This window comes from Leptopilina heterotoma, unplaced genomic scaffold, assembly GCF_015476425.1.
Source record: "Leptopilina heterotoma isolate Lh14 unplaced genomic scaffold, ASM1547642v1 Lhet_114, whole genome shotgun sequence".
In the NCBI taxonomy this organism is placed as follows: domain Eukaryota; kingdom Metazoa; phylum Arthropoda; class Insecta; order Hymenoptera; family Figitidae; genus Leptopilina; species Leptopilina heterotoma.
Genome location: NW_025110833.1, coordinates 160,463 through 284,226, shown reverse-complemented (window position 1 = coordinate 284,226; position 123,764 = coordinate 160,463). Strand labels below are relative to the sequence as shown.

The 123,764-nt window shown below is 23.2% G+C and overlaps 6 protein-coding genes across 17 annotated transcripts; 5 read left to right on the top strand and 1 right to left on the bottom strand.

Annotated features, from left to right (window-relative positions):
* Nucleotides 1-2,314: 2,314 nt before the first annotated feature.
* On the top strand, nucleotides 2,315-28,171 carry LOC122508485 (mitogen-activated protein kinase kinase kinase 13). Of its 2 annotated transcripts, XM_043621874.1 has the most exons (7): nucleotides 2,315-2,453; nucleotides 11,134-11,301; nucleotides 18,818-19,089; nucleotides 19,369-19,555; nucleotides 21,745-23,289; nucleotides 26,216-26,434; nucleotides 26,592-28,171. In XM_043621874.1, exons 2-7 carry the CDS (start codon nucleotides 11,162-11,164, stop codon nucleotides 26,902-26,904), a joined length of 2,676 nt encoding a protein of 891 aa, XP_043477809.1. In that variant the 5' UTR covers nucleotides 2,315-2,453; nucleotides 11,134-11,161; the 3' UTR covers nucleotides 26,905-28,171. The 2 variants fall into 2 exon arrangements, with proteins under 2 accessions (XP_043477809.1, XP_043477819.1); XM_043621884.1 differs by lacking the exons at nucleotides 2,315-2,453; nucleotides 11,134-11,301 and adding an exon at nucleotides 14,955-15,260.
* Nucleotides 28,172-30,181: 2,010 nt separating this feature from the next.
* LOC122508478 lies at nucleotides 30,182-35,151 on the top strand. Its single transcript, XM_043621860.1, has 9 exons — nucleotides 30,182-30,369; nucleotides 30,746-30,997; nucleotides 31,390-31,547; nucleotides 31,639-31,786; nucleotides 31,911-32,337; nucleotides 33,525-33,679; nucleotides 33,811-34,050; nucleotides 34,438-34,670; nucleotides 34,907-35,151. The coding sequence occupies exons 1-9, from the start codon at nucleotides 30,321-30,323 to the stop codon at nucleotides 35,078-35,080; spliced, it is 1,836 nt and encodes a 611-aa protein (XP_043477795.1). The 5' UTR covers nucleotides 30,182-30,320; the 3' UTR covers nucleotides 35,081-35,151.
* Nucleotides 35,152-37,676: 2,525 nt separating this feature from the next.
* LOC122508473 (armadillo repeat-containing protein 1-like) lies at nucleotides 37,677-40,459 on the bottom strand. Its single transcript, XM_043621847.1, has 4 exons — nucleotides 40,263-40,459; nucleotides 39,824-40,159; nucleotides 38,346-38,555; nucleotides 37,677-38,278 (listed from the first exon to the last, which is right to left on the bottom strand). The coding sequence occupies exons 1-4, from the start codon at nucleotides 40,362-40,364 to the stop codon at nucleotides 38,102-38,104; spliced, it is 825 nt and encodes a 274-aa protein (XP_043477782.1). The 5' UTR covers nucleotides 40,365-40,459; the 3' UTR covers nucleotides 37,677-38,101.
* Nucleotides 40,460-40,780: 321 nt separating this feature from the next.
* LOC122508464 (ubiquitin carboxyl-terminal hydrolase 31-like) lies at nucleotides 40,781-79,311 on the top strand. Its single transcript, XM_043621835.1, has 4 exons — nucleotides 40,781-41,873; nucleotides 70,293-70,666; nucleotides 73,084-74,518; nucleotides 77,511-79,311. The coding sequence occupies exons 1-4, from the start codon at nucleotides 41,016-41,018 to the stop codon at nucleotides 77,631-77,633; spliced, it is 2,790 nt and encodes a 929-aa protein (XP_043477770.1). The 5' UTR covers nucleotides 40,781-41,015; the 3' UTR covers nucleotides 77,634-79,311.
* Nucleotides 79,312-80,465: 1,154 nt separating this feature from the next.
* Nucleotides 80,466-121,837, top strand: LOC122507076 (protein tweety). 11 transcript variants are annotated; one of them, XM_043619596.1, is made up of 13 exons: nucleotides 80,477-80,572; nucleotides 84,768-85,032; nucleotides 90,088-90,405; nucleotides 91,506-91,781; nucleotides 99,916-100,133; nucleotides 104,121-104,327; nucleotides 108,674-108,946; nucleotides 113,885-114,219; nucleotides 114,606-115,043; nucleotides 115,273-115,374; nucleotides 117,609-117,848; nucleotides 119,699-119,880; nucleotides 121,700-121,837. In XM_043619596.1, exons 6-12 carry the CDS (start codon nucleotides 104,193-104,195, stop codon nucleotides 119,856-119,858), a joined length of 1,683 nt encoding a protein of 560 aa, XP_043475531.1. In that variant the 5' UTR covers nucleotides 80,477-80,572; nucleotides 84,768-85,032; nucleotides 90,088-90,405; nucleotides 91,506-91,781; nucleotides 99,916-100,133; nucleotides 104,121-104,192; the 3' UTR covers nucleotides 119,859-119,880; nucleotides 121,700-121,837. The 11 variants fall into 11 exon arrangements, with proteins under 11 accessions (XP_043475539.1, XP_043475610.1, XP_043475599.1 ...); XM_043619675.1 differs by lacking the exon at nucleotides 84,768-85,032 and having other exon boundaries at nucleotides 80,471-80,572; nucleotides 117,612-117,701; XM_043619664.1 differs by lacking the exon at nucleotides 84,768-85,032 and having other exon boundaries at nucleotides 80,471-80,572; nucleotides 117,609-117,701.
* A 91-nt stretch (nucleotides 121,838-121,928) lies between these two features.
* LOC122507125 lies at nucleotides 121,929-122,966 on the top strand. Its single transcript, XM_043619686.1, has 2 exons — nucleotides 121,929-122,151; nucleotides 122,243-122,966. Exons 1-2 carry the CDS (start codon nucleotides 121,939-121,941, stop codon nucleotides 122,285-122,287), a joined length of 258 nt encoding a protein of 85 aa, XP_043475621.1. The 5' UTR covers nucleotides 121,929-121,938; the 3' UTR covers nucleotides 122,288-122,966.
* Nucleotides 122,967-123,764: the final 798 nt, after the last annotated feature.

The window sequence follows — 123,764 nt, the reverse complement described above, 5'->3', positions numbered from 1 at the left end:
CTGAACTTAATTGAATTGTTTCAAAGCATCTCATTCAAATTTTAAAAAATAGTTAAATTCTTTTAAGAAATTTGTTTAATACTATATTGAAAATAATTTAATTTTTTCCAGAAGTTTTATTAAAGTTCTATTGGAAAATAATTAAATTCCATCGAAGGACTTTATTATTTATGAACATAATAAAATAAAAAGTATTAAAATTATTTGTAAAAATACAAATTCAATTGTTTCGAAGAAAACTTAAATTCTTTCAAGAAAATTCAATTAAAATTGTACAGAAAATAATTTTAAATCTTCTAAACAGTTTTATCAAAATTTTTGAAAATAATTGAATTTTTTCCAGTAATTTTATTTAAATTCTTAAAAATAATTGAATTCTATCAGGAAATTTTACTGAAATTGTATTGAAAATAATTGGATTTCTCCAAAAAATTTTATTATTCATGGAAAATAATTGAATTCTTTCTAGGAATTTTATTCAATTGTTTAAAAATAATTGAATTCCGTCAAAAAAATTTTTTGAAATTGTATTGAAAATAATTAAATTTCTCGAAAGAATTTTATTACTTATGGAAAATAATTGAATTTTTGACAAGAATTTTATCAAAATTTTTGAAAATAGTTGAATTCTTTCCAGGATTTTATTCAAACTCTTAAAAATAATTGAAGTCCATCAATAAATTTTACTGAAATTGAACTGAAAATAAATTTAAATCTTGTAAAGAATTTATTTTATCAATAGTTTTGAAAATAATTGAATTCTTTCAAGAAATTTTATTTAAGTTCTCAAAAATAATTGAATTATTTCTAGGATTTTATTCAAATTCTTAAAAATATATTGAATTTAATCAAGACATTTTATTGAAATTGTATTGGAAATAATTTAATTTCTCGAAAGAATTTTATTATTTATGGAAAATAATTGAATTCTTTCTAGGAATTTTCTTCAAATTCTTAAAAATAATTGAATTCCATTAAGAACTTTTACTCAAATTGTATCGATGAAAAAAATTGAATTTTTCGAAAGAATTTTATTATTAATCGGAAAAAAATTGAATTCTTGACAAGAATTTTATTATTTATAAAAATAATTGAATTCTGTAAAGAAATTTTATTAAAATTTAATTGGATTCTTGCAAAGAATTTTATTCAAATTTTTTTTGTTAAAATTTTTTAAAATATGTAATTTAATTCTTTCCAGCAATTTTATTATTTTTGAAAATAATTGAATTCTTTCCAACAATATTTTATTATTTATGAAAATAATTGAATTCTTGCAAAGAATTTTATTAAAAATTTTGAAAATCATAAACAATAATAATATTAATTAGTTAATAAATGAATTTTTTCAATTTTGATTCTGAAATTATTCATAAATTGAAATTAATATTTGAAAATAAAAAAAATTTTGAGCTTGCAAAATAATTTTGCTAGTAATTTTCTAGTTAATTATTAAATTGAAAATAAAAGTAAATATTATTCAGCGTTAACTTATGTCAAGATATTTAAATCGTAGAATAATTTTAAAAACGTAAACATGAAAATTAGTTCCTCAAAGTCGAAGTTTTTTTTTCAAAAGCTACAAATTCCATTTGTAGAATAATGTTAATTTTGCAAATATAAAAATTAGTTCCTAAAAATCGGAGTTTCTTTAACAAAAAGAAAATACAGATTTGAAAAGTAATCAATATTTATTAATTTAAATTATACGATAAGTCGAATATTATTTTAGTATTTTAATAAAAATTTCGACGATATTTATTGATAAATTAGTAAAATAATGTATAATTAATTTTAATACATTTTTTTCAGAGAAATTTGTTTGTTTACGGAAATCAAGATTCTCTCTCACTTTTATCTGAAGAAGGATTTGAATAGGAAACGAAAAAAGAGAAAAGGGATTCAACTCTACTATATACAATATTCTGGACCTGAGAATAGCAGTGTGTATATTGACAAGAATCGAGATTATCACTGTGTAAGTGTATAAGCCCTGATGGCATAGTATACATACCCCCGCTCGCCTACGCACGCATGCACACTTTACACCAGCAGTCTTGTTCTGGCGTTTCCAGGGATTGTATACAACGACGATGGCGTGCGCCATTTTGTGGTAGTGTCCAGTGGACGCTCTCCTCACTCTCGGGGTTGTTTTTCATGGACGTTTTTCAAGTGTCAATGAACAACGAGAACCAACAACGGACAATAATTTAAACACAGTGCTCCAATTTTCTTGGAAATTGAAAAAAAATTACTTGGCATTCATTTTTTTCGTTTGTGATGATTGTGGTGCAATAACATAAAAAAAAGGAGAGGAGAGAAAGAGAGGAAAAAAAATCATTGTGCTGTGGTGGAAAATTGATAAAAGAGGATTGTACATGGTTATGGCGCTGAAAGCGGTTTCGATGGATTCGTAAAGAGTCATTGCCGTCAAACAGGAGTACGATGCACAGGTATACATTTACATTTTACATCTAGAGAGAAGGCCTTGTTTAATCGATACTTGTGATTAGAAAAAAAAACACAGACACACACATACGAGTACGAAGACGTTTTGAATTTTGTGCTCCAATATTATTTATCTTGAATATTGACCGCCGTATTTATACATATCTCCTTATCGAAAATAATTGTGCAAGGAGAACTAAAAGTGAAAGCACTTTACGGGCAAACTATAATATCTGGACTATGAATATATTTTTCCTTAGGTGTCAATTTTCTTATAGTATTTTCCAATTTTTGGTTAATTTCTTTTTGTTATTTATCGAAAGTTGTTGGGAATTTTCGATCTCTTTTTTGATAACTTGACTGAAAAAATCGATAAAATCGTATAGACAACCATGAAAGTAATACTGACTCACAGAGGTTATTTTTCTATAAAATATTCTATAAATAAACTGAATATGAATTCAGTAAAATATAAATTAAACCGAAAATTTTTAAAGTAAATATTAATGATTCACAAAATCGTACTCGTTTCGAAACAATCAGCTATTGAAATTTTTTCATTTTCGATTTTCAACTAGGTTTTGAATTTCTCTTTGTTTATAATTATTAATAACTCATAATAATTATTAATAATTAATGATAATCAATAAAATTGATAATTAATAATATTGATAGTGGTAATATTAATAATTAATAACAATATTGATAGTAATAATGATAATAATCAATAATATTAATAATAATAATAATTAGTAAAATTAGTAATAATCAATAATGTTGGTAATAATTAATAATTATCCATAATATTAATAATAATATCAGCAATAATAAACGTTGATGAAGTTCACAATCGTTTATAATAAACGATTTAGAAAAAGAATATTTTTCCTTCAAATTTTTATCTATTTATTTTACCGATGTTTCTTGATCAATAATTTAAAAAAGATAAATTTGTAAACAAATATTATTTTTTCTGGGTTAAAATATTTTTTTCTCTTTCATTTGTTGAGCATAAAGGTTCTGAACTTCGTCTGCGTTTATAATAATAGATAATTGAAGTTATTTATTATTTTAAATAGTTTGAAAGCAACAAAATGAGTGAAAATTGAGTAAAAATTGCAATTGACTGGAAATTAATTGAAATAATTAATGCTGCATACTATTTAACCAGCCATTGTTTATACATTTTCTTTAATTAGAAGTGATCAATACTTGAAATTACAGACAGCATTGTATGGGTTATTTTTAAAAATTTTCTGTCTTTAACTTTCAGGAGAATGAAAAACAGTTATTTATCAATGAAAATTATAATAAAATTTCCTGAGAATGAAATTATTTGGGATTATTTTAATTTTTAATTATTTTAATTTTATTTAATTTATTTTTATATTTAATTTTATTTATCTCATTCTGCAATTATTTATTACTTACGTGCTAGTTGAAAATTATATTTAATAAACAAAATTCAAATATAACTAAAGTTTTATGATTGTTTCAACCAAAAAGTTCAAAATTTAAGAAATATTTTTATGTTTCTTAAGTTTTTAACATTTGTTAAAGATTAAATAAATTATTATTTTTTTGTATTATTTAACACTTTTTTTCAATTTTTCAAATCGAATCTTTAGCTTTTTAATATTTATTCCTAATACTAAGTTTTGTTAAAAAAAGTTGAATAAACTAATTTGAAATTTTAACTTTTTTATATAGAAAAATTCAAATATGAAATAAAGTTAAATTATTTTTGTTTTTATTTAAAAAATCTAAAACAGTTTTGAAAATTTTCTCGTTAAAATTCAAAACAAAAACATGGAGAGTAAATCTGAAAATATTTAAATAATTGTTGTAAAACTATAGTGTCGGGAAACAATAATGGAAATAATTCAGGTTTCCTTATCGTGCTTTGTTTTATTTCTTTTTTGTTGATAAGTACTGTTTTTCTTTTGTTTTCGCTTTGCTTTTTTTGTTTTCTATTTTGATTTTCTCACTCCAATGAATTCCAAACCATTCAATTGTTAAGTTTAAGAAAAAACAAACATATTTAATAGTCAAATTAAATTGTGCACAATTTTTTAAACTGAAGTTTTTTTTATGCTAAATTCAAAAGGACAAAATTAAATTCAATTAGAAATTTAATTTTGTTTAAATAAATGTTAATATTTCTTTGAAATTGTTGAGAGACAGTTTTGTCTTGAAGCACCAAATACAATTGTTGAACGATAAAAGTCTAGATTTTAATTAACTCTTCATATTAACTACATTAAGTAAAATAAACATCTATTTAAAATTTCTAGAAGAAAAATATTATTTTTATGTTAACCCATAGAATGTTTGCTGCTTGTGGTTTCTATATATTGACCAAGGAGATTTCAATGCCAGGTTATTGTGGCAGAAAGTATGTAGCCCGCGATTAACTTCGACATATGTGTGCGTGGAAAACAGGAGAATAATTTTATTTTCAAAAGACTATAATGTGTTTAATGTGTAAATTAGAGTCACGTTGCATTGACGCGCCTTGGGATAATGATAATTAAATTGCATTTTGTCCCTTTCTTTTTATTTTTTTTTCCTCCTAACCCTCCAAACTCACACCACGAAGGTCATTTCAGTCAAACCGATAAGGGTTACACGTGAGTGGGAGATCGTTAACACGAAAAAAGAATTTATTCGAGAGAAAATAGATCGTGTAAAATATTATATTTTTTTAAAATCTACCCCTGTGAATTAGAATTTAGAAAATGTGTTCTAATCTTTTTTCTATTTTAATCTCTTTTCGTTTTTCGTGTAAATAACGATTTTCTATTATTAGTTATTTTTTTATTATTATTTTATCTATTCTTACTTATTTATTTAACTAAATATACGGGACTATTGCATTTATTTTTTTATTAATATTTATATATTTTTTATCTTTACATTTTTTAATTTTATATTTTATTATTTACTAGCGCGCGAAACATAATATTCAATTTATTATTCTTATTCAAATTACAAAATTTTTCATTTTTGAATGTGAAATTCAATTTCTGAATAATTTCAGATTCAAAATTTAAAAAAATTCACTTATTAAATACCTTATTAATTATTATTGTTTGTTGTTTTCAAAAAATTTGTTTTAAATTCTTCATAAGAATTCCATTATTTTCATAAATAATAACATTCTTCGGAAGAATTGAATTATTTTCTAAAATTTTAATAAATTCGAAACAATTCAATTTTTTTATAAATAATGACATTCTTCGGAAGAATTCAATTATTTTTATAAATAGTAAACTTTTTTTTACAAAAATTCATTTATTTTCAATGCAATTTTAATAAAATTTCACTAAAGGATTCAATAATTGTCATAAATAATAAAATTTTTACAGGAATTGAATTATTTAAAACACAATTTTTATAAAATTTTTCGAAAAAAATCAATTATTTAAAAATTTTTTTTAAAAATTCTTCACTTAAATTCAATTATTTTTAAAAAGTTTATTAAAATTCGTTGCAAGAATTCAATTATTTGTATAAATAATAAAACTCAAGACTGGAATTCAATTATTTTCATTTTTCATAATCAATTACATTTTTCACGGGAATTCAATTATTAAAAACGCAATTTTTATAAAAATTTTTTAAAAAATCAATTATTTAAAAAGATTTTTATAAAATTCTTCGCAATAATTCAATTATTTTTATAAATAATAAAATTCTTTGCAAAAATTGAATTATTTTTATAAATAATGAAATTCTTTTCAGGAATTCAACTATTTTTGAAAATTTTTTTACAAAATTCTTCTTAGAAATTGAATTATTTTCAATACATTTTTTATAAAATTGAATAATCAAATTTTTAATTATAATTATTAACAGATACAATTATTTTATAAAGTTGAAATATTTTTTGTTCAATTAAATTAAATTATTTTCAATCCAAATTATTAAAAAAACGGCATTATTTACAAAAAAGTTAAAGAAATTCTTTAAATTTGATTATTTACAAAAACTGTAATAAAATTGTTTAAAAGAATTTAATTTTCTATCAATAATTTAAATAAAACTTTATAATAAAATTATTCATTACAATTATTAACAAAATCGATTATATGGAAAAAATTAAAGAAATTTTTTGAAATAATTCAATTATTATCACAACCATAATTAATAATAATATACTTCGAAAAAATTCAATTATTTTCAATATTTTAACAAAATTCTATGAATGAATTGAATTATTTTAAAAAATTGTAATAAAATTCTGAGAAGAATTTAAAATTTAATCAAATACTTAATTTTAGTTACTTACCAATACAATTATTTTAAAAAACTTGAAAGAAATACTACATAAAATTCAATTATTTTCCAAATTTTTAAAATTATTAAAGAATCTTCGTTATTTTTAAAAAATTCTTCAAAAGAATAAATTTAATTAGAATTTTCGAAAATTTTAATAAAATTCTTTGCAAGACTTCGAATTCTTCTCATTAATAATAAAATTCTTCGAAAGACTTCAATTATTTGCAAATATTTTAATTTTTAATTTTAAATTTTAAATTTTTAATAAATTAATTAATTAATTTTAAAATTGAAAACATTTAAAGAGGAAAATTATTTTTAAAAAGTTAGGAAACAAAAGAGCAAACAACAATTCGTTTATATTTATTCATTTATTTTGCTTTATATTTTATCCGTTTGTTATATTTTTATTTATTTTTCCATTCTATACTTTATTTTATTCATTCCTTTAAATTTCCTAAGTAAACATTGTTTTTTTGTTATTATTATTATTTTGAATGTAGTTTTTGAATCAAATTTCCAATTTTCTTTTAACTGCCTTTGTTTAAAATTTTCCCTGCAATGATAAATAAAGTTTCGATTGTTAAGTGTTCCGCTTTGGATAACTCAATATAAAGAAACGTAAACTATAAAGATATTGGAGGGTTCCGAAATTTGTAGATAAATATATAACCCGGTAATTATAGTTATAGGGACCACGAGATACACATTGAGTGTACAAAACCTTCGTGATTTTGACCCTCCCTCGATTTATTGCAAATCGATAACAATCGTTGGGCGTAAGGGCTATAGTTTTTCGGGAAAATTAGGTAATTTTGCCGTTTATATCATTAAAGCACTGAATTTATTCTTTTCGCAATCGACGCAGTTTCATTAGGATATTAATTCACTATTTTATTTCTCTTTTTTCTTCTTTGTTTCAGTAATAATTATTTCTCAATTTTATCATTATTATTACAATTTTTATTTTTTTTTATTCTTTGCGAATTTATAGAATAGCGTAAAAAATATTTTATTATAATTTCTAATATTTCTATCACGATTCATTAATTGTACCTTTGTTTTTCTGTTTATTTTAGTTATTCCAGTTGTGCTTCTTTAAAAATTGAGTGTGAAAAAAAATTCGCTGTTGGAAAAAATTGTAAAATCGAAATTATATTTAAAAGAAAGAATGAGTGTTAAAAATAATCGGCGATGATAGAGGGAAGAAAATAAAATTAATTTTTAATTAAACGAAAAATTGAAATTAAAGGAATTGATTGAAGCATATTTTGGTTTGTGGGGAGAAATAATTATTGTTTATGGCGAATTAGGGCTATTTAAGAGGAGGGTTACATACTTGTGGTTTTGGATTAAGAAAACAAAAAAATGTAAGAGAACAGAAGGTGAATAACCCCTTAAAATTCGTACGTCCCTTTTCGGAGAATTTTTGCCATACTGTCCCCAAGGAATCCTGCCCTTTTGGCTTCGAACCCAAATCACCCTCAACTAGAATAGGGGTGCATAGTCGATAGGGTAGCAATATTCCTTAGAACACTTGCCATTTCCACTCGCTATAACTTGAACCCTCGAAAATTTCATCTCCCTCCGAATATATATCGACATATATGTAGACAAAGTGTTCCTAAATTTTTTTCTACTTTTCCCTCTCCGTGCTCTGCTCCTCTTCTCGACAATAATCTATTTTGAAAATATTTCCTCCCGTTTACTTTTCGTTAGAATACTTAGAATTGAAAAATTTCCTTTACTCTAATTTTTTTTTGCTCAGTAAAATACAATAGAAATAGTTTATTTGTTATTTGTTTATTTAATTTTTTATAATTGTTGCAATAATATTAGTAATTTCTTTTTCAATTTTAATTAATGGCAATTTTGAACAGAATGGTTTTTTTTTCGAGATGCTCGTTAACTTTTTCCGTTACGGTAGTTGCGGTTCTTGAGTAATAAAAAAAGGAAAAAAGTTTGCGTGATAATGACTCAGAGTCGCAGGGTTCAAACCCTTCGTGTGGTTCTGTCACCGTAAAAACGAACAGGGTAGATTTGGATTCTTGACATTAATTTGATGAGACAATGTTATCAGAATTCACTGCGGGAACTTTTGATCAGGAAGATTTATGACTCGATTTTTTTTCAAAAAAGACTTTTTGCTTTTTTTGCATTTCCTCTTTTCGACTGTGAGACATAAATCAAATTTTATCTTATATTAATAATTGATCGCATTTTCATCTTTTATTTACCAAGTATTTTTTAAACTTTAATTTATTTTTATTATTATTTTAGGTTGCTTGAATTTGGCATCGATGATTTTGGGATTTTTCAAACTTTTGGAAAAACAACTTTTCTTTGCAAAAATGGTTTTCTTTTCGTTCCGAGGAAATAAGTTTTTCGTTCGTTAGTGTCGATAACTTCAGGATTATTTTAGTATATATTATGATTCGATTTCACAATAAAGAGAAGAAAATTGAGAAGAGGAAAAATTTTTACAAAAAAAGAAAAAGGGGCAAGAATGCAGTTTATAGTCTTCTTCTATTTTTCTTTCTACAGTTATTGAATGTTAGATTTCAGATAATGAACCCGATTGGAGGGAAATTTGCGTAAAATAAAATCATTGGGACAGTTTTGGAATGTGATGGCCACATACCAAAGACATGAGTGGACCAACTTATACAACACGTGCATTCCGTTCAAAAACTCTTCTGGCTTCTTGGGCGCACTTTGTCCTCATTTCTCGCCCTTTACCTATTAGGATATTCTTTGAATATTCCCGTCTTTCTAATTTTATACATCCAGTTCTCGTTTATACCCTAAAAAACCTTGACGGATTTTTTCTTCTTCTTCTTCTAGAAAACTTTTCTATTAAAACTAAAAAGACATGTTGAATTTAAAAACAGTGCCTCGCGGCCTATTTACTTTTTTCCTACAAGAAAAGTAACTAATTTTATTTTCGTCACTTTGCTAATTTTACTAGAAAATTCCTTTTTTTCTGCAAACAAAGAAATAGTTTTCAAACAAAGTAACTTAAAATTAATTTTCTTATTTATGTTTATTTATATTTATTTAAATTCGTTTAGATATTTATAATTAAACAATTTTTAATTATGTAAAAGAAATAATTTTCAATCTCCATTTTCCAATTGTCCTGTAATCGTTTTTTTCTAATCTTTTAAATATCGAGAAAATCGTTATAATCATTTTAAACGTATTGTAAAAAAATCGTTTTTTTTGTTCTAAAGGATCTGAGGAAAAAAATTTATCTTAATTATTTTCCACTGCGGGCACTTGTGATTTGCGCAAACTTGCGACTTTCACGTGGGTCATAAAACATCCACTCGAGGCTATTTTCGACATGGAATATTGTCTGCATTGCCTTCTTTATTTTTTTCCTTTTTTTGCACAAAGAAAGAAAAGATTTTAGTAAAATTGTCAATTGTGAAAAAATTGAGGATCCTTTGATGATTTTTTTTTTTGAAATGACATTCTTGTAATTGTATATATGAAGGTCAGTGGATCGTAAAAAGACATTAGTTTTCATTTTTTTGCTGCGACACTCGAATGTCCCTAGAAATTAATAACCTTTGGGTCTCGTTGCAAAAAAGAGAGAGAGAGAGAAAAAAAACTGGGTCGCGATTTTGCACCAACTCGCGCGTTCTCATGAGATTAAACAAAGCTCGTTAAAAATGATCGTATACCCTCATTTTAATCACGATTATTAATTATTAATTTTAAATAATTTGAAATTAAAGAAAAAATCGAATTTAGGAATAAATCTCAGAAAACTATTTTATAATTGTAATTTAATTTAAATTAAAATTTAAAAAATTAGTTTTCATATTAAAAATTTACTTTAATGTTTAAAATTAATTTTTAATTTAATTTTAACTTTTGAAATTAATTTTCAATGTAACTTTAACTTTGGAAATTAATTTTCAATGTAATTTTAATATTCAAAATTAATATTGGAAATTAATTTTAATATTGCAAATTAATATTGGAAATTAATTTCAATATTGCAAATTAATATTGGAAATTAATTTCATTATTGAAAATTAATATTGGAAGTTAATTTTAATATTGCAAATTAATATTGGAAGTTAATTTCAATATTGCAAATTAATATTGGAAATTAATTTCAATATTGAAAATTAATATTGGAAATTAATTCTAATAATAATAATTAATATTGCAAATTAATTCTAATATTGAGAATTAATATTTGAAATTAATTTCAATATTGAGAATTAATATTTGAAATTAATTTCAATATTGAAAATAAATTGCACACATCGATTTTTCTCTAAATTTTGTTTTATGGATTTGCACTAAATTTCTTTTTGTTGCTTTATAATGGAAAACTATCGTTGCACGAAGGCTAATTGTTGTTTTTTTTTGTTTTCAATTGTATAGCGAATGAAGTTCTCGAAAGAATGCAAGTATGCGCACTCCTGCTGAAACGGAAATGCTCTCCCAGCCAGAGTCGTACAAGTTCGAACCTCAAGAAACCGGCACCTCGTCCGATGTCAACCAGGTGGTTTTAACAACTTCCCAGCCGGAAACACACATTTTTACGAACAGGTGAGATCACTGCATTTACCTTACACCCTATTTATTCTCTTTTTGCCATTATTTATTCTTCATTGGTTTCGCACGTTGACAACTCTCAGTATTATCAGAAATAATTCTTCGAAATTATTTAAATTTATCAAAATGAAATTTAATTCTTCATAAATATTGTAATTCTTCAATTTTCAATTTTTTGAAAATTTGTTTTATTGGAATATTCAATTTTTTTATTTCTTTGATTCTATAATTCTTTTATTAGAATTTTATAAGTTGGAATTTTTTATTGGTTCGAATTTAAATTGAAATTGAATTGATTAAAATTAATGAGATTGAATATTGGAAAATTTTATCATTTAGCGAATTTGTAATTTTGAAATCAGAGGAATTTTTATTTAAGATTTTTTTCTTCAAGAAATTTTGCAGTCTAAGGAATTTTAATTCAAGAGTATTTTTATTCAAGACTTTTAATTCAAGAGTATTTTTATTCAAGAATTTTAATTCAAGAGTATTATTTTTTATTTACAAAATTTTGTGATCAAGAGAATTGTTATTCAAGAAATTTTGTAATCGAGAGAATTTTTATTCAAGAGAATTTTGTATCCAGAACATTTTTATTCAAGATTATTTTTATTAAACAAATTTTTCAGTTAAGGGAATTTTAGTTCAAGAATATTTTTATTTAAGAAAAATTTTTAATCATGGAAACTTTTATTCAATAAATTTAAATTTAAGAGTATTTTTATTTACCTACGAAATTTTGTGATCAAAAGAATTTTTATTCCAAAAATTTTGCAATCAATAGAATCCTAATTCAATAGTATTTTTATTAAAAAAAAATTTTAAAAGAGTATTTTTATTCAAAAGAATTTTTAATTAAGATATTTTTGTTGACGATAATTTTCCTTTATCGATTTTTTATTTAAGTGAATTGAGAGTTTTAATTGTTTTCTTTATTTAGAATTTAGTAATGAAATTTTTGATTGATAGAATTTTCATTCAAACAAAATTTTCACCAAATGGAATTTTAATTTAAAAAATAAAATTATTAACTGTTATCGAATAAATTTCTTGAATAAAAATTCTCTCGATTAAAAAATGTCTTGAATGAAAATTCTCTAGATTACAAAATTTCTTGAATAAAAATTCTCTTGACTGAAAATTTTTCCGAACCAAAATACTCTTGAATACAAATTTTCATGATTAAATACTTTCTTGAATAAAAGTACTCTCAAATAAAAATACACCCAAGAATAAAAGTTCGTTTGATTAAAAATTGTCTGCGATAAAAATGTCTTTGAAAAAAAATCCCCTGGAATAAAAATTTATTTAATTGAAAGTTCTCCACAATAAAAATTTGTTGAATTAAAAATTTCTTGGACTAATACATTAAATTCGTCAAATTCCAAAAATATAGAAAAAAATTATCTTGATCAAAATTCAAATAAAAATTTAGATAAATAAAAATTTTCTACAAGAAAAAATTCTGTAAAATTAAAAAATTCACCATAATGAATTTCGAAACACTGGAAATTTAGAAAGAATCAATGGATTTTTAAGAATATTCTTCTCCAATTTGCTTCTTTTTTGTTTTTGTATATATATTTTCTGAAAATGGAAAGCAGAGCCAAATCTTTTTCGTTCATCGAAACTAACGGGAGAGACTCCTTTTGTCCTTGATCCTTTCTCTGAAAATCCAACTTTCGATCTTAAACACACCTGCGAAAAAGAAACTGACTGGAATTATATACATATAAAGAGAGAAAGAGAGATAATGAATAGTGTTTACCGACGAAAACTGTAAATTATATCGTTATCGATAGTTATCTTCCGAAACCGAAACAAATCTCCAAGAATTCTTGAATTCAATCTATACTAACGTTCCGAAGCTATTTATAATTGTAAATCATATTAATTTGCAATTGTCGCTATAATTTTATTTTTAAATTTATTCTTTCTCGATTGTTGACGATCGTCAATTTTGTTAAATTAGTAATTTCCTTTTTGTTTTTTAAATTTATTTTTTAATTGTAGGTATTTAGTTTTGTTTCTTCGTTTATTTTTTTATTTTCGTTATTTTTCTTTCTTTATTTTATTTCGTTTATTTTATTTATTTTCAGGGTGATCACATATTAGTAAAGTCAGGGAAATGTCAGGAAAACAAAATTTTTGTCAGTAAAGTCAGGGAAATGACAGGAAAAAAAATTTTTTGTCAGGGAAATTAAGAAAATTGAGACTTTTTCGATTTATTTTCAAAAATCAGGACTTTTTCGACTTTTCTTCCAAATATTGTAACAAAATACCACATTTTTCAGTATAAAATGCAACTTATTTAGATTTTTATAGTGCGAAAAATAACTATAAACAAATTTTTCGAAAATTATTTTTAAATTATTTTTCTAAATAACTTTTCGAAATATACAAATAAAAATGTTTTGAATTAATTGAAATTTTGTAAAATTTAATTGAAAATAATTAATGTTTTTCAAGTATTTTGTTACAATTTTTGAAGAATTTTAATTGCAAATTTTGGAAATAATTGTATTATCAAAAATTTTAATGAAAAATCTTTAAATGTAAATTTAAAAATGAAAATTAGCTTCTAATTTTTTTTAAATTCCATATTTTTAGTACTTTCAATTACATTTTTCTGAAAATTCAAATACATGCGCAAAAAATAATAACCTTTTAGAATTATTCTTAACATTTTGGAAAAAAAAATCATGTTCAAAATTTTTAATTAAAATTCTTCAAAAATTCGATTATTTTTATTTATAATTTTCAAACATTCAATTATTTTTCAAAGATTTTATCAAATTTCAATTGTTTGGAAATTTTTCAATTGTATAAATTAAAAACCTATAAACTTTCAAAAATTAATTTAAAATATTTTTAAAAAATGAATTGTAAGAATTTCTTGATTATAAATTTTTGAAAATATTATACCTTAATAACTTAAGCAAAAAAAAAAGATGGACAGTTATAAAAAATTGAATTTTTGTATTTAAAATTTAATAATTGAATTCTCGAAGAACTGTCGGAAGATTATTTAAAATAATTGATTTCGAGATAAAGCTTAGTTGAAAATTGTAGAAAATAATTGAATTCAGGTAGGGTTATAATTGTAATTTTTATAAATTATTAAAATTCATAAATTTTACTCATTTTCCATAAACTTTCATATTTTCCTGTAAAACGAATTATGTCAGGAAAAATAATTTTAATATCAGGGAAATTGATAGACTGAAACTTGTGACCACTCTGTTTTTTATTTTCTCGTTCAAAGCCGAAAGGCATGAACTATGTATATAGTAAATAATAATATATTTTATTTATTTTCAATTTCATTTATTGGCGGGAATAAATATTTTATTTATTTATTCCTTTGTTTTAATTTATTTACTTGACAGTATTTGTTTTTTATTCGTCTTTTATGAGAAGGGAATTCTAATTTTCCTTTTTGTTTATAGGATATGCAATCAATAGCAGCGTGAAATGTTAATTAGTTGATTAGTTGTTATAGTGGATCAGCAGTGTCGAATGATGCAAAACAGTTATTGCGTTGACAGCGCCAACACATATGTCGCCAGTTGAATACATGTTTCAATGTATTCGTTACAGGAGAGCAAGCACGAAGAGATAACCCCACGGTTTCACGTACGAAACTAGCAGTATGTGCGATCGGAGCGATCGTTCATGTCGTTATCACGTGGCACATTCGCTCATTAAAAAAAGGAAAGAAAAAAAGAAAAAAACACTTTTGTCTTCGTCAAAAAAACGTCAAGATTTATTTTTAAACAAAAGTTCGATACGCAATTAACAAGTTATAGTTAAGTTTTAATTTTTTTTTTTTTTGGTGAGAGGTCCATATGTTTATTGTGGTGTAGAAGAATGGTTCTTACTCGTTATTTTATTAAAAAAACGGAAAATCAGAATGACCAGCAAACTAATCTGCCAGGCAACGTCGCTACTAGGTGAGCTATAAACGAAGGCCGTGTTATGGAATGTGCGCCTCCTGATAACACATCGTCCGTCATTACCTAGGTCTTGCGTCTTTGTTGATTATTGAGAAAAAACAACTCTATAATATTCTCTATTCGTTAAGGACGATTTATGCTTTCTATGGGAATTTTTTTTTTATTCTTGTTTTGGAAAACTTTTTTTTTTTCTTTTTTTCCAAATGAAGTTTTTATGTTGTTTGAAGTGGGGAAATCACGACAAAACGGATATTCGCTGTGAGATGTTTTCAGATAAGATTAATTCTTTATTTTTGAGGTCTTTTTCTCTTTTTTAATGAAGAGAATTTTAATTTTCCAAAGGGTTACAATATTGCTTACATACAGAAATTAATTATGTTGTTGGAACAGGAATTTCAAAGTTTTTGTCTTCTTTGTTGAATATTATGCGAGAAAATCAAAACAGAGACTAAAAATTTTGTTTTTTTTAGTGATTTCTTTAGGGATTAATTTGTTAAAGATTAAAATTAATTATTTAATGCACTAATTATTTTTAAAGGAAAAAAGAGTTGTCAATCTTTCAATTAGTTTATTCCCACAATTTCTTTTTAAATGTTTTGAATTTACATTAATAAAATTCCAATTTATTTTCAATATTAAATAATAACAAAAAGTTAAATAAAATTAAAATTAATTAAACAAAATTGTTTTGTAACACAAATTATAATTTAATTTGTAAAATTAATTTAACATTCTAAAATATAAAAATAAATACTCATGAATTACTGTAGAAAAACTAATTTTTTAAAATGCAGAATATTGTTTTTCTACTATAAAAACTAAAATTTTGTATAACTTTTTATTGTAATTTTTATATGTTTTTTTTTGTAATTTTCGTATTTTTTTATAATTTTGATTCTTATGAATTTAATTCTTGCAAAGAATTTTATTGAAATTTTTAGAATGTATCTAATTGATTTTTTTAAGAGTTGTATGCATATTTTTAAAATATAATTTAATTTTTGCGAAGAATTTTATTTGAATTATATTTAAAATAATTTAATTTTTGTGAAGAATTTTATTAATATTATTGAAATAATTGAATTCTTGCGAAGGATTTTATTAGGATAATTTTTGATAATAATTAAATTCTTTCCAGGAATTCAATTTAAATAGTAACGAAAAGAATTGAATTCATACGAAGAATTTTGTTAAACTTTTGAAAATATGTAATTTATTGAATTTTTCAAGGAATTTTATTATTTATAAAAATAGTAGAATTTTCATAAAGAATTTTTCAAAATAATTAAATTCCTGCAAAGAATTTTATTAAAATTATTAAAAATAATTGAATCTATCCGAAGACTTTTATTTTTTATGTAAATAATTGATTGAATCTCTGCCAAGAATTTTATTAAAATTTTTAAAAATAATTGAATTTTTACGAAGAATTTTATTGCATATGAAAATAATCGAATTCGTGCAAATGATTTAATTATTATTTTTGAAAATAATATTAATTGTTTTGAAGAATTTTGTTATGTATGAAAATAATTGAATTTTTATGAAGAATTTTATTAAAATTATGTTCAAAATAATTGAATTCCTGTAAGAAATGTTATTCTTTATGTAAATAATTGAATTTTTTTGAATAATTTTTCATAGAAATTTTAAAAATGTTTAGAATCTTTGTAGGAATTTAATTACAGCAGGGTGGCCGCAAGTCAGGGAAAAACTGGAAATCAGGGAAAAGTCAGGGAAAAGTCAGGGAATTTTGATCTAAAGAAACCACAAATTAAAAAACTTTGATACTTAAATGTCAATTCAGTTTTTTATTTAGACGTTTTTGTAATATAACTCATTATAATGGTGCCGTCACATTTTTTATAAGTTTGGACCTTCTTACGGACATTTTAATGTAGAATATTAAATAATTCAAAAATTTGTTAGTCAGGGAAAATAAAAAATTAGTCAGGGAAAAATCAGGGAAAAGTCAGGGAATTTTGAAAATAAAATTTTGCGGCCACCCTGTTACAATTGTATTAAAAATAATTGTATTTTTCAAGGAATTTTATTATTTATAAAAATAGTTAAATTCTCATAAAGAATTTTTGAAAATAATTTAATTTCTGCGAAGAATTTTATTAAAATTATTAAAAATAATTGAATCCATCTGAACAATTTTACTCTTTATGTGAATAATTGAATTTCTGACAAGAATTTTATTGTAATTTTTAAAAATAATTGAATTATATTATTTATGGAAATAATCGAATTCGTGCGAAAAATTTAATTATAATTTTTGAAAATAATTATTAAATTGTTTTAAAGAATATTATTATGTACGAAAATAATTGAATTCTTGCGAAGAATTTTATTAGTTATGAAAATAATTGAATTTCTGCGAAGAATTTTATTTGAATTATATATTGAAAATAATTTAATTTAATTAATTTTATTTGAATTATATTGAAAATAATTTAATTTAATTAATTTTATTTTTTTATTTATTAGTTTAGTTTATAAGTTTTATTTATAACTTAAAGTTTTTATCTCGTAAAATAATATTAATTATTTTTCTATACTTTATTCAAGTTCTCTCTGTCTCTCTTCTTCGTTTCTCATTGAAAAAACTATTTTATATTCACATTTGTTTTTTATTGATACCCGTATAATTTTGAACTTTGAGACGTTCTGAGAAAAATATTTCCATTTCCCATGTTTTCTAATAAAGTGCACTTCTTTTCGTATTATAATTGATGTATGTTTACTTGACCAGCAGTTGGCGTCATCAAAATTTTTTTCTTTCCGACTTACTATTTGAGAGGTAGTCTTCATATGAAATTAAATAAATATGACCCGTTTTTCTTTCTATATGAGACGTGTATATAATTTGAAACTTGTTAAATACAGATGTTAGGTGTCGAAATTTCTTTTCTGCTTTGTTTTTTGTTTCATAGGATCAGGTGTAAACGGTGTGTCATTGAAATTATTCTTTAAAAATAAGAATTTAGGTGAAATTAAAGAAGAAAAAAAGAGGGACTATTATTAGTAAAAACGGCAAAAGTCTTTGGTTATTTATATTTGCTGTGTGAGAAACCTTAGTTTCTTTATAGATATAATGAAAACCCACGTGGCTTTTGGTTATGAGATTAATAGTAAGTTAAGAGAGAAAAGAATAGATTCAAGTCAACACACAGGTGTATCGGTTTACGTCATTCACTTGATTACATGACCTTCTAATTTCAAATCCAAATATGTAACAGGATGTAATTTTTATTTTAGATAAATTACCAATGCTTTTCATTTTATTGCCATATTTGTTAAAACAACTGTTTCGAATTAAACCTCTAGATTTGATCGAGAATAAATTGTTTCGAAGATTAATTACTGACATTTATTTTGAGTTAATATTTTTTTAGAGTTTAAAAATTAATTCTTTTTTATTATTTTGTATAAACAAGAAGAAAAACTAAAATTACCACTGTAATATGTTAGTGGGTAATAATTTTTTTAAAGTATATTTGTTTTGATAAAATGAATTTTAAAATATATGGTTTTTTTTTCTTTTCAAGTATGCTCTGTATTCAAGAGGAGTTGGAGCAGTTGGGGGGTATTGCAGGGGGACCGATAATCAGCGTGCCCCCTGGATCTCAACTACCTGACAATAGTCACACCCACTCGGAGAGCAATAATTCGAGTGACACTGCCACAAAATGTAATGCGGGGTCAGGGACCTTGGATGCTCAAAGTTCCAGTCTTCTCGGCAAAGTATTGGGATGTATTATGCCCGTATGGACTTCGGTGCTAGCAAAAACTGCCGGCGGTGATAAAATAAAAGGACAAAGTAGGTTTTTCAAATGTGTAATTTTTTTTACACGAAACCATTTTTCTTTTGTTTATAAGCACAAAATTTGCAGTAATGCAATTTTTTTAATTTTACTGAGATAATATTTCAGTTTTTGAAAATAAAAACAATTTTCTTTATTTTTTGGATATTTTTACATTCTCTTCATGTGAGAAGGTATCGTTTTTTATAAATTGTTCTATTTTTTTATGAATTTTCTAAGTTTTTATAATTTTTTTTGGTATTGCATTAAATTAATAAAATAATATGTAATTTCAGCTGACGATTGGGAAATCCCTTTCGAGTCAATCAGCGAACTCCAGTGGTTGGGTTCCGGAGCTCAAGGTGCCGTTTTTAGTGGAAAATTAAATAAGGAAGTCGTAGCTGTTAAGAAAGTGAGAGAGCCACGCGAGACTGATATTAAACATTTGCGGAAGCTCAATCATCCAAATGTTGTACAATTTAAGTAAGATGATTTAAATTCCAATTAATGAAATTTTAATATTCCACACATCACAGAAATATAGAAAAATATTTCAAGTGTACATATTCACGATTGCCACAAGTCAGGGAAATCAGGGAATTTTGTCAAAGGAACTGGAAAAGTAACAAACTTTAGTGTCCAACAATAATAATTGAATTTAATTTTAATTAAATAAAACTTAAAACCTTAAAAACCTTTCAAGAAAAACTTTACAGCCTTGAATTTTTCTTGAATTTTTTCGACTAGAATTCTTATTTCTAAAAATAATTAAATTCTAGGAAGCTTGATTGAATTTAATCAGTTAATTTCAATTTAATTAAATTAATTAATTAATTTAATTAATTAATTATTATTATTAATTTTAATTCAATTAGATTAATTTTAATTTAATTGAATTCAGTTCAAATCAATTGGATTAATTTAAATTTAATTGAGTTAAGTTCAAATCAATTCAATTAAAATTAAAAAAAAAACAAATATTTTAATTCTTCTATATTAAAACAATTAAAAAATTAAATTTTTGTTTTCATATAATATTTATTAATTACAGTTAACATTACAGTTGACATTTCTAAAGATACTTTAATTTTTAAAAATAATTTCATTAAAGAATTATGAAATTAATTGAAATTTTGTGAAATTGAATAGAAAATATTAAAATTTGTTAAAAACAATTAATTGAAATTGAATTTTCAAAGAATTTTAATTAAATAATTGTTTAAAAAAAATTAACTTTTCAGAGCTACAATTGAAAATTTTATTAATTTATTTACTTTAAAAATATAATTTTTTTTTTATAAGAATTGAAGATTTGAAAAATTGTATTTAAAGTTTTGAAAAATTAGTTTTTTATTAAATATTTCTGTTCTATTTTTTAAAGATAATTGAATTTGTATGAACAGGTAATTAAAAATTTTTTAAATAATTGAAATTTCCGAAAATACTATTAAAAATTGATAAATTTCAAAATATTTTTGAAAAATTATAATTGAAACTCTTAAAAATTAGGTTTTTGAAAATATCTCTATTCTATTTTGTCAAGATAATTGAATTTTTATGAACAAGTAATTGAAAATTTTTGAAATAATTGAACCTTTCTAAAATTTTAATAAAAATTGATAAATTTCTAATTTTTTTTGGAAAAATTGGATTTAAAATTCTGAAAGATTAAGCTTTTTAAAATATTTCTGTTCTATTTTTTCAAGATAATCGAATTTTTGTGAACAAGTAATTAAATTTTTTTTAAATAATTGAAATTTTCAAAAATTCTATTAAAAGTAGAAAAATTACAAAGATTTCTTAAAAAATTATATTTAAAATTCTAAAAAACCAGGTTTTCCAAATATTTCTGTTATGTTCTATTTTTTAATGATAATCGAATTTTTACAAACATGTAATTGAAACTTGTTGAAATCAGTGAAGTCTCCCTTAGATTTTATTAAAACTAATTGAATTTTATTGAATTTTCTGATTATTAAGAGAAGTTTGAACTAATTTTATTTTTAAAATAGGTAGACTATTTTACAGTTTTAAATTAATTTCTTAATTCTAAATATTATCTTTTTTTAATTAAAAATTCTCTTTAGATTTTTTTTAATAGAGGTCAGGGAAGAATGTCAAAATTCTTTCCTGGAAGTCAGGGAAAAACATATTTAAATTTTTGTGGCAACTCTGATTCTCACATTCTCAAATATTCAAAAATTTAATAGAGATTTTCGAATATTTTCCCAAAAATTAATATTTTTGATTTCTGCAGAGTGAATTTTTAATTTAGCGCACATTTTTAATTTTTAATGGATTTAATTTCTGTACAGGCGGTTAATTTCAATGTAACAAAATTTTCTCATTAAATTAGAGAAAATTTTGTTAAATTAGATATTTTGTTAAATTTAGATATTTTTGTTAAATTTTGTTAAATTTAGCGTCTGTTATTATTGTTTAATTAATTAATTTTTAAATTAATATTTATTTAATTTAAATAATAATTAAATTTGTTAAAATTGTAACTGATTACTAAAAAAGTTACAATTACAATTACAATTTAACAAGAAGTTAGAAATAAGAGAAAATTATGAAGTGTAAATTTTTCTCTAAAAAAATATGCAAAAATGATGTATTTGTTAATTACGATTTATTTTGATTATTTATTAACAAAATAATTCCTTTTTCAGAGGTGTATGCACACAAGCGCCTTGTTATTGCATAATAATGGAATTCTGCCCATACGGCCCTCTGTACGATATATTACGAGCTGGCGAACCCGTTCCACCTCCGAGATTAGTCTCATGGTCAAAGCAAATAGCGGCCGGAATGGCTTATCTTCACAATCACAAAATAATTCATCGCGATCTAAAGAGTCCTAATGTTCTAATTGGTCGCGGTGAAGTTGTAAAGATCAGCGACTTTGGCACGAGTCGTGAATGGAATGAAATCAGCACGCGAATGAGTTTCGCCGGCACTGTTGCATGGATGGCACCGGAAATCATCAGAAATGAACCGTGCTCAGAGAAAGTTGACATTTGGTCCTACGGCGTTGTCCTGTGGGAATTATTAAGCGGCGAAATCCCCTACAAAGATGTTGACTCGTCGGCAATAATTTGGGGCGTGGGAAATAATTCTCTTCATTTACCAATTCCCTCGAGTTGTCCCGAGGGCTATCGATTGCTCGTCAAGCAATGCTGGTCGGCAAAACCCCGCAATAGACCATCGTTCAAGCATATTGAGATTCATTTACAAATTGCCGCCGAGGATGTACTGTCAACTGAGCCCGAGGAATATTTTAAAACCCAACAATCGTGGAAGGAGGAAATTCGTGTTCATTTAAAGCAAATGCAAACAAACACATCGACAACGCCTCGTTTTGAAGCTGATCTCATTCGTCGACGTGAAGATGAATTGAGACACGCGCAGGACATTCGCGAGCATTACGAGCGAAAATTGGAGCGTACAAATAATCTCTATCTTGAATTAAGTGCCGTTTTATTGCAACTCGAGCAACGTGAACGCGACGTTATTAAACGAGAACAACAATCGGGACATAAATCAGGTAAAAAGCGACTAGTTCATCCACTTTTAAAGGCACAGGAGCGTTTACATCGAAGACGAAATCCATTTTTACACGTCTCCTCATCGTCGACACCAACAACACCACCGTCGCCTACCGATTCACCCCAAAGTCCCGTGAAAGCAACACTTTGTACTCAACTAAATAATTCAAATCAACCGGAAACTGTTTTGGTGCCTGGCAATAGTTTTAAGAAGAAATATCGTCATCGACGCGTTGGCTCTGGTTGTGGAATAAGTTCGAGTCCAAAATCAAGTCCCAATCGAGAGAGAAAGAGTAATGAAGTGTCATTGAGATTAGTTGATAATGAAACGCAAACTGATATTTTGGACTTGAAACCAAAGGAGGAATTTAATTTGAGTTTGGTGAATAAGAAAATTGATGCTGATAATTTGAATCGTGTTAGAGGGGAGAATTTAGAATCTCATAATGGCAATAATGTTTTAACGAATAATTATCATGTGGAATCTAGTCCATGCTCGAGTCCCGAGCCAACGAGCGAGAATCGTTTAAATGGCAATGAACAACTTCGTGAGTGCAGTGATGATGATCATCTCGAAACACTCGGCAGGAAAGTCAGCGAAATTCTAAATGCCAATCGACATGTTTCGCCTGTTGATAATGGAAATTGTAACGATATTGGCCCACACAGGTAAATTATTTTTTCTTTCATTTTCCTTTGAAATTTTAACTTTATTCATTTTAACTAAATTAATAAATTTAAATGTCTAGTCATATTATTCCCTAAAGTATTTTATTTATTTATAAAATATGACTAGAAGTTGAATTAATATGAATAGAAATTATTTAATCAAATGATAAATTTTTTATTAAATGAAAATTTTTTATTTAGGAAATTTAGAAATCTTTTTCATAAATTTTACAAATAAATTATAATTATAACAACTTTAAGAAAGTTATTCTAGAATGGAATTATTAAAAAAAACTGAATTATTTACAGAATTAAGAAAGTATCAAGTAATTATGTACTTTAAAATTCATTGTGATTCAAAAGTTTTTAGAGTGGAACAAAATTCAAGAAGAAGAATTCAAGTTTTTTGTTCTTCATAAATATTTTTGAACACCATAAACCACAATTTTTGTAGTAATTCTACAAATTTGGTATTTTTCCAACACTTTTTATAGAATTACGACAAAACTTGTGGTTTATTGTTGTCCAAAAACATCGAGTTTTTTTCAAGCTAAAAATTTTGGAATCACAATGATCAATAAATTTTAAAACAATTCTTTGATTCATTCTTATTTTGGAAAAAATAATTCAGTTTTTATTTTAAATAATTGAATTCTAGAAAAAATTTTTTAAAATTATTAAGTACAATTTATTTCTAAAGAAGACTTTAGTTCAAAACAATTGCATATTTCAGAAATAATTAAATTTCAGAAAATTTAAAAACTTTCTAAAAAATTCAATTGCTGTGAAAATATTAATAATAATTGAATATTTATTTAAAAAATTTATTTAAAATTCCTAAAAAATAGATTTTTGAAAAATTTTGATTCAATTATTTAAAAAATTTTATTAAATTAATTGAAATTTTGTCTGAGTAATTAATTAACTTTTATAATTGAACTCCCTTCAATTTTTTTGAAATTGAATCAACACTAATTAAATTTGTTAAAGAATTTCATTAGAAATTTAAAAGAAATTGAATTTTGAAAGAATTTTAATTTAATAATCTTTAAATAAATCGACTTTTCAGACTTAAAATCACAATTTTTTATTAATTTATTCATTTTAAAAAGATAAATTTCAATTTTTTTTCAAAAGTGCAAGTTTTAAAAAATTATAATTAAAATTTGGAAAAATTAGGTTTTTAAAATATTTCTATTGTATTTTTTTAAATGATTTAAATATTATGCAAACATAATTGAAATTTTTTTCAAATAATTGAGATTTCCTAAAATTGTATTAAAAATAAATAAATTTCAAACCGTTTTGGAAAAATTGGATTTCAAATTCTAAAAAACTAGATTCTTAAAATGAATCTGTTCTATTTTTTAAAGATAATTGAATTTTGTTGTAAAAATATTTGAAAATTTTTGAAATAATTTAATTTTCCTAAAATTCTATTACAAATTGATAAAATTTAAATTTTTTTTGAAAAATTATATTTAAAATTCTGAAAAATGAGTTTTTTTAAAAATATTTCTGTTCGAATTTTGAAAATAATTAAGTTTTTTATGAACAAGTAATCGAAAGTTTTTAAAATAATTGAACTTTTCTGAAATTCTTTTAAAAATAAATAAATTTCATCCATTTTTTGAAAAGTTGAAATTAAAATTCTGAAAGACTAGATTTTTAAAATGATTCTGTTCTATTTTTTAAAGATAATTGAATTTTGATGTAAAAATATTTGAAAATTTTTGAAATAATTTAATTTTCCTAAAATTCTATTACAAATTGATAAAATTTAAATTTTTTTTTAAATTGGATTTAAAATTCTGAAAAATGAGTTTTTTTTAAAAATATTTCTGTTCGAATTTTGAAAATAATTAAGTTTTTTATGAACAAGTAATCGAAAGTTTTTAAAGTAAATGAATTTTTCTGAAATTCTTTTAAAAATACATAAATTTCATCCATTTTTTGAAAAGTTGAATTTAAAATTCTGAAAGACCAGATTTTTAAAATGATTCTGTTCTATTTTTCAAAGACAATTGAAATTTGATGGAATAATAATTTAACATTTTTGAAATAATTAAATTTTCCTAAAATTCTATTACAAATTGAAAAAATTCAAAATTTTTTTAAAAAATTATAATTAAAATTCTAAAAAATAAAAGACTCTTTTAATATTTCTATTCCAACTTTGAAGATAATTAAATTTTTATGAACAAGTAATCGAAAGTTTTTGAAGGAATTGAACTTTTCTGAAATTCTTTTGAAAATAAATAAATTTCAAACTTTTTTTGAAAAATAGGATTTAAAATTCGGGAAAATTAGTTTTTAAAAATATTTCTGTTCTATTTTTAGAAGATAATTAAATTTTTAAAAACAGTTCATTCAAAAGTTTTAAAATAATTGAATTTTTCTAAAATTCTATTAAAAATAAATAAATTTCAAACATTTTTTTTAAAATTGGATTTATAATTCTGAGAAATTAGGTTTTTGTTTAATATTTCTGTTTTAGTTTTTAAAGATAATTCAATTTTGATGAACATTTAAAATTTGCTAAATAAATTGAAATTTCCTAAAATTATAAGAATTTGAATTTAAAATTAAAAGTTTTAAGAATTTTATTGAAATTTTTCCAAAAAATCGAGGGAAGTTCTCAACAGTAACTAATTTCATTTTTAAAATATATATAAAAAGAAGCTTCAAATTAATAATTATTTTGCTTCTAAAAATTATCTATTTTTAATTTTTATAATTGAAATCCTTTTGAATTTTTTTATAAGGTTCAGGGAAAACGACAAAATTCTGTCTAGAAATGAGGGAAAAGTTTTTATTGAAAACTCGAATGAAATACAATTTAAAAAAATATATTCTTGTTTATTAAAAATATAAGAAAAAATTGACAGCACTTCAAAAGTTTAATTAAATTCGATTTCATTTGCAGCAGGATAAAAGAAGAAATGTTGAGACTACCGGGACATTTTTGTGGAATTATAATAAATGGCTCGGATATGGAAAAGTCCGATAATCTACTTAAATCGAGTGCGGACAACGTTGACGCCCTTGGTAATCAAGACGGTGATTTTAGAGAAGAGGAGAGCTGGTCAGATGAAGAGGGAGAGGATCCAAGTTATACCTACAATTATTCCCTTAGAAGGAGAAGGTATTTATTACAATTAAAAAAATTTTCCAGTGCGTCAGCACTGGAGTAAATAAATTTTTAAATAATTCCTTTTTTGTTTTAAATTTCTAGTTTTAGAATTTTAGTAAATAAAATTTTCCAATAGACAAAGGAAATAATGTAAATTTATTCTTCGCAGCATCGCGAGGAGGCCAATTGGACCTGGCTGTAGATTAAGAAGATTCAAGCATTCCTCGAAAATTGTGAAAGGAGTTTTGGTGTCGGATGAAGAAAATACTTCGGAATACTCTCATCCTCCGTCCAGTCAATCTTCCACCCTCGAGAGCAATCCAGAAGTACAAAGAGCATTTCGCAATATTCATTCACACAAGAGGAAGCAAATCGACGACGCGACAGATTCATCGAGTCAATCCGAAACAGATGAAGTAAGCGAGATTACTATTGCGTCTCAAAGAGCAAACGCAAATTTAAAATTAGAAAGTAGAGTTTAATTTATTACTATTAATTATTATTATAACTATTATTATTAGTATATAGAAAATAAGAAAACTTCTCTTACGTCTCGTTTCGATTCTCCCAGTTGTAAAGACAAAGCAAATTTTCAATAAATTTTGGATCAATTTTAAAAATTTTCAACTGGAGAATTTCTTTCGGGACGTAAAGTGATAAGCTCGTATTATATAAAGATAAATGTGAGATTGTCAAGTGTTGTGAATATAGTGCAAAAAAGAATTTAATTCTAAAAATGTGCATTCAAGGCAAGCGAAATAAGTTAAAAGAAGGTCAGACAAATACTTATATATGTCGTTTAATGATTCTTTGCTCGAAAGACTTTACTTGAAATTCATACTCATTCCATAGCAATTATTTTTATCGAAATAGAAAATCATGACAAATTTAGCGATAGGAAATTTTCTCATTTCTTTATTGATATTTGCACTTGATAAAAAAAAAGAGAGAGCGCCTTGAGTTTCTTTTTTACTTAAAAATTTGTATATAATGAGATGTCTCTTTGTACAATTTTTTTTAAAAACTAGACGTAACGATATGTAAAAAAAAAGAAGGAAAAGATTTGTTATAATTTTATATAGTTATTTTAGCAAGTTCGCTAGCCAAATATTACGTTTTTTGTAGTATATTCCAGTATCCACAATGTGGATGATAAAAACGTATTAGCGTAACTTGTAATACAAATATTGGCAAGAAAAGTAATTACGAAAAAGGAGAGGGAAGAAATGAATTTTCCCTCTTTTTTTTCCACCTGGAAATTCTACCATTAAAGCCCAAAACGAGTACAAGATTTTTTTTTCAAGAAAAGAATTACGTTTTTCCGAATAAAAGAAAAAGTCAATTTAGAAAATATGTAAAATTTATAATTATTGATTAATGATTAATAATTAATAATTAATAATTAATAATTAATGACAAACGTAAAGAAGAGAAAAAAAACGATGAAAGTTAAAAAATTTTGACCACGTGGAAAAAAAGAGAAATTTATATTTTCAAAAATATATTCTAATTGTTGTTTCATAGAGTTTTTATTTCAGAGTAATTTTTCTAAAACTCGCTACCCATATAATTTTTTGGTATACGCGAGATAAAATTGACAAAAAAAAAATGAATTTTGAGGATTTCTACATAAAATTGAGATAAACAAAAATGATCTTGTTAAAGGAAAAAAAAAGTATTTATTATAGTCAAGTAGAGAAAAAAAACAGTAGCTTTGTATAGAATTTTTCAAGTATATTACACAAAGTATACAAAAATTAGATAATAATCGTATTTGTGCAATTTAATGTTTGTATTCCCAGTTAATATTGTATTGGTCCAGTACTTTACAAACAAAAAAAAAGAAGCTGATTCTATGAGTCGAAGAGAAAATACGCATTTTTTTCGAATTTTATATTGCAATGCAATTAGTGAAAAAAAATTACATTCCATAATTTTGTTTTTATATAAGGAACAGTGGAAATCGAATGGAACGCCAAATGTATTTTAATTCTATCCGATATCCGAATTTAATTTTTTACATTCTTATATCGGAATGTATTATATATTTTCTTTGGAAAATATTTTGACAATATTTTTATGAAAATTGTTTTTAAAACGAAAAATAAATGGAGAAAACTTTCCATTTACCAAATGTAGATTTTGAATTTGATAATAAATTGAATTCGAATTTCTCATAATAAATTAAAGAAATAAAAATAAAAATTCTTTAAAATTATTTATTAAATTATTTGATTTTTAATTTTTAATTATTTAATTCTAAAAATTAGAAATTAAAATTTTATCTAAAAGTCGAATAGAAAAATTATTATTGTTTTAAAGAATTGAATTCGAAAGAAATTTATGACTAATTTATTTTAATCGTCTGACTTGAGAAGAAAATATTTTTTTTAAACCACTTTTCCTTATATTTCGTTGAATTTAAATAGAATTGAATTAAATATAGCAATTTATCGTTCGTACCTGCGCTTTGTGAACTCAAATTGCCTTAAGGACAATTAACGAATATTTGTAAATATTGACAATATAAACCTCAAACTTAATAAGAATAAGCCTGAGAATCAGAGTAAAACGCATTATTCGAACACACGTGTAAGATTTATTTATAAGAATATTTAAAAAAAAAAGTGTACTTTGCAGTAATAATATTATATACATTATATATATACTGTATTCCACTATTTATTCAAGTAGTGACAAGAAAAATGTCAGCCACGTTGTAGAAGTGATCCGTCAAATTCATGTTACGTATATAAAAATAAAAATCTATAGTCATATTATAGATTCTTAAAAGATAAAACTTAATTTTTAATTAATCCTCTTTAATTTCGGATTTTTAATCCATTCTTTTTCAGATTAAAACTACGTTTTTTCTATAATTATTTTTCAGTCGTTTTTTGAAACAATTTTGTAATTTTTGAAACAATTAAAAAATTTAAGTACCTACTCCAAATAGTAGATAAATAGTATTAAAATATTAATCGCTCCGTTTGTTTCTCAAAATAAATAAAATAAATAGTAAATTTGAAAAAAATTTAAATTTTGGTAATAAGAAGCAGATAAAAGTAGAGAACAATTTGAAAAACAATTCAAAATTTTTTACTGTTAAATAAGTTGCTGAATTTAAAAAATTAGAGAACTAGGAATATTTAGTATACGATTAGGTTTCAAAAAAATAATTTGAAATTTAATATTTCGCACATATTTTAATTCTTTTAATTTATAATATTCATAATTCCGAATTTTTAGATTCGACAAAATAATTTGTGATATCTAATTTTAATTTTTTATTAATTTTGTTGCAGTTTTTATTTCTTTTTCAGTTTTCGCCATAGGGAGTCGTCATTGCGAATTTTCGGTATTAAAGTTTAAACTTTAAATTAATGAAAACATTTATTGTTTAAAGAAATGATTTTATCGATACTGTAAGTTTTTTTCTCTCCAAATATTAACAAATATTTTTATTTCTTTTTTATATTTTGTATAACATTTTATTGTCATTTATTTTTTTAGTTTCCGCCATATTGGAGTCGCCATAGTGAATTTTCAGTATATAAAAAATAGAAAAAAGAACAAAAGCAGTAAAAAAGAATATGAAAAAGATGATTTTTGAAAAAAAATGGTGAGTTTTGTTTTTAATATTCTAAAATATTTTTTCAGTATTAAAATTTTTATTTCTTATATGATTAATCACAGGAAGGCTGACAGACGTTCCCAACCCTGAGCCTCCTGACTCATGCAGGTGGATCAGCCAACAAGTTGTATGCACGTTGAATAGTAGTGTTCATTCCAATGTGCCTCCATGTGAAGGGCGTTGTCTCATAAAAATTTTTCAAAAACAAAAAAAAACAAGAAATTAGTAACAAAATTTGTATATTTACAATTTTTTTTTTGAAAAATGCTGAGCACAATTTATTTCTTCACAATAATTTTATCATTTTTTCACAGTGAGTTTTTCTATTTTATTTCTAAAAAAAATGTATGACAAAATTTTTTCGGAGCATTAAAAACAAACAATGCATCATCGTAACTTTAAAAACTAATTCAAATATTTTATTATTTTATTTTTCTATTTTCTATATACTTGTCTTTTTTAAACATATGTATATGCAATTATTTTCAATTTGATTATTTCTTCATTTGTTTATTATTTTTATTCGTATTAACAAATACGTAAATTTTAATATTTATGTCAGAAAGAATTTTTTGGAGCAATAAAAGGAATACGTTTTGAAAAAATTTCGAATGTTAAAAAATTAATAATTATTAATCTTGTATTTTTAATTAGTGATTGTGGATAATTTTGATATATTTTCTTTGCAGATTCACATTCTTTGACGCAAGAGGGTTCAGGATGTTTTATTCCGACTGTAATAAGAGGATCCTGGTTCTCTTGGGAAACTGGACAAAATACATTGACAGAAATAAATGCGGAGACAATGTCGGATCGAGGATATTGTGTTAATGTAATCGAGGAATACCACGTGAATTACACTTTTGTGTTCAAAAATAATAATTGTTACCATTGCGTTAAATTACTCGTAAGAACAGTAAATGTTCTCGAAAAACTCGAATGTACGTATCAATTAATTGGAAACATTTTATTTTTATAATTACAATAGTTAATAGAATTTCAGAAAGAGAAAATTATGATAATGTTCCTGAAGTTCTGAACGTTTAAATGAACGTGTTTTTTTAAATTTACTAATTAAAATCAAACATTTTCGTTTGGTTAATAATTATTTTTTACATTTTTTTATTTTTTCTATACAGAATAATTTTTTTAATGCAAATAAATTAAATTATATTTAATAGAAAGAAAAGAAAGAAAATTAAGAGAAGGAATAAACACCAAAGGTTCAAAACTTCAGGAATATGATAATAAAAAAAATAATTTAAATTATATTACTGTACGTATTTAAATTCTTTTTAAATTTAAAAATAATTTGGAATATTTTTTCTTTTAGTAAAATGTGTAAATATTCCACCAGGAGTTGAACCAACGGTAGAAAATGTTTGCAGAGGACTACGACCTGATCAACAATTAGTTACATTATTTTCGGAGAATTATGTACCAATTAATTGTCGATCGTCTCTTGAAGGTGTTTGGCAATTTGCCTATCAGGTAACATATTTTAGTTCAATTTAGGTATTTTATTTAAGAATTCCATTTATTTTAATTGAAAATTAAAAATGATAAAGATTTTTTTCTTTAGAATCGCTTCAGATTTACTGGTGTCTGTGATCATCCGGATGCACAAATTAAATCCTGTCAAACAGCCGGTTCGCAATTTTTGATTACCAATCAAAAATTTAATATCACTTACAAAAGATGTCCGGGAATGAAGGAAACATTCGATGGAGGTACTTGAACAGTTTATTTTAATTCAAATAAAATTTTTCTAAATCGAATTTTTTTAAATTTAAATTCATATTTTTCTGATTTAAAAAAAAAATGATAAAATAAATGAAATATTTTTATTTCCAGTCGTGGAATACAGTTGTTTGGGCCATTGGTTCGTGGGGAAAAATCATTTCTTCGCAGTGGCGAATACGAAAGAATCGCGTAAAGACGAAAAGTATAGGTGCTTCTTGAAAAATCGTGATGACGATCTTTATATTGGTGTTTCGATAACGGCCGAATGTAATACATTGAAAACTGTTGAACAAAGTCCAGAACGTTTAAGAGTTAAACCGGTGAAGGCGGAAGTTGTAGAACCCGGTTGTCGACTACCTCAGAATATGACTGGAAGATGGATTAATACAGCAAATATTGATGCGAATGTTGTTATTAATGAAACACATATTATGGAAACTTGGAATCCAGATCAAAGTCGATCGCGAGATGTTACTTACGTTTGTCAAGAGCAAAGAGGCACTAGAGTAATGATGGCAAGATTAACTGTTGATGGATGGTAAGATTATTAATTTTTTCAAATTTTTATTATTATTCTTCTGCAAATTACAAAATTTTTTATTATCAAATATCAGTCTCAATTTTTGAATAATTTCAGATTCAAAATTAGGAAAAATCATTTATCAACTAATTTTAAGTAATTAATTAATATTTATTTTAAATTAATAAACATTTTCAAAATTTTTAATAAAATTCTACGTAAAAATTGAATTATTTTCAAATACAATTTTATTTAATAATTTAAAAAATTTAATTCAATACAATTTAAATTAAGAATTCAATTATTTTCATAAATAATAAAATTCCTCGCAGAAATTCAATTATTTTCGTAAATAATAAAATATATGGTACTTCAGATGAATTTAATTATTTTGAATATAATTTTAATAAAATTAGCAGCAATTAAATTATTTTCAAAAAATCTTATACAATTCTTTAATAGAATTCAAATATTTTCAATACAATTTTAATTTAATTCCTAGATAAACTTCATAATTATTTAAAAAAATTTACATAAAATTCTTCAAAACAATTCAATTATTTACAAAAAGTTTAATAAAATTCTATGCAAGAATTAAATTATTTCGTATTCAAAATTATAAAAATTAATAAAAATTTCAAAATATATAAAAATTAGTATAAAAAGTTATTAAATATGTTCTCTTTTAAAATGGAAAAAATTCATATATTAACCAAAAATTATGGAAAATATTCATTTTTCAATTTTTTTGAAAGATTTACTCTCTAAATTTAATAAATTAGTAAAGATTTGAACTAATCATAAAAAAAGTGATATGAATTTTGTAAAAATTAATTTTTTCATTTTAAATGTAGACCAAGACATTAAAATAAATAAATTCCAGCTTTTCTTAGAAAATAAATTTTTAAAAAATCATATTTTGTATTAAAATTATTTTTTTACAATAATTTATAAGTAACTATTTTTTTATTTTAGAGTGTTAAATTAATTTTACAAATTAAATTATTATTTTTGTTACAATACAATTTTGTTTAATTAACTATTTGTTATTATTTAATCTTGAAAGCAAATTAGAATTTTTATTAATATAAATTCAAAACAATTTTTATAGTTATTTCTCATCAAATTTTGTTGAAATAATTTTCATAGTTATTTCATAAAATTATTATTAAAATAATTTTAATATCAACCTTTGTTTCATTTAGTCAAAAGGATTACGTTTGTTTCGATTTTGTACCACAACATCACAATGTGATTCGATACAGAAGAGGAGTGGCTGTGATAAAAAATGAATTCTCCACTGTTTGCTCCTGGGTGCAATTTAAAAATAAAGTTGATTGGAAATACGAATTATTCCTTGGTATGTATAGTTGAAATTTAATTAATAAAAAGAGTATTTTTTCTATTTTACTGCAAAAAATAAATTTCAATTTTTTATAAAATGGAATTTTCTCTTTTTCAATTTTCTAATAATTTATTATTTTATTTTAGCGCAAAATCCTGTGCCAGTAAGATGTCCGGTTGCTGGAAAATTTAGATTCGAACAAAAGGGTGACACTTTATTCGAGACAAGAATTCTCGGCGGTGTAACACTTTCGCCCCGTCCAAATCTTTATTGTAAACAAAATATTTCCGATTTTTCGGTTTGCGATACCGATCAAAAGGAAATTGCCATCGATGAAACATATTGTCTCACTGTCGATCACTTGGGCCGACCGGTTGATATTTACAGTAATTCAATTTTTTATTACTTTTCAAATTAGAGAAATTAATTTTAATAGTTATTTGTAGTTCTAACAATAATTAGTTGTTTTGGGTAAATAATTATTTATTAGTTTTGATATTTAATTAGTAGTTTTAATAAGAAATAATTAGTTCTTGCTTATTAAATAATTAGTAGTTTTGAAGATATTTAATTAGTTGTTTTAAAGACATCTAATTAGTAGTTTTAACAAGAATTAATTAGCAGTTTCAAAGATATTTAATTAGTAGTTTCAAAGACATTTAATTAGTAGTTATAATAAAAATTAATTGGTACTAAATAATAATGTTATTAATATTTCTTTTTTTTAAATAAGCTTTGCTAGAAAATTAATGCTTGACTCTGTAAATTTTCAGGTGAACCTGATTATAAAATGAAGTGCATCGGCTATTGGAAGGAGAATTTAAAATCATATTTGATTACTTACGACGATTTGGATCCTCACAGTAAATACCGTTGTTGGGTTTATCAGAGAGCGGATTTAAATCGAGTCCTCATGTCTCAAGCTATTGGCGCTTTTTGCGGACTCAATCAAGACGTTACAAGCTATAATTACACTGAAGGCGCCGCAGTCGCCATACAAATGGAGGTAAGCTATTTTATTAATTTCAAAGAAAAATTTTATAGTTAGAATTACGAATAGAAAAAAATAAAAATTTTATAATTATGTAAAAAATAATATTTCGAGAATTATTTATTTACTACTAACGGGCTTATAAATAAAAATACTAGAATAATAATAATAATAATAAAAGCTATTATTATAAATAATAAAATAAATAATAATAATAAATTTTTCTGACGAATTTTAATTTTTTCTTCAAGGAATATGAACGAGAAAGAGATCAGTGTCCAATGCATTTTGACGACGGTAGCAATCCATGGTTGAAGACTGAAAACTACATAAATGTTTTCCATTTTGGTGCTGCTGGTACAGCCACTTTATCGCCTTTAATATTTCCGGTAATTTTTATCACTTTCTTACAATATTTCGTATGAGAGATTGAAAAAAAAGAAATTCATATATATTTTTGTTTCTATATACGTATGAAATTTTATAAATCCTATCGGATTTGGAAAAAAATTCCGTCCAATTTTCAATAACAAAGAAACGATACTCTTACAAAATTATAATTTTGTATAAAATTTCAAGCACATGAGAATCTCAAATTTAATTTTCATCTTGTGATAGTAATTTTTTGATACTATTTTTTATTTACTAAATTTGTTAATTTATAGTTAAGCAGTATTTTTAAATTAAAAATATGACAAGTTTTTTTAATTTTAATTCTTTCGAGATTTTTAAATTTGTTTTTTAAATATTAAATAATAATTTTTAGATCTGATTTTTTATAATTGCTTTTACAAATTACATTTTCAATTTAAAATTAAAATTAAAAATTTATAATTTACAATTTAAAATTTAAAATTTACAATTTAAAATTGAAAATTTACAATTTAAAATTAAAAATTAAAAATTAAAAATTTTAAATTTACAGTTCAAAATTAAAAATTTGCAATTTAAGATTAAAAATTTACAATTTAAAGTTAAAAACGTACAAATTACGATTACAATACAATTGTAAAGTAAAATCATTTTTGTTCAATATTCCGTCCAGTGTACATTGTATACAATCACGAAACGTACAAAATTGTGAGATCAATTAGATTTATAGTAATAATAGTAATAAAAAGAGAATAGTTTTTAAGCAAGTCTTTAATGTTAAAAAAACAGACAAAGTTAATGCTAAATGAATTTTACAGAAATTGTTAGTTTTTTTTTTAGAGAGAATTATTACGAGAGTATATAAATCATCTTTAACGGTTAAAATAAAATTCTTTTTGTTTTACCTAAAGAGACTCATATTAAACTAAATAAATTTTGAAACAAGTTCTCACTTAATAGAATCAAAAGTAATTTCTATTTTTAATCAATTTTTGTTCCTTTTTCGGAAAAAACTATCGTCGAATTTTTTATTGTTATACAATTGCCATAAGTTTGTCCCACTCTTTACATATCGAAAAAAATTTCACAGAAAATGTACAGAACGAGAGAATTTTATAACAATAGAATAAAAAAAAATTTATGGAAATAAAATTATTTATATAAATAAATAATGAGAAAAATATAGTTTTTTCCAAAAAGGATATAAATGTGCCTTTAAAAGAGAAAGAGTTTTAAATATTCTAGTTTAACTGTATAGCATAATAGTTTGTATTTTTATTTTTATATTATAATAATTTAGTTAATTATCTTAAATGCAATCATAAAAACTATAATGCTATGTATTAGAAAAGCACTTATGCTTAAACCAAAGTCAATTTCCATCTAGGTTTATATGTATAATTTTAAGACTGTTGATTGGATATTGTCTTTACAAAAAGAAATTAAATAGCAAACAAATTCACACTACGATACTTGAAAAATATGCAAAATTTGCATTTTCTAAAAATAACACCATTTAATGTTTAATAATTCAATATAAATTTTAATATTTTACATTTTTACTATTTTCAATCATTACGCTACAAACTTTTTTATATAAATAAAAATTTAACTTGTCACTTGATCAAATTTATAACTTCGTTGAAATTTATACAAACAAAAAAATTAATTTTTTATGAACAAAATTTACAAATTACATAAAAATTTTACAATTTAATATAAAAATATTACAAATTTATAAATTACGCAAAAAGTTTACAATTTAAATTCTATTATAAAAAGAAAGTTATATATGTAAAAATAGAGAAAAGAATAAAAAAATCGATTTATAATTAAGAAGACATTTTTAATTCAGCCATATAGGTATTTATTGAAACACATTAAATCGAAAATTAACAGTAATGAATTTGGTATTTAAATTTTTAACAAAAAAAGCAAACGCAGCTCTAACATTATTTTCAGTTGATTGTAAATAACCTTGCAAGGAACATAACATTTTTAAGCAATTAACATTTACAATATTTATACATTTCTAGGTACATTTTATTTGTTTTTTTTTTTTTGGTAGTCTAATTAACTTAATACAAAAGAAAATAAAGAAGAACGTAACATTATGTGTAGAAAACATTTGATTTACACAGCCTTGCGATTGATGAGTATGAGTTTTTAAATATAATGCTGCTCGAGTTGAAAATGCTGTTAAAGTGCTTCGTCGACATTTAACTTTTAAATAAATCTATAATTGATAATTTACACGCAGAATACGAAGTTGGTATTTCTGTTTCTTAAAATTGTTCCATAAACCTTCGATAATCTTTTTTCCTATACACACAAATTTTTTTTTCTACTCAAAACAAAAAGAAAAATGCCTAAAATATTTCTAACTACTGAATAACGAATTTTTTTTTCACAAAAATATAAAGATGAAAACGTTTAATTGTCGATTATTATTATATATGTATAGAAATAGGCAGGGAATATAAATTTTTTTTTGCCTTGCATTTAAGATATACTTTGAGACACGAATTAATCTCAATAAATTATTTACAATAATTCTTTTTTTTCTGTAAACATTTATTTTTAAATTCTATTTTTCATTTTAATTTTTCTAATGAAGGAAGATGTTTACGTTTAAAAATTCCAGAAAATTTAATTAGAAGCAGATGCAAGTTTATATATATACAATTTCTAAATTTGATTTTAACAAGTTCTGCAGATCAAAGTTTTCAATTTAGATCTGAACTAGTTATTATATTTTCTAAAATAGTTTAGAAGTTTCTTTGAGAAAATTTGGCAAGAACACTGAGTTCAAAGTCTTTGAAATATAATTAATTAAAAAAAAAAAAAAAAGAATGGGGAATTATTTTCGGTGATTGTCAAAAATAATTAAAATCTTGAAAGAGGAATAACAATCCAAATGGATCATTAATTTCTTACCTTTTAAGGTTCTTTTTTTTCTCTATACCATTTGCGGTAAATTCCTACGGGTCAATGCACACGAACAGAAACTCATTGCGTCTTACTTTGATGCACGTAGAAAATAAATAAAATACTAAATAAAAAGAATTCACGATTCACCAATAAAAGGAATTATGAAGAAATTCAGCTGTCGATTTGTAAAGGGAAGACGCACTTTGTCTTAAACCGGTAAAAATGGAAATTACGCCCTCCTTTTCCTCCTCTTCCTCTTGTTCTTCTTCCTCTGGTAAATATTCTGGTAATTCATCGCAATCCCCAGCGTCTGTACTTATCTATAAATTAAATTAAATTAAAACAATAATATTTGTTGTAGTTTTCAGTAAATTTCAATTTACATACCAATTTAACTAAAAATTCTTGATTATATTTGTTTCTAGTTACTAATCTAGCCTCCATATTTGAGTTATTTGTTTGAATAGCTTCAGCAATTTGTTTTGATGTGACATTAATTAAAGTCCTCATGGTAACTCGTTGATGCTCCACGTCAACGACGAGTGAAATTAAACCTTCAATTCTTATTAAAGTTGACTCTAGATCCGCTCGTGTCTCCTGTTTTTAAAGAAAACATGAGATATTCAATTTATTATTATTATGCAAATTACAAAACTTTTTATTTTCAAAGATCAATTTTTGAATAATTTCAATCTCAACCTTTAAAAAAATTCAATTATTAACGAATTTACTAATTAATTATTCTTGTTTATTAATTTCAAAAATTTTAATAAAATTCTTCTCAAGAATTCAATTATTTACATAAATAATAATATTCTTCTTAAGAATTCAATTATTTTTATAAATAAGTAGTAAAATTATTTGCAAAAATTCAATTATTTTCAATCAAAATTTTAATGACAAAATTATTTTTTTAAATAGTAAAAATCTTTGGAAAAATTCAATTATTTTCAAAAAAGTTTCACTAATGAATTCAGTTTTTTCTTAATTCGATATAAAACCTTTGCAAATATTCAATTATTTTCAAAACATTTCAGGAAAGAATTCAATTTTTTTCTTTCTATTCGGTATCAAATATTTGAAAAGAATTTAATTATTTTCTAAAATTTTAATAAATCCTTTGAAACAATTCAATTATTTTTTTAAATAGTAAAAATCTTTGGAAAAATTCAATTATTTTTAAAAAATTTCATTAATGAATTCAGTTTTTTCTTTATTCGATATAAAATCTTTGCAAATATTCAATTATTTTCAAAAAAATTTCACGAAAGAATTCAATTTTTTTCTTTATTCGAAAGAATTTTCAAAAATTTTAATAAAATTCAATAATTATACGTTTAATTTCAATTAATAACAAACAAGATTATTTTAAAAACTTGAAAGAAATTGTTCATAAAATTCAATTATTTTTAAGGTTTTTAATTAAAATATTTAAAGAAACTCCATTATTTAAAAAAAGTCCAAAGAAATTCGTCTAAAAAGAGTTTAATTAGAATTATCAAAATTTTTTTTGCATATTTCTTCTCGAGAATTCAATTATTTTCACAAATAATAAAATTCTTCGAAGGAATTCTATTATTATCGAATCTTTTGATAAAATTTTTTGCAACAATTCGATGATTTTCAATAAATTAATTTTATGAATGAAAATTATTTAAAAAAAGGTAGGAAACAAAGAAGCAAACAACAACTAACTTCAAACTGCGAACAGATTACCGGAATACAAGGATATTTAATATATAGATAATTTAATTCTCGTGAAAATTTTAGTCGATAAAATAAGTTTTTATCATTAAAAGAAAATCTCTTTTTAAATGTTAAAGAGAAATTCCGTAAATGGAAAGAGAAAAATAAAAATAACTTACAGGAAGAAGGCCATGAACATGTAAGACAATAACGTGTGTTCTTAGTTTTTTTGGTTCAATAACACGTCTACATCGACTACGTAAATTATAAATCGGTGGTTTCATTCTTTCTATACTATCTTTAATATGTTGAGCGTGTTTAGCAATTTTTGGCTCGTCTAAACTATATTTGTCAATTATTGAATCGAGTGCTTCACGAACTCCAAATGTTGAGGTTATATGTGAATAATTCTCTAAATTTCTCACAAAAATTTCAAGGACATCCAATGCCAATTCCACTACTTCTACATCAGGATTTTCCATTATAAATGCAATATACGAGAGCACTGTCTTATCCTGTTAATAATTAACATAAAAATTATTCAAAAAAAAAAAATTCTATATATATGCATATTGATTTACACGATCAAAATAAACATAAACAAAATGAGAAAATTACCTTTAAAATTGTATCATGATTTGAAAAATCTTCGGCCAACTTTTTGTATGTTGCAATAGTTGCTTTTAATTCTTGTGGATCGGGTGAATCTTCTGTTTCCATTGTTTAAACTTTATAAAATGTTGACATTTAACAAAAAATTTTCACCTAAAGTAGGAAGTAGCACAAACATTAAGTTTGAAGTGAGCAGGAAAATAGATATTCAATAGATATTCTTATTGCAGTGGTGCCAACATCGCAATTGACATTCCCCAATTTAAATTTAAAAATTATTATCTATTATTGTTATTAACTAATAATAATAAATCGTTGAAAATCTTTTCTATTTATCAAAAGGATTATAAAAATCTCATTTTTTAAATATTTTAACAAGAACATTTAAAATTTCTCGTGTTTGATGTATTAAGGTAGGTTCACAGTCACAAGGAGAAGTAGCTACCGCACCCTGCTTGTGTAGCGTAGAGCCAACTTCACACCGCTTGGAAGTTTACAAGGAAGACGCCTCTCTATTCACAATCGAAGCGTCGATTTGTGCGTGGAAGGTTGTTTTAAAAAAAAAGGCAAATGGCCGCCGTGGCGCGACAGTGTATTCGTGTTGTCTCTTTCCTCTTAATCCGCAAGCAAGTATTGCGGCATGTAAAAGCTTTGTGAAATTCGTTACAACCATGTGCATAGAAATGTGAGTTTTAATGAAAATATAATTTTCTTTTTTGTTGTCCGGCGATTGGTATCGTCGTTAATAACGTTACGGTGATGAAATCAGTGTCCGAAGGCAAGCTGGGCGTGGAAGAGGTTAAATTTGGTTCTGATTTGAAAACCCGGGATGTAACATCACGTTTTAAACGAACATTTACCCTGCCAGGAAATATTATCCAAAGAATGTCAAAAAGACGACAAAAACCAGTTCGTGATTTAAAGGAAAACAATTTTAATTACAAGGAAAATTGTAGGAACAATATGCAAGAGGAACAGCGAACACAAAATCTCCAGCAGCAGCAACAGCAGCAGGTTCATGGTGTTCCAAGGTCACATACAAATTATAATAATCCAGAGAGAAATGGTCCAAAGAAACCATTTCGTAGGCGTTCTATAAAGAAAATATTTTGTAAATTGTACGTTAATTTTGTGAACAAAGAACATAAATCTTTATATAGAAATGAACTTAGCTCAAGTGCAAGTGATCTTAGGGTGCCACCGCCGAGACTTCCTCAAATACCATCTGATCGTGTTCCTGGTGTAACTGGTCTTAGAAATCATGGTAACACGTGTTTTATGAATGCTGTACTTCAATGTCTATCACATACGGATATTCTTGCGGAATATTTTGTATTGGATCGTTATAAGGATGATCTTTCAAAAAAGACGAAAAATTCAAAAAAATATGGTACCAAGGGTGAAATAACGGAACAATTGGCATTATTATTGAAAGCAATATGGACCTGTCAATATGATCCCGAAATGAGTACTGCATTCAAGAGTGTCGTCGATAAATACGGAAGTCAATATAGAGGAAATTTACAGCACGATGCCCAGGAATTTTTACTTTGGTTACTGGATAAAGTTCACGAGGATCTTAATACTGGTAGCACGAACAAGTACAAAATCATGAAGGTAATTAAATATTTTCTAATTATTTGAAATATTTCCAAATTTACAATTTTCGTAATTTTTCTTTTCGAGTACGAAAATTTTAATCGGTTTTTATTAAAGTTTACAATTTACTGGGAAAAAAAATTGAGAATATATATAGAGGTGCTTTTTTTATCTGTACGTAAAAAAAACAGACTATAAAATTCAAGATTCTGGTTTGAAACTTGTAGAGCCAGTGAGCTCGGTGAGCATCTTTACAAGTCAATGAGCTCGTTCGATGAAAATACGAATAGCCTCGAGACGGGAGTAACATTTTAAACTAGGAATGACATATTTTGAGTCGGCAAATAATTTTATTCCTAACTTGATTATGCAACTTTGCCGAAAGGACTTCCCTTCCGAAAAGAAGACTATTCTCTCCCCTTCTTACTTTTTTATATCTTAATTTCGTTTCCTCTTCCTTTCTTTCAACTTTCTTAATGATATTTAACAGCCTTGGGCTCTTTTGTGCCTCCTCTTTTTTTTATAGTTTTCTTTTTATTCTTGAGAACTTGAAAAGGATCCATAGCGGTCGTTAGATCCCGTCGAGGCCTTAACCCAAATTTTTGTATTTTACGTTCGAAAAAAAATTGAGAACAAGTATCTCGAATAATATTGTTGAGACCGACTAAATTCCATTGATGTATTATTGCAAATTTAATTATATTTTTTATTTGGAATCTTACAATAATTATATTAGAGTTGTCACAGGTCAGGGAAATTAGGGAAAAGTCAGGGATTATTATTAAAATAACTGGAAAAATGTTCCTAAAGTTTTGAACGTTCAAATGAACGAAATTTATCTATTTTACAAAATCAAATTTTATTCTAATAATATCGAATCACGTATTAAAAATTAATTTATAAAGTTTCAAATCTATAAAATTTCAAATTTTAATTAATTTAATATTAGATATTTTGAAGAATTTAGATTTTTGAAAAATTTGAATAATTCAAATTCTTAGGAAAGTAGTTAAATTTATTAATATATATATATATATATTCAATTAATTATTAAAAATAATTGATTCATAGAAGAATTTTAGTTGAAAATACAAAAAAAATTCTTTCTTCGCAAAAATTCAATTATGTTCTAAAATTTTTTTTTGATTTCGTCAAAATGTAAATTATCTTTATAAATAATAAAATTCCCAGAAATTCAATTATATTCGCAAATTTTAATAAAATTCTTGTCAAAATTACATTATTTTTTTAAATAATAAAATCTTTCTCCGAAATTAAATTATTTTCAAAACTTTTAATGAAATTCTTGTCAAAATTTCAATTATTTTCAAAAAATAATCAAATTCTCACCAAAATTTAATTATTTTCAAAAATTATTTATATAAAGTTCTTAGTAAAATTTCAATTATTTTCAAAAACAAATAAAATTTTTTGCAGAAATTCAATTATGTTCAAAAGTTTTTAAAAAATTCTTGTCAAAATTTACATTATTTTTATAAATAATTAAATTCTTCTCCGAAATTCTATTTTAAAAAATTTTAACAATGTTCAAAAATTGAAATAAAATTCTTGTCAAAATTTCAATTATTTTTATAAATAATAAAATTCTTCTCAAAAATTCAATTATTTTCAAAAATTTTAATAAAATTTTCAAAAATTTAATTATTTTCAAAAATTTTAATAAAATTCTTTGCTAAATTTAAATTATTTTCATAAATAATAAAATTCTTTACAGAAATTCAATTACGTTCAAAAATTCAAAAGAAATTGTCGTCAAAATTTAAATTATTTTTATAAATAGAAATAAAATACTTCTCCGAAGTATTTTATTATTTTCAAAAATTTTAATAAACAAAAAATAAATAAAATTCTTCGCAGAAATTCAATTATGTTCAAAAATTAAAATAAAATTCTTGTTAAAATTTCAATTATTTTTATAAATAATAAAATTCTTCTCAAAAATTCAATTATTTTCAAAAATTTTAATAAAATTCTTTGCAAAATTTCAATTATTTTCATAAATAATAAAATTCTTCACAGAAATACAATTATGTTCAAAAATTGAAATAAAATTCTTGTCAAAATTTCAATTATTTTAATGAATAATAAAATTCTTCTCCGAAATATTTTATTATTTTCAAATATGTTAATAAAATTTTCCAAAAGAATTCAATTATTTAAGAAAAAGTTTAATATAATTTCAACTTTATTATTATAAATTTGCCGAGTGATAGCTTCAATTATTATTTAATATAATTTATTCTACGCAAACATTTAATTATTTTCGAATAATCGATGAAATTTCGTAAAATTGAATTGTAAACAAATGGATTTAAAAATTCTCAAAAAACTTTTTCCAAAAATTATTAAAAATATAATTGATTTAAAGAATAAATTTTAGTTAAAAATTCTAGAAAATAATAATTGAATTGAAATGATGAAAATAATTTTGAAAAAGTCACTGTAATTCTTATAATATAAAATAATTATTTTATCTTTAATTATTATAAAACATGAAGAAATTGATTACTCCGAGTCGAAGACTCGGAGTGATCGATTTTTTCATGTTTTATAACAATATTATTATAATTTATTGAACTAAAGTTTTTGAAAATTTTAATTCCTATGGAAAAATAATAATTATTAAATATTTATTTAAAAATGAAGTTATTGATGTTTTCGAATAATTTTACAATTAAAGAAATACCTAAATAAATGTAATAGAACATTTTTTTTTGAATATCTAATCATTTTAATTTATAATATAAATTTATAATTTATATTTATAATTAATATTTTATTTATAATTTATTTATTTTTATAAAATATTTATTTATTTGTAATTTATTTTTAAAATATATTTATTTATTTTTAATTTATATCTATAATTTTTAATATAAATTAAATAAATTTAAAAATTACGGCGAATCAGAATATTCTTTACTGTCAGGGAATCAGTCAAAATTTTGTCTGGAAATCAAGGAAAGGTCAGAGAAATACAATATTACATTTTTGTTGGCCAACCTGTATTTATTCTTACTAAAGAAAAATTCTAAACTCTACCCGACATTTTTTTTTAATTAATAAATTTTGATTGGAATAAAAATAAATTTTTTGTAAGAACTTGATAATATCTGTTTTTTTCGTTGTTGTTGTTGTTGTTGTTGTTGTTGTTGTCAGGAAGTTGTAATTATTGTCTTTTTCCGTTCTTATGCTATAAGCAAGTTGCTTTTGAAAAGTAGTTCGACCGTTCAATTGGAAAGTTCCTCACTCACAGTAAATAAAAAGCTGTTGGCTCCCGAGTTCCTCAGTTTAATGAGTATACCTGAAGGTACTTTTTTTTCTTCTTCCTTCAGATTTTCCCACATTAAAAATTTCCTTCTCTATATATTTGAAAAAAATTCGATTGGGAATTAAAGTATACGTATTTTTGTCATTTTAACATCTATATGGTAATTTCTTTTTATCTTTTCTACTAATTAGGTTTCTTTTTCACCTTTTCTTTTCTTTTTTCTCTTTCCTTTATTTATTCGATTTTATTCACTCAGCGTATTCTAGATTTTGAAAATATTTATCCGGGCCGACGATGAGAGTTTATATATAAATTCTCGCAATCATAACTGTTCCGGTTGTCACACATCTGGAAAATTATATAGAAAGTCTCACCGGGGAATTCTTTCGTAAGAAATTTCTTGAATAATTATTTCGTGTTCTATTATCGATTATTCTTTTTGTTTGGTTTTTTTTTGGGTCTTTTAAAAATTGTCAGAGAATTTTTTGTCATTCAGAAAAAAGAATTTATGGAGAAATATTTCAATTTGAGAAATAAAAATAATTTTCTCACTTTCAAAATTGAATTTAAAAAGTGTGAAAAAATTATTTTCTTTACTTTTGTTTTTGTACTGACGATATTTTCATTAGACTTTGTGCACACCACTGGTGAGTGTAATCTCAAAGAAGATCTTGAAAACTAGTTGCGATTTCTTCCTTTGTATAAACAAAAGTTGTGGGTTGACTCTATGTGATCGTCTTTTTACGCCAAACGGAGGAGGATGATTCATTCTCGCAAAGCAGTCATTCTCCTCCATTTCTGGTTACATAATTCCCTTCGTCAATCTTGGAAATAATTGTATACTACAAATATAGAGAGAGAAAGATTGGTTTTAATTTTCTTATAGGCGTTTTTTTGCTATTTATTAATTATTAAAGCAAACAGTGTCGTCTATTTTTGTTGTCGTTCAAGTTTATTAATAAAGAAAACTTGTCTTTTCACTATATGAGTGTATAATTTTACTTATTTCAAGTTTATAACTTTAGAGTATCAACTAACGCTGATTCACCTTTTCTGCATTTTGCGTGGGTATTATATACAAAATGAGAAATCACGTACGAAACAAAACAAAAACAAAAAAAATACACCATTTTTTTTTTTGAATGAAATTTTTAAAAAACCTTAGTTTCTTTGTATATTTAAAATTTTTATTTTTAACATGAATTTTTTTATGAACGAAATTTTATTTTTTGTCTAATAAGAAAGTTTATTAAAAAAAAATGTTTAAGATTTATGGATTATCATAAAATAATTATTATTAATGATAGAAAGAAAATAATAAGAGAATATAAATCGTATTTTGTATGATAATAATTCGTCGATTATTAATTTACGAGAGTCGATTAACATATATTATTTATATTATTAACTTATCGTTATATTCAATTATTCACGGAGGTAATTCTGTTTCTAGAGCATTAATTACGTTATATACAAATTAAATCAAAATTAAATTGAAAATAAAATGTTGAATTCTAATTTCATATTTCATATTCAATAGTTTTGCCAAATGACAAAAAATGTTATTTTAAGTCACGAATTGAATTTTATAGTAAATAATAAACTGAAATTAATAATTTTAATTCTTAATTTTTAATTAATAAGTTGACTTCAAATTCAACTTGAATTGAAAAATTTATAATTGTAATATTAAATTAATTAAATTTTATAGTTAAATATTAATTTAAAATGAAGTTTCAAGTTAAAATAAAATTAATTAAATTGCAGAGGTTGAATATTAAATTATAATGAAATATCGAATTAGAATTAAATTAATTCTTCTACTAAATTAATTATCAAAATTGTAATTAAGTTAAATATTCATTAGCGCACAATTCTGTATTTATATACAATAAAGTATACAATTATTTACAATTAATTTATTGTTGAAATTGAGAGATAATTTATAATTTCTAGGGCATTATTTTTCAGTGAATATGTTAAATAGACAATGAATCTGGGTTAAAAAAAATTATAAGATAAGAAATCAATGGTCTTGTAAAACATTGAAAAAAAAGAACTTTATGTTAATATTTTACCATGAAGAGAAAATGGCAAATCGCTTTTACTGTGATTTTTTTTTCATTTTTAAGTACTAGAAACCGATAAGAATGTTGTAAATTTTTATCAGCTTACTTTGATTGTTATAATTGTCATTCAAACGTGACTTACAATTACATTTTCTTTCACTCTTTAAACGAATGAAATCTTTTTTTAAATTTGGCAAATTTATTGAATTTTTTAATATTATTATTAGCTTGATTTTATTTTTTAATTAGTTTTGTTTTATTGCTTTTTCGATTGTTTTCTTATTATTTTCATTTTATTATTATTTGGATTATTATTGCTATTATTTTTTTTATTTTTTAAATTATTTTTATTATTTATTAAGTTGGTGCCTTTAAACTTTGAACTATATTATATTTTTATTAGTTATTATTATTATTATTATTATTATTATTATTATTATTATTATTATTTGCATCTTAATTAATTACTTATTTTTTTAATTTAATACAATTTTTTTTATTTTTTTATTTAATTATATTTATATTGCATATTATAATAAAGAATAATACGGTAATTTATATATAAATATATTATGAACATATATTTTACTATTATAATAAAAAAATATAATAATAGAAATATAGTAAAAATTACTATATAATAGAATAATATTCCAATTTATTTATAAAATATTTCGTAAAATATCAATTTTTTGCAAAATTAGAATTTTTATTTATGCGCGAAAAGAAAACCTTTCTTTTAGATTTATTGAAAAAAAATTATTTGATTTTCTTATTGCGCATAAGTACTATAAAATATAATATTTTGAAAGTTATATTTGTTGTGGGTAAAGACCCTTCGGTTGTCATAGCAACTTGAGAGCGCACTAAACTTTTTTTATTTCTGTATTTTTTTTTACTATCTCATGATTACATTCTATATCGCGTTGACAAAATGTCATTTTGGTAAATTTGCAAAAAAGTCACGTTTCGTCATTTTTTTTCCTTATATATCTTTGTCACGATTTCACGCATTTATTTCATAAATACAAAATGACCTGCGAGATGTATTATATCGACTTCTTTTAATCTTTGCGTATAGAAAAAGTTTTCTGACCCATCGGCTCTCTTTTCTTTCTTTCTAGAATTATTCATCGATTTTTTTCTGTTTACTTGCGAGGATGACTTTAAAAAAAAAATGGTTAATTTTTATTTTTGAATTATTTGTTGTGTGGTTGTGAAAATTAATAATTTATTTGTTTGGTAATTAGTAATTAATTTAATTGAAGTTTAATTAATTATTTCTATCAAATTATGATTTATTATAATTAATTATTTTAATTACAATTATTATTGAAAAATTCTGGGAAAATTCAAACAAATTATATAGTAAAAGAAAAATAACAAAAATTTATAACAAATTTTAAATATTGTTTATTATTGTCTGAGAAAAATTCTTTTCTATTTCTAGAAATAATTAATTATATAATAGTCAATTGATTATTATAATTAATTGTTTTAATTACAATTATTATAGTAAAATAAAAATAAAAAAAATTTATATAACAAATTTTAAATATTTTGTTTATTATTGTCTGGGGAAATTTTGTTCTTCTAATGAATTGAAAAAAATTAAATTAAGAATTAAAATGTGATTTTGAGTTCGAAAAACGTTGCCGCCTATAATATTTTCCATTAAATTTTACACGTGACTTTCGCTGCCAACCAATCTCCTTGCATTTGAGTCTCATGTTTCGCTTTTCAGCGTTCCAGTCTGTTAAAATAACAGTAATAATTCCTGCTTGCCGATTCGCATACATTAATAATATGCAACAAGTTTTTTCTCAGATTTCAGGATTTTTTTTCTGCAATTCAGAAATATTTTTGAGTTATAAACGCTGTGTTTTAATTTTTTTTTCTATGTAAAATTATTTTTCTAATAACTATTATAATCGTTGGTATATTTTCTTCTTCTTTTTTTTCTTTTTCTTCTACTTTTTCCTTTTTTTTCTTAATTAATTAATTTAATTAAGTAATTTTTTTTGTCTTCTTTTTCTTCTTCTTTTTTCTTGATTTTCTACTTGTACCTTTTCTTCTTATTTTTTTCTTTTTCTTCTACTTTTTCCTTTTTTTCTTAATTAATTAATTAATTAATTAATTAATTAATTAAGTAATTAATTTAATAAAGTAATTATTTTTTTTGTCTTCTTTTTATCCTTTTTTCTTTTTCTTATACTTTTTCCTTTTCTTCTTCTTCTTCTTCTTTTTTCTTTTTCTTCTACTTTTTCCTTTTATCTTTTTCTTCTTCTTTCTCTTTCACTATTTCCTTTTCTACTTTTTCCCCCCTTTCTTAAATCATAATTATTTTTTAAAACATAAAATGCAAAGGAAACAGAACCTAAAGTAGGTGAGGGATAAAGGAGTCTTATTTCCGCGTCACGACCTTCGCGGTATCTTGCACATTGAATCAGAGTATATCTTTGGACAATTTAATTATATTAATCGTTAAAATTTTAATCCGTATTTTGGAATTTTCTTTATTTCGATTTTTGAAAGGGATATAAATGCTTCATTACGTTTGTTGAAAATGTTATCAACTTTCAAATGTTTTTAATTATTAATAAAATATTCCATTTTCAAAACTTGAATTTTGAATTTTAAATTCACTACTTTTAATTTGTAATTTATTTATTATAAATTATTTATTTTATAAAATATTTTATATTTTCTAAAAATTATTTGTTATATTTAGCATAATATAAAAATGATGAATTGTTTAGAATTCCTATAATTTATTTATACCTATTATTTTTTAATTTAATTTGACATCTAGAAATTAAAATTACAATTGTAAATTTCATTCTAATTTTTTCTATTTTTAAATTTGTAAATAAGAATTCTTAGTCAAAATATTTTATTGAATTTACACATTTTTTTCTCTCTATTTCTAAATTCATTTTTTTATTTTTTTTTATTAAAAATAATAATTTGTAATTAAAATTTTTAATTCAAAATTTAATTTTTATTATTTTTCTTCCGTATATATCCTGATAATCTTCTAAGAGAAATTGTTTTTTTTATAAAAAAGAAGAACTTGACACACCTTTTTTTTTGTAAATATATTCTGCGAAAAAGAAAAGAGAATTATTAATCAGGAAAAATGTGAATGATAAGTTGTCAAGGATGTTTGTAAGGTTGTTCGGTCTAGATTTTTTAAAATATTATATATTTTTTTTAAAAAAAGTAGAGCATAAATTAAGAGACAAATGATTTTCTTCTTTTTTTTTAAATATAAACATTTATATACTTTCCTTTTAATGAATAATCAATTGTGATTCGATTTATTCGAATATTAATTATTTATTTATAAAATTGTTTATTTATCTTTTTCTTATTACATGTTATTAATTATTAACGCAAATAATAGAAATATAATAATAATAATAATAATAATAAAAATATTAGTGAAAAAATTATATAAAAATTTATTACTAATTATTTATTCATTAATTTATTACTAATTACTGCTAATTAAAAATGTTTACTACGCAGTTTTTAGAAAATTGCAATAAATACCTAATTTCTAAACGGTCGCAAAATTGGTTAATGCTTGCGTGATTATGCAATTTATCAATTAATATTTCACGACAGCAAAATTTATCCAGGAAGATATTTTAATTTAAATAATGATTATGACTTGCTTAATCAACGTAACTTATAATAATAGCAATAATAATAATAAAAATATTAAGAAGTGCAAAATTAGAATTTATTTTAGAAAATTATTTTATAATTTACAATTTTATACATGATGGGTAATGTACATTAATTTTTATAATTGGCTTTAAAAGTTTATTCTATAAACATTTTTTTTATGTAATCTTGACTTAACAAACAAACAAAAATTAATCGATAAATTTAATTATTTAATTACGTTCTTTTATTTTTATCTTATGAAAGTTAAATTATTATAATTTAATTATAGTAAAATAATTGTAATTCAATGTTTTATTAAATTATAATTATAATTTAACTATAGTTAAAGTCATTATAATTAAATTATTTTTCAAATATTGGTAAAAATAATTTTTTAAACAAATATTTCGATATATTATCTCGCTATTATTATTATTTCCAATAAAATAGGTATTTATTAATTCGATTGAATATTAATTGGATTAAATTAATTCGAATGACAACGTCAAAATTCAATCAAAAAATAATATTTTACTCCCAAATATAATTTTTCATAAATATTTAAATATATATTCTAAATTTATAACTCTGGAAATTGGAGAAGTATAATAAAAAAAGGAAATATTTTCAAAAATGTAAAATAATAGAATCGTGCGGTTTTTCTGTGTTTCCGTTGATTGTTTCGGGAATCGATAACAAAAAAAAAAAGAGTACAAATTGAACTTTGCCCTGACGAAAGTCGAACTACTGTATATCCTACATAGGTTTTTAATCTTCTGCATCTAAAGTATGATGTGGAATCCATATGAGATATATGTATATATGCACATATATACAGTTTGGTCCATATTATAGTGCACACAACTCTCGTCGTAAAATCCGAACAGTGTGGACCCCAAGGGCAACTTTGTTCAATTAATGAAATTTGAACCAATTAATTTTGATAAATCGTGAGATTTCATAATTGAATGAAATTCAATCTTTATAAAATTTGATTTATTTCTCTTTTTATAAATTAATTTATTTTCGTGTTGAAAAAAAGGAGATAAATTTATGGGTTTTATAATTTATTACACATTGTAAAATAATTGATTGAAAATTAATACGATTATTTAATATTATTTTTTTTAACGTTTTCTTTAGGCTTTTCTCCTGCTATAAATAGTGTAATATTATTTTTCTATTTTCTTTTTTTTCAATATTTTTTTTTTTATTAATATTGTTATTATTTTTTAATATTACTATCATTTATTTATTGGTTCATAACGTTTATAACTTTTGGCTTTGAACGTACATTTATTTATTATTGTTATCATTACTAAATATTACGTGAAACAAATAATTATTTAATCATTTTTTTCCATTCGATAATAAAATATTATCGTTATATCACTTTCTCGATAATAGTATAACTTTCTCAATTTTTATAATTTTACGTGTGATTTAAAGAAAATAATGATTGAAAATAAAATTTTATTTATTTAAAAGAAGAATTTATTGATAATTTTATTATTTATCTGTATAAATAATAATTTTTTTTTATTTCTTTCGTGTATTTTTTATTCTCTGTTGTACATATATATACATGTCATAAAATCTGAAAATATTTCTGGAATGTCCTATCTTAATTGTGATTAGACACTTTTCACAAAATTAATTGCCACTCTCTCAGAAATTGCACGCAAACAAGTTTTTAAAAAATTATACATAATTTAACAAACGCGATATAGAACACGCGGATTCTTCTTCATATAATGCTGCGAAATATTTTTTTAAATTTTTTTTCGTCTTTAATTATAAACAGAGCAAAACTTTATCATATTATATTATTATGGTGAGAGATTTTTTTAATAATCTGACAAAATGAGGATAGAAAAAAAATGAAGAAGTTGGTAACTAATTAATTAGATTTAAAAGACGAAACATTTTTTTATTAATCATTTTAATTGGAAAATTAATTAAAGGAAATATTTAATCTGTAAATAAAATAAAATATTTAAATTATTATTTTCTATTTTAAAGTGAAATTGTCAGAACGATTGGAATTCTTGTTTTTTTTCTTCAAGAATATTATTTCTAGGTGAAAAGGGAAATTTTTCTCATATTGTATATAATCTATATATATAAGAGTTTTGTATCACTTTTCTGAGAAATTTGCTTAATTAAATTAAACCACTAAGTTTTATACCGCATTTATACTTTAAAAGTTATAAGTGAATGAAATGTCGAAATTGTGCCATAAACTAGGCTAAAGTTCTCTTTTTTACTATCGAGTTACCCTCGTCGGTGAGTCTAACTTAACACACGTGACTTGATACTCTAACCGAAGTAATCTGCATGCTAATGCGTAATAGCAATTAACTAAGATTTAAAAATTCAGGGCCGTCAACAGATCATGCCACTGAGAAATTAATTGTTAACTTTTAATCAATTTTTCGGTAAATATAATGACTCTTCATGGTAAATAGAATGTTTCTAAAGATTTGAACCAAATAAATTTCAAATTTAACTTAATTCTAAAATATCAAGTAAAGAAATTAATTATAAGGCTCAAACAATTGAAGGGGATAAAATTAAATAAAAATTTAGTTTCTATATTGTCAAACTCTTTAAATTTGATTGTAAATAATCGTAGAATTACGAATATTGACGAAAATCTTGTGATTCAATATGGACATGCTATACTCTCCACCTGCGAACGCCAAGGTAACCGCTAGATGGCAGTTTAGTTCTTTCTTGGAATTTCCCCAGTCACCTGGTGGCGACCTTGGCGTTCTCAAGTGGGGAAATTAAACCACCATTTTATCCCTCAAAAATTTTATTGTTAGAATATTTATTTCTGAATTTAGTCCGAGGCCCAATAACTTTTTTCTTAATTCATTTTGTAAAATCATTTTTTTAAATCCTTTTTTTAAATTCGCCTTTCTTAAATATCGTTTTTTCGAAAAATGAACAATTTTTCGGATAAAAAATAGTTCTTCTTTCCTCTCATAGTCTCATATCGCTTTCTCTCAATGAATATGGAGAGGAGAAAAAATAAAAAAACAAAAATGCTGGCAAAAACAATTTTTCTCATTGGTTGAGTCGGACCTGGTTTAATTATTACGAGTTATGAATGCAACGAGAGAGGCCGGGGATTTATGTATATATGTATTATGTAAAGGATGCTTGACGAGCTTCAAACTATATTCTGCTTTTGTATGAATAGGACGTTATTCATACGAAATTCAACGCTTTTGTAATCACTATGTTCATTATCACGAATCACGATAAAATTTTATCCCCGAGCACCACGTATATATTTACCATTAACATCTGTAGTTAACTTTTCTCATTAATAGATGTTATTATACAATTTTATTATTATTGTTGTTTATTATAACAAACCATATACATTAGACCAGGGGATTATTATTATATCGTGTTTATACAAAAATATAATTTAGACGTAAAGAGTAAACATTAAAATTTCTTACAATTGCGGGTAAAACATTATGTAATGTGTATACATATATACGGACAATAAAGCCCCCAACAAACGTTTCCTTAATAATTTACTAAATTTTATGGCGCATTTTTGAAATATTTGTTTTATTATTTATTTCCGCTTTTTTGTACTTTTTCGGACTTTTGCGTATTGGCTCCGGAATTATGCCAGAATTTTTATATTTTTCATCTGTTTGTTTATTTTACTTTATTTCATTCATGTTATGAAATTTTGGAAATTAAATTTTAAAGTTAGATATTTTTTTTTCTTTGAAACGAACATCAAATTTGAAAAATTAAGTGGATGCTGATAACTATATGGGTGTAAGTTACAGCTTTAAAAAAATATTTAACATTGAAATTTAATTTTAGAAATTAAGTTTTCAGCTTGATGACAATATTTTTATTTTTAAAAATAGGAGGAAAAAATAATTGAAAATAACAATTCTACTTTACGAATATAATTATAATAACTTTTTTATTTTCATTTTTTATTATTTTTATTATTTTTATTAATTTTAAATTTCTACTTTTATTAAATATAATAAAAGTTCTCTTAAAAAGAAATTCAAGCTTTCAAATTTCGAAATACAGGAAATTATTTACTCGTTCATTTTTTAGAAAACATTCAATGCTTCTTTCGAATTTCACAACTGGAAAACTAATTTAAAAATTTAATTTTATAAAATATTGGTAGCATTAAAAATTGTTATTGTCATATTTCTAAATGGTAATTTTATTCGATAGAATATTTGACTTATTTGTACAATGGTACAATATCAAACAATGTTTTTTCAATATATGAATAATTCGGTTATGAATAAATTGTACAATTTGAAAAGAATATTAAAATATCTACATATAATAATAAAATTATTCTCAGAATTTTATTACAATTTTCTAAAATAATTTAATTCATTCAAGGAATTTTATTAAAATATAGAAAATAATTAAATTCTTTCAAACAATAGATTATATTAAAGGTTTTTATTAGAGTTTTTGTAAATAATTAAATTCTTTTGAAGAATTTCCTTGTGTTTTTTTTTAAATAATGTAGTTTTTTGAATAATTTTAATTGAAAATTTTGAAAATAATTGAATTAAACAGAGAATTTTTTCAACTTTTTAAAATAATTTTCAAAATAATTTTTGCGATGAATTTTACTTCGAAAGGATTTGTTGACAAGAATTTATTTCAAATTTTTGAAAATAATTGAAATTTTGAAAAGAATTGAATTATTTATGAAAAGAATTGAATTCTTGACAAGAATTTGTTTCAAATTTTTGAAAATAATTGAAATCCTCCGAAGTATTTTATTATTTAAGAAAATTATTAAAATCTTCAAAAGAATTCTATTTTAAATGAAGATAATTGAATTTTTAGGAAGAATTTTATAAAAATTTATTAAAATTTTTGAACATAATTGAAATCTTTTGAAAAATGTTATTATTTACGAAAATAATTGGAATCTTGCAAAGATTTTTATTAAAATTTTTGAAAAATAATATAATTGTTTCATGATCCTAAAGTTTGTCGGTATAAAATAAATGAAATATAAAGTTTCTAAGTGTGAAATTTAAGTTTTTAATTTTTGTTGCAAACAATAAATTATAAAAACATTTCTAATAAAAAGTGTTTCGTTCATTTGAACGTTCAAAACTTGTGGATCATATTGTTTCGATGAAAATTTAAATTCTTTGTAGGAATTTAGTTAATATTGCATTGAAAATAATAATTGAATATTTAAAGGAAGAATTTTATTTTTTTTATGATTTTAGAAAATAATTGAATTATTTTGGAAAATTTTATAACGAATTAAGAAGAAAATTGAATATTCTTTCGTGAAATTTTATTAATTATTATAATTGAATTTTTAAAAAGATTTTACTATTTTAAAAAATAATTGAATTGTTTTGAAGGATTTATCAAAATTTTGTTGAAAATAATTGAATTTTTGCAAAAAATTTTATTATTTATAAAAATAACTGAATTCTTCCGAGGAATGTTATTATTTATGAAAATAATTGAATAATAGTTACAAAAGTAAAAAGTAAAAGCAAAAGAAAAAAATACAAAATAAAGAAGGGGAGAATTTTTTTTTCCATCTAAATTCTCGTCATCACCAAGAAATAAATTTTGAAAAATTTCCTAAACGTCACAAACTGAAAATTAATTAATCCAATGGCCAATCGTGCAACGTAGACATGCCCTTAATTTGATAAGTGTCCCGCATGATTATACATGACAGATTAAAAAATTAAATGACTTTCAAAATAAAACAAAAACAAAAAATAGGTCACTTAATTATAAATTGTTCCACATTAGACGTATATATTTCTCTTGACCAGTCATCGCATAATTAATTATCACCATATATATATAATGCCTTAATTAAAATTTTTGTCAGAAATATAGTTTATTTAAGTATAATTTGTTACAAAAAAAAATATTTATTTGCTTTTGTATATTTTAACAAAATTTTTTTATGCAACTCTTTTTCTTTTTCTAGCTTCCTTCTTCCACTAATTCTTGTGTGTCTGTGTGTTCAAATTATAATAATTTTAAGGGCTTCCTTTAGTCAGATCAAATTATATGAGTTTTCACCTCATTTCCAAGACCTTGAACTAGCTGTATACATTTCCAAAGAGAATCAAACATGACGTGTTCAATTTGATAATGACGTCATATCATCGCACGAGTTTTATTTGTTCACCAAGCCACAGAGTGTGTTAATATTGAGACTGAAAAATATTCTTTTTTTTTTGTGCACCTTCTGTTTTTCTCGCATTATTACACTCTCATTTTTTCCCCTCTGTGTATTTTTTTTATTTCTGCTTTCTGTTTTTTTTTGTATTTTTCGTATTATTTTTTTGTATTTTTTGTACTCTTTTTGTATTTTTCATATTCCCTTTTTTTGAAGTCTCTGAAAAACCAAAAATAATAATTTTCAACGCTAAGCGTCGACGCTAATTTCAGGAATATTTTTTTTTTTTGTATTTCTTTGTATTCTTTTTTTTATTTTTCATTCTTGTTTTTATTCTTTTTTGTTTTTTATTCCTTTTTTGTTTTTCTATATTCTCTTCTTTTTTTATTCTTTCTTGGATTTCTTTTTGTATTTTTTTTCAACAGTACAGTGTAAATAGTAAAAAGAAATTTCCTTTAAAGGAAAAGTGTTGAAAAAAAACTATTATGCAATTCAATATAAAAGTTCATTTAATCACTTGACGTGTAAGGTATAGAATGATAAATTAGATAGAGTCGTGATTGTGGAAGAGGGAACCGGGAGAAGGAAAGGGGGGGAGACATATTTTTTTTTGTCGATTAATCGTAATATCCTGCTTTTGACCATGAATTATACAGTAACCTGCTGAAACTTGTGTTTAATGCCATTATCGTAAACTCAACACAAATGCATAATTCCATAATTTATCAGAAGAGAACCTTGAAAATTAATAATACAAATAAGAAACAAATGATTTTATTTTCAAAAAAAAAAAAATTATTATTCGGATTGTTGAGTCATAATAACTAAAAAAAAAAAAATATTGCCTTACGTGAAAAAAATTTTATTTTATGGATTATTATTATAATAAAAAAAAAGTTTCTGACTCATTTTTCTTTTTTGTTCGCTTGTTTATTTTCTGATGATGTAGATAAAATTCTTTATAAAATATAATATTCTTTGCCGAATGTTAATTGTATTTTATTTTTAATATAAAAATTTCAGCTGTATGTGCTAGAAAAGTGGGAAATTAATTTTTAGTGTTTAGGAGAAAGTTTCTTTTTTTAAAGAATTAACTTTTTTCGAAACTTTATGTTTAAATTGTATTTTCTTTTTTTTATTATTGTATTTTTTATTTCTTTTTCTTGGTATCTTTAGTTGCAAACTGATGTAAAGGTTAATAAGAATAGCGGTTTTGTTTAGGTCAATAATCCCGATTACAAACAGGACAAACAAGTATATAAAAAGTTGTCTAGACGTAATTCGTATTTGTCTCTATAGTTATAAAAGATATATCTAAAATAGTATGTCAATTTTATTTCTACGATTTTCATATCACTATTTTGCATTTTCAATCCACGCGATGCGGAATGAAAATTTTATATTTTTATTTAGAGTAGAATCTAAATTGTCTTGAATTTATGCCACAATATTGTTTCCTATTTGCAGAGCGAGAGTATAAATTTTTACTATTTCCGGAAAATAAATGACAAAGTTTAGTAAAATTCACACTGGGGAAAAATGCAGGAATGTAGAGTAACTTTTACTTATATTTACAAAAAGAAATTTAAAATGTCTATTCTGTAAATTTTTGTTTTTGAAGTTTCAATCAATAGGAAAGAAATTCCTCCTAAAAAAATGTTTTTAAAACAAAATAAAGAAATTCTAATTGATGCCAAGAATATTTTTTTCACTGATTTCACTTTTTTGTTTTATTGAATTTGAATTTCGCGCCATTACAACTCGGCGAATTCCCGTCCAGATGGCGTGAAGATTCTCTCGCAAACGAGTTGTGGCATTTTCATAAAATTTCGCAAAAGATTTCAATTATTTAAAAAGAAATTGATAAAATTCATCCAAAATTCAATTATTTTCATAAATAATAAAATTTCCACAGGAAATTTCAATTATTCTTAATGATATTTTATAAATTAATTAATCGAAAAATTCAATTATATTTTCAAACAAAAGTTTTCCACAAGAATTCAATTATATTTAAAATAAAATTTTCATAATATTTATTATATTTCGAAAAAATTAATTATTTAAAACAATGTTTATAAAAATTCTTATGAAAAATTCAATTATTTTCAAAAATAACAAAATTCTTATCAGGAATTTAATTATTTTTAATACTATTTTAAATTAATTAATCAAAAGTTCAATTATATTCACAAATACAGTTTTCCACAATAATTCAATTACATTTCAAGTAAAATTTTCATAATATTCATTATATTTTGAAAAAATTAATTATTTAAAACAATTTTTATTAAAATTCTTATAAAAAATTACATTATTTTCAAAAATAACAAAATTTTTCACAGAAATTCAATTCTTTTTAAACATTTTAATGAAATTTTTTGCAATAATTCAATTAATTTTATAAATAATAAAATTTTTATCAGGAAATTAAATATTTTTGAAAATTTGAATAAAATTCTTTGAAACTATTCAATTATTTTCATAAATAATAAAATTCATTGTAGGATTTCAATTATTTTTATTACAATTTTACAGGAGTTGCTCAAAAAATGTAATTATTTTTAAAAATTTAATTTCAATTCCTCGAAAAATCGATTATTTAAAAAAATGTTATTTTTAAATTCTTTAGAAGAAATTTACAAAAATATAAGAATTTCTCACAGGAATTCAATTATTTTCAAATATTTTAATAAAATTGTTCGAAAGCAAGAAATTATTTTAAATGCAATTTTTATAAATTTTTTTTTTGAAATAATTAAATTATTCTTTTAGATTTTAATAAAATTCTTCCCAAGAATTCAATTATTTCCATGAATAATTCTTCGAAAAAATTCAATTATGTCGATAAATAACAATTATTATTCTCGAAAATTCAATTATTTTGAGTCATTTTAATAAAGTTCTTTGCAAAATTCAATTATTTTGAGTCATTTTAATAAAATTGTTTGCAAAATTCAATTATTTTCATAAATAACAATATTCATTACAAGAATTTAATTATTTTTAAAAGTTATAAATTTCATCTTGAAAATTAAATTTTTTTAAAAATTCTGATAAAATTTTTCGCAAGAATTCAATTATTGTCAAAAATTTTAATTCAATTTTTGTAAAATTTATTTATTTTTAAAAACTTTTTGCAATTCAATGATTTTTAATATCTACTATTTTCATAAAATTTCCAAACAGAATTCAATTATTTAAATTAGAATTTGCATAAAATTAGCCGAAAGAAATGAATTATTTAAAAATTTTAATAAAATTCTTCTCAAAAATTAAATTATTTTTATAAATATTTAAATTCTTTAACGAATAATAAAATATTCGTTGCAGAAATTCAATTTATTAGCAGGATAGGAAAGAAGTAAATATTTTTGATGAAAATTAGGAAAAAGTCAGGAAAATAAAAAATATGGAATGTAATAATCTTTGTCAGTTTTGTGAAGTGTCTAAAACGAGTTTTTTTGTTTAGTTTAATTTTTCGATAGCTACTTTTTTTACTATTTTTTTCAGTTTGAAAGCTACTTTTTCCTACTTTTTTTACAATTAATTATTGAGTGCGAAATCTGCGTTCGTAGTAAATTTCAATAATTTTTTATTAAAATTTACTAACTTGGAATTTAAGTTTCTTTTTGTAAAATTTACTTTACGGAAATAGGAAAAGTTACACTTTATATTTTTTTCTCTATATGCAAAATTTGTACTATGTGTTATTGCTCTTTTCCACTTTCCTTCTTCGCAATGTCGAAAGTATTGCAAATTAAATTTCCAGTTTCTTCAAAATGTCTTGACTTTCGCGAAAGTTTATTATACACAAAGTACAGAGAACGTGATAAAATGGTGAAAATAAATTTTATCCACGAAAACTGAATTGTAGGAAATTTCAGTGTAGCATTAAAATTAAAATATTTGTTCCATTACTTGTTTGTTAGTTAGTTCTATTTTTAAATATAAAAATGAACCCTTTTTTGGTGATTTATGGAATCAAGAAGTATGAACCCTCTTTGTTTCCTCGTTCAAAAATTATTTATTTTGATTTTCGAACTATGTATTTAATATATTTATACCAGAGAGAATTTTTCCTTCCCCTGTTAAATATTATCGTACATAAGTAAGCACAAGTTACAGTGAATTGAGAAAGTGAAATGTTAGCTAAATGTCAATTTAAATAGTTTCTCCTTTTAGTAGCTCTAAAGTAGTTGTTTTCGAATAAAATTTTAATGTTGTTAAAGATCGATATTTATATATTCAACATTCATGATTCTATTTTTAGTCTTTTTTTACGTGTGTGGCATTGACTCTGCTGAAAACTATTTCTAGCAGTTCACTTACTATATATTCAAATGTTCTTTATAGAGGTGTGTTTATAAATAAAATTGAAGAACTAATCTTAAACTTGAGTGTGCGATATATATACAAGAATTATTAGATTTTAGATGCGGTATAAAGAGGTTACCGACCCAAAGCAACTCTTGATTTGATTTTCCCCCTTTGGTGCTTTTGCCTCACCTGGAAGTGCAAGCGCACTAACTTGACATTGGCCAATTTATTGTAAAACACGATCGTGTTACAAAGTCGTGACAAACAAAATGACGGAAATCACTTCCGGCAAGTAAAATTGAATGCAGACGCGACACGTTGGGTGTAAACTGTTTTTAGATAAAATTTAATGTCTATTATAATTATAACTAGTCGGTGTATAATTTACTTTTTATACATAGAATACTCAAACAAAACCTGGTTGTTTTGAAAATTCGGTTTCGTCATTTTGTTATTTCAGGAAACTGTTACGGAAGTCCATTTTTGGAACTTGTTCCTAAACTTCTCAACGTTCGAAACGAACGAAATTTTTTTATTTCAAATTAAAAATTAGTGCAATTATAATATTATAATATTATAATTATAACTGTTACGGAAGTCCATTTTTGGAACTTGTCCCTAAATTTTATTTCTCAACATTTTAAACGAACGAAATTTTTTTATTTCAAATTAAAAATTAGTGCAATTATAATATTGTAATTATACACTGGAAAAAAAAAATTATTTGATTCAAATAACCGCGATTACTTGACAATTATCAATTAAATATTTAATTGAATTAAATAATATTTATTGGAGTCAATTAAATGGTATTTTTTACTACTTTTTTTACGATTTGCTACTATATTTGGATACACGGAGAGAAAATATATATTAAATTTTGTAAAAGTATTTTACAATTTGGGGAAAAAGTGCAACAAACCGGACATAGAAAATACTAAACAGTAAAAGAAATAATATGAAATTTAGTAAAGTTATATTATAAAATTTAACTAAAATTCTTATATTTGATATCTAAATTTCACATAAGATTTTTTAAAGTTTAGTAATTTTTTTAGGAAAATTTCGTTTTGTCGCATTTTTTCCCCAAATTGTGAAATACTTTTACAAAGTTTAATAGGTATAATTTTCTCTCCGTGTATTTTTTTTTTATTTGTTACACTGAAAGCTACTTTTTTCCATGTTTGAGAATTTACACTACTTTAAATTTTGTTAACAGTTGAAATAAAAAAATTAAATTTGAATAAATTTTAATAAAGTTATTGGAAAAAATTCGAAAAATTTTAATAAAATATTCTTTAAAACGATTCAATTTTATTATTTTCACAAATTTTTCTTAATTCAATGATTTTTAATATCTACTATTTTAATAAAAAATTTCCCAAAAGAATTGAATAATTAAAAAAAAAATATTTATAAAATTTTTCGCAAACATTCAATTATTATCATAAATAAAAAAATGTTCACAGGAATTCAATTATTTAAAACAGAATTTCCCTAATATTTTTCGAAAAAAAATTATTTAAATAGATTCTTATAAAATTCTTTGAAAAAATTCAAATATTTTCATAAATAATAAAATTCATCGGAGGAATTCAATTATTTTAAAAAATTTTAATAATCGTTGCAAGAATTAAATTATTTTTATAAATATTAAAATTCATCGCAGGAATTCAATTATTTTTAATACAATAATTTTAAATGAATTCCGCGAAAAAAGCAATTATTTAAAAAGATTTTGATATAATTTTGTTTATTAGAATTCAATCATTAATTTCAATTTCATTTTTAATTATATTTCTTGAAAGAATTTCATTATTTTCAAAAATTTTTATGAAATTCTACGGAAAAATTCAATTATCTTCTCGGATAATAAAATTATTCACAGGAATTCAACTATTTTCAAAAATTTTTATAAAATTCTTTGCAAGAATTCAATTATTAAAAAAAAATTAATAAACTTCCCAAGAATTCAATTATTTTTTAAAAAATTTCAATAAAATTCTTTGCAAAAATTCAATTATTTTCATTTTCATAAATAATAAAATTCATCGCAAGAATTTAATTATTTTTTTTTTTAATTTTAATAATAATCGTTGTAAAAATTCAATTATTTTTATAGATTTTAAAACTTATCGCAGAATTTCAATTATTTTTAATAGAATTTTAAATAAATTCCTCGAAAAATGCAACTATTCTTAAAAATTTTAATAAAATTCTTTGAAAGAATTCAATTGTTTTAAAAAAATTTAATGAATTTTTTTATAATAATTGAATTATTTTTAATATAGTTTTAATAACATTTTTTGAAAGAATACAATTATTTTCATAAATAATATACAATTTTAAAAGAAATTCAATTATTTAAAACACAATTTTCATAGAAAAAAATCATTTCTTAAAAAAGATTTTTTTAAAATTCTTCTCAAGAAAATAATTACCTATTTTAAAAACTTTATTAAAGTTTGGTAACAAAAATTCAATTATTTTCATAAATAATAAAACTCATCGAAGAATTTTAATTATTTTTAATATAATTTTAAATTCATTCCGCTAAAGAAGCAATTATTCTTAAAAATTTTAATAAAATTCTTCGAAAAAATTCAATTTTTTAAAAACATTTGAGATATAATTTGTTTCTTAGAGTGTAATAATTAGTTTCAGTTCATTTTTAATTACATTTATTGAATGAATTATTTTAAAAAATGTTTATAAAGTTCTTTATAAGAATTTAAACTTAAGAAATATTTCATTATTCAATAAATTTATTTTTGTATTTAAATAATTGAATTCTCGTAGAACTTTCTAATAAGAATTGATTTATAATTGAATAAAATAAAATTATTAAAGTTTTGAATAATTTTATTTATGAATTTCAACAAAAAAATGATGCAATTTTGAAAGAATTACTTTTGTAATTTTTAGAAATAGTTTAATTTCAAAAATTCGTTACATTTAAATCATTTGAAAGATTTTAATTTCTTTAGACAAAATAAATATAGGTATTTAAATATTTATTTAAAAAAATTATTCTATTTTTGATTATGATTAAGAAATTATAAAGAAATTTATTCGTCAAGTTTAATTTTTTGATGGGTACTTTTTTACTACTTTTTTCTGTCTTTAAGCTACTTTTTACTACTTTTTAAAATTAATTATCGAGTCCGAAGCCTGCTTTACGGAAAATAAATGAAGAAAAATTGTTGTCTTTATAGTCTAATATTTAAAGAAAACAATATTGTTTTTCATCTCGTAAATGTAGGTCAAGTGGTTTGATTGTTAATCTTCTAATTTCTCTTTGTACTTCACCAAAAAGAGTCGATTTAAATATTTTACCTTCTTATTCTAAATCAAAGTACAAAAAATTAGATATTTGATTCTAATTCTAATTTGGAAATATTTAAAGAAAAATTAGACAAAGTTTACTTCTGATTCAGATAGATTCTGACAATCAGAACTAAATTTTGATTCTTATTTTCAAATATAAATAAATCGAATTTAGATTAAGTTTATCAAACCTTTACGGAAAATAAATAATAGAAACTTTTGTTCTCCTTTGTCTAATATTTAAGGAAAACAATAATGTTTCTCATATCGAAAATTTAGGTCAAGTGGTTTGATGATTAATCTCTTAATTTCTCAATGCATTTCGCCAAAGTTTGTTCTTGATTTCAATTTATTCTTATCCGAAACAAAACAGAAGTGTTTATGAATTTTGTTTTCATGAAGATTAGTGATTTTTGTTTAGATAGTTTTTCCTTTTCAATGAGATTTTGAATTTATTGACGAACATTATAGAAACAAGAAAATTGGTTACAGTTTTAGGTTTATTAAAATTTTTGAAACAGCATATTTAAAAATTTCTGGATATATTCAGAAATTTTTAAATATGTTGGGACATAAAAGGAATTTTCGAATTTGACATTCAGAAGGAATACTATTTAAAAATCTTAAATTGCATTCTCTGGGTAAATATTTTCTTCTCGCTATCAACTTTTTTTTGAGAGAGATAATATCAGAACGTGAATCACATTTGTTAAAACAATTTCTTAATATTAAGATCTAGATATGCATCGTGCAAAGTTTTGAAAGTGTTAAAAATTGCAGACGAGAGATAAAAATGAAGAGAGCAATTTTTTGAAATGCGATTTAAAAACAACTTTTTTTTTAAAATTTATCCAAGTAATAAGAGTTTACAGTTTGTAGAAGTAGTATTAGTAGCAGAAATGGGATCTCGTTATCGCCTAAAGTACATATAACGATTGTTATAACCTGCCGGTTCTAATTATAGTCTATTTAGGTATGACGTTTTTTTTTTCTTCTCTCTCTCTTGCCTCGTTATATTGTATATAGAGCCACGTGCTCACGTTCGTCTTATATAGTTTCACAATTGTGTGCAAAATGAACGGATGCTAACGAATTGAACATTCAAGAGATCCTTCTTCTACCATTTTTCTTGCGGCTAATTGCAAAACATGTTTTTTTTCTTTTTTTTTTAATCTTGTTTCTTAAGTATCAAGCTGACAAGAAATTCAATTACTTATAGCAGTGAAGTTGTCTCATCATTTATCTGAATTCCTTTAGTTTACTAATTACAACCGCATTCAATTAATTTTTTTGCTAATTGCAAAATGAGAAAATTGAAAATTAAATTTCAGGCATTACCGAAATTTAACCATGTTGAAGTCCACAACGTTGATCAACGAAAAAAAATTTTAAACTTAGTAAATTAATTAAAAATGACGCTCCAATATTGTCACAAAAATATTTCGAAATAAAAGATTGATGTTTATATTTCGATAATAATTATTTTGCAATTAAATATTAAATTAAAAATAATACTTGAATGCATTAAATAAATTTATTTCGTTGACAAACGTTGTGGACTTCAACTTCGTGAAATTTACGTTGTTAACAGATTTCTTCTTTCTTTTTAATTATTTTTTTAAAAATAATAATAACTAATTTAATTATTATTTACATTACAGGGTTGCCACGCAACATGGAAATGTCAGGGAATTTTATAAATTTTGAAAAAACCTGGAAAAGTCAGGGAATTTTGATCGAAATCCTGGAAAATTGTTATTTTCTAAAGTTTATTCTTGAAATCTAATTTTACATAAACATTTCAAAATTAATTGAATTTTAAAAGAGTTGCGTTTACAATTTTCATAAGTAGATGAACTTTAATAGGTTTTAATTCGAAATTTTAGAAAATTTCAATTTTGAATGAATAAATTAAATAATAAAAATTTCACAGGAATTCTATTATTTACAAATTTTTTATAAATTTCTTCACAATAATTCAATTATTTTCATAAAGAATAACATTTTCTTTTACCAGGAATTCAATTATTTTCATAAATAATAAAACTCATCGCAGAATTTCAATTATTTTGAATACAATTTTAATGAAATTTCTTTAAAAATGTAATTATCCTTAATAATTTTATTAAAATTCATCAAAGAAATTGAATTATTTTAAAAAGCCTTTCTATATAATTTATTTATTAGCATTTAATTATTATTGTCAATATAAATTCAATGTTTAATTTAATTCAATCATTTTAAAAAGAAATATATTATTAAAATTCGTATCAAGAATTTAATTATTTTCAAAAGTAATAAAATTCATCGAAGACATTCAATTATAGTCAAAAGTTTAAAAAAATTCTCGTAAAAATTTCAATTATCTTTATAAATAATAAAATTCTTTTTTAGAATTCAATTATTTTCAAAAATTTTAATAAAATTCTTGGCAAAATTTCAATTATTTTCAAAAACTTTTCTCAATTCAATCAAATTTTTTACAGAGATTCAATTATTTATTAAAATTTGTCAAAAGAATTTTAATTACTCAAAAATTTGTTGATAAAATTCTTTATCAGAATTTAATTTTGAGAAACATTCGATTATTCAGTAAATTATTTATTTTTGTATTTAAATAATTGAATTTTTGTAAATTTTTTTAATAAAAATTGATTTCAATATGCATTTTAGTTAAAATTTTAAATAATAATTGAATATTAAACTCTCTAAATTTGAATTGGTAAAAATGGTTTCTAATTTGAATTAGTGAATTAGTGACTGACTTTTTGCTTTAGAATATGCAGATTTTACTAATTAATAGTCGTTTCTACTAATTTAACAGTTAATTTATAATTTCATTTATTTAATTTTAGAAGTAATATTGAATTTCGAAAAGCTTTCAAATTATAATCTTTGAAAGTTTGAATTTTTCATACTTTTAACTGAAAATTGTGTAGATTGAATTTTTTTTAAGAAGTTTAATGGAACTTTTGAAATTATTTGAAGTTTTTATTTTCTAATATATATTTGATTGAAAAATTTCCGAATAATCTGTGAAATTTCGTAAAATTGAATTGTAAACAAAAGAATTTGAAAGTTTTCAAAGAAATTTTTCAAAAATTATTAAAAATAATTAATTTAAAGCAAGAGTTTTAGTTAAAAATAATTGAATTGAAATGATAAAAATAAATTTTATGAAGTTACGGTAACAATATTCTTATAATATAAAATAATTATTTTATCAGTCGGTCATCTTTGATAATTAATTAATTATTATAAAACATGAAGATATCGATTGCTCCGAGTCGAAAAAGGAGAAGTATTAGAATATTTTTCTGAGTAATAATTTTTAAACTGAATGAAAATATTCTTTAGAGTGAAGGAAAAGTAAGAATTTTGTCTGGAATTCAAGGGAAAGTCAGGGAAAAACAAAATTAAATTTTTGTTGTCATCAAATGTAGTTTTAAAAACCTGGAAAAGTTACGTTTTTAAACCTGGAAAACCTGGAAAAGTCAGGGAATTTTAAGTGAGCAAAAGCGCTGCTAAATTTTCATTGTCATTTTAAGAAAATTCTTAATTTTTTTTCATCTATTATTAGAATAAAGTGGGATTTTTTTTAAATTACTATAATTTCGTGAGTAATTATTTATTTAGAGGAATAATTTTTATCCTCAAATTGATTTTACTTCAAGAAAGCAGAAATGAAAATTGACCTTAATTCTATTATTTTATCACATAATGATACTTTAATTAATTGTTATTGATTATTCACTTCTTTCCTGAGCGTAAACGGTAACAATAATAGACACATTGGAAAAAAATCAGGAACTGATATTTTTTTAATGTCTTTTTGCAAATTTAATTTTATTAAATTTTTTTAATTATTTTGTTACTATTGTAATAATTACTAAATTTTTTTTATTATTATTGTCATTATTTTTATTATGATTATTATTTATTGCTTTGATTTAATTATCAATTAATAATTAATTTAAAAAATTGTGTGTGTTTAATTTTCTGTGTACACGAAAACAAATAATCTCATTTTACAGAAAACAAAATTCTCTCATTTATGAAATGACATTAAGGATAATAAAAAACAATCATTATTTCACTAGAATTGATAACAGATAATTTTATGATGATTGGTTTCGAGCTCATTAAGTATTATATTTTAACAAGTTCGCTTTATTCTAATGACGCATTGTTTTCACTAATTTCCTTTTTTTAATTGTCAATTTTCCAATGACATTTGCTTTTTTCCATTTTTAGAAAAACCATCAGTTTTCTAATTATTTATTATAATTATTTTATTATTATTATTATTATTTTTATTAACTTTTTATAGAATGTTAAGTATTGTGAATTAATAGTTTCAATGAAAAAAATCATCCTTAAAATTACCAAGTGATTTTTAATAAAATGCCATTTAAAATATGAAAAATAATTTTACGAAATGCTGAAATTTTATTTTATTTACTTACTCTGAAAAGAATTGTTTTTGTTTTGATAAATGAAAAATTTTAGATTCGTGATTCGTAATGAAAAGAGGATTTATAAATTTATTAATAATTAATGAGAATTTTTATTTTGAACGCTACTTAAAAATTCCAAGGTATGTAAATGAAAGATTCTTCAATGTCCTCGGAGAGTATTTGAATATTAAGATGCAGCCAGGTGCAGGAGATTAAAATGTTATGCCAATTCTGACAAATCATTGGGACCACGAATCTTTAATTCTTTTTCGTATATTTTTCTTTCTTTAATTCTTTTTCTTTAATTTTTCTTTCTATATTTTATTTCTTTCTTTTCTCTAAGGATGAAAAGAATTTGTGGTGAAAGAAAATGGAAGCTGAAAATAAAAGAATTTTGTCAAACTTCACCTGTAATTTTCCCTGGCGTATTACACAAAAAAAAATCCAGTGTTGAGATAAAAAAAAAGATTCAAATTCAACGACCCAGAGAAAATTTTGTTCAAGGTAAAGTGAAAGAAAGAAAGAGGTCATTGTTTCCCTTAAAACTTTGAATACGGAAGGCTATTTGACTGCGGTTTTTATATAACAATGACACAGATCAGCCCACTTTATGACCATGAAATGATCATAAAAATACGAAGAGATATAAAATTCCCAACACTCTCCATATTCGAGAAATCAAGAAAATATATGCAATAAAAGAAATCTAGGTCTAGGATATATTAAACGAATTTCCGAATTTCCTTTTTTTTTGCTTCTCTTTCTTTCTTTTATACAATCAACCCGTCTGAATTCTCCGTGTCCCTTTCGTATTTCCTTTTGACCTGAAATAGAAATCCCGAAATAAATGTCTGGCAATTTCGGTTTTTTGGGGGGGAACGATTTCTTTCCGTCTAGGGCGGAAGTTTGTTGACAAATTAGAGAAAGAGATTATTTATCTATATATAAAAACAGAAATTTATTCAGTTTCTTGCATTTTTTTTTGTTTCTAGAGAGTGGAAAAAATTGGGAGTATTTGAACTTTGAAATTAATGAATCGATGAAAAACGTATTTTTTATTTGTATTTTTGTATTTCTGTGATTGTAATTTTTTCGTTTTTCTTTCAGAGTTCGTATGGAAAGCCGGACAACGTCGTCGCCCAGGAAACATTAAACAATCATGTACGATGCAACAGTTCTTTTGTTCATAAACTTTTTCAAGCACAATTTTGCTCGAGTTTAACATGTCCAAAGTGTAAAAAGCAATCGAACACGTTCGATCCATTCCTCTGTGTGTCGGTACCAGTGCCGCAGAATCATCGGCAAATTAATCTTTTTGTCAATGTTTTGTACACTTCACAACAACCACGGCAAGTGAGAATTGGCGTTAGCGTCAATCAAGCAGCAAATGTCAAGGAACTTAGAGAAATGCTCGCCAGCGATACTGGAATCGACGAAAATCATATGCTTCTCACTGAGGTCTACGACGAAGGCTTTCACAGGTGCATTCAGAATTTATTATTATGGCTAAATTATATCAGAATTGCCACAAGTCAGGAAAAAGTCAGAGATTTTTATTAAAAGTACTGGAAAAAATTTAATTTTTAGAAGTTACCAAAAATTCTAATACAAAACCTTCAAATTTTTTTCTATTTCTGATAAGAATGAATTTTTTAGTATTGTTTAATTATTTCAAAAGTTTGAACGCAATTATCTTCATAAACTACAAAAATCTTCACTAAAATTCAATTAGTTTTAGTAATTTTAATAAAATTCTTTGCAAAATTCAATGATTTTCATAAATATGTAACAATATTCATCACAAGAATTCAATTATTTTTAAAAGTAATAAAATTTAATTATTTTCAAAAATTTTAACGAATATCTCGACAAAAATTCAATTATCCTTATAAATAGCAAATGTTTTCACAAAAAATCCAATTATTTTCAAAAATTTTAATAAAATTCTTTGCAAAATTTTAATTATTTTCAAAAGTTATTCGCAATTTAATGATTTTCAATATAATTAATTATTAATTAATTAAATAATTAACTATTATTTTCAAAAATTTTAATAAAACTCTTAAAAAAACAAATTAATTTGAAAAATTATAATAAAATAAAATTTAAGTTATTTAATTAAAAATTTATAGCTAAATTCTTTTGAAAAAGTCAATTATTTTCCAAAAATTTTAATAAAATTCTGGTCAATATTTTAATTGTTTAAAGAAAATTTAATAAAATTCTTTGCAAAATTTTAATTATTTTCAAAAGTTATTTACAATTCAATGATTTTCAATATTTACTGTTTTCATAAAATTTATTACAAAATTTAATCATTGAAAAAAAATTGTTAATACAATTCTACGAAAACATATTATTTATTCTCATAAATAATATTTCTTTCAGGAATTCTATTTTCATCGCTCAATTTCAAATATTTTTAATACAATTTTAACTAAATTCCTCGAAAAATGCAATTATTCTTAAATATTATTTTGTTAAAATTCATCGAAAGAATTCAATTTTAAGAAACATTTAATTATTCAATAGAATAATAAAATTAGTTTCAATAATTAAATTATTTTTATAAATAACTTTTAATTCGTCGCAGAAAATCAATTATTTTCAAAAATTTTTATGACGTTTTAATAAAATTCTTTTCCAAAATTCAATTATTATGATAAATATCAAAATTTATCACAAGAATTCAATTCTTTTGAAAAGTAATAAAATACAAAATTTAGTAAAATTCTTTGCATGAATTCAATTATTTTCATAAATTATTATTTAAATTCTTCTTATGAATTCAATTAATTTTAAAAATTTTAATAAAATTCTTTTCAAGTTTTCAATTATTTTCAAAAATTGTGATAAAATTCTTTAATTCAGTAAATTTCAGTAAAATTTTAATTAAATTCCTTAAAAGAAATTAATTATTTTCAAAAGTTATTAATCAAATTCTTCAAAGAAAATTCAATTTTAAGAAACATTCAACTATTAAATAAATTATTTATTTTTGTATTTAAATAATTGAATTCTCGTAGAATTTTCTAATAAAAATGAGAATGAATTATATTTCAAAATGAATTTCGGTTAAATTTTTAGATAATAATTGAATATTAAAAGCATTATAGTATGAATTTTTAGAAATAATTGAATTTTGAAAAGGTTTCAAATTAAAATCTTTGAAAATCTGAATTTTTCATACATCATCAAAATTTCGTGAAATTGAATTGTGAACAGATAGATTTGAAAATTCCGAGGAAAATTCTTAATGAACTTTTTTAAAAATTATTTTAAAAAAAGATAATTAAAAAATAAATATTTAAAGAAGAGTTTTAGTTAAAAATTCTAGAAAATTGTAATACTTGTATTTTAATGATGAAAATAATTTCGATGAAGTTAGGGTAATAATATTTCAATGGGTTATTTTTAATTTATTATAAAAACATGAAAAGTCATCTCTCCGAGTCTTCGACTCGGAGAGATCGATATTTTTATGTTTTATAATAATATTCTTATTGTTGAATTTCAAAAGGTTTGAATTTGAAATTTTTGAAAATTTTAATTCTTATGGAACAATAATAATAAAAAACTTCATTTTTACATAAATAATAAAAATAATCATTATTATTTTTATTATTTATGTCAATTTATTATTTATGTAAAAATGAAGTTACTGATGTTTTCGAATAATTTTACAAATAAAGAAATTCGTAAATAAATGAAATAGAACATTTTTTTTAGTATCTAATAATTTTTAGAGTGAATTAGAATATTCTTTAGGTTTAGGGAAAAAGTCAAAATTCTGTCTGGAAATCAGGGGAAAATAAAGTTAAGTTTTTGTGGCAACTCTGTATATGGACCATTTTTTTCTCTGATTATATTTTTCTACAATTTTGATATTTTTTTCTAGGACCTTCTCGGATTGTCAACCATTGTCAGTAATAACGGAGAACGATCCTCTTTATTGTGTTGAATTGCCCCAATTGAAGGAACCAACCGAGCAGGCCTACATCCTCCTAGTCTGGATTAATGTTCTGGTGAAGGGAAATTTACGTGAACGATTTGGAAGTCCTTACACGATGCAAATATCCCGCGAGACATCCTACGAGGATCTGCAAAAACTTTTATTAAAAGAAATGCATGCAACACTCGCTGACGATGTTCTAACTTCAAGTCAAAATCCAGGTTTGTTTGATATTCGTGTCGCCGATCCGGTTGCAACGCCAGCACAGGACGAACATCCCTGCATTGATCCATGCGTTGAACATCCATTATACACGGAACAAATTGAACAAGCATTGGCACTTTGTGCCGACGATTCCGGTCCACAGCATGTGAAATTAATTCTCGAATGGAACGAGGCAACAAAATCGAATATCATACAAGACGATAGCGATCAAATTGAGGAGCACGCGAGTGTTAAACAATTGAAAACAAATTCGGAATTTGGCGAAAATTCCGTGACACTTGAGGAGTGCTTTGATTTTTACACGAGGGAAGAAACACTCGGCGCTGAGGACGCATGGTATTGTCCGTCGTGTAATCGTAAGCAGGAAGTTGTGAAAAAACTCGGTCTATGGACATTGCCGCATATTCTCGTGATACATTTAAAGAGATTTCGTCAACAATCAAAGCAACGTTCCACGGCAAAATTGACAATGTTGGTTGATTTTCCACTTTACGGTTGCGATATGACGCCGCATTTGGCGAACAGTGATAATCCAACGAATTACACGACACTCGAGACAACTGGCTGGGCATCGTGGAAAAAAGCGACACGACCAAGACAGAGGCAAAATTTTTCCAAATACATTGACGATAATGTTTATGATTTGTACGCAATTTGCAATCATCATGGACAGGATCTTCAGGGTGGACATTATACTGCATTCTGTAGAAATCCATATGACACACAATGGTATTGTTTCGATGACACGCGAGTTGAGCCATTAACTGAATCTGAATTGGTTACAAATTCGGCGTACATGCTTTTTTATCAGAAACGTGGACCGAATAATAATTCAACTGGCAATTCATCGGCTGCATCGACAAGTTCGGCGGGCTCTGGACTCGATCATTGGGTCTCAAGAATGCCGCCGTTCTATTACAATAATAGAAATAGTTGTAATGCACCGAATAGCAATAAACAGAGCAAGTCACAAGAGATTTTGTGCCAAGAGAAAATCGTTAAGGAAAAGAACTTGAATAATTTTAATAGGGGCTGCAGGAATTATGCGACTTTACAACCGCAGAAGAAAAATGTTGGAACGGAAACCGATTGTGGTGAGGTTGATCATTATTCAGATGTTGAGGCACCCACGAATTATCCATCGAGAAGAGATTGGGTTGGTTGTTAATTCATGTTACATAATTTGGACATTTTTTTCTTTTTTCTTTACTACTTAAATCTCATTTTCTTTTTCTTTTCTTGAGAGAAAATACAGAAGAAATTACTTCTTTTTCTTCCTTTTTGAGAATTTTTCATTTCTAATTTAATTTTTCATTTTTAATTACTAATTTTGTCCTAATAAGTCAAGACTAATTAATGAACTAAAACAATTTTCTATCAGTGGAATTTTCATTCTATTATCTTTATTTGAATTTTTTATTCAAAAGAATTCTAAACATTTCAAATATTTACTGAATTGAATTCGATTTAATTAAATTTAATTAATTTTATTTATTAGAAATATTTATTTACGACTTAATTTATTAATTTCTAACTGGTTTTTTCTATTGTGTTTATTAATTATTAAAAATTATTATAAACCATTTTAAAAATTAAATTGATAATAATAATAAATGAAAATTCGATTGAAGAATAAATATTAGTGGAGAAGTTCAATAAAATATTCTACTGAATTTATATTTGACTCAATAAGATTTTTGTTAAAAGAAAATTTTCTTAAAAGAAGAATTGGACGGGTAATCAATATAAATTTTGGCCAGCTTCCCATTTTGGAATTCTAAAATTATAAAAACCAATGTTACAAATTTTGCTGTAAAAATGTTGATAATTTAAATTTTCACTCTATGAATAATATAAAAGTTGCATTTTTTTAAAAATTAAAAGTTTCCATTAATGAAAATGATTGGAAAATTTTATTTTACCATTGAATGATAGAATGAAAGAATTTTTGTTAAAAATATTTTAAAAAATTGAATTTTGGAAGTTATAAATATGAATTCAGAAATTCAATTATTTTCAAATGTTATAAAAATTCTTCACAGAAATTCAATTATGTTCAAAAATTAAAAAACAATCCTTGTCAAAATTTCAAGAATCTTTATAAATAATAAAATTCTTTTCCGAAATTAAATTATTTAAAAAAAATTTGAATAAAATTCTTGGCGAAATTTCACAGCAATTCAAGTATTTACAAAATTTTTAATACATTTCTTCGAAGTGATTCAATTATTTCCATAAGTAAAAAATTTTTACAGGAATTCAATTATTTAAAATACAAAATTTCATAAAATTTTTCGAAAAATATTAATTATTTAAAAAGATTTTTTATAAAATTCGTCGCAAGAATTCAATTATTTAAAAAAATTTAACAAAGTTCTTTTTAAGAATTCAATTATTTTTATAAATAATAAAATTCTTCACCGAAATTCAATTATTTTTATAAACTTGATTAAAATTTGTTGCAAGAATTAAATTATTTTCAAAAGTAATAAAATTCTTCAAAGAAATTCATTTATGTTCAAAAATTAAAAAAAAAAAATCTTATCAAAATTTCAAGTATCTTTATAAATAATAAAATTCTTTTCCGTAATTAAATTATTTTAGAAAAATTTTAATAAAATTCTTGGGAAAATTTTAATTATTTTTATAAATAATAAAACTTATTGCAGGATTTTAATTATTTTAGATACAATAGATATTTTAATCGAATTCCTCCAAAAATGTAATTATTCTTAAAAATTTTATTAAAATTTGTCTAAAAAATTCAATTATTTAAAAATTTGTTTTTAAAATTCTTTATGAGAATTCAATTTTAAAAAATATTCAATCATTCAAAAAAGTAATTTATTTTTTAATTTGAATAATTGAATTCTTCTAGAATTTTCTAATAAAAATTGATTTAAAAATGAATTACCAAATAATCGATTTATTATTTATAAAAATAATTGAATTATTGCAATGAATTGGGTCAGGGAAAAAGTCAAAATTTTGTCTGGAAATCAGGGAAAAGTCAGGGAAAAATAAAATTAAATATTTGTGGCAACCCTGAGCATTTTTTTTTATTCAGAAATATACAAGAACTATGGAATAAAAATATTTTTTATTTTGATATTTTTTCTGTAAATAAGTAAATAAATTGGATTAATAAATAATTTCTTGATAATAATAATAATAGTTTCTTATTCTTAATTTCGAAATAAAAAATAAACTAGTTATGTGAAGAGAATTCTATAAGGATTAAAAATTGTATTTATTTGAAATTTCTTTAATTTTAATTCTATTTAAATATTTAATTTAATGAAAAATAAATTTCCAGTGCATTTAATAAGAATATGTTAATTTTACTTCGAAAATACGAACAAGAAACTATTTAGTGTCTAGAAATTATTTATCAATTTCTTATTTAATCCATTTGGTACATTTATTTAAAGAAAAAAAGATTTTATAAAACTAATTTCATTTTATTTTAAATATGAATAAATTAGAGTAATAAATAAATAATTTCTTTACACCAGAATAGTTTCTTGCTCGTATTTTTAAAATAAAATCAATAAATTAGTTATATGAATAGAATTCAAAAGAATAAAAATTGTATATTTAATTTTCATTCCATTTCATTGAAATTCATTCAATTTTAATTGTACTTAATGGAAATTTATTAATTTTATTTCGAAAACACAAGCAAGAAACTGTTTAGTCTCAAAAAATTATTTATTTACTAATCCAATTTATTCATTTATTTAAAGAAAAAAATGAGAAAAAATATTCCAATTCTAATTTAAATTTCCACTAAATATGAATAAATTGTAGTAATAAATAAATAATTTCTTGACACTAAATTCTTTCTTGCTCGTATTTTCGAAATAAAAGAATAAACCAGAAAAAATAGAATTCAATAGAATTAAAATTGTATTAGAAATTAAAATTACATTTAATTTAAATTGAATCGAATTAAATTGAAGTTGAATCAAATTAAATTTATGTTAATTAAAATTAATTAAATTTGAATTGAATTAAATATGAATTACATTTAATTTAATTTAATTTGAAAATAATAAAAAAAATTGACAAATTGAGAAAAATGAAGACAACATTTATTTTTAAGACAATAGTTGAAATATTTTTAAATAAGTAAATTTTTTTTTCAGGCATCACCGAAACCAGTGAGAAGAACGTCATCAATCACCTTAATTCCTCATATACCGCAGGCAATAATTCAAAATGCCAACAATGATCCGGACACAACAGTGATACATGAATCAACATTGTAACACACAATTTAAGCCAGACTTGATTGTCTGGCCTATTGAGCATGGCTCAACGAGTGCCTAGAAACTGGCGTTTCCGTTAAGTCTGAACTCAACGTAAAAAGTAGAGAAGAAAAAGACAATTCAACATCCCCTAAGCCACATTTTTTTTCTTATCAAAAACAGAGAGAAAGAAAGAAAGAAAGAAAGAAAGAAAGAGAGAGAGAGAAAGCATCGATATATTTGTAACTTGACTAGATTTTCAATCCCTCCTCCCTTAAAAAAAATAATTCAAACTTAAAATTTATATAATTATTAACTAATGCAGCAGATAAAAAATCTAATTACAACGAGAGATCTCAAAAAAAAAAAAAATGTTAACTTCTCTTTTTCGAATTCTATTTCTATAAATGCGCCAAAATAGAAATAATTTTTTCGTGTAAAAAATGAAACAAGTTCGAGGCATTAGTGAATTTCATATTTATAGAACATTTGTACGGATTGCGTGAATTGCTTAAAATGAAAAGGTAGTTATATTAAAGTTTAAGAGTGTGATGAAATCTTTATATCTGATAATAGATACACTGTAAACCTATAAATTGGCCCCGAAAAAACTAACTTGTCAATGTAAATTGTCGTTTTGCAGAAGGTCCCAAAGAAAAAATTCTTAATTTTAATTTTTTTGTTTTGTTTTAAATAGATTCATTAATTATGAAGAATTATTATAATAATTGTTATAAATAATTAGTATCCTTGATTAATTGCATTTTAAAATATTTTTTATTTTATTTATTTTTTTTTTACTTTTATCACTCTGATAATATTAAAAACCTTGACAATAAGAAATTTTTTTTTTAATTTTAATCTCGAATGACAATTTTTTTTGCTTTGAATGCTCAAATCATTCTGCAGGACACTGTAAATTGACATTTACTTTTTTGAATTGTAATTCGCTTAGATTGTAATATTTATATTGTATTTGTATTACCCACTAGTGGCCTTACAATAATCAATATCGATACATCAGTAATTCAATATTCACATTTGTATAAAACAAGAAAAATATTTACTATTTTTACTTTGAGCATTTTTTTTCGATTGTTTGTTTTTTTTCTAATGCGTCTTTAAAAATAGAGTTTGTGAAAAATACGTCACACGAGAGTCACTGAATCTTGAAAATTGGGAATTAATTTTTTTTTTTAAATCTAAAAATGTAACTTCCACTTTTTCAAATGTTCTTCCAGTTGTATTTTAAAGACTTGATTAATTTTTTTTTCTTCGTTTTTAATTATAAATATCAAGAGATTAAGACTTTCTTGGTACAGTGACTTTTTTTCTTGTGACTCAAAGGGTACCAATATATTTTTTTTTGTATTTTATTATTAAAAATACTCTAATCTCCCAATTTTAATCATCATTCCATGAAAATGTTTTCAAATGAAGTTAGAGAGGAAAAAATAAAATGAGAGGGGGAGAAAGTGAGCGAGTAAGAGTATTAAATTTATAAATGAAAAAGTGAGAAGATTTATATAGAAAAAAGTATATATATATAAATATATATGTACATTGCGTATATATATACACAATATAAAAGTATAAAACACAAGTGAGTGTCGAAGATATTTAAGTTATTTTAAAAATAATGTTTACAACTAGTCACACGATTCGTGGACAGGGGTAGAAAATTATAAGTGATTTAAAAGAAAAAAAAAATAAATTCAAGTTGTAAAAGAAAGATTATTACTATTATCGATTATTACTATCATTTTATTAGAATTATTATTTAGAAAAAAGTTATTAATTATGTAAATCTCGTTAAACGACTGAGAGATATTAAAAAAAAAATTGTCGATTCATATTATTGCTGATTTTGTTGAAATAAATAGAAAATGTATATGTACTAAAATATTTTTTCATTTCGACTCATTTTTTTTTAAATATTTATTAGCTTTATTATAATAAAGCTGTTTATTTTATTTATTTATTATTCTTTGATATTTTTTGATTAAAATTTTAATTAAATAAACAAAATTGAAAATTTGAATTAATTATTTAATTAGAATTTTTTTCACTAATTACAATTAAAAATTGAGTAAATAAATACAATTAAAACAATTAATTTTATTGTTAATTAATGTTTATTTTATTACTTATTTTTTTATTACAATTTTTTTTACTAATTAAAATTAAAAATTTAATAAATAAATAAAATTAAAACAATTTATTTTATTATTAATTATAAAGTTAATAGCTTTATTACTATTTTAATAATTGTTAATTAATACTTTATTATAATTATATAATTAATATATTATTATTTAATATTTATATATTTATTATTTAATTAATAATTAATAATTATAATTAGGAATTCCTATATTAAAAATTCAAAAATCAATTGAGGCCTTGGATCCAATAACTCGCCCGACGCTCGGAGGAACGCGCAACTGCCAGTCAGTGAGCAGTGAGCGCCTCTGGGCCACTCACTGCTACCCGACTGGTATTAGCGCGTGTCTTCGAGCGTCGGGCGAGTTATTGGATCCAAGGCCTCAATTTATATTGGCGGGAAATATTTAAATTTGTAAAACCGATCGTTAAAAAAGGGCACTTCCTGTTTTACCGACATGTTCAAATAACATTCGCGAACGACGTGATTTTATTTCACTTTTTCAGCATTTTCCCATAATTTGAATTCGATGGAACTTGAAAAAAGAGTTTCGTATGCACTTTTTCATTGCCACCATCAGTAAATTGCACACGCGCATCATGTGCAAAATGCAAGATCCTCTCTTCCTGAAAAACATAAAACATGGCGCCCTGTTCATCAATTCCGATTGGTCGAGACCAGAATTTCCTCCCCACTTATTATTTCACATCAGTCGAGCTCGGATCGCAGTCGCGTGAAGTGTGTTTTTAGTGTGTTATTTTGTACAATTGTTTGGATTTCTCACTGAAAAATTAAGGTAAGCAAATCAATAATTGCCTCGAGGCCTAATATTGATAATTGAATTTCAAATAAATAGTGCATTGAGATCATTTACGATTGGGATAATTGTTGGATTTTTGATGTAATGAAAAAGAGGTGAGAGTGGTGGTGGTGTTTGACAGGCGCCTGATCCTTGTCGAAACTGTTACTTTTTCTCACATCTAAAGTGAATTCTCTCTCTTGGGTGGATTTTCTCTCCTCTAAAAAAGGGGGTTATTATTTCTAAAATTGGTGAATTCTAAGGTTAGTGGATGAAATTATTATTTGCTAATACCCGGCTTGAAGGAAAACAATAACCGGGTGCCTCTCCCTCGAGAGTAAATCGCGGGGGCGCTTCACTCTCAGGATCGATACACAGGACACACACCGTGTCACAATATATTGTAGATGTAGGGCTCATTTTGCTCTGTTTTCTGTGCGTGTGAGAATGCGTGCGTATAGCTCGTAACGCGGGGTTGAAATTTTATTTTCCTTCGACCACCTTTGGTTTTGTATGGCCTCCCGAGAAATTTAAGAGGACGCTTTCGATCTGCTCGCACGCAATTATGCGGGTGATGCATTCTGTTTAATCTAGTTTTTTTTTCTTTTGTGAAATGAAAGAAGATTTTTACCTCGTAAAATTTGACAGTGCGCGTTTTTTCTCGACGGAACTTCAAATTATCTGCGTAAGAAATTTTTATTATCTACATTTCCTATCATGGTTCATTTCTATTGGTTTAGGACTCAATATTTGTTCATTATCACACCAAGTTTTAGATTATTTTTGTCATAATATTGTCACTTGACAAAGAAAATTTCTTTTGTTAATCTTTTCTGACGATGAGAAAATGTGACAGGGGGATAAAATGATTCATATAAAGTAATTCTTTGGTTATTTTCTTTGTTACATATTTGTTGTATGAATATCGAATTTTTAAATAAATTTTTAGGTTATGTTTAATTCTTTAGTCGCGTAACAATAAAAAATCGTTTGTTGTCATATGCAGAAAGTAAATTCCAGATTGTTTAAATCGTTTAAATGTCGTGTAGGAAAGTGAAGAATAAAGTGTGACCAGTTTGTGAAACAATTTTTCTTGATAATTGTGATAATGGTTTAATTATGACTGTTTTTTTAGAAGTGTCAACATTTGTTTAAAAGCACGTTCAACATTCACTGTTTCAGTTTAATCAGCAATAAACTTAAATTGCGTCCAGGGAATCGTATAAATGTCGTGATGCGACTATATTAGCTTCTAGACATTGACTCATTCATTGCACTATCGCAAAATCACATTGCCGGAAATTGCTTTGATAAAACTGGGGGCCGACAAATGCACGCGTGAAGTTAAAGGCGCTTTAACACATTTCATTCGTCAAACTAACAAGTACTATTGTATCATTTGCCTCAAGATTTCTGCATTTCCCCTTATATTTCAATAGAATAATTTCAATTTCGAATAGTCGCAATCGTCGCAATTTAACAATCTCTATCAATACGGAAAAATCTCATTCCTATCCAAATTCCAATCTGAAATTAAATTTTTATTGAAATGTACGTCTATATAATATCAAAAAGAAAAAAAAGCAGAGGAAACTGATCTGTAAACTAAAGCAAAGTGAATCGTTTTTAATTAAGAGTTGGAAGTTTTTTTAAAAAACGACAAGTCAATAAGAATAAATGTTCAGTTATTTGATTTAATTATTATTAGAGTGATCTTTAATGGGTATAATTTTTTTTTGAAAAATACTTAACTTTATAACTTGTGGATAATTAAGTATAACGGTGACTTAAGCTAAAAGAATTTTTATTTTACATTGAAAATATGAAAGGGGGAAAAAGAAATGCATATGAGAATATATTAAAATGCAAAAGAGCAATAAATTTGTCATTAATAACATGATTATTCGCTTAACGAAACGGAACAATTAAGCATGATAATATTTATACAGCGAGTGTTCGATAATTATTATTGTTCACTTGCATTCAATTAATTGAACTTTCCATCAAGAAAACAAATTTTCTCATTACGCATTTTTTTTCTCATTAAATTTAAAACGACAAATACATTTGAAAAGAAGAGGAAAATATTTTTATCGTTAATAATAGTAATTATAATAATGTCAATGATAATAATATCGATGATAATAATAATAATAAAGGTGATCATTTAATTTTCGTAATTGCATATTTGATAAAAAATACTATAATAATAATGATAATAATATTAATTTAATAATAACTGCAGAACAATGTATAATAACTTTTTATACTAATTTTTATAATATACTTTTTGTAAGTTTTGTAACTTTTTACAACTTCGAATCTGAAAGAATTTAATTGGCATAGAATTTTAAGAAAATTTTTGAAAATAATTGAATTTCTTTGAAGAATTTTATTATTTATGAAAATAATTGAATTACCTAGAAGAAATTTATTATTTATGAAAATAATTAAATTTCTGCGATACAATTTAATAAAAATTAATTTAATTAATTTATAATTTCCGCTAAGAATTTTATTAAAATTGTTGAAAATAATTGAAATTCTCTGAGGAATTTTATTAAAATTTTTTTAAAACGATAAATTCTTTTTAAAATAATTGAATCCATGAGGAGAATTTCATTATTTTTAAAAATAATTGAATTTTTGCAAGTCATATTATTAAATTATATATAAATTAAATGAATTCTTTGGAGAAAATTTTGTTTGTATTAAGAATAATTTAATTCTTGCATATTTTTTCGAACAAATTAATTAAAATTCAATAATTATATTTATAATTCTATAATTATTATATAGAATATACTAAAATACATATTTGAAAGTAATTGAATTTCTACGAAAAATTTTATTACAATTTTTTTAAATAATTAATTAATTTGATGAATTTTATTACAGTTTTTGAAAATAAATAATAATTAATAAGTTAATTAGATATAATCAATGAGATTTTTTAATTTTGAATCTGTAATTATTCAAAATTGAAATTGATATTTAAAAATAAAAAATTTTGTAATTTTATTAAAATTTTTGAAACTAATTGAATATTTTTAGAATAATTTTATTAAAATTTTTAAAAATAATTCAATTATTTGGAGGAATTTCATTAAAATTGTATTAAAAATAATTAAATTGTTATAAGGAAATTTTATCAATCATAATTTTTGGGATTAATTAAATTTTTTTGAAGAATTTCATTGCACTTTTTGAAAATAATTAAAATTTGAAGAATTTAATTAAAATTTTATATTGAAAATATTTGAATTATTTTGAAGAATTTTATTATTTATGAAAATTGAATTGTTTTAAACATTTTTAGTAAAACTTTTGAAAATAATTGAATTCCTGAGAAGAATTTTACTTATTACGATAATAATTGAATTCTTGTCATAAATCTTATTATAATTTTTCAAATTATTTTTTTTAAGAGTTTTATTAAAATTTTTGAAAATAATAATTAATTTTATTTGAGGAATTTAATTAAAATTGTCATAAAAATAATTGAATTTTTTTTAAAGAACTTTATTATGTAGGAAGATAATTGAATTGTTTCAAGAAATCTTATGAAAATTTTTTGAAAATTAATTGAATTTCTGTGAGGAATTTTATTAAAACCTTTAAAAATAATTTAAAAACACACCTTTTGATTTTATTTATTATATTTTTATTTTTATGTTAACAATACTAATGATAATAATATTAATGATAATTCTAATGAGATAATAATGATTTTAATTTAATAATAGCTAGAAAATAAGAATAATACTGATAATGATAAAGATTTAAATTTAAAAAGTTATTTAAAAACTGTTAGTGATATCAGAGAGTTAGTTAAATTTTTCATGAGTTTCGCTACGGGAAATATAGGTCGACTTAAATAAAATATCTCACTTAGGCGTGAAAATTTTAGACTCCCTCGACTGCGAAGCAACGACCCAATTAAACCTAATTGAAAATTGATAGGATATTTTACTTTATGAGAGAAGTTCCACTATTCGCAGATAATAATCGTGTGTCAATAGAATTACCTTCCGCCTCTGTATATAAAGGACCAATAGAGAATAACGGTATTTGATCGAGTTAATTATATATATTTCATGTTTGTAAAGGAAAATAATTTTTTATTTTAAAAGGACAAGATTTTTTTATTTCAAAAACAGACAAGATTTTTTATTTTCTTTTCTTTTTACAGAGAGAGGGAGAGAGAATAGTGCAGGAAAAATGTGGCGTAAAAAACGATAAATATAGTTACCATATCTTACTTTCTTTTCCGAGTCTCATTACACACCGTAAAGGAACTATTATAATTCAATGATAATAACATATTACTTACGACAATCACTTAAGTACTCAAGGAGAGAGAGAGAGAGAGGGAGAGCAATTTTCTACTTGAGTTGAATTTATATGTACGAAGGGTCAAAAGTGTCATCATTTATCGAAATTCATCTTCTACTTTGGTATGGTTTCATTTTTTTTTATTGTTTTCGATAGTAGAATTTTCAATTTAATTTCTAATATTATATTATTACACATTTATTTTATTGTTTAGAGTTCAGATCCGTCCTGAAGCAGGAAGTTTAGAAGGGAACTTACATTTATTTCTATCCACTATTTTTTTCTGGTGGTTCTCCAGTAATTTACGATTTTCGGATGTCAGAATTTTTCTTCATCTAATTATTTCTGGAAGTTGTCTCCGCATTTGTCAATTGAGGCGTAATATTATAATGACTGCAGGATTTATTTAATGCCAGTTTGAATTAACAAGCTGTTTTTCCATTACGTAAATAATATTATACTTTCGTATATTATTCAATTTACAAATATTCCAAAACATATTTTATGATAAAGAAGAGATGTCATTTCTTGTTATTAATTCCAAAAGGGGGAAATTATTTCAATGATTTCAATTAATTTCTTCAATATCATCATTTCGTTTGTGATCCAGATTTGTTTTCTGGTTTAGAGAGCTACTAGGATTATAGTCTTTTATTAAAATGTAGAACATTTCTGATTTCCTAATGCCTTCAAAAATTGATTTTTATTTTCTTTCCGGTCAGTAAATATCAATTTCTTATCAAATTCCTTTTTTATTATTCAAATATCTCGCTCATTCCTATTAACATATTTTCAGAACTAAGAAAGTGATTTTTAACGTACCAGACAAAACAATAATTAAAATTTTCCGAAAAGAATTTTGTTCACAATTACATATAATAATTGAATTAAATATACAATAATTGACAATATAAATTTTGAATATTCGACGAATTTTTCTAGCTTGAATTATTTTTTCTTTTTGCAAAAATAGTACAAAACGGAAAATTTAAAGAATCATGATTTTAAATTTAATTGTTAATTAATTACTAATTCTAATCATTAAAAAAGAACTTTTCAGATATCAAGTGATAGGAGTCAGTTTTATTCAAGTTATTGATTTCAAAAAACATAGTTTTTGATAAATAGACAAATGAAGGAGGAGATGATAATTAATTTAATGGAAATATAGGGAATGTGTGCGGATTGCAAAAAAAGAGGAGAAAAAAATTGAAAAAGAAACGAAGACTTTTGACCTGTGAGTTAAAGCAAAACTATGCCATAGTTGCCTCGGGCTTTAGAAAATATTTCACGTGCCCTTTGTGATCGTGGCTTCCTCGGTGAACATTTTCCACGTTCCTTGTGGAAACATGGCTCTAGGCTTTTAAATGAAAATAGCATTTATAGAAGCTTTCATTAATCTTCGATTAAGTTCTAAGCCCTATTAAAAAAGCTCTATATACTGTTTTTATTCTCGCCATATACATATACGCCTTCCACACACTATAATTTTGCTTGAATAAAAGAAAAAGCGCGCGGTAAAAAGTGTGTCGTTGGAAAAAATAATTAACTACGGTTTCAAATAATTTTTAATTTAGAATTAAATTAATTAACTATATTTTTATTCTTACATTTTCTTACTTTTATTATTTATTTATTTTTTCTAATCGTAATAGATATTATTATTATCATTATTAATATAATATAATATATAATTAACTAATTTTATTTTATTAATTAATAACCAAAAATTTTATGAATAAATTTTTTTTATTATTAAAATTTTAGTTAATTTAATATAATTGATTAAAAAAATTTTACTAATTTAATTTCATTGCATTAACAATCAAAACTTTTATAAATAAATTTCCGTAATTATTGAAATTTTACAATAATTTAATTTCTTTATTGATTATCTGAAATTTAATCATTAAATTTCATATGATTACTGAAATTTTAGATGATTTTATTTTATTGATTACCAAAATTTTACCAATTTAATTTCATTCATTATCAAAAATTTTATTTATAAAATTCCTGGATTACTAAAATTTTAGATAATTGAATTTGATTGATTATGAAAATTTTACTTATTTAATTTAATTTATTATCAGAAATTTTATTACAAAAATTCCTAGATTACTAAAATTTTAGATAATTGAATTTTATTGATTATGAAAATTTAACTTATTTAATTTTATTTATTCTAAAAAATGTTACTAATTTAATTTCTTTTATTATCAGAAATTTGATCACTAAAATTCAGATTACTAAAATTTTAGATAATTTAATATTATTAATTATTAAAATTTTATTTCCTTGATTATTAAAATACCTACCATTAATTTAATTTTATTAATTATCAAAATTTTACTAATTAACATAGTTCAATGGAAATTGTTCTCTAATGAAAAAAGAATCTGATTTTAAAATTAAATTTTATCGCAAATTCAATATAATGTTTGATGATGTTTTTATCATTTTTTTTCTTCATTGCGGTAGATAAATCGATTCAATAATTGCTAATATCTCGTGAACATTATTTGCAATTATGCAGAACTGTAGTTTAAACATTTTTAAATTTATAAAACTCGTTTGATAATTATGTAACTGTTTTTTTTTCATTTTTTTTTATAATTAAAAGACATTTTAAAATTACATCCTTCACCAGAAAGGAAATCACTGTAATTATTTGATGAAAATTTTTTATAATTTTAATTAAATTTTGCAAAGACCAAAATCAATTTAATTTTTTTAATAGCAAAAATAAATTAATAATTTTTTGTACTATTTAAAAGCCTAATTTTTATTTTCTTATTATTTTATTGCTTTTTTTGTTGTAATTATTTATATTTTTATTATTATTATTATAATTTTGTGCTATTATTATTATTAGGTATTATTATTAAATTTATTACTATTGCTTTTTCTCTCCTTTTTTTACTATTATCAGTATTATTATTTTTTATTAGCCTTAACTATGAACAAATCAAAATTTATTATTTAAATAATTTCTAATCAATAAAAATTTTTTTATTGAATGAATTTATACATAAAAATAATTGTTTGTTTATTATTTTTTATTATTATCTATTATTAACATTAGATAATAACAAAACAAAATTTAGTTTTTAAATTATTTTTAATCAATAAAAACTTTTTTATTGAATGAAATTATACACAAAAATAATTGTTTGTTTATTTATTTTTTTTTAACATTAATTGATAACAAAACAAAATTTATTTTTTAAGTGATTTCTAATCAGTAAAAAAAATTTTTAATTGATTAAATTAATGCAAAAGAAATTTTAATTATTGACAAAATAAACTTGATTGTTTAAATTATTTTTAAAAAATAAAAACAATTTTTTTAAAATTGAATTTAAAAATTTGGAAAAAAAATTAATAACACTTGGTATAATAATAACACGGATAAAAATAAATTTTTTCCTCCAATAAAAAAAAGGGGGAGGAAAAACGCAACTAAAGAAAACAATAGTACGTGAATGCTAAAGAAGTGAGAGAATTTTATTCATTTTTGTGTTTTCTTGTTTTTTTTTCCTCGGTTTCTTTTATTTTTCGAAACTGATGGATTGCCTTCTTCACGATGTTTCCGACGAAAAGAAGGATAAAAGTTGGAAGAGACAAGGGAAAAATCTGGCACATCTGTTGGCCACATTTATTTATGCGAATGGTTTCGTGTCGCGCTTTCATATATCTATATCTATATGTCGTGGGGATCCTTACTTGTACTTCAGTGCTTTTAAAGGAACGGCCATCTGCCGGGTCGTTATCCTTGTGTATAGCAAGCAAGAGAGACATTTCGATTCTCTAGAGAAGAAAATCTCGCTCCTTCTCTTTTTCTTTTATATCAAAAAAATGAAATATAAAAGATACAGAAGTCATAACTTGAAATTAAATTCGTAAATAAATCTTGATTTCCTTCAGTTTTCTCTGAATCATTGATTTTTTTTTTATGTAATTACTAATAAATTATTTTTTTTTTAGTTGAATAAAATCTCTGGAAAATTTATACAAAAAGTTTGCAATTTAAATTTCGTATTTTTTTTTTTAGAAATGATCTGCTTTGGAATGAATTTTTATTTATACGATTTGAATTGTAAATGGAAAAAGTTTTTATTCAGGTGTAAATGTTCATTTTTTTCCCCTTGAGGAAAAGTACATTGTAATTAATTTTCTTTCAACAATTAATTACTGTTCGCAATTAATTACTTTTTCTGGTCTCAGTTTTTTTCGCACTTTCTTCAATTTTCGTAAAATTAACTTTTCCAATTAGTAAATTGTTTAGAAATAAAGAAATTATTTTTGGAAAATCTTCTTTTCTTGTAAATTAATTTTCTCCGTTAGTGATTCTTCAGTTTCTTCAGTTTTCTTTAGATTAATTTTCCCAATTAGTAAATTTGTTCGAATGAGAAAAATAATTGTTGGAAAATTTCCTTTTTTTGTAAATTAATTTTTTCGGTTAGTAATTCTTCAATTTTTTCAATTTTCTTTCTATTAATTTTTTCCATTAGTAAATTTTCCGCAGAAATAAAGAAAAAGTTTTTGGAACATTTCCTTTTTTTGGAAATTAATTTTCTCGGTTAGCAATTCTTCAATTTTCTTTAAATTAATTTTTTTAGTTAGTATAGATTTTCAAGAAGTAAAGAAAAAGTTTCTGGAAAATTTCCTTTTTTTCTAAATTAATTTTCTCGGTTAGCAATTCTACAATTTTTTCAATTTTCTTTAAATTAATTTTTTCAATTAGTATAAATTTTCAAGAAATGAAGAAAAAGTTTCTGGAAAAAGACCTTTTTTTCTAAATTAATTTTCTCGGTTAGCAAATTTTCAGTTTTCTTTCAATTAATTTTTTTTTGAATTACTAAATTTCCCTGAAATAAAAGAATAGTTTTTGGTAAATTTCCTTTTATTCTAAATGAATTTTATCAGTTAGCAAGTTTGTTTTTAAGTTTGAACTAAAGTAAAAAAGTTTGTAATGAATAAAAAAAAAAAAAATCTGTTCCCTCTTTATAAGTAAATATTACGTTCGAAATTAATTTTAAATTAGTTTTTTCCATTACCAACTTTTTTTTCCAAATAAAGTAAAGAATTTGTATGAATTAAAATATCGTTTGACTATTTATAAGTAAATATTGTGAAAGATGAATGGTTTTTATATTCATTTACTTTTTTTGCAGGAAGAAAAAAAGAGTAGGAGAGAGAAATATAGAAAATATAGAGAAAGAGAGAGAGAGAGAGAGAGTGAGGGAGAGCAAACGAATCATATTCGAGTCGTGCAGTAACATCATAATATTACACGGAGAATTATTCAAGCACCAGTAATTCCTTGATGTAAAATTTTTGCTTGCCAAGAAACGAAGAACCACTCCGTGAGAGAATATTGCATGTTCTCGCGGGGGCACCGATAACAGGAAATATATAGACAGGATAATATGAAAGATTGGAATACTTGCCAGTGTAGAGTTATCGAACTGTGCTCTTATGATATACGAAAGGTATTTGGATTTGAAGATTATTTTCTAGAAAGAAAAAAAAATGCAAACATTGAACATTATTATTGAATCCATAGATGAAAATCTTGTGGAATTGTTCAGTGATCACAAGATCTTTTTCTTATATATGTATTTTTTGACCCTTTCTTCGTAAGTTGGCTTTCACTTCGTCAATTTTTTTTATCCGATATATCGTATTCTTCAATCTTTATACTTTTATGTATGAGCCAAAGAAAATTGCACTCATTCTCTTCTGAGATGCATAAAAAGAATTATTTTCAAACTTCATCTTTTATGAAATGATATAATCTTAAAAATGATCTTTGATCTTTGCTTTGGTTTATCTTTTCTGATTCTTTTTCTTTTTTTTCTGAATCTTTTTTAAAATTATAATTATTGTATTTTCTTTCAAAAAGGATGAAAAAGTTTCAAACGATGCAATAAGAGAATTTTTTCTTTAGTTTCTAAATTTAAAATTTATTTTTAATTTTTACTGCAATTGGTAATTTAGGAAAATATTTTTAATAAAAAATATTTCGTTCATTTGAACTATTCTCTAAAGTTCCGAACGTTCCAATGAACGAAATTTAATTTTTCTTCAAAAATTTCTATTACAATTTTGCATCACTGTAAACAAAATAATTATTACCTATAGTTTCTAAATTTTAAATTTGTTTTTAATTTTTATTGCAATTGAAAGTATTTTATGAAAACGTTTTTAATAAAAATTATTTCATTTATTTGAACGTTCGAAACATTTGTGAATCTGAATATAAAATATTTTCTCTGTAAATTATTTTTTTTTGATCAAAAAGAAATAATTTTTGGAAACCTGATTATTTTTTCTTTATTACATTTTCTGTTGTATTCATGATTTTCTCATACTGATTACTAAATTATTAATTAATTTATTGAATTATTAATAATTAATAATTAATAATATTAAAATTCATTTATTAAATTATGAATAATACCAAAATTAATTTATTCAATGAACTAAATTTTTTTATGCTAAAAAAGAAAACTTCCATAAACTAAACTTTGAAACTCGTTTGTTATTAAGTTTTATGTATGTGTTATTTTTTCATTTGGCCTTCTCGAAGATGATGTTTGAAAATCCCACTCTTAAAGAGGAAGAGAGAGATGGAGAGCAACTACTTCCGCCGATCGATTCCTGGGCTCGCGGTTAACTCCCTGGAGTTCCTTTATGCCACGCCTTAACTTTTGGTGTCCCTGCACCACAGTTTATGAGGTCATCAGAAGAGATCAAAATCGGAAACAAAAGAAATTTTCCACAACGTTAGAGAGGGAAAAAAGAGAGAGACGTGTGAATAGAAAAGCCGAACATCCTCGAAAGAAGATGAAATATGTTTTAAAGGGTAAATCCTTTCCGGTTATTTTCTTCTTGTCTCTTGATCTTTGTTATTTTCCATCTGGCCGTTTTCTCGCACTTTTTTTCTCTCCATATAAAAATAGATAGAAAAAAAGGAGAAAAAAATAGAAGGGAAAGAAAATTTCTTCTGATGTTTAAAAATAACTTTCTAAAAACGGGTTTTTTTTTATTCTTTTTTTTCCTTTCGAATTTAGAAATGTTTGATAGAGGACATATTTCGATAATTTTGACAGTGATGATTTATTAAATTATCAGGAGAGGAGAAATGTTTTTTTTTTAATAATTTGATTATTAAATCCACAGATTATTCAATCTGTGATTTTTGAAAGTAACGTTTTTTTCGAAATCTAAATAATTATTCTTGAAAAGTGAAAAAATGATAAGTTTACTTTGATAAATTGATGATGATGATAAAAATGGTAATTGTTTTTATAAACATAAAAGTAAAAAATAATATATTTTATAATATATTATAATAAAATATAATTCGAAATTCAAATCGAATTCAAAATTGAAAAAATTCACTTTTTAACTAGGTAATTAATTCGAATTTATTATTTTCGAAAATCTGCATCACATTTTTTGCAATAAATCAATTATTTTTATAAATAATAAAATTCTTCATAGGAATTCAATTATTTTAAATGCAATTATTCTTGAAATTCCTCACAGAAATTCAAGTATAATTCAATTATTTTCAATATAATTTTAATTAAATTCCTCGAATAAAAATAATTATTTTTAAACTTTCAATAAAATTTTTTCAAATAATTTGAAAAATTATCAGAAAATTTATCGAAAAAATTCAATAACTTTCGTAAAAAATTTTAATAAAATTCATTTTTGGAATTCAATTGGATTCAAAAATTTTTAGTCAAAATCTTTGAAACAATTCAATTAATTTCATAAATAATAAAAATTTTTGGTAGAAATTCAAATATTCTTTTTAAATTTCAATTAAATTCTTCGAAAGAATTTAATTATTTTCAAAAATTTTGTTAAAAGTCTTTATAACAATTTAATTATTTTCAGTGCAATCTTAATTAAATTTCTCGAAGGAATTAAATTCTTTTTAAATATTTTAATCAAATTCTTCCAAAAATTTCAATTATTTTCAAAAATTTTAATAAAGTTACAAAATTTTTTATTTTTAAATATCCAATTATTCAATTATTTTCATAAATAATAAAATTTTTGGTAGAAATTCAATTATTTTTTTAAAATTTCAATGAAATTCTTCGAAAGAATTTAATTGTCTCAAAAATTTTGTTAAAATTCTTTATAACAATTTAATTATTTTCAGTGCAATCTTAATTAAATTTCTCGAAGGAATTGAATTCTTTTTTAATATTTTAATCAAATTCTTCCAAAAAATTCAATTATTTTCAAAATTTTTAATAAAATTACAAAATTTTTTATTTTTAAATATCCATTTCAATTTTTAAATAATTTCTGATTCAAAATTAAAAAATTCATTTACATCCTATTAACTTATTAATTAAATTATTATTTATTTATTATTTTATAATTAAGTCTAATAAAATTCTTCAAAACAATCCAATTATTTTTAAATATTTGAATAAAATTCTATAGAAGAATATTGGATTTTTTTTAATAGAATTTTAATTAAATTTATCAAAAAAATTTGCAAGAATTAAATTATTTGCATAAATAATATAATTCTTCTCTGGATTTGAATTATTTTTGTTAATAATAAATATTTTCAGAGAAATTCAGTTAGTTTCAAAAATTTGTATAAAGTTCTTTAATAAGAATTCAATTATTTAAAAAAATTTTCATACAATTTTTCAAAACAATTTCCTTTTCTTACGCAGAATTTTGAAAATCGAGTATTTTGAATATTTTTGCTTACAGAAATAATATCGCAAAAATTAGTTTTTCTACCATAATTTAAACGTAACTATTTTTATATTTTAGAATATTAAATTAATTTTACAAATTAAATTATGATTTTTAATTCATAACAATTTTGTTTATTTAAAAATTACAAACTAATTGTTTATTTAATTTTTGTTATTATTAATATAGATTATTATTAATTATTGTTTTCATACTTATTTTTATTATTGATAATAATTGTTTCTGTTAATAATAATTATTTTTGTTAATAATTATTGCTTCTATTAATAATAATTATTTTTGTTAATAATTATTGTTTCTATTAATAATTATTATTTTTGTTAATAATTATTGTTTCTACTAATAATCATTATTTTCGTTAATAATTATTGTTTCTATTTATAATTATTATTTTTGTTAATAATTATTGTTTCTACTAATAATCATTATTTTCGTTAATAATTATTGTTTCTATTAATAATCTTTATTTTTGTTTATAATTATTATTTCTATTAATAATTATTATTCTTATCATCATCACCACTAGTTAATTTTAGCTAATGAATATATCGAGTGGCTGTGAAAAGCGAAATGCAATCTCTCTCTCCAACTGGACCGTAGAATATTCTTATTATCCTTGGAATTCACTTCCAAGATCGTATCCCGTTGTTTCCTGTTTAAACTCTATTGTGTTCTCGATTCGTTCGAATTTCCGGGCGAAGGGCCAGCCTTTTCTCTCTCTCTTTCTCTCTCACTCTCTCTGAATCTATTTATCTATCCTTTTATCTGAATCTATCCGTCCACGTTTACGAACATCTGTTCGTCTCTCTCTTTATTTATTTCCCTTTTTCTCCCCGCTTCTCTCTCTTTCTCTCAATTCTCCCTGAGAGAAAACTAATGCAAGCTCGGTACAAACTACAAACAATTGTAGGAGGCCATTCTGACTGCTAACAGAATCTATTATTCCAGAGTGTTCCGTTTTCTTTTAATGTGTATTTTGAATAACTTTTTTTTATCGCTGATAACAGTCCCCGGGTCCGTATTCGAGTTTAAAGGGCAGTTTTTCTAACGAACTTGAAGTAAAGATTATTTTTTCTCTCGTACTATTATGTTATTTTATTGCAAATATCACGTAATAATAATATAATTTTCAAAGACACAAATTGAAAACTCGAAAAAATAGTCGAAATAACTGATAATTATAATTATGAAATTAATTAATTATTAAATTTTATATATAAATATAATTAACATAATTTTCAAGAAATACAAAATACAATGTCAGAAAAAAAATTACCAAAGCTAAAAATGGAAATAATACGAAACTAAATTTAAAATATCCATTTGAATGAAAAATTACTTCCCGTTGAGACTCTCTTTGAGCAAAAAAAAAAAAAAAAAAAAAAATGGAGGATTCTCTTTTTGAATATAAGAGTGGGTGTAAATATTTCGAGTTCATTAAAAGTACCTTTGTAACTTTTGGTCATGCCACAAAGTTGAATAGACATTTTTTTCTCTCTCCTTTCTTTTTTTATTGCATTGAAGCGTGATTTAAACTTTAGAACTAGATAATATAATTTACTTGCACGAGAGGCAAAGAATGAAGCGCGCATTATTTGACACAAGAGATTTCTATGTAAGGGACATGCGGGGCTTTTAGCTTTAGACGTGTCAACTGGAAGAGAGGAGATTATCCTGTATGGCTCTGACGTTTATAGCCCAAAGAACCATTTGAAAGATCACGCGATATATAATGCAAGTGCAACTGACTTTCAAGTCAATGCGCGTGCTTCTGCATTTAAGAAAGCTCATAAACATTAGAAAAAAGAGGAAATATATCTTGCGCTCAATTTTTCAAGGAGAAAAGGAAAATTGCTTCTCTAGTTGGTTTTTCTTTCCTTTTTTTCGAAATACGTGCAAACTGAAATTTTTTTTTGGGTAAATTTTGAAATTAAGATTTCTTATTTCAAAATACCTGCAAACTAAAATATTTCGTTTTCGTTATAGATTCTGGAATTAGTATTTCTTTCCTTTTTTCGAAATACGTGCAAACTAAAAAATTTTTCTCGCTTTATGTTACAGATGTTGGTGTTGGTATTATTTTCTTTTTTTCAAAATACTTGCAAAAGGAAACTTTTCCTACTCCTACTTTTTTACTATAGATTTCGTTGGTAGTATTTTATCCCCTTTTTCCGAAATTTGTGACAAAACTGAAAATTTTCTCTCTTTAACAAATACTCTGAGTATTTCAATTATCGACTTTGAAGAAATATTGAATTATTTTTTTCTCGCTGTCTAAAAATATTTTGAGTATTTAAATTATCGAAATTTGCAAAAATCTGAATTTTTTTCCCATTGTTTATAATTGAGAGAATTTTAATTGTCGAGTTTGATAAAAATTGAATTATTTTTTTCTCGCTGTCTAAAAATATTTTAAGTATTTTAATTATCGAGATTTGCTAAAATCTGAATTTTTTCCCATTGTTTATAATTTAGGGAATTTTAATTATCGAGTTTGCTAAAAAAAATGATTTATTTCAAAAAAAGAATTATTTTTGTTCTTATTATTGAGTTTTTTCTAAATTTGTGAGAATTTTAATTACATATATGGAATTGGCTAAAAAAGAAATTTGTTTTAAAAAAGAAAGAATTATTTTTGTTTTTACTATTAAATTTTCTAATTAGTTGGTAAATTAATTCGTTTGTAGAAAAATCGGAGAATTTGAAAAAGAAATGGAGAAATTTTTTGCACTTTTTGCTAATATTAATGAAACATTGGAATAAATGGTTTCTTTGATTGAAACAAATCGTTTTGCCTGCGGTAAAACACGATATGCTAGGAGAAATCGTAACTGTGTCATACTTTATCTATATCATTCGATCGGTGCTAAAATACTATGTATATAGAGAGGGGGCATATAATGCTCTGAAAATTATAACTAGAGGAATAATTTATTGTGAGACAGCTTTGTCAATAGTATTTATATATTGAAATTACAAAAAAAAGTAGAAAAAAAATTGCAATCTCATATTTGAAATAAACTCAATTTTCTAAATTCTCTATTCTCCTCTGTTCGTTTATATAAAATCAATTTACACCGAGTTTTTTTTTTTTTTTTAAAGGACAATTTATTTAAATTAATGTAAATTTTTTTCCAATAACTATTATTTGCGATAATTAAAATAATTATTTAATAATGAGTTCGGCAAGGTAAAAATGACCTTTTGTGGAATATTAATTTTGAATTTTAGAGAACACTTTTTGCTTTTTTTAAATTCATAATTATTTTCTCCAGTAATTAAAATAATTGGAATTAATAGATTATTTAAAAATAAATAAGTTTTCTTACACAAGGAATTAATTTTTCCAATTGACTAAAAAAAACTGTTATTAAAAAACAAAGTCAAATAAAAAAAAGTAAAAAAGTAAAAAAGTAAATAAAAATAATAATTTATCAAAATAAATAAATTTTCTTATTTCAAAAATTATTTTTTGCAATAATTAAAATACAGACAGCATAAGAAAAAATTATCTTTCGTACAATAGTAATTTTTAAATTTTAGAAAATAATAATTCAATAATAGAAAAAACAAAATGAAATAAATACTTTTCTAAGAAAATGTGACTTGTGACTTTTTTCGACTTTTTTTGTGAAAAAATGCGACTAATCGACTTTTTCGAGATTTTTTTTTTAGTAAAATGCGACTGAAATTTAAAAAATTTTTTAAATTTAAATTTTTTAATTTTTTAAATTCAAATTCAAACCTTTTTGAAATTAAACAACTTATAAAAAATTGCTATAAAACATGAAGAAATCGATCACTCCGAATCTTCGACTCGGAGCAATTGATGTCTTCATGTTTTATAATAATTAAAGATTTTTAATTATTTTTTATGAAAATAATTGAATTATTGGGAAGAAATTTATAAAACATTAATAAGTAATTGAATTTTGCAGAAGAGTTTTGATATTTATTTAAAAATAATTGAAATTTTGAGGAGAATTTAAAAAAAAATTTGAAAATAATTGAATTTCTGAGAAGAATTTTCTTAATTTTAAAGATAATTGAATTTTGCAAAGAATTTTATCAGAACTTTTGAAAATAAATAAATTTTCATGATAAAATTTATTATTTTTAAAATTTTGACGAGAAATTAAAAAAAAATTTTGAATAATTGAATTTCTGCGAAAAATTTTATTACTTTTGAAAATAAATGAATTTCAGAGAAGAATTTTATTATTTATAACGATAATTGAAATTTTGACAAGAATTTTATTAAAATTTTTTTTAATTAATTGAATTTCGGATAAGAATTTTATTGTTTATAAAAATAATTGACATTTTAAAGAGAATTTTTAAAAAAATGTTAAAAATACCTAATTAAAATTTTGCTATGAATTTTATTAAATTTTATTAAATATTATTCCGGATTGTTTGATATTAAAGTATGTGTTGTCGAGAAATGTGATTTTTTTTACAATTTTGTGTTTTCTTTTTGGCGTTTTTTCTAAAATTTCATGCGACTTTTTTCAGACTCTTTCGGAAATTTTATGCGACTTTTCGTGACTTTTTTTGACTCTTAAAGACGATCCGAGCCCTGTAAATAAAACAGTAAATAGAAATAATAGTTAATCCAAATAATTATTTTTCTAAATTTACAATTATTTTTTGCAATAATTCAAATAATTAACAAAAGAATACTGAGAGCGAGAAAAAATTTTCTTTTGTGAAAAAGTAACAATTTTTTCGGAACAATTTTTTCATAAATTGTTTTTCGGAGTTTTTTTTAGAAAAAATTTACTAAAATTAGAATTGTTGTGTAAAAAATATTACTTCCATTAACTTTAACGAAAAAGAAAAAAAGATAAAGGGGAAAATAAGGGGGAAAAAATAGTGATAATAATACCTACTGTCTCGTGAGGAAATTTAAAAAAATTCAGAAAAGTCGAGTAAACTACATACTTTGTTAGTTCTTGGGAATTAGAACCCATAAATATTGAATCCCATGAGATTCATAATACATACAATATCCCTCTCTCTTCTTCCTCCCTTTCTACCATATATAGGTAAAGAATTGCGTGACTAGGCTGGTTAGAAGGTCGTGTCTTGTCTTACAAAATAATCTACAGCTTCTACAATGATAAAATATTGTATAGTGCACTGTCACTTGACAATGAAACTTGACGTGTGATCCTCTCGAGGCGAACAAAGTTTTTCGAACAAAAATTCATAAATACAAATAGAATATTTATATTCTTTGTATCTCAGCACTTTTTCTTTATGAGCAATTATTATTATTCTTTCTAATTGAAATGCACAATTATTATTTCTGTTTGTTTGTAAACGAGGCTTGGAAAAACAATTTTTATGACTTTTTTACAAGTTTTTTTTGCGTAAATTATTATTCAGGAAATATAAACGAGAAACAATATAGTGATTTGAATAATGTGAAAAATATTTCTGAAAATCTTTGTATAAATATTCACTAAACATTTTCAAAAACATTCGGAAAATATAAAATATTCGAAAAATGTTTGAAAAATAATTATAGAAATATTCGAAAAATATTTGCAAAATAATTATAGAAATATTTGGAAAATACTTGTAAACATATTAGAAAATTATTAATAATTCGGAAAATATTTGCAAAAATATTCTTGAAAATAATTGTAAAAATATTCGAATTCGAACGAAGGGGAAAAAGAAAGAAAATTTTTTTATTTGAAATTGAGGGAAATGTGGAATATTACCTATATAGAAATTCTGTATTCGTATCAACGGTTGTTTCGATTTTCCGGAAATGAAATATAGGTCATAGTTGATTTAATGCTGGGTATCGACAATTTAATTATATCTCGATTTAATTTATCGCAAGTGCATTTCACCATCTTGTAATCATTCCGCATTCTCTCGATTTTATTTTTTTTTCTTCTTCTTCTTCCTTTTCTCGTATTTTTATTTTCTTTATTTACTTTCTACTCTTTTTATAATTTTCTCGTCCATTTTTTCAAAACATTTTTTCTCTCTTCTCCACTTTACGGATATGAATTTAGTATAAATAACACTCGACCAAATTTCGACCGTAGAAACTAATTTTCTTTTTTCACCCTTGAATTCTATTTTAATTAATTAAAATTTTTATTTCGAATTTTTTTATTTTCAGAGACATAATATTTCTTTCACTTAATTTAATTATTTTTTAGAATTTCTCGTATTTTCTAATTTCAAATTTTTATATTTTTTTCTTTCTTTTTCAGAACACTTTTTACACACAAAGAAATAAGGATTTCGTGTGAAAATAAAGAAAAATTCGGGACGAGAGCTTTCAATTATAAATGAAATCATAACACACACACACACACACTCACAGTGCGAGGAAATGGAAAAATTAGAAACCTAATCGGAAAAATTGCTTTATTCACATCTCAGGGAGAGAAAGAGGAGGAAAAAAACAGTTGATTTTTCAGAAAATGAGGTTCGTATTTTTCGCAATCGCAAAAATGGGACTCAGTTAAAGATAAGACACAAATCAGACGTTGTTAACGAGATTACTCGTGGGAGCGGACGTAAAATGAACAAGCATCTAGAAAAGAGAGAGAAAGGAAAAAAAACAGAAGACGATTTGAAGTTCGCCATTGCTTTCAGCCGGAAGCTCTTGTGGCTTGAATTGGTGAAAATAGTTTCGAGGATTCTTCATCTCTTTTCTGCTCTAACTTCCCGTTTTTTTTCTCTCTCTCTCTCTGTCTCTTCTTCTTTTTCTCTTTCTCTCTTCATCTCTCTCTCTCTATATATATTTTGTACTATATACTCCAGTTCGCGAATGCGTTTCTGCGAAGTGATCTTTAAACGAACATAACGGGTGCGACGACCCAAACCGAGCAAAAAGAATCCTTCTCTATAAAGCTAAACTCTGGTGGTCGATAAAAAATTCCAGTCGGTTGTTTTAGGCGCTCCTTATACTCAAATTGCAAAGCAAAATTTATCACAGCTGCCTCCCACGATTTCTCACGCCAATTTTTTTTTCCATCCCCTTTCGCCCCTTTATTTTTTTCTTTTATTACTTATATATATATTGTTCCCTGTTTCCTCTCTCTCTCTCTCGTTTTTTCTTCAAAACAAAATTTTTCCCCTCCAAAGTAATTCGAACATTTTTATTCAATATTTTGGATATTTAAATTTATTTCGATATTTTTTATACATTTCAAAAAATATTTCAATTTTTGAATATTTGAATATTACATTTTTACTGTTTGAACATTCAATCTATATTAATAACTAACAAATGTTTTTAAAAAATACAGTATTTTCTTTATTACTTTTCAAATTACAAAATTTTTTATTCTAAAATCACAACTTCAATGTTTTTCAATTATTTTAGATTCAAAATTTAAAAAATTCACTTAAGTAATTAAATAATTAAGTAATTATTAATATTTATTATTTTGAAAAATTTTAATAAAATTCTTCGCCAGAATTCAATTAATTTCATAAATTTTCTCGAAAGAATTGAAGTATTTTCAAAAATTGGAAAAAAAGTATTTTTAAATAATTCAATTCATTCTTAAAAGTTTTATAAAAATCCAATTATTTTCAAAAATAAAAAATTTCTTCGCAATAATTCAATTAATTTTAATATTTTCATAAAATTTCTTGAAAGATTCAATTATTTTAAAAAATTGTAATACAATTCTAGGAAGAATTCAATTATTTCCAGAAAATGTTAATAAAATTCAATAATCATATTTTTTCCTACAATTATTGATAATAGACAAGATTATTTTAAGAACTTGAAAAAAATTTTTTATAGAATTCAATTACTTTCAAAATTTTCAATTAAAATTATTATTAAAAGAACACCATTATTTGAAAAAAAAAATTCAAAGAAATTCTTCAAAACAATTTAAATATTTTCAAAAGTATTAATAAAAATCTTCATGAATATTCAATTATTATCAATACAATTTTATTAAAATTTCTCGAATGAATTGAATTTAAAAATTCTGATAAAATTCTCGTAAAGAATTCTATTAAATCTTATTAAGAATTTCTTTCAAATTTTTAAAATAATCGTGCTTGTTAATAAATAATAATTGAAATTAAACAATTTATTATTGAATTTTATGAAAATTTTTGGAAAATAATTTACTTCATTCATAGAAATAAATAAAAAATTATTGCATATTATTATATTATTATTTAAAAATTATTGCATTCTTTCAAAAAATTTCTTAAATTTTTGAAAATAACCGATTTTGTTAATAATTTAAAATTTGGAATTTGAAATAATAATTTTTTAATTTTATTAAAATTATTAATTACAGTATTTATAAATAATTACATTCTTTGGAAGAATTTCTTTAAGTTTTATGAAAATAATGTAGGTTTTTTAATAATTTTAATTGAAATTATTGAGAAAAAACTTGGAATTAAAAATAAATTTTTTTTTTAAATAATTGGGTCTAATAGTAATTATAATTAAAAATTTTATTATTAACTTTTATTTAAATGATATTAAAAATAATTAAATTCCTGTAAAATATTTTATTATTTATGAAAACAATTTAATTGTTGCAAAGAAGTTTAATATTTATAAAAATAATTGAATTGTTTCTAAAAATTTATTAAAATTTTAGAAATTAATTGAATTTTTTCTATAAATATTATAATTTTTCAAATTATTTTAATTGTTTGGTACAATTTTATTATAAATTTTAAAAATAATTAAATTTATTCGAGGAAATTAATTAAAATTGTATTAAAAATAATTGATTTATGTTGAAGAATTTTATTATTTATGAAATTTATTGAATTGATTCAAGAAATTTTATTACATTTTTTGAATAAAAATAATAAATTGAATATCACGTTTCGCGCATAACATTTGCTAGGTTCTAATATTTGAATAATCAATTTTTAATTTTTAACTTTTTAATTTTTAAATAATTTATTTGGGTAATTTTGAGTATTGATTTAGAGATTTAATAACCAATTTTGAATATTTAATTGTTAATATAATTGAATAGATAATTTTGAAATTGAATAAATAATTTTGATTTGTTTTGACAAAACACAAAATGAACGAAGTATTTTTTATTAAAAATATCTTCATAAATTATTGATAAAAATAAAAATTTTAAATTTAAATTTAGATTTAGAAGCTTTAATGTTTTTGCTAGTGTCGCAAAATTATTATAATAAAAATTTAATTAGAGGAAGAAATAAATCAATTTCGTTCAATTGAACGTTTCTTAACTTTAAGATCAAAATTGAATAGCCAACTTTGGATTTGACATTGAATAATTAATTTTGATTATTTAATTTTCAAAATAATTGAATAACTAATTTCGAATTAATCAAATATTAGTAAAAATAATCAACTCGAATATTTTAATTTTAAGTAATTCATTTATTTACTTTAATTTTATTTAACTTATTTATTTACTGCAATTTTAGTATTAATTTAATTGTGGATAACGTGTAATCACACTCTCTGTCTCTAGATTTGCTCCTGTCAGGAATCCTAATCCTCGGCTTACTCTGACGTGTTTAAGACAAATCTCAAAATCGTAGACCTCATAAAATTGTCAAAACTAGGTCGAGGATTCTCCTCATACATACGAATATATATATATAAATGTTAGTGGAGTCTGAAACGGCCAGCGTGGATTTCATTAATTAAGCGCTTGTTCGTTCCACAACAGCGCTTCAAGCGTAATTGAATCTGCCCGCTAAAACGTTTGGGTAGGTCCTGAAACGTTGACGCTCTGATAAAAGTTAAAGTGCATTTCCCATTAACCACCCTCTCCACCCACTATCTACTTGACTTTTTTTTTGCTAAAAAAAATTATTTTCTTTTCTTTCCTTGACAAATTTCATTTCCCCAACGAAAGACTCGATCTTTGAAAGCTTTTAAGAAGATTCACTCATTAGCGGGCAGTCGAAAGGAAAAATTAAAATGATCTCTTGATTCTAATTTCAAAAAAAGAATTTAATTAGAATTGTTATTTTATTTAAATTTTGCCTTCTGATGATTCGCTCATCATCGGGCAGTCAATAGGAAGAAAATTAAAAAGATCTCTTGATTCTAATTCTACTGTTTTTAATAATTCAAAAAAAGAAGTTCCGAATCTTTCAACCTAAACTTTTATTTTCTTATTTAAAATTTATTACAATATTGCGACTGGTGTTAAAAATTAATTTATAGTTTCAAAATGTTTTAATTAAGTTCTTTATTTTTAATACAATCGGTAATTTTTGAAAATATACCTATACAGAAAAAATATTTCATTTATTTGAACTTTCAGAAGTTTCTAAACATATCTAATAGAATTTTTATTTTATTTTTATTTGTATAAATTTTATTTGATTATAAACAAAATTTAATAAATTGTAAAATTTTTGGAAATAAAATGAAAAAATTGTTAAAATATTTTGGCAATTAATTCTTTTTTTTTGTTTGCAGATAGTCTAGTATGTCTTGACAAGTAAGGAGTGGTTTTTCATCGGCGGTTTCGGCAGCCAAGGGTTCTCCAAAATGGCGGGAGGTCAACTTCCGGAACAATATACTGTGACCCAGCTAACGAGATTTTTTCACAATTTGCCCCATCTCAATGTATCTCTTCACTCCGTCAACAATACGTTCAGTCCCCGTTCTGAAATTTATCTCGAGGTATGTTTATCGTTATTTTTAATGAGACGAACATTTTCTTTTTCTCATAATTACCATTCAATAATTCATTACTAATCTTTTTAGGTGGTTTCCTTTTTCACAGATCTGATAAAACGAATATTTTTTTTTTTTTGCAGTAATTAACTGTTTTAGAAATTTTTTTTTACTATTCTAATAATTTTAATAATTAATTAATCATTAAATAATTCATTTTGGATTTTTTTTACTGATTTTATGACAAAAATCGCAATTTGAAGCTAATTTTTTAATCAGTAATGAACTATTTCGAATATTTTTCTTAGTGATTTAGTGATAAAATTTTATTGAGTCCACAGTCAATTAATTATTAAATAATCCATTATCGATTTTTTTTTATTAATTTTATGACAAAAGTGGAGAATAATCTTAATTTATATTATTCTAAATTGACAGTATTGGTCGATTTGAAATATTTCGATTAAATATTTTAAATTCGTTTAGAAATTTTTCAATTCTATTTGAAATTATTAAATTCAATTACGAAATATTTCGATATTTGGAAATTAATTTAATTTTAAAAGAGTTGCGTTTCCAATTTTCATAAATAGATGAACTTCAATAGGTTTTAATTTGAAATTTTTAAAAATTTCAATTTTGAATGAATTTAATTAAAAATTCTAAAGAACTTAGATTTTTGAAAAATTTTAATAATTTAAATTCTTCAGAAATTAGTCTAATTTTTTACTATATAGTTAATTAATTATTAAAAATACTGGATTTATAGCTAAGAATTTTAGTTAAAAACACTAAAAAAAAATTGAAATTTGAAGAAGTTTCAAATGATTGCAGAAATTAAATTATTTAAAAAAATTTTAATAAAATTCTTGGCAAAATTTCAATAATTTTCCTCAATTCAATGATTTTCAATATCTACTATCTTTTAATCAAATTTTCCAAAAGAGTTCAATTAATTAAAAAATTTTTTTTTAAATTCTACACAAAACTTCAATTTTTTCATAAATAATTTTAAATTTCACAAAAATTCAATAATTATTTACAAATTTTTTATAAATTTCTTCGCAAAAATTCAATTATTTTCATAAATAAGAAAACTCATTGCAGAATTTCAATTATTTTTAGTACAATATTTTAATCGATTTCTTCGAAAAATGTTTTAAAATTTTTTATTAAAATTCATCGAAAGAATTCAATTATTTTAGACATTTTAATACAATTTTAATAAAATGTTCCAATAGAATTCAATTAATTAAAAAAATTTTGGAAAATTCTACACAAATAGTTAAATTGATTAGTTAAATTTTTTATAAATTTCTTCGCAATAATTCAATTACTTTCATAAATAATACAACTTAACCCAGAATTTCAATTATTTTTAATTCAATTTTAATCGATTTCCTCGAAAAATGTATTTAATAATTTTATTAAAAATTATCAAAAGAATTCAATTACTAAAAAAATTGTTAATAAAATTCTTCATGAAATTTAAATAATTAAATTTTAGCTGAATTTTCAAATAAAAATGGTTTCAAAAGTGTATTTTAGGTAAAATTTTAGATAATAATTTAATATTAAAAACATTATAGCCTGAATTTTTAGAAATAATTGAATTTTGAAAAGGATTCAAATTAAAATTTTTGAAAATTTAAATAACAATTAAATAGAAATTATTTTTTTGAAAAAGTTTAATTAATTTTTGTTTTGAAATTTTTTCAAGGTTTTATTTTTTAATATATATATTTAATTGAAGAATTTCCGAATAATCGAAATTTCATAAAATTGAATTGTAATCAAATGCATTTGAAAATTCTCAAAGAACTTTTTACAAAATTATAAAAAATTGACTAATTTTTCAATTAAAGAAATTCGTAAATAAATGTAATAGAACATTTTTTTTGAGTATCTAATAATTTTTAGAATGAATCAGAATATTCTTTAGTGTTATTAGGGAAAAAGTCAAAATTTTGTCTGGAAATGAGAGAAAAACCAAATTAAATTTTTGTGGCAACCTTGTTAAAATTGTAAAAAAAAATTTCGTTTTCAAACAGTACTTGAATTTGATTAGAAATTCCATTATATATTAATTTATTCGATTAGAAAATCGATTAGATTTTTGTTTATTCGATTAGAAATTTGGATAAAGAAAAAAAATATTTCCATCTGTTTCGAAGTAATTCAAGACAATATCTTCAAAAAATTTTGAAAAATAGAACATTAATTTCATTTCTACTATTCTTGTTTAATTTTTTTTGTAGATTTTCATTCTTCCATTTGTTTCTCTTTTTTTTATTGTAGAAAAAAAAGAAAGAAAAGCTTTGGAATGTAGTGAGATGCAGAAGTGAAGTGGCAGTGTTTGAAGGTAGATGGATGCCAGAAGTACATGGGAATTCAGGCTATGTAACTGGAAAGCACAATAGCCAGGAAAGCTCAAACAATGCACAAAGACTTTGGCATAATGCACCTAGGGCAACATGCGGGACTCGTGTGTCTATCCACACCCCTGACAAACACAAGAAATTTTGTACACTCTCTCTCGTTTACTTTTTATGCTGGTTCTTTTTCCCCAAGTTTTCTCTCTCTCTCTCTCTCTCTCTCTCTCTCTCTCTCTCTCTCTCTCTCTCTCTCTCTCTCTCTCTCTCTTCTTCTTCTTTTCATTTGAAATTATTCTCGCTCATCTCACAGTTTCACTGTGAATTCAACTCCGTCCACGTGTTACATAGAAATGTTATTCTTATTCTCAGAAACTCGAATAAGTTTCTAGGCAAATTTCTTTTATTGAGTCACGTACCAGGGAATCGTTTTTATCTTTAGTAATTTTCTATTTTTAAATTGTTCCATTTTTGGAATAAATTTCTTTTTATTTTTGCGCTGTTTTATTATCTTGTGAATTCGAAATTCTTCTTTCAATTATATTTAATATTGCATAAAAGGTTACGCGCGAAACGTGATATTCAATTTATTACTTTTATGCAAATTAGGAATTTTTTTTATTGGCAAATATAAATTTTTGAATAATTTCAGATTTATTATTACAAAATTTTAAAAATGCACTTACGTACACAATTAATTGTTTTGTTTATTTATTTAAAAAAAATTTAATAAAATTCTTCGCAAGAATTCAATTATTTTTTCTATAAATAATAATTTATAAATAATATATTTTTCGGAAGAATTCAATTATTTTTTTTATAAATAATAACATTCTTCGGAAGAATTCAATTATTTTCTAAAATTTAAATAAAATTCTTCGAAGGAATTCAATTATTTAAAATATTTCGTTTGCAAGAATTTAATTTGTTTGAAATTATTTTCTGTTTATAAATATTTTATAATTTATATATTATTTTCTGTTTGGAGGAAAGAGTTTCGAATTTTCAACATACGAACTGTAGTCTAATTTTTTCACTCCGAAAAACTTGTAAAACTGCAACTCTATATTATGTATTATTTTTTGTGTGGGGAATTTTTTTTATACGACAAAAATTCCTTTTTCTCTCGTTCAGTGCGGCTTGAAAGAGAATAACTTGCCGAAGTTTTCACTAGACATATTACAGTAAAAATGTAGCCGAGTGGAAATGTCTTGAGGGAAATTAATGCTCCAGTGACTCGTCAAGTGAAATAATTGCCTTTACAAAGATTCTTTGTTGTCCTATACGAAATTCAGTTTAGATTTCTTTTCTCATTCTTCTTCTTCTTCTCCTTCTGCTTCTTCTTTTGCTTTTCTCTTCGATTTCAGTATCGAGATATAGTTGGAGAAGTGAAACATATCTGCCATCGGCACACAATCAAGTTCTTTGCCTTTGACCTCATCTGACTTATTTCGTATTATAGCAAGTGTGTCAGGCTTCACGTCAATTTATCTTTGTTCGATTACACCACACACAAAGCGATACGCTTTCGATGAGTGTTTCATCAGTCTTCAATTTCACTGAAAGCCTCCTTGATTTTTTCGAATAAATGTCTTGAACTCTGTCACTGCCTTCGGGAAAACAACACTTCTAAATGAAAGCGAAAAATCTTTTCGATAAAAGTTAAAAATCACTCTTTAATTTTCAGAAAAAATTTTATTTAATTTTATTTCAATAAATAATAATTATTATTCAAAATAAAATAAAAATGCAGAGAATTTATTTTTCTCGATATTTCTTATATTGAAAGATTGGAGAAATTAAAATGGTAATATTATATTGAAAGATTGGAGAAATTAAAGTAGCAAATATTGGAAAATTGAAGAAATTAAAGTGGCAATATTTTTCTCGCTGCCATTGAAAAAACAAAAGCAATTCAGTTAAATTGTTGTATAGGTATATATAAATTTAAAATTAATTAAATTTTCTTTTTGTTTACAGAGTCTCGGTATATTGGGAAGCATCCCTGCTGCTTGGTTGATTTTCACCCTCTTGGTACTATTGGTTTATCTTGTGACAAGATGCTGCGACCGGAAGCCTCGTCACAGAAGATCTATAGCTCTTCTAAAATGCTCCCTAGCAATTTTCGCTCTCTTTTGCTGTGGTGCTGTCGCCGTTGGTCTTTATGGCAATGACGACGTACACAATGGCATTATACAATTAATCACCGCGGTTAAACATATGAACGATTTAATTATGGATGCCGTCAATCAGGTAAAAACAATAGAAGAAGAATTGCTTGGGAATTCTTTTCTTTTTTTTTTTAAATTACTGGTGAATTCTTTTCATTCTTTCAAAGAAATTAAATTCATTATTTATTCATTTAGATAAATAGTTCTAATTAATTAAATTATCTATTAACTTGTATTTACTATTTATAAATTCTATTTCTGAATTTTCATATAGATACTAGGGTAACTGCACCAATTGTCGAGGAACATAATTTTTTTTTTTAGATAAATAGTATAATATATAATATTTAAGAACAAAAAAATTTCTAAATAATCTTTGTATTTTCAACTGTATATTTATATATACAAATTTCGTAGCGATTTTACTAAAATAATTATTTAATTAATATTATAATTCACTGCTGTGAAATTTACACGAATCTCCATTTTCTTAATACTTCTGGTTGATTAAAACAGATTTTTAGAAATGCAAATTAAACGTATTTATAATGACTTTTTGTGTACAAAATTATTATTATAATTTTGTACACGAACTAAATTAATTTTGTATGCATGTTTTTTTGTTAAAAAAAAATATTTAATATTTTTTAAAAGCAAATCATCGGTATTTGGTTCCTTTTTTTTGACAGTTCCATTTTTCGAGGTAATAACTCGAAAATTGGTGTAGTCACTTTTTTCGCTGATGCACCATTTATCGATGGTTAAGTGTTTATTTACTAAACGTCAAACATAAATGCCAAACATTTATAGGTACAGAGAAAAAGAAAAAAAATGCTCCAAAAATTTACAACCAACAGAAAATAATCAACCAAAAAAACGAGGAAGACCGAAAAAAAATTAATAAAAAAATGCATTATTTAAAACTAAAAAATTTTGTACTATAGTTTAATTATAATTAACCATTATATTTACAGTTCGTAATAAAAGTTTATTTTATTCGTTTACAAATTTAATGTGACTTAAATTAATTTATTTTTTCAATTAATGTCTGATTAACAAAATTGATTAAATTTAATTAACTTATATTTATAAAAGTTTAAAAAACAGTTAAATAATTTTCTGTCCTGTATCATCTACTATAAAAATGTTTTATATCGATATTATAAATTATTCAATTATAGTTAAATAAATATATTTGTTTTCTGGTAATGTTCTATAATATTTTTATCGAAAAAATTAATATCTACTCGATTTTCTGATATCTGTACAGGTTAATTGTTAGGTTATATTGGGTTATATGTTTAAAAATGTCATACCCTCGACAATTGGAACAGACCCTCGAGAAATTAGCACAAGACCATCGACAAATGGTGCTTTTGCTCGATTGACTTTTAAATATATTTTTTGCTTAACAATTTAGTTTATATTAAAAAAATAAATATGAATATTAAACATTATTAGATCCTTCGTCCAAATATACAAAAATCAAATTTTAAAGTGCATTTACTTCCGAGAAAAAAAATGTCAAAGTCACATGTTGCCTAAAACCCTCGACAATTGGAACAGATTTTTAATTTCCATTCTTTATTTAAGTATTTTTTTATTTTTATTTATTATATTATTAAATTTTCTAAAATTTTAATAGAATTCGTCGAAACAATTCAATTATTTTGCAAACATTCTAATTAAATTCTATGAAACAATTTAACTTTTTTTAAATTAGAATAAAATTCTTAGTAAGAATTCAAATATTTTCATAACTAATAAATTTTTTCGAAGGAATTAAATTATTATTTTAAAGAGAATGTTTATAAAATTTCTCGAGAGGATTCAATTATTTTTAATAACCTTAATAATACATACTTCCAGAAAGAACTCAATTATTATTTTCAAAAATTTTAATAAAATTCGTCACAAGAATTCAATTATTTTCATGAATAATAAATTGATTCACAAGAATTCAATTATTTTCAGGAATGATAAATTTATTCATCATAATTGAATTATTTTCAATAGAATTTTTATCAAATTTTTCTAAGGAATTCAATTATTTTCAAAAATGACTAATATAATTCTTGGAAAAAATGTAATTATTTACAAAACATTTTAATAAAATTCAGTAATCAAATTTTTAATTACAATATTAAAAATCACGATTATTCTAAAAACTGAAAAGAAATTCTTCATAAAATTCAATTACTTTTAAAATTAAAAATTTTTAAATTATTAAAAAGATCTCCATTATTTACAAAAAATTCAAAAAAATTCTGTAAAACAATTAAAATATTTAAAAATTTTGTAATAAAATTCTTCGTAATAATTCAATTATTTTCAAAATAATAAAATTATGGACAATAATTTAGTTATTTTCAAAATAATAAAATTGTACACAATAGTTCAATTATTTTCAAAATAATAAAATTCTTTGTGAGAATTTTACTAAAATTTCTCGCCAAATTTTAATTATTTACAATTTTTATAAAGTTTCACTAAAGAATATACTTAATTGTTTTTAAAAATGTCAATAAAATTCTTTGTATAAAAAGTAAATTATTTTCAAAAATTTTGATAAAATTCTTTATTAATTAAATTTTTTGATAGAATACAATATTATTTCCTAAAATTTTAATAAATTCTTTGACACAATTCAATTATTTTTGAAGATAGTAAAATTCTTCGCACGAATTTAATTATTTTCATAAATAATAATATTCTTCGGAATAATTCAATTATTTTCATGAATGATAAATTTATTCAGCAGAATTCAATTATTTTTAATAGAATTTTTATCAAATTTTTCTAAGGAATTCAATTATTTTCAAAAGTAACTAATATAATTATTGGAAAAATTTAATTATTTACAAAACATTTTAATAAAATTCAGTAGTCAAATTTATAATTATACAATTATTAAGAATCACGATTATTTTAAAAAATTGAAAAAAATTTTTCATAAAATTCAATTAGTTTAAAAACATTAAAATAAAATTACTGAAAAAAACTCCATTATTTAATTACGAAAAGTTCAAAGAATTTCTGTAAAATAATTCAGTTATTTAAAGATTTGGAATAAAATTCATTGCAATAATTCAATTATTTTAAAAATAATAAAATTCTGTACAAGATTTAAATTACCTATTTTCAAAATAATAAAATTCTTTGCAGAAATTTAATTATGTCAATACAATTTTAATGAAATTTTTCGAAAAAATTCAATTATTTACAATTTTGATAAAGTTTCAATAAATATTTGAATTGTTTTTAAAAATGTCAATAAAATTCTTCGAAAAAGGTAAATTATGTTAAAAAATTGGATAAAATTCTTTATATATAAATTTAATTATTTTTAATACATTAATTTCAAAAGTCGAAACATCTGAAAAGAAAAATAACGAAAAAAATTGAAGACAAAAAGGCGAACAAAAATAATTTTAATCTGATAACAGACATCCGGTTTGGAACGATTTTTAATAGGGTAACTGTACCAATTGTCGAGGGTTTTAGGCAACATGTGACTTTGACATTTTTTTTCTCGGAAGTAAATGCACTTTAAAATTTGATTTTTGTATATTTGGACGAAGGATCTAATAATGTTTAATATTCATATTTATTTTTTTAATATAAACTAAATTGTTAAGCAAAAAATATATTTAAAAGTCAATCGAGCAAAAGCACCATTTGTCGATGGTCTTGTGCTAATTTCTCGAGGGTCTGTTCCAATTGTCGAGGGTATGACATTTTTAAACATATAACCCAATATAACCTAACAATTAACCTGTACAGATATTAGAAAATCGAGTAGATATTTATTTTTTCGATAAAAATATTATAGAACATTACCAGAAAACAAATATATTTATTTAACTATAATTGAATAATTTATAATATCGATATAAAACATTTTTATAGTAGATGATACAGGACAGAAAATTATTTAACTGTTTTTTAAACTTTTATAAATATAAGTTAATTAAATTTAATCAATTTTGTTAATCAGACATTAATTGAAAAAATAAATTAATTTAAGTCACATTAAATTTGTAAACGAATAAAATAAACTTTTATTACGAACTGTAAATATAATGGTTAATTATAATTAAACTATAGTACAAAATTTTTTAGTTTTAAATAATGCATTTTTTTATTAATTTTTTTTCGGTCTTCCTCGTTTTTTTGGTTGATTATTTTCTGTTGGTTGTAAATTTTTGGAGCATTTTTTTTCTTTTTCTCTGTACCTATAAATGTTTGGCATTTATGTTTGACGTTTAGTAAATAAACACTTAACCATCGATAAATGGTGCATCAGCGAAAAAAGTGACTACACCAATTCTCGAGTCATTACCTCGAAAAATGGAACTGTCAAAAAAAAGGAACCAAATACCGATGATTTGCTTTTAAAAAATATTAAATATTTTTTTTAACAAAAAAACATGCATACAAAATTAATTTAGTTCGTGTACAAAATTATAATAATAATTTTGTACACAAAAAGTCATTATAAATACGTTTAATTTTCATTTCTAAAAATCTGTTTTAATCAGCCTGAAGTATTAAGAAAATGGAGATTCGTGTAAATTTCACAGCAGTGAATTATAATATTAATTAAATAATTATTTTAGTAGAATCGCTACGAAATTTGTATATATAAATATACAGTTGAAAATACAAAGATTATTTAGAAATTTTTTTTGTTCTTAAATATTATATATTATACTATTTATCTAAAAAAGAAAATTATTATCCTCGACAATTGGAGCACCCTCGGCAATTGGTGCAGTTACCCTATAGATTTTTACATTCTTTATGTACATATTCCTTTTTATTTTTTTAATTTTTATCGATTCTTTATATTTTTGTAATTTTTATTTATTCATTGTTTTTTTTTGATAATTTTTATTCTTATTGATTAATTTTATTAATGTAATTTTCATTTATAAATTTCAAATTATTATTTAAATTTATTGTAATTGTTGAACAATTCCGAAGATTAATATATTCATATGTTTATGTGTTTTTTCAGACCGACAAAATCGATCAAACAGTGCAAAAACGAATCTTGACACAAATGACTGCTCTTGAGGATGAGTTCGATGCACCGGCTAATAATAAAACAATTTTGGATTTATTATTAAAGGCCTTGGAGAGAATGAATAATAACGCCAGTATTGTGGTGGATCGTAGCTATGAAATTCGTGCACCCCTAAATGGAGTTGGCCTAGCTTATATTATTTCATTTGTCGAAAAAATCGAACAATTAAGATGGCCTATTACAATGGCTGTGCTCAGCGTTCTTCTTATTCTATGCGTGGTTCTGCTGGTCGGAGTCGCGCGCCATTCCAGATGCGCTCTTATCACGTAAGATTTTTCTCTCTCTTTAAATTTTTTCAACATTATCTCAAATAACAGACTATTTTATTTTTATTTTTATTATTCTACAGACACTTCAATCAATGTTTTAATTTTAATCACTTATCAATGCTTTTTCTTCTTTTCTTTTAAAGGAGAAAATAAAGACAAATAAACGTTTCAATTAAATATTTGTCTTTTTTCCTTCTATTCTAAACGAATCCTTTTTTTATCCTTTTTTAATCGTTTTTTATCCTTTTTTAAATAAAAATTGATTAAAATTAATACAGAAATTGATAAAAGATTAAATAAAATTAACAATGATTTGATATTTCAAAAAATATTGTAAAAATGAGTAATTTCTATTATAAAAAGTATAAATTGTTAAATTTCAGATTTTCCGTTTTTGGCCTATTCGCTATAATAATCTCATGGTTGATGACGTCAATGTATCTCGCGACTTCAGTTGCACTCGGCGATTTGTGCATGTCGCCCGATGGATTTTTCATATCAATGACTGCGGGAAATTATAATCCTGATGATTCTAAAGTTGTCTCATATTATTTACAATGTGAGAGTACACTCAACAATCCATTCACTCGTAAAGTTCGTGAAGGTGTAAACGCAACAGTCAACATGAGAAATAATTTGAATAGCATGAAACTATTGGCCGAACAACTTTACAAGGATCAACAATCGACTAAACTCGTGAGCATCAGAAGTGAGATCAACACACTCGAGAGACTCTGGTCGGGCCTACAAGCATTTCTTGACTGTAAACCTTTTTATAAACAGTACAACACGGCGGTCAAGAGTCTTTGCCACTTAGGATTGTAAGAGACTTTATTTATGTCTTTGATAACAATATTTTTATATATTTTTCTTATATTTCTATTTTTTCTTTTTTTCTTTCTCCCTTGTTTTCTTTTCTTTTTTCTTTTCATCTTTCTTCTTTCTTTCTTCTTTCTTTCTTTTATTATTTCCTTTTGGTAGAAAATGTAATTTTTAAGATTTTTATAATTTGCAAATGTAGTAAATAAAATAATAAATCTTACTTTTTAGATACGGCCTCACATTTATGTTAGCGGCAAGTTTAGCGGCTGGTTTCCTCTTCACGATTCTTGTTTGGGTCGATTCGCACACTTGGATCTACATTAGAAAACGGTGCGTTAATTTTTTCCTCAAAAGACTATAATTTTTTAGAGAAACTATTTTTTAGCCTCTTGAGAATTGAATTTTTCAATTTTTTCTTAATTATCAGTTGTAATTTTAATTTTATTTTTTAATTATTTTTTTATTAATTTTAAATTATTAAGTTTTTTATTTATTTATTATTATTATTATTACAAAATTTTTTATTTTCAAATATGAACTTCAATTTTTAAATCAGATTGAAAATTTTAAAAATCCACTCAAGTACATAATTAATTAGTATTGTTTATTTTCATAAATTTTAATACAATTCTTTGCAAGAATTCAATTATTTTTATAAATAATAAAATTCTACACAATAATTCAATTATTTGCAAAATAATAAAATTCTTTGCGGGAACTTAATTAATTCAATTCAATTTTAGTAAAATTTCTCGAAAAATTTCATTTAATTTCTAAAATTTTAATGAATTCTATGAAACAATTCAATTACTTTTATAAATATTCTTCGAAAAAATTCAATTATTTTTATAAATAATACAATTTTTTGCAAAAATTCAATTATTTTTATAAATAATTTTAATAAAATTTCCTGAAAGGATTCAATTAATTTTTTAAAATTATTAATAAAATTTTTCGTTAGAATTCAATATCTAAAATTTTAATGAATTCTTCAAAACAATTAAATTATTTTTATGAATAGTAAAATTTTATTCTTCTCAGGAATTCAATTATTTTCAATATTTTCAATTAAAATTATTAAAAAAAACTACATTATTTTCAGAGAACTTAAGAAAATTCTTCAAAAGAATTTAATTAGGATTTTCAAAAATTTTAATAATATTCTTTGCAAGAAATCAATTATTTTTATAAATAATAACATTATTCGAAGGAATTAAATTATTTTCAATAGAATTTTATTAAAACTTCTCGAGAGGATTCAATTATTTTTAAAATTTTAATGAAATTACTCAAAAAAATATACTTAGTTTTAAAAATTTGAATAAAATTCTTCTCAGGAAGTTAGTTACTTTGAATGCGCAATTTTAATAAAATTCAATAATCAAATTTTCATTCATAAGTAATTATTAATAGACACAATTATTTTAAAACGTTGAAAAAAATTCTTTTTTAATTCAATTATTTTCAAAATTTTTAAATAAAATTATTAAAAAAAATACGTTATTTAGAAAAAAATGAAAGAAATTCTTCAGAAGAATTTAATTATGTACCACAACTCTAATAAAATTGGTTAAAAGAATTTAATTTTCTAATAATAATTTTAATAAATTTTAATAGTAAAAATATTAATTACAATTATTAACAGAATCGATTATATATATTAAAAAAATTAATGAAATTTTTTGAAAGAATTTAATTATAGTCAAAAATTTTAATAGTATCTGTTTTTCGAAAGAATTAAATTATTTTTAATATTTTAATAAAATTTCTTGAATGAATTAAATTATTTTTTATTTATTTTTTTTATTTATTTATTTCACTTCAGGGCGAAATTTTGAGCCCATTGGAATTTTTATAATTCATCTCGGATATGAAGAACTATTTTATTCAATTATTTTGATAAATTTCTTTGCAAGAATTCAATGATTTTCAATACATTAATTTTTTTAAATTGAAAGCATTTAAAAAGAAAAATTATTAAAAATATTAGAAACAAAAAAGCAAACACCGAATAAAAAAATGCGGTAAAATATATTTAATAATTAAAAGAAAAATAATATTAAAAATAAAAAATCATTCTCGGTATTTATTTTTTTTATTTTTAAATATTATGTAATATTGTGACTTTTGTAATAATTGACATTATTTTGAGTAATAGAAAAACAAATTAAGTTGATAATAATTGATTGAGAAATAAATAAAAATAGTTTATAAATAAATAAATAAATAAAAATATTTGATAAATAAATGAAAATAGTTAAAAAAATAGATGTCAAATGAATAAAAATAGTTTGTAAATAAACAGAAATATTTGATAAAATAAATAACAATAGTTTCTAAAAAAAGTAGTTGACAAATAAATAAAAATAGTTTGTAAATAAATGGAAATAGTTGATAAATAAATAAAAATAGTTTCTAAAAAATTAGAAATAGTTGATAAATAAATAATTTCCAGTTTCTAAAAAACTGGAAATAGTTGATAAATAAGAAAAGATAGTCGATAAATAATATGAAAAATGTGAAAATTGACAATATTGGCTATAATTGATGTCGTTTTGTTTTAGAAGGGATTACCACCAGGTCGAAGAGCAAGATCCGTTTTTACCGCCGTCGGCAGCGTCGCAAGCGATAGCAGCAAGGACTCTCCGTGGCCAAGGGTCGTACCCGCCTACAGCTCCTTCTCTTAATCCAAATATTCATGGCAATCATAATACTATTAAGCAGCCTCTCCTGCTAACGCCGCCCCCGCCGTCCTACGCTACTGCGACAGCTCGAGCACGCCAGCTGCACGAGAGCATGTTAAAGTTTGTGCATGAATCTTTTTTTATGTTCCTTTCTTATAAACATCTTCGTACGTAAAAGAGACTTGAACCATTTTTGAAATAAAAAAACAACGGCTAAGGAAGTAAAAAGAAGTAGAAAGTTAAAAAGAATACCGATTATATATTTTTAATAACAGAAGAAAAAGTAGAAATTTAAATATTCACTTGTATTCAGATCTTTCAAATTCTCTTTTACGTACTAAACTTTTATTCAAGGTGATTCGAAAACTTTTTTTTTAAATTCAAAATATTACCGACTACCATATTTGCACATATTTAAATTTTAATCTGTTAATTTTAAAAATTGTGTCGAATAGTAAAAATTTGATTCTATTTTCTGGTAAATAAGGATTAAATAATATTTTTATTATTTTATTAGTAATATTTATTATTGAATTAAAAATTAAGTCAAGTGGGAAGTGAAATTAGGAGTAATTCTACAGAAAAGTAATATTAATTATTGAATTAAAAACTAAATCAAGTGGGAATTAAATTTAGTAGTAAATTTACAGAAAATTAATTAATTAATAATATTAATTATTGAATTAAAGACTAAATCAGATGGGAAAGAAATTCAGGAGCAATTTTACAGAATAAAAAAAATATTTAATTTTTCAATTAAAAACAAGTTTTTTTTAAAGAAGAAAAGTTTTCAAATCACCTTACAATTAATAGAAAAAAAAGAAATAGTTTAATTCACAGAATATTTAGAGGATTTTTTAACAATTCGTTTTTTTTTGGTTCATTTTCTAACACGATTGTTGTGCCTTGCGTCTTAGACGTTCAATATTGATTGAAAATAGTTTTTCGCTTCGATGATATATTTTTTATATTATACACACTTTTACAATATTTTTCAAACTAGACTTTTTTGCTCGTTTCTTCATTCATTCAATCATTCAAAAAAAAAATCATTTTTTAAATACATTTCTATCTTAAAACGTTCATTATTGTCAAGAATGTGCTCGGCTATTAAAATTCCCAGCTTTGAGTGTTTTAGAGAACGTTCAATAACGAAGACGAAAACTAAACGAAGAAAAAGGATAAGAAAAAAAATAACAATAGTCGTGTTGTAGAAAAATTTTCGTTAAAATTAATTTCAAAATAAATTAAAAATGCATTACATAATTAAATTCTTGAACAAATTATATTAATTTCATTGAAATGATAAATTAGAGAAGGAAGAATTTAATTTTTATTGAAAAATTTGATTAAATTAATTAAAAAACTTTATTTTTGTCTTCGTCGTCGGAGAAATTTTTAGAATTTCATTATTCATTTTTCAATTTTAACACTAGAACTTTCTTTCTTTTTTTGATGCACAATTTTTCCTTGATAATAATCTATATTAATAATTATAAGAATATTTATCAATTTAAAATGTTATTAAAGTGAATTTATTTTAACTACGAATAGAATTTTCCTAATTTTTAGTTTTTTCATTTTATAGATATTTTCTATATAATTAAATTATTTATTAATTTCTTTCTACTACAAATAAATTTTTTTCAATTTGTTTTTTAATAATATATTTTTAGATAATTAATTATTATAGAAAATAATTTCTCTAATTATGCAAAATAAATTCGTTACTGGAATAAAATAAAATGGCTAATTAAAAATAAAGTTAAAATAAAATATTCGCTATAAAAGAGAAATTTTAAGTTACTTTTTCAAAAAAATTGTTCTACTGGAAAAATGGGAATTTGAATTTTTTTAATTAAAGCAAGTTATCCGCAGGGAGTTCTAGTGTTAAATAAAAATTGAACATTGTTGAAAGGGGAGAAAAAACGGAAATACTGCAACTTTGTATTTTTAATTGATTTTTACAGAGGTGGGGGAATCAATGGAAGTGGAGCAGATCACAAATCTCAACATAATCAACACTCGACGAGCGGACGAAACGATCACCGTACTGGACTCGATCAACCTGGTCAGTACGCGACTTTAAGCAAACAATGCAAAACCCTCGAATCGAGTGATTTCTACTGAGGACACGCCCCCTCGGGACCGGGTAAGATTTTTACATTAAACTTTTCATCTTCTTTTTTTTAAATTTCTAATTCAATTTCAATTTTTTTTATATCTTTTCTGGGAAGAATCACTTTTTAACACAAACGACATATTTCGAGTTTATTTTAATTGAGAGATTTCGTTTATTTATTTTCGTTTATTCAAAAATACACTTTACAATTTCAAATTTTCTTTATAAATAATAAAATTCTCCAAAACTCAATTAATTTCATAAATTTTAAGAAAATTCTTGTCAAAATTTCATTATTTTTTTTTAATAATAAAATTCATTGCAGAAATTCAATTATGTTCAAAAATTAAAAAAAAATTCTCGTCAAAATTTCAATTATTCTCATAAATAATAAAATTCAATTATGTTCAAAATTTTACAAAAAATTCTCTTCAAAGTTTCAATTATCTTTATAAATAATAAAATTCTTATCGAAATTCAATTATTTTTAAAAATTATTAATAAAATTCTTGACAAAATTTGAATTATTTTCAAAAATAATAAAATTGTTCGCAAAAATTCAATTATGCTTGAAAATTTTTTTAAAATTCTTTTCAAAATTACAATTATTTTTATAAATAATAAAATTCTTCTCTGAAATTCAATTATTTTCAAAAGTCTTAATAAAATTATTTGCAAAATTTCAATTATTTTCGTAAATAATAAAATTGTTCTCCAAAATTCTGTTATTTTCGAAAATTTTAATAAAATATTTTTCAAAAATTTCAATTATTTTCATAATTAAAAAAATTTTTAAGAGGGATTCAATTATTTTCATAAATAATGAAACTCATTGTAGAATTTCAATTATTTTTAATATAATTTTAATCGAATTTCTTGAAAAATGTAATTATTCTTAAAAATTTGATTAAAATTCTTCAAAAGAATTCAATTATTTAAAAATTTGTTGATATAATTTTTATGATAATTCAATTCTCATAAAATTTTTGTTATAAAAATTGATTTAAAAATTAATTTTAGTTAATAGTTTGGACAATAATTGAATATTAAAAGCATTATAGCTTGAATTTTGAAAAGGTTTCAATTTAAAATTTCTGAAAATTTGAATTTTTCATATTTTTAACTAACAATTCTGTAGAATTATTTTTTTTGAAAAAGTTTAATTGAATTTTTTTTCAAATTATGTCAAGTTTTTATTTTCTAATATATATTGAAAATTTTTAAAAAACTTTTTTAGAAATTATTAAAAATAATTGATTTAAAGAAGAATTTTAGTTAAAAATTCCTCGAAAAATTCTAGAAAATAATACTCGAATTGAAATGATGAAACTAATTTTGAAGAATTTACAGTAAAAATATTCTTATAATAGAAAATAATAATTTTTTTACTCAGTCATCTTTAATTTATAAAACATGATCGATTTCTTCATGTTTTGTAATAATTTTCTTTTTATAAATTGTTGAATTTCAAAGAGGTTTGAATTTGAAATTTTTGAAAAATTTAATTCTTTTGGAAAAATAATAATTTGATTAAATATTTATTTAAAAATGAAGTTATTGATGTTTTCGAAAAATTTTCCAATTAAAGAAATTCGTAAATAAATGTAATAGAATATTTTTTTAGTATCTATTCATTTTTAGAGTGAATCAGAATATTCTTCAGAATCAGGAAAAAAAGTCAAAATTTTATCTGAAAATCAGGGATAGTCAGAGATGAACAAAATTAAATTTTTGTTGGCAAACCTTTTTTATTTATTTCTTACTATAAAATAAATTTAATTTTCGAAATCTTTTAACAATTTAAAGACTTTTCTAAAATTGTACATTTTTTTTTCTTCATCAAAAATAGGAAGAGAACCACCTTGGACACCGAGTGTGGCATCATTCACCGGCACTCTGTCCCACAATTCACATGGACCCGCTCATTTGGCAACGTTTCAAGATTCACGTAAAACACAAACATTGGATCCAAAAAATTTGGCAAATCTCAAACGTGGACCAACGCCTGCCTGGAATCAAAATCGACCGCTACCACCAAATCCAATAAATCAACCAACATGGGAATTTGAATCACGTTCACAAACAAATATGAATCAATTTCGTTCATTGGTGAGAAATAAAGCGCCAAATATACGTATACAAGATCAAGTACAAGATCAAGTGAGAACATTGGATCGTAATTTTTCACGTGGACAATTTAATGATACTGGTCAAAATAATGCCGTTCCAAATATGTACGGTACTTATAATCGTGCTCATAATAGACAAGAAAAAGCGGCTGCCGTTCCAACATTGAGCCAGGTACAAGGAAGCGATCCAAATCTGTATGCGGTTACAGAATTGTAAAATTTTTCCTTTTTTTTTTTCATTTTTCTGTTTTTTTTCGGAACAGAACCAACAAAGCGAAACCAAAGCAAAAGCGATACGACGTATATAAAGAGTCATATCTCTATTTCTGTTAATACGGGTCTGGACAGACTTTCGCCAGAGGGGGCGTTAAAAATGATTCGGAGAAGATGAAGTTTCCAAAAGAAAAGGTAAAGAATTTTATTTACTTTTTTTTTCTCGTGGAAAAATGGAGGCGAATTTATTGTAGTTAATGTGTATCGATATTATCGTGTACAGTGGCCATTGTAATTTTTTCTTTTCTTTTTCAAAAAGCGGATTCTACATGCGACTTAGTGCTTCTTTCTTTTTCTTTAGTATTCTTCGACTTTGACTCGAGTTTTTTTTTTAGAGAGAGAAAGAGATTACTATAAGGAGAATACCAAAAGACACTTTTTATACAAATCTTTTTACACTTTAATACCCGTAAATTTTTGTAGAAGAGAAACATTTTTTTGTTGATACAATCAATATAATATTAAACGTAAATAGTAAATATAAATATATAAATATATATAAATATTGAATTATAAATATTATATATATAAAGATATTAAAATTATTTGAAAAGAAGGAAAATAAGAAACGAGTTACCGTACGATGAGACGAGTGATAACAGTATTTACAAGTTCTATTTAATAGAGTCGGAGAGTCAATCTTGAATATTGAGAAACTCAATTTTCCTGAATACTGCCAATTCTCAGGCGAATTAAAAACATTTTAAGTACAAATTAAGAAACTCTTTATTTCTGAAATAATTCTTTTCTACGCTCTATTCCAAATGGGGGTTTAATATTTTTGTTTTCTTGTTTTCAAAGAACCATCAATTTCTTTCAAAATTTTTAAACACAAAAATTGATGAGTCTTTCAAAATATAAAAAATTTTTTCTGTATTTGATATTAAACCTCCAGCATGTACGAATTCGGTTTGGTTTTCCACGAACGGGACCTAAAAGAAAAAAAAAGTCTAGGTAGGTCTTTAATAAAAAACTAGACTTTTGATAATTTCGTATTATAAAAAGACTTTGCAACGAAACTTGATGACTTTCTATTGATCTATTCCGCACATCACTCGGCCAATATGTAAATAAGTGAGGTAGTAAGCTAATGGCATAAATGTGTAAAGTGTGATAATTTAAAAAATCTAATCTAAATATGTTGATGTTGTAAGAGACGCGCTCAAGAGGATTTCTTTAAAAAAGAAAAGTCTTTTTAGAGAAATATCTTTTTAAAGAAAAAAATCTTCCTTACGAGACCAGAAAAAAATAACATTCGACCTAAAACAATGAAAATAAAACACCGCTTGGCCAAACAACGGGGAAACACTTAGTGCCATTCCATTAAGATTTAAAGAAAAAAAAATCATTTGTACACTTTTTATCTTTCATGCATTTCAATCGCACGTAGCGAGTATCGTTTTGCACGCATGTTCGATTAATCCCCGTTTGTAAGGTGCTTCTCGATTTTATAAACAGAAAAAAAGAATTGTAATACATACTTAATGATTGAAAAAAATTCCGCTTCAAATA

Bases quoted from the DNA above. Each gene is read 5' to 3' on its own strand.
- LOC122508478 (XM_043621860.1), top strand. From the start codon at position 30,321: ATGCTGAGCACAATTTATTTCTTCACAATAATTTTATCATTTTTTCAC. The intron at 31,548-31,638 runs GTAACATATTTT...TTTTTTCTTTAG, and splicing joins TTTGGCAATTTGCCTATCAG to AATCGCTTCAGATTTACTGG. The intron at 32,338-33,524 runs GTAAGATTATTA...TGTTTCATTTAG, and splicing joins AGATTAACTGTTGATGGATG to TCAAAAGGATTACGTTTGTT.
- LOC122508473 (XM_043621847.1), bottom strand. From the start codon at position 40,364: ATGGAAACAGAAGATTCACCCGATCCACAAGAATTAAAAGCAACTATT. The intron at 40,160-40,262 runs GTAATTTTCTCA...AATTATTAACAG, and splicing joins ATCATGATACAATTTTAAAG to GATAAGACAGTGCTCTCGTA. The intron at 38,279-38,345 runs GTATGTAAATTG...TTTAATTTATAG, and splicing joins AAGAATTTTTAGTTAAATTG to ATAAGTACAGACGCTGGGGA.
- LOC122507125 (XM_043619686.1), top strand. From the start codon at position 121,939: ATGAATCAATTTCGTTCATTGGTGAGAAATAAAGCGCCAAATATACGT. The intron at 122,152-122,242 runs GTACAAGGAAGC...TTTTCGGAACAG, and splicing joins CCGTTCCAACATTGAGCCAG to AACCAACAAAGCGAAACCAA.
- LOC122508464 (XM_043621835.1), top strand. From the start codon at position 41,016: ATGAAATCAGTGTCCGAAGGCAAGCTGGGCGTGGAAGAGGTTAAATTT. The intron at 41,874-70,292 runs GTAATTAAATAT...TTTTTCTTTCAG, and splicing joins ACAAGTACAAAATCATGAAG to AGTTCGTATGGAAAGCCGGA. The intron at 70,667-73,083 runs GTGCATTCAGAA...ATTTTTTTCTAG, and splicing joins TACGACGAAGGCTTTCACAG to GACCTTCTCGGATTGTCAAC.
- LOC122507076 (XM_043619604.1), top strand. From the start codon at position 104,193: ATGGCGGGAGGTCAACTTCCGGAACAATATACTGTGACCCAGCTAACG. The intron at 104,328-108,673 runs GTATGTTTATCG...TTTTGTTTACAG, and splicing joins GTTCTGAAATTTATCTCGAG to AGTCTCGGTATATTGGGAAG. The intron at 114,220-114,605 runs GTAAGATTTTTC...GTTAAATTTCAG, and splicing joins TCCAGATGCGCTCTTATCAC to ATTTTCCGTTTTTGGCCTAT.
- LOC122508485 (XM_043621874.1), top strand. From the start codon at position 11,162: ATGCGCACTCCTGCTGAAACGGAAATGCTCTCCCAGCCAGAGTCGTAC. The intron at 23,290-26,215 runs GTAAATTATTTT...TTTCATTTGCAG, and splicing joins AACGATATTGGCCCACACAG to CAGGATAAAAGAAGAAATGT. The intron at 26,435-26,591 runs GTATTTATTACA...TATTCTTCGCAG, and splicing joins TATTCCCTTAGAAGGAGAAG to CATCGCGAGGAGGCCAATTG.